The sequence below is a fragment of the Solanum lycopersicum genome, chromosome 12 (assembly GCF_036512215.1).
Source record: "Solanum lycopersicum chromosome 12, SLM_r2.1".
NCBI classification, from domain to species: Eukaryota; Viridiplantae; Streptophyta; class Magnoliopsida; order Solanales; family Solanaceae; genus Solanum; species Solanum lycopersicum.
In genome coordinates, this window is record NC_090811.1 from 45,080,477 (window position 1) to 45,224,655 (window position 144,179).

At 35.6% G+C, this 144,179-nt stretch overlaps 1 protein-coding gene across 1 annotated transcript; it reads right to left on the reverse strand.

Moving 5' to 3' along the window:
- Positions 1-32,964: 32,964 nt before the first annotated feature.
- On the reverse strand, positions 32,965-36,220 carry LOC138340383 (uncharacterized). The gene is made up of 7 exons (XM_069292104.1): positions 36,115-36,220; positions 35,707-36,027; positions 35,477-35,610; positions 34,569-34,819; positions 34,269-34,518; positions 33,936-34,082; positions 32,965-33,804 (listed from the first exon to the last, which is right to left on the reverse strand). Exons 1-7 carry the CDS (start codon positions 36,218-36,220, stop codon positions 32,965-32,967), a joined length of 2,049 nt encoding a protein of 682 aa, XP_069148205.1.
- Positions 36,221-144,179: the final 107,959 nt, after the last annotated feature.

Sequence of the window (144,179 nt, forward strand, 5' to 3'; positions counted from 1 at the left end):
ATATTCCCTCCAACATTTTTAGTTCTCCTCCCATATTTATTGGAAAAAAAATAATTAACAAAACTTAAACAAAAAATTCTATCTATTTTCCTACATACGCTTAACTCTTTGTCTGTAGAATTTTTTTTCTAAACTGAAAATCGAAGAGAAGAGGCTGAAGAATGTAGCTGAACTAAAGAACTGATGAAGATCTGACCTGAAGATTCTCTTCTTCAGAACATGATTTTCTTGAAGGGATGAAAAGTTGAAGCTAAAGAACTAAGGATCAAAGATTTGAGAATCGAAGAACTGGAGAGCTGAACCTGAAGAACTAAAGAGCTGAGCAGAAGATTTCTCTGATATCGTTTTGATCAAGCGTACTTACTAATCTTGTACAGTTGAATTTCCTGCTTATTATCTACTAATCATCTTCACTAAAATCAATCTTCTTTTCAGTTATTTTTTTTTTATGTTTAGAAGGAATTGATTATCTGAGCGTCAAAGTTAGCCCTAAGAATCTTGAGCAAACGAGAAAGAGGGAATTACTAGTGGAATCATTTTATTTTGTAAGTATATATCTTTGTGTTGCTTAATATTATATATTTTGAAATACATTATTCAGCTCTGTAGTGTTCAACACAAAAGAAATGCAAAGAAGCCACACGTATAACTCTGTAAACTCAACCATACAAATCATCACAAATTATCTATGACTGTATGAGTAAGTTGTTTTTTAGTTCAAGGTAGCATGTACATAAGCAGCAAGCTAATATTGAAATATTTATGTGAAATTTTCTATTTTAGGAAAGAGAGATGCTCTTTCTCGAAGCACTAGCTCGAAAGGAAGCTCAAGAGGTAGAAGAAGAAGAAGAACGAAGGAGAGTGGAAGATGAGGAAGAAAAGGTGAAACAAAGTTAGTTACACGTAATTGTCATATGTACTTCCACATCCTCTCTCTTTATTTACTTAGCAGTAAACATTAAGTTATGAGGTTTTGTATAATGTATTTACTCTATTGGTTGTAGCTTCTTATTTAGGGGGTTAGATTGAAATTTGTTGTATGATTGTACTATAGAAACTGTGTGACGTGAAATAAATTAAGGAAGTTATGAAAGAAGTCAGAAGGGTACTAGGTTAAACACATTTTGTTTCACCATCTCCGCATTCTTCTTTTGAAATAAAGTAGAGCCATCACCAGCATATACAAATTTCTTAGGAAATGGTACTCATTTTACAATTATTGCTTCTGTCTTCATCTTTCTTTTTATCGTTCTGCTCGCCAACATTTATGCTTCCATATGGCAACTTTTCCTCTTGTCTCTTCTTGCACATATAATAAATGGACTACAAGTGATAGCATCATGTAATGTCCTAGAAAACAGATCGTTAGAAAGGAAAATAATTTTCTCTACGTGGTCCTCTTTACATGTTGGTTGTCCCTTTCTATTTTGTGATTTAAACATAGCAGGAGATATGTTTTGAGGTAAAGAACGAGTAGTTGGTCTCCTTATAACGTACTCATGACATAGGATATTACTTTCTATAGTATCTCAATATTTCTTTTGCTCACCAACATGATTTCAACTTTCTTTAATCTCAGGTTTCGAGTTTTTACACACTGCTAGAGAACTGGAGAATTTGGGACACTACTTAGTTGGGGAATAAAGTGTTGCAAAGATTTCCTCAAGCATTCAATATTTATTGGTTTAGATACCCAAAACTTGTATTAATTGATAATCTATTTCAACATAAAACCCCTACTTATCTGAAAGACAATCTTTTCTCGGTTTATTGGGATAGTGTATGCTTATGAACTAGCTTATGAATGATGCATAATTTAGTGATCTTTACTAGGGCATGTACTATTCTTTGAAGGGTATAAAATTTCGCTTACAAGAATATATTGTTATTACCGTTTAGTTTTTTTGCTGGTATTGTTTTATTTTGTTCACAATCTTATCTCATTGTGTTATTCTTTGGTCCTGGGTACTGGTATAGATAAACATAAACGCAAATAGGGGACTTCTCTTTGTTGAGAGCCAAGATTGTGGCATCCTCTAAGAATGAAGAATGTGCTGCTTAGGATGCAGCAGAATGGACTAAGGTTGCAACCTTGTCTACCGCATAAGGTTTAAGTCATGGTAAAGCTGAACATGCTGCTAGTAATGCTTCTTGAAATGTCAACACATACGACCAAATGTAAGAAGGAACAGTCGGTGGCATGAAAGAAAAGAAGCAAAGAGGCAGATGGCATAACTTTGTTGGTTCTCCCGTAAGACATACAGACTCATTTAATGCTCCTGTAAAAATCTTCACAACATGATGCACCGTTTGCTTTTGGAGGACTATCCAAGGTGATTTAGTATTTTTATCCAACAAGTAATTACATTTTTATTACAAATGTAGATTTGACATTAACTCTAGTGTTAAAAATGTAATTCTGACGTGTTGTTGTCTAAATTTTAAAATAGGAAACAAGTAATGGCAGATTTTCTGTATGTAAAAAGGGCCATGGATTTAGATGTCCTGAAATAAGTTTGTTGATTAGGGTTTGCATTTTCCACTCATTAGAATTTGGGTTCATTTTCTTTTTAGGGGACAAGAGAAGTTGGAGGATTACAAAAGTATAGTCTTTATATATGTTAAATAAGTTGTTGTTCTCAATCGACTTGTTTAATGAACATCTTGTGGACCAATGATACTTCTTGAAACTATCAGAAATACATGTGAAGTACCTAGATTTGTCATGCAGCGTTTGTTCCTTTACCCTCTCAGGAATAGAAGTTGAAAATTAGTATGATATCATGAGGAATTTTTGCCTTATGATACTCTCAAAAAAAGCACCTGTTTGTGAATTGGATTCCCGATTTCTTTAAAATTAATCATCTAGGGGTATTTTAGCTTTCCACAATTTCCAAAAAGAATAAGATTTCAATAGGCATATTTTCAGTTAATGTGTTAGAAGAAAGTTAGTAATTATCAACATCACTTCTTATTGTTCCGTAGTGGTTTTTCATTGCACACATACAAATTTTACACTATTTCTCCAGAGTAATCAACATTTATATTAAAAGGAATAGCACATTTACATGATGGGAGTTGGTATAATGCCAAAGAATCAGGTTGTTGTCCACAAAATGTCAGCTCCTCTTGCAAACCTTAGCAGTGTGGTAAGATTCGTAATTTATTCACAGATTACACAAGCAAACCTTACACAAATTTCAGTTTCTTTATGATATTTTTAAGGAATTAGTTTCTAAGAAACCCCATATGTATTACTAAACTATAAGAATTGTGATTTAACCAGTTTAATGCTTCTGTCTTGATATCTTCATGGGAAATTAGGAGTTGAATATTGACTGGTTCACCTCATAAATCTGTTGTAACTACATTTTTTCTTATGGCTCTTCTGTGTCATTGACTATTATGGTATAACATTCCTCACCTTACCATTTCCCTTGATTACATTTAGTTCTTATAAAAAAGAAGGAATTTGGCGCAGGTCATTTCCTACATGGTTTGTTTATTATACGTGTTATCAAGGTTGTTTAGACGGAATTGATCTTTTCTCTGTTTGTTGATTTGTTGCATAGGGAGAAGGATGATTACGAGGTGATAAGGAAAGTTGGGATAGGGAAGTACAGTGAGGTGTTTATTAAATTCACAATACTAATAATGAAAAATTCATCACCAAAATCCTTAAATCAATGAAGAAGAAAAAATTTGTTTATTTCAATCTTTAACTATTTATATGTACGTATTCGTTATAGTCCTTTACCTAAGCTAGCTTTTGTGAACTTACGCCAATCCCTGAGCTACATGATATTAATGCCTTCACAAGATTGGTTGATCCTTCTCTCAAAGGAAAGTACCCACTTAAGTCATTATCACATTTTTGTGACATAATTTCCTAAGGCATTTTGATTTGTGAGTGAACTTAAATTTCAGGTAACACTATGATATGTTTGTGATTTTCTCAAGTAAACAGTGATCTTATAGTGTTTATTCTCTATGATATGAAGGTGAAGTTACCAGATAACGGAAGCAAAACATTGAGTGAATTGCAATTTCAGGTAACACTATGTTCATATGAGATCACTGAGCTCATCCTTTTTCTTGACATTTGTATTGACTTGTTTCTTGCCCTCGGATAGGAGATTACTTGGATGTGGCTATCCTGTTCCAATGAGAGTTCTGGCACCTGTATTGGAATTAAAATGAAGCATACTTCTACTACTTGTGTTTCTTTTTACATCTACATAATTAGTAGTTTTCTTTACAAGCTGAACTACTATTTGTTTTTGCTGTAAATTTGGAAGCTAATGTCTGTGCAACCCAAAAAACATTTAGTGGTCTCTTTAGAAAGGTAATTACTCTTACTCCTCATTCTATAGTATTTTCTTGCCTTCCATTCTAGTAACGTACTAGATGTTTGTTAGACAAGGAAGAACAATTAATATTTTTATATATATTGAACTAGCCAATTGAAATGGTTTAGTCTTGTTTAGCTTGTGCTCTATTAAAGGTAATGATAAAGATACTCAGTAGCTCAGTGGATGACCAAAAGGTGACAGCAGGTGCAAGAATGTGAAATTCCTCTCTAAGTGTCCAATTGCATAAAAAGGGAAGGTCTATGAAATATCAAACAAGAATAATATTTACTTGGATCTAATTTTTCTGTATTATCATATGCAGGTTTTCCTTGTAAGGGTCTGCAAAGCTAAAAAGTTAGTCATGTCTTCACTTGCTCCATATACAAGAGTAAAACTTTGATTTTATAACTTAGCCAGGTCAATGTGAGAAAAAATTTGTGCGATAAAGGAAGTAGTTGTTTAGAACTCTTGTATTACATATGTTTGGAGATTTTGGTGTATCACAATGTCCAACTCTTTAGTTATATTGATAGGACGTCATTCATGAAACATTTTTCTTCTTAAAAAGAACCAATTTTTTCATTCTAAATTTTCGTTATACATTCTCATCTGACAAGACATTAGTATGCAGCATGCAACTTAATCTATCTCATACAGTGCGACCAGAGTAGTAGTTGGTTTAATTTTTAAGAATACTATTCTCAAAGTGAATTTGATCTCATTGAAGTGGATGATGAATAGTTTTTGAACTATTGAAGAAGTTTGATTTCATTATATTTGATGTTGTTGAATATATTGAACTATTGTAAGAGTACTTTTTGTACTATTCTGTACACATATGTAGAATATTGCTTTATAAATGTGTATGTACATAAGGAATACTATCTTTTGAAGTCTATTGCAAATTTATATATTTGAATTATTTATTAGCCAATTTGATGCTAAAGATTATTTATTGCAAAACAATATTGGTGTATTTAATGAAATTGTGGCATATAAATATTTTATAGCCAAAATAGTATTACCACACTTAAAATGTAGCCACAGGGCTTTAAATTGTGCTATGAACATGGGCAAGGACTACACTTCAAAGTTTTGTCATACATTAGATATAAAAGGCAACACTTTAAAATCGTTGTCATATATCATGTAGAAAAGACAAAACTTTATGAGCAATAAGGAAGCAAAGGCCACACTTGAAATTGTAGTTGTATGAGATAAAAATGTTGTTATGTGAGGTACATAAAGCGTTGCCATTTTGCCTTTTATATCTACGCTTTTAAGTGTAGATGATAAGTGTTGCCTAATCCCTAAAGTTATGCTTCAGTTGGGCACCACTGAAAAGGTGTTGCTTAAAGTCCAGAAGTGGTGCATTTTATCAAAGGCCACACTTTTTGCTAGTTTAGGATACGCAGTACTGGGGTGGCCATAGGCATAAAATGGTGTAGTTTCTTAGTCCTCAAAGAGCACAATGACACCAGTTACGTGTAGGAGATATTTCTTCGGTATAACAACTATTTTTGGGTTACTATAATATGTTACAATTATTGACACTTGCATTGGATGTTGTGTCTCTGATAATATCATCAATCAATTGACTCAAAATGTTACGACCAAATTAAATAGGCAAGTAGTAGCTCTGACTAATAATGTGAATGTTGATTCTTTTAGCGTGGAAGTGTTTTTGAGGATGAACCTTCGAGAGTTTTATGTCTCCAAGTTTGACAAAGAACCTCAAGGTTTCATTGGTAAGGTGTCTATAGGTGTTTTACATTTTGGGCTTTACTACGATAGAGCAGACTGATTTATCAGCCTAAAAATTGATGGATATAACTCAAATTTGTTATGAACAATGGATAGGTAATAGGACGCTAGGAGCAAGGCAAATAAAGTGGGTTCAAGGAACAATTACTTCATGCGCTTTTTTCCCTTAAAATTTATGGAACGGAAGGTTCAAGAATTTATAAACCTTAAGGAAAGGGGGTTAGAGTGTGAAGGATTTTTCTATTATATTCATCAAACCATCAATGTATGCTCCAACCCTAGTGGCAGAATGAAGGCTAGAATGAACATGTTTGTGATGGGAGTGTTTGATTTTATAAAGAATGAGTGTCTTTTTGTAATTCTCCTCCATAGTATTGACATCTCAAGTCTTATGGTTCATCCCGATAAAATTGTGGAACAACAACTTAAGAAACAATCCCTACCTGCCAAACAACTACCCTCATGCTTCTTTCCACAACTAGGGAAAGTAGGCTGAGAATACTCATTCTTCCCTTGAGGACTAGGTTTAGACACACTTTCATCCTCATACATAGAATCACTAGAATGACTTTGTCCAGAATACTTTTGTCGATTCCTAGAACGACCATGTCCATCGGAACCTTCCTTATCTATCCTAATTCTCTTTTTCTCATTCCTAATATTGGACTCTTCTATCTATTAACAAAAAACCACTAGTCAGGGGATACACATATCATCTACAAGTATTTCCATATGACACTCTTCTTTAACGTTTTTGGACTCCCCCGTCATGAACCTATTCATAAAATCTCTAGGGGTTGCTACCAAGCTTTGAGCATACTTAGAAAAAAGATTGAACTTCAAATCATATTCCTTGACACTCAAATTTCATTGCTTGAGGTTTATGAAATCCTCAAACTTAGGCTCCCTCAAATCCCTAGGAATGAACCTATCAAGGAAAGCCCACTTAAAAGTCTACCACTCTATAGGCCCACTCTTTAAGGGCTACTATCATTCTATTATTCATACAAAAGTTGGGAAAAATCTGTCAGTTGATAGGAAGCCAACTCTGTCTTTTAAATGGAAGACACTCCCATGATTGCAAGCACCTTATACACCTCATCAATAAACCCATTCAGATCTTCATCAACTTTGGAGCCATAGAACTCAGGTGGATTCATCCTCAATAACTTCCTTACTCTAGTAACACCCATTCCTCCCATAGTATTGCCGGAGCCACTTCTCCTCTATTTGCTTGGTCTATTAAGTGTTGAGCGAAGAACGTCATAGAAGCCTTAAATTCCTCTAATATAGCATTCCCAATTGAAGGGCCATTAGGAACTTGAAGAGGAACTTGCTCTCTCACTTGGGAAGAAACATGCCCTTGATCTTGAGGAGGAATCTCTTGCTCCCCACTCCAATCTCCTTCCATTGTAGAATTATACTTAGTGTTTTCCATAACCTAAAAAATCATAGGTAAATATTAGAATAAGGTCTTTATCAAGAAGAACGTTATGGCACAACTTGAAAAATAAAGAACTGAAACGTTTCTAAGCATCCTCTAGTATGCGTGGTTTTGAGGCATCCTTAGACCATTTAATAACCTTATGCTCTTATACCATGTTTTTCATGACCCGAATATATACCCTAGACGTTAGGGCATTCTTAGGTCACAAAATGGTATACATGACCTCTCAGAGGTCTTGTAAATACCCTTGAACATCTTTCATTGCGTAAATGTGAAAAATACACAGAAATGAAAAACTTTTCTTTAAAAATGTAATGCGGAAGTGATTTCATAAAACGTCAAAAATATATCTCAAAAACCATCTATGAAATCATGACTACAATAGTCTTTGGTCGTGGCCCATAAAAATCTACCATAAACAAAACAATAAAGACAACATAGTGGTGGTAGTCCTCGGATGCCATGAGGACTCACCAAGTCTCTACTTCTTGTAAACCATGTAAATTCTACCCTTTAAGCAACCTCAATCTTCTCATGACCCTACACAGACAACATGTAGGAAATATGCATTAGTATTATATGTACTATTTATGGAAACTATCCTACCAAACATAAGATAGCTGAAGGGTTAGTCAACAATAGACATAATCATAAGAGATAATGGCATAAGCATAACATGAATATCATAAGAATATTAAAGCATCAAAAAGCATATTGAATTCATACTTAACTCATTGTCCATCTAAGTCAAATGAACTACTCACAAGACACCTCCAAGTACAATATTTCCTTGCTAAAATAGCACCCCATACTACTACCAAAGATAAGTACATCTCTTTGGTCATTCAATATCATAATCCACTTTTATAATTAATAGCTAAGTTAATTATAACACCTGAGCACTTTAACCCTAGGCCACCTCAAAATACACTTGTGCAATGCATATGAAGCATCCCAGAATACCTCACACACTAAGCATAATCTTAAAATCATCCTATCTTTTTCAAGTCTTCTTAGGAGTCATCTAATAGACTAAATTCATCTTTCAAGAAACCCTCATCATAAGTCAACCATAAAAACGAAGGCAACTATATTCACTATCAAAGCTACATACACCATGTAGGGGTCATGTTCTAGGTATCTTCAAATCATACTTGTGCAATGTATAGATGACATCCTGTATTACCATCCATACTAAGTACTCCTCTAGACTATCCTACTCCAAGATAACTTATGTTATAACCTTGTCTATTAATCTCAATATACTACCATAATAGACATACTATAATGGAGAGAATCTCAACATACTAAACAAAACTAACTAAAAGACAGATACAACCATCCTAACCACCATGCAACCAATCATGTAGATAAAAGATAATAATAGGGAAGTATGAATCCTCAATCAAAAACTCTCATTAAAAACTAATCTCAAGCTATTACATGAAATGAACCTTGCATGAAAATCAAGATACAATCAAATGGACCTTGCATACAAGTCAATCTAATATTAGGAGAGTAGAGGCCTTCTCCCTAAAGTTACCATGAAATGTTTTTGGCCTAACCAAGTCGAGATAACATAATCAAGTATCTATACAACAAAATACCAAGTTAATCATGGGATATCTTGTTTCCCGCATCCCAAGCTAAGATGAGAACCACCATTCCCAAGATACCATGGTCAAGCATCTTCGCAACCCATGACCAAGCTAAACATGAGCGAGCTTACTTCCTCCATCTCAAGCTACCATGAAGTTCATCAGCTTAATCTAGCATGATTAATTCAACTCAAGCTTTGATGAGACTCAACATCTCAAGTTACCATAAGTATTTATAATCAGGCGTCCTTGTGATTTACTAACCAAAGATATCCTTGAGACCTACCATCTTAAGCTATCATGAGTATTTCACTAACACTATCATGCCTTTTGTGTTATCTCACAAGGTCTACTACAGAAGTAGTGATCATACTAATCACATTAAAGCTAACCTTAGTCTACCATGTATTGATTCATTATAGGTTATTAAATTAACCTATGGTTCTCCTATGTGATAAATTCCTTCTCCTAATCATGTTCATGTATAGGTTTAAAAGAGAAAGGAACCCTTATCACAATCATCCTTATTATGAATTTACCCCCAAAGACCTAACAACAATGGAAATAATCCCTACAATCGGTTACCACATTTAGTCCCTCATGATTCATATTGAATTGCATGTTAATCTATTCAATTCGCTTATTAGAAGGAAATTCTAGTCATACATGATCATATAGGTTCAATTTCATCATTAAAAGTCAAGACAAACCTAGTTAAATTAAGACTAGTAACTCATGTATTGGTGATTAAATCATGATAAAATAGTGTAGAATACAATAAAATAAAGAAGATCAACATAAAACATTCTTCTGGCCTGTATTTGCTTAAAATCACCATGATCACCTTCAAGTTAAACTGCCACAATTCACTATGAAGTCATCATAAAAATAGTTTTAAATAAATATATAATCATCGATGAATGATACCCTCTTAATTGGGACCATAATCAAGCCTTACCCGCAATGCAATCACAACCCTCTCTAGATTGGAGTTCTTTGGATTCGCAATTGAAGGGAAACTACGTGGGATTCGTGGATTGAAGAATCCATGAATGAGTAAGTTTCACATAACTTAGATTAGAGCCTTAATATAAGCGTGAAACCTTTGTAGATTCTTTCTAAGTAGCTGACCGCAATTCATCCTAGGTTGCATCTCATGGTGTGCATGGATGGGGGGCGTCGACAAGACGAGGGCCGTACTTATAAGCTGTCATCTTAGTTATAGACTCCTCAAATGGGTGTTAATCTTAATATACGAATATCAACCTCGATCACCAATAGATGGGGAATTGGTGGACCTATGGTCTGTAGGTGCACCTTATTGGTGGGGACTGGTTTTGACAACTTTTCTCTATACTTGGGTCCTCTTCAAAGACCCTTAACTAGGTCCTTGGGTAGTCTTGACTGGACGTTTCTACCCCAAATATGTTGATCTAGAGTCTAGGATCCTCTCTATCAGTTTGAGATCCAAACACTACATAAAACCTCATGAAACATATTAAGGAATCCTACAACATATTAAGGTTAACTTTTGAACGTCACCGGACATTATTGGATATTTAACTTCCAATGTCTCTCAAACTTTATATAATGACTCTTAACACAATAATTGACTATTTTAGGACCTTATGAGATCATGGATGTACACAATAGTCTCTATTTGAACCTAATTCTTTTTGGGATCCTTACCCATCTATAGCCAAATCCCATACCGGCAAGACACTTCCCTTCACAATTTTTATCAAACTTGGCACAATTTTCCAAAAAGGGGCCACTCTTATTTTCACTTGAGTCTTAGGAATAGTCCTCCTCCCTCATTGAGAATTCGAAGCATTGGAGGGACTTGAATCAAGAAACCTCTGTTTGAACCTCGTTTGTCTTGTATATCAAGACCAGCGTCAGAGAAATTTCCCCTTATCAGGCTTTAATTGTTAAACTCTACAAACTTATTTAGCATTTTTCTCCACAGCGTATTTCACATGGACCATAAGATTAGAAATGTCCACGCTTGGAATTAGCATAGTGACATACATTCATTCAACACAACATCGCGTACCCCCTTAACAAACTTTTTCATCTTGTCCATATAGTCAGCCACCACAAGAGGAGCATATTTGGATAGTTGAGTGAATGTGAAGATACGTTCATTCAAGCTCATATTACCTTGACGAATATTGATAGATTCTTGCATTTTTCCCTCGCTTAGTTCAAAGGTAAAGAACCTATCAAGGAAACACGTTTTGAATGCCTAACAGGTAACCCAACTTTCTCTAACCGTCCTCTCATCCTTCTATTGTTCATACCAAACTTGAGCCACATCTTCGAGTTGATAGGTGGATAATCCACCTTTTCTTGAGAGATCACACCCATGGAATCTATTACTTTGAATACTTCGTTAGTGAACTTTTATGAGTCTTCCTCTACATTGGAGATGAATAATGTAGGGGGAATAATCTCTTTGAAATACCTCATTTTTTGAGTAGTGAATGCATCAGGATTCACTTGTACCCTATAATCCCAAGAAACATGGGTAGCCAACACTTGAGTCAAGCTATGGATGGAAAACCTTATCTCAAAATTGGACATAACACTTTTATCAAAAGGAGCTTGAGGGATTTGAGGAGCATGAGGGGAAACCGTCTCATCCACATTCTCCTCTAGTTGCGACTTGTGTCGTCGTCCTCTTAGAGGACTCGGACAAGCCCTTAGCGTTCGTCATAACACTTCATCAGTAAAAAATGCAAAAAATTTAAGAACTGTTACATATACTAAGTTACTTATAAATAGACCTGTCACTTAGAAGCGCACTTATGCTTTTCTTATAGTAACATACAAAACATACATATGAACGTCTAAAAGTTCTCACATAAAACCCATGTAAAGAATATGAGTTGTACTTAGCCAAAAAATTGTCAATATGACATATAGAAAGGAATATAAAAGGGAATAAACAGTATTCTTAAACTACTAAAGTCTTCATCATCGAGAACAATGTAAATATAGCATTCCCGAACTTGAGGACCTACCAACACTTGTACAAAGAGTTCCAAATTTCTTCAATCGACCTTCTTAGTCTTCAATTGTCGGCCCTTACATTTGTAATTATATAATTTAAGGGGTTAGTACGCCACATTTACTATGTATGGGTATATGCATATTAACATTTAAGGACATGCATGAAAAAGGGCCATTTCTTTATAAAGCATTCTAAGTAATTTCAAAACCTTTAACACACATACAGTATATCATATACAAGATAAGGATCCCAATAATATAAAGCATGGTCATAATAAAAAAATATTATCATAGATTTCTATTTACGTTTTATGTTCAATAGTGCATATCAACTTAACGTATAAAACACATACCAATAATCGCATCCCAAGCCTACAAGTGCAATGATCTTGTGAAGCCCAATAACCCCACATAACCAAGTAAAAGATATAGGAGGCCGTAAGTAAAGATTTGCTTCATACCATTTATATAACAAGTAATTATCATCACATATAGCAACAGAGACTATTTCATTTTTATTAAAATAGTAAACATCATATAAGAGCAACATCATATATCATAAGCATTATACATTCAATGCAATCATATAACATGAGAAGAATCTCCTACGACTTCACTTAGAGTTAAGTTGTGCAATATCTAGGTAGAGTCTTGTACACCTACCTATACTAAGTAGACTCCTCAAGTCACCCTAGTCAATGTCCATTTACTTTTCCTTCATTTTACTTGAGGTAACAATCAACTTAAACAATATTACACCACGTGAGGTGAACATGAAATCCGGTGTCATGAAACCCCACACCAAAAGAAGCTGGAATACCACCCAAAGTAGAACAAAAACATGAACATATCATTCTAATTGGATCCACTAGCTAGTATTCCTATGGTGGCAACATAGTTCAAGAACAAAGAGATATATTAGAGACTCATAGTTCAAAATTAAATTCCAGCCTCTATCTCATGAGAGTCATTGTGAACAACTCTCTAACTAGGGAAGGGACACCTCACAAATCACGTTCATCGGTGCTAAGCTAAAGTCCCTTTGTGAATAACCTTTAATTAATTATTTATTCATAAATATTATCATAGGTCATAGGAGATTAAATCCTTGTATAAACATGATCACAAGCTCTTATAAGATTAGGATGAGAATTTCCTTTCATCGCAACCCTTCATTTGAGTTTTTAACATATCATATTCATAGTGTATAAGGAATAAAAGATAATCATCACCAACTAGCATTATCATATCATTACCATGATCCCATATTTAACATATTCATATCAAACGTATATACATAGATACATCATGCATACTTTTATTGCATATCCACATAATTTATAGGCTAACATAAACATAATAGAGTACTCACAACTTTAGAAGACTTACCTATTGCTTCAAAGAAGCTTAATTAAAAACATACGTTTAATTTACAATATTTATACAAGAACATAGTTTAATAGTCAATAACATAATTAACACCAACCCTTAATGTCATAGACAAGACCAAGTCATAATTAAGGATAAGGAAAAGGGTCATTAACTTATCTTTAACTTTGCTTGAAGGGTAACTAGAATCCAAGCTTTCCTTCAATATCCTTGTGACCATGCACATACACTATTAGATATACCAAAATATATGGAATTGCTACAAACACTTGTAATAAATATGGCTAAATACATAAAATCACGAGGAACTGACTTTTTTTAGAAATATGCTCTTTTTGATTAAAACATCATATTATGATTATAAAAGAGATATAATTAAGTATAAAACATCACGAATAGCATCAATCGTACATCAAAACATGTAAACATGAGATCATCCAACAAAAGGTGATTTTAAGTCTCACTGAAGTAAGTTATGAAATGATCACCCATACAATCCCTTCACACACACCTAAGAGGTCCTCTCAACTACTTAAGATAAGATCACTCTCACTACACATAATATCATATACATATATAACATTCCTTACCCAAAGGTTAATAAAAGACATAGTTAAGTAATGCTAAAAGAGACTGCCCATACACCATCTCCAAGCTAACCTAAATAATCCTTAAGACTACCTATGTTTAGATCATGTCTACTTATTCAATTTACTTTCCCTATCTTGAGTTATTCTTAAGACATCCGCATATACCACATGAAGTTACAATTCCTATGACCCATTCATACATTAACTAAGTAACCCTTAAACTACTCTGCGTAAGTACTTCCCCATTAGCATACTTTCAAACTCAACTCATTATCTTTATAAGTTCATTAAGATACATTAATCACATAAAAACATTCAAGTAATCATCATGGAGAGAACCTAGTGACTCACTTACTAACATCTTGAAATCCTAGGGACTCACTTACTAACATCTTGAAAGGCTAATCGTGCAATGTCTAGATAGCGTCCCATACCACTACCCAAACTTCATACAACTTCTCTTATACTAGTAGGTATCCCTTATGATGAGAATAGTCAATAACCGACATAGACCATACTAGATATGCATGGAATCTAGAGTGATAAACCTAGTTCAATGGAGGGTGTTCTAATTGCCAATGCAAGACTTTGGACACATCCCACGTTGGCAAATGGTTAAGGAATATTGAGGGCTTCTTTGTACATTAGCTTCATCCATAACTAGAGATACTACCTAAGCATACTCACTTGGTGCTAGCCTTTCATCTCATAGTGTAATTTACATAAATGATCATGTGAAAAGGTTCTATATCTAGTTCATAACCTAATCACATTTACCCTACAAAGTAAGTCCCCTAGGACTTCCTTTCAATGGTGAAAAAGATAGCTTAATGATCTTCCTAAGAGTGATTTATTTTGTTCCTGCCAATCAACCTTAAGTACATGATTCACATAAGAAGGACATCATATTACTTTCAACTTCAAAGATATCATAACCTTCCAACTAGGTTGGAGATTCGACATAAAGGAAATTCTTAGAAATGTTCAAGGTCACATGTCAATCAATCATACAAGACTAAGAGGCTTTAGCGTACTATGTCAAGAACTTTTATTTAAATTGTACATGGATCAAGTAAGGGACATAAGTTTATCGAAAAAAACACACACATACTTTAACATATCACATATAACATATGACATATCATTCTATAATAACATAAGTATAACAAATATCATCGATACGTCATCAACACAAGTTAGGCTCTAGTTTCTCCTAGCTTATTTTTAGAGGCATTACAAGACATAGCTTGTGTTATCAGTAAAATGAAATGATACATAGATAATAAATATCAAAATCATTATTTGGAAATTAAGAGATTTTTGCGATAATTAGATGTCACACGAAATTATGCTTTGCATTACAATAAATATCCAACAATTGTTGATGGATATAGTGATGCGAATATCATTACTGGGTCAACTGATAAAAAATCCAAAAGTGGATACTTTTCATTGTTGGTGGAGGAAACATCTTGGAAATCATCAAAGCAAAAATGTAAAGCTAGCTCTACGATGGAGTTTATATTCATCTCCTTAGACAAGACATGTGAAGAAGCTGAATGGCTTTAGAATTTCATATAAGACATTTTGTTTTTTCCCAAATCAGTGGCTCTTATATGAACACAATTTGATAGTCGTTCGACAATAGGGTTGGAAGTGTTATGTATAACAACAAGTCTTATCACATAAGATGATGATGTAACTCTTTTACACAACTACTCTCTAGTGGAATTATACATCACAACTGATTATGTAAAGTCAAATGATAATGTGTTGGATCCACTTAAAAAAGGCCTAACTAGAGAGGTAGTTGATATATGATGAATAGGAATGGAACTATGGACGAGAATAAGTCATCATGGCAGTAACATTATCTAGAAGACTGCATATCCAAAGATCTAGGTTGAAGGACATAAAACAAAGTCATTGATGTTTGTTCAATAATGTCAATAATTTTTTTGGTCCATTCTTATGATAAAAAAATGTTCAGTAACCAGGATAAAGACATAAGGACTTTTCAATTGTTTCTAATTTTTATGCAGGGTATATCAAATAGTTGTAAGACCTCGAAAAACACGTAGGTGAACTAGATCCTAACATGGTTGTCATGATGTTCTAAGGTCATATTTAGGTCTATAAAGTAGTATTGAGGGAGTTTCTAAGAGTTTAGGTGCATTCAATACAAACTATGCAAAAGTGTAGACTTTGATTAAAGGCCACAGTTTTTTACTTTAGGCCACGCTTTTCCAGGGGATGGCCGAAAGAAGTGTTACCTTAGAGTTTAGGCAACACTTTTCACCTGTTGCCTAATCAGCTACAGTTCAAAGCATAGCCTAAAATAAAAAAGGCAACACTATATCATCTATACTTAGAAGTGTTGCCTTCTAACCTACACTTAAAAGCGTAGCCTAAAAGGCAAAATTGCTACACTTTTCCAGCTGCGCTTACAAGTGTTCTGTAATCATCTGCACTTAAAAACATTTCGAAAAGGTAAAATGGCTACACTTTTGCAACTACGCTTAAAAGTGATACCTATTCCGCTACGCTTAAAAGTGTCGCCTTACCAGCTACACTTTTAAGCATGGACCATTCTTCCATATTGCCCACAAGTTGAAAGTGTTCCCTTTTCTTTATAGTCCTATGGCTACATTTCTAAGTGTGGTAAACCATAAAATATTTATATGCCACAATATCTTATTAGAAACACCAATATTGTTTGAAATAAATAATCTCAAGCATAAAATTATCTAATAAGTAGTTCAAATATAAAAATTTGCAATAAACTTCAAGATGACAGTCTTATGTACATAGATATACTTATAAAGCAATATCCTAAATATATGTGTACACGTGAATAGTTGGAAAAGTTTTTAAACTTTTGCAATAGTTCAAAAACTCTTCATTGATCAGGCATTTTAACTTCAATGAGATCAAATTATCTTTTGGGGATCCTTTAAATTTGAGCACCTATATTTCCCTGTAAACATTTGAAATGAAATATAATTAACAATCAAAACAAACCAAAAATTTAGATTGCAAAAGTTTATATTAGTTAACTCTAAGAAAACACCACTATAAGAAGAGGTAAGATGTCAACACCAATAATATTTGTAACATTTAAGAAGATCAAAACAAACAATTACAAAAACATATAGGACAGAGCAGCCAGGACCCCAAAACAGCTAACCAAGTTGAACCTCATTTTTCTAGAATTCTCAGAGGAACCAAGTTGAACCTCATTTTTCAGGATACAAAATGCAGTGGATTTGTCGGCGCTGTTGATGGTAAACACTTTTGTCCTCCTCTACTATGATTTTTTATGAGAAAATTATCAAATGTAAGTACCATACTTCATTCTCAGTTGTTTGGGCACTGCTAAGAGTGTGCTAGAGTCGGGTTAGGGAATTGATTGATGGAAGAGTGAATCAAGTGGAATGGATTAAAAAGAATGTTAGATAGTCCACAAAAATTAAATTGTGATCGAGGCTTAGTTGATTGATTTGATATGCATTCATTAAGTTTAGATGAAGATCATTAGCAGACCCCAAAAAGAAAGCAAATGAGATACCAAGAACAATATCATGCTAAGACCATATGGAGACCTGTCTCACCTCAGCAGAAGCAAATCAATGACAATATGCAACAGGCACCAGCACTACCAGGTATGCTATCTACAATTTATACACATAATATTTTTTCTAGAAATAGGCATGACCTTAGAGCCATTGGCATGTACACTACCAGGTGTGCTATCAACAATTAACACACATAGGCATTCTCTAGAAAATGTATGATGGGTGAGCATTTTCTCAATTTTGGCATTTACACTACCAGGTTATTTGAGCCATAAAATTGGCTGAATCTAGTGCAATTTGTAAAGAGCATGTCGGAAAGAGGTTGAAATGCTAGCCTTCCAGAGTGTGACTCAAGCAAGACAGACCTCTATGTAAAATTTATCAAACAAAGCCATTTTACCATGATGTTGTATTAAAAAAATCATGAATCTTTTTCTAATACAACTACAAGATATTGTGTTATCAACAATTTCTAGAATTTCCATCACTATATAAACTGATCCTATATCATGTACATTGATTATATAACTTCTAACATAAGATCCTAACAAGGAATTTGTAGCCACAACTACACACACAAATCAACCACAACTACATACACAAATTAACTATAATGATCTTGTTGTGCAAAAACCAAGAAGAACAAGAAAACTATCTTCACAATTAGATACTTCAATATAGAAGAGCGTGATAGAGAGAGAGAGAGAGAGAGAGAGAGATAGAAAATACTTAAAAACCAAAAAAAGTATCTTTTAAAGAATTGAATTGTAAGTTGACTTTGAAGAATTTGGAATATTATGGCCTCTTAAATCTTGAGAGGTACTTGCCTCAAAAGGTGAAACAATATTAGATCCAATTACCCCTGGTATATCTTGAACTTCCAACGCAGGGTTATTTTGCAGCAATTGACTAAAACAAGCGTATTTGATCTCTCATTTCACTCATTTTTTCATTCATTTTTTCCTTTAGAGAGCTGATTTTATTAGCATGCTTTCATTTTATCTTCTTAAGTTCCTCATCTTCTTTTACATAACTTCTTGTAGTTGATCTGCCATAGCACCTAAGTCGTCAAGGCTGCTCCTTTCCAAACACTTCCCTGAAGGCATCATCCGTTGTTTCACTGGAATTTTGACGATTTTGGAGTTCAAACTGTTCAATAAAATTGACATGCATAGTTAACTATAAGAATTATTTACTTTACGACTAAAATCAACTTATGAATTATTTAATACCTTCCTTCAAATCAAAACCTTACTTAAAAAAATACAATAAACTCACACTGTACACAATATACAAAATTTAATTCTGAATCAAATTCCCCAATTATCTTTTCCAAAAAGCTTACTATTGCAACTTCGGTATCAAGTTGAATTTCCTTTCCCATTTTTGTACGAGTTGTGAGAAACATTTTAGACTCTGGTGGTTCCTCGTTGTTTTCTTTTGCTACACACTACAAATTATATCAAATAAATTTATAAAAAAAATTAACATTTTGTAATTAAGTAGTGTAAAATTAAAATTCATATGCTTGATAAGTATTACGAATGCCACGCGTTCTCTTGCAAAAATAATCGGTCCCATTTAATGCCTCCACCTTACTTTTTTACTGCTCTTAGAATGCACCTCAGATATAGCCTGTAATTAAATAAACACAGATATTTTAGATTTAATTGAATTTTTAGGTGTTTCCAATACTCGATCAAGTGGCGGAATTGAACTGTTAGGTGTTTCCTTTACACGATCAAGTGGCCATGCAAAATAAAATATATTTAGGTTCATTAGTAAAAAAAATAACAACAAAATATGTAATCTCATAATTGATTGTTCTTATGTTTATTATATTCCGACATGCACTTTTTAATATTTGCTGGCACCGCATGCCAAGTAATGTACATCAGGCTGATGAATCTAGGATTCCTTGAAATTGTTCCAATAAAAATTGGTTAATTTCGACACTCTCTTTCCAGTGGGACCAACTTCTTATCCTTTATCAAATGTCACCTCCTCCTTTTCTACCAAATTTCTTGCATGAATATTCTTACATGTTGTTTGTCCTCGAAACTTTTTATGCTTTCATAAACATACATTGATGTAACAACCAGGAGATAAGATTTTTCTTTTATTATGAGTAAAAATTTTTACTAGATTTCATACATACATTTTGTACTACAATCAATGTAATCTTCCTCGTTTATAGCACACTCATCCTTGTCGATTCATCCTTGATCCTTTAAATTATCCAATCCTTTATTATGTTCATGAATAGAATGAGGAGTATGCATACACTCGAGATCCGCATCCGATTCTGTGTGGTTTACCTATTTTCTTTCATCACCTATGACTATCCCTTATTGTTTTAAAAACATATTAATAGTAGTAGCTGGTATGACTGACATATTCTATACCTGTTTTACATTTGGTAAATCATGATCAACATCGTCTTCTTTTTGTTTCCAGACTAATTAATAGTAGTGGCTGGTAGGACCAACTTCGTCTTCACCCTTTTGCAGCTTAGTAGATCCTGATTATCATGTTGTTTTTGTTCATTACCTAATGTTGTTCCAGTCACATGTACAGAAGCAGTAGCACCTTCCTTGGACGACGATTGGAAGCCGAAGTTCTGCATAGGAAGTTTAAGTCACTTCTATTTAATGGACACTCCAGTCTGAAATAACCTTGATTTATTTTGATCTTTCCTTGCAATCACATGTGAAGTACTAAGTTCTTCCTTAGAACTAAGTTCTTCCTTAGAATATGATTGAATCGGTAATTTTTTTGGGTACAAATTACTCTTTCCTTGTGGTTTGATGACTATTAGTACATGCCTTATCTTTGTTATTGCGTTCTTTTGGAACATGTTCTCTCTTAACATTAAATATGTTGACCAATTCAGCACTTGATCGGTATTGCATATCTAGATTCTTCAATGGACTTTGAGCTTTGTTTGGATTCGACCCCCTTTTTTTCGTATTGCTGATTGACTCATTTTTCTTGTTTTGATTTAAACTTTTTTATTTCTTTCGTTGTAGTCAGTAATCCTACAAAATATTTAGGATCTTTACGTGAAAAAGGTAGCAGCAATAAAAAAAAGAAACCACATTTCAAAAAAAACTCAATTGTTTTTTTAATTGTGTACTCTGAAATCCCTATGTGTTCCTTTTTCTAGAAAACTTTTCCATCGCATACTCTCTCAAATTACGGAAACAAAAAACGTCTTTTCTAATGAACTACCAACATCACAAAGCAAACTGTGATCTCAAATCAAGACCACTGAAACACAAGAAATGCAGTAGCTCAGACTTCATGTTTCACTAATTCCTGGATAATTAAGCAATGGCAGGATACAATATGTAATATAGTGTTGTGCACTATATTATCCAAAATAGTAAAATACAAACCTTTAATGTTCATACAAGTACTACCACTATTAACAAACTATGTAAAAATTGGACTAACTCCTAGAGTAGAAAAGTTATTTCTTTGAGAAATCTAAAGTATTCATGCATTTAAGGTCAAAATACAAAAATTCAGGAAATACGAAATTAGAGAATACATCTTAGATGGTAGTCAACCCATATCCCTGCATGACATTCATAGTTTTTCACACTTCCCTCATCTATCAAAAGGTGCAATGCGATTGTATAGATTAAAAAGCACACCTAAAACAAGTAAATAGAAAAAAAATCAACCAACTGGCTTATTTAGCTTTGAACGTGCACTTGCACTAACTGCCAAACATGCATGATTAAATGCAAGAACGATAATAAGCACTCTTTAACAGTTCTCTAGCTCACTAAGAATCAGTAAACCATAACTAGCAATAGAAAAGTACCATGCTTTTAGCCTAGAATTTCCAAGTTTATAAACGCATACTACCACATAAACTTCCAGCGGTTTCTCTATATGATTATTACCAGTTCACTGTCAAGTAGAGAATCAACTACAATCTAAAATAAACTATTCAAAGACTTACTAGAGAGATTAGTGATCAAATTCTCTAAAACGCACAACACTCTTGTTCTCACAAATAAGGAAAATTAATAGGTAAAGAGATGTACCTTCCTCAAAGCGAGGAACTCGGAACATAGACAAAACCAGGAGCGACTTCAAATTATAGAGTTTAGTGTTCTGCCTCTAATGCCCACTGTATGGAAATAAAAAGAAAAAAAATAAGAATATAAATAACAAACATCCAAATAAAAAATATTTAGTTATGCGTACATGTTCCTTAGTAATTTAATAATCTAAGAAGAAGCCAAATGAAATTACTTGACCAAACATCAATTTCGCATACAAAGAAAGGCAATAGTATACTTAAGTATTGAAGCGATCTAATCATCAATTACAAATATTAGATATCTTAAACTATTTGTATCAAAAAGAACAACTAAATTACAAAACACAGAATACTTAAACATTGACCTGATCTAATCTTCAATTCCAAATATTAGACATCTTAAACTGTTTGTAGCAAAAAAACAATGAAATTACAAAACCGTAAGCCTCAGCTATATGGTCATAACAAAATAAAGAAGCTCATGGTGCGTCATCTTCAAACTCTTCTTCAGACTCATCTTCAAGCTCATCTTCAGACTTATCTCCATACTCATTTTCAGAGTCGTATTCAAACTCATTTTCAAATTCATATACAAACTAATCTTCAAACTTTTTTTCAGACCCAACTTCAAGTTCATCTACACTTACTTACATGAAACATATATCCATTGCTTAGATACCCAGAATATCTTTTTGCAACAGAATATGGTCCTCTAGACAATTGTTTTAGCAAATCAGGAACATCATCTTGGAAAACACAAGTTTAAAACAATTGAGAGATGTTTTGACAATGATTCTTCGCGTTGCTCCATTTAGATCTTTGTGGCTCATTAGTAACCTCTTGATCATGATCGTTACAGTTAATGAATTTTTGTTAAAATTATAACTAAGATAAGTTAAAACATAATAATACAAAAAGAATATTATATTCAAATTAAGGTACGTAATATATTCTTGAACCTCGTCACAATTTCCCAATGATATGCATGTGCCTTACTTAGTGACTTGTCATCTAAAATTATTGGATAAGTTTTCTTTGCTACTAAAGTAACTCCTTTGTCAGGAAACAAACTCAACGTTTCTGCATCATTTGGGTCAAATTCATCATTATTTCCGGCACTTCTGTTAAATTTAGATTGCATACCCCTATGCAGATATTTAGAGAATAAATTCATACAAACTATTCCAACTCGTGTCTATGCTATGCAACCTTTTGGATAACGTCTGTTGCGGATGTATGATTTGAATGTACCCATTTTTCCTTCGGTGGAATATATCCAATGATATTGAACAGGACCTCTTAATCTCATTTCATTTGCCAAATGAATACTCAAATGAATCATTATATCAAAAAATGAAGGAGGAAAAATTCATTCCAACTGATTTATTGTTTCTTTGATCTCTACTTCTATGCAATACAGTTCCTCGAATGTTATTAATATTTGACACAAACGATGGAAGTAGGAACTAAGACGAATCAAAGAAATAGCAACATGATCAGGAAGAATGTTTTTGATTGTTATTGGAAGCAAGTAATGTAACATGAAATGAGCATTATGAGTTTTGTAATTAGACAATTTTCTTTCATCCATGTGAACACACCTAGTTATATTTGAAGCACTACCATCAGGTAGCTTGGTTGTCTTTAAAACTCCACAATAAATTGATTTCTCTCTATTTCTCATTGAGAAGCACGCTTTGGAAGACTTTGTTCTCTTACTATCTTCAATATTTTTTGGATGAACGTTCTTTTTCATTCCCATATCTTTCAAATCAAATCGGGATTTTGCATGATCCTTTGTTTTGCCAGAAATTTCCAAAAGAGTTCCAAGTATTCTATCAACTATGTTCTTCTCTATGTGCATTACATCAAGGTTATGATGTAACAAACTGTAGTTCGAATAAGGTAATTAAAAAATGACCTTTATTTCCGTGGGCCATCATTTGATCTCTTTCTCTTCTTTTGAAACACACTTTCAACATCATGTTAGTTATTAAACAAATCAGTTACCTTTAAAAAAGGTGGAGAGGCCTTAGTCTGTTTTACCATTGAAAGATCTTTTATTAGATATCCATGGATGATCTATGGGTAGAAAAATACGACGGTCTATATATGACATTTTCCGACTATGTTTAAGATAGCTAAAACTAGTGCCATAAATACTATAAGGACAAGTGAACTATCCTTTTGTACTCCAACCAGATAACATAGCATATGCAGGAAAGTCAATGATATTCAAAAAAAGGGCATCACACATTTGAAAAGTTTGATTTCTTGAAGCATCATATGTGTCAACCCCAAAATCCCACAATAAGTTTAACTCATCTATCAATGGTTGTAATTAAATATCAATGTCATTTATAGGTGATCACGACCCAGGTATAAATAATGAAAGTATAGAATATTAATATTTCATGCACATCCAAGGTGGCAAATTATACGGCATCAACATAATTGGTGATGTGCGATATGATATACTCATGGTTTGAAAGGGATTGAACCCATCACTTGATAAACCAAGTCTCACGTTGCGACAATCTAGTGTGAAATCAAGACGCAACATATCAAAATCTTTTCATGCTAGACCATCAGCTGGATGCCTGAACTTTCCATCTTTGCAACGCTCCTCCTTATGCCACCTCAAAGAATATGTCGTCTTTGAGCACATAGGCAAACTTTTGAGTTTAGGAATTAACGTAAAGTGATTCAAAGTATTTGCTTAAACTCGATGTTGTTTTTTCGAAGGCTTAAGATCACTATCAACTTCACGAGAATTAATATATTGTGAATCTACACAAGCATGACAAAATTCATCATCGTTGTGATCATTCCTTGACAACATGCAGTCATTGGGACATGCATCAATATTCTCAAAATTAAGACCAAGATTCTTAACCATAGACATGGTTTTATTCTATGATGGAGGAATATTCAACTTGGGAATCGCTTTTTTAAATACTCTAAAAGAGAATGAATAACTTATTGATGCATCCATATAGACACTTCAACAAATATAAATAAAGTGTGAATGATAATTTAGAGAATCATATAGTACAACAAGGATATAATTCTTGGCTTGCCTCTTCAACTAAGTTATATAATTTCTTGGCATCTTCATTTGGATCATCCAAAACTCCTTGAGCCTGTGCTACATATCTAAATTGATCATTCAACAACAAATCAATATTATCATGCAAACAATCCATATCATCATCAGCACTAAAATTGATATCCCATTCCCCGTGATTAATCCATCTACTATAACCTTTAACAACTCCATAGGCTATAATATGATAATACACTACATTCCTTCGAGTCAAATAAATTTTACAAGATTTTGCACATGGATACTAAATCTCCTCCCCTTGAGGATCTCCATGAGAGTAAGAAAAGTCTAGGAATGATTCAACACCATCAATATACTCTTTTCTATACCTTGCGAACTCCATCCAATTCTTCGATGGGATATTTCAATTCCTATAAGAAGTTATAAATATTAATTAGTGATATTCATAAATCATTTACTACTTTACAAAAAAATTATTAAGTTCATTAGTAAGTTATCAGAATCAGGCTCTATGAGATGACAAAAGTTTCGTACCTAATCATGGTACTTGTTCTAGTAAAAATCAAAACTTGAATCCTCCACAAATGTTTTTTAATGTTTATTATAATACCAAAGAAAAAGGAGTAATATTAATAGGAAAGACAGAATTAAGAAAGAAATTAAATTAATAGGATACACTAAATTAAATGAACTAATCAATATTAAGAAATTCTACCGTGAAGCAGGTTCAAGTTGTTTCGCTAGATCCTCTCACAATGTTTTATTGATTTTTTTTGAATTCTGAATTTTTTTATCGAGGAATGACTTAGGTTAAGGATATGTCTAAGTTTAAAGGTAGTCTCATACCCTCCCATATAGTTTCTAGACTTTAAGTGTCAAAATCAAACGATTACAGCTGCAAAACATTTCCATTTGAGGAAAATTTTTAAGAAACAAACATAATTATGTTTAAGTAAATATATTATGAAATACATAGTTCTATGTTAAGGACATACATTAAATAGAGAGAACTAGGAACTTGTTTCGGAAATCTAATAAAATATTCTATCAAACTAGTGGCTTGTGCTGAAAAAGCAAAATTTTCAACTTTTGGTAGAGCAGAGGAATTGACAGAGAAAAAGAGTGAGATCGGATCGCATTCCAGGTTAACTGTTGAGTATATCACTCCATACAAATAGGAGAACTTTATACTGCACAAGTATACCAAAATTGGCGTCAACCCACTTACTCCAATTTCATACTCATTCACAAATAGCTTAGAAAACCCAAAACTTAGTGTAGTGTTAAGACTCATATGAATTGCTCATCTAACAAATTCATGCTCTCTAGATTCATCTGAATTGTTCATCTAACAGAGTGAGTCTACTTTTAATGATATACATATAATATATGGGGCGAATTGTTGTCGATGCCTATGGCTAGCCGATCATATGAGGCCATTAAAAAAACTATGTATGTAAAGGTTGATCATTATTGCACACTGGATAATAATTTAACATCTACCTTCAAGTGAGGTACATATTTGCACTCATGTTTATGACGAATAAACAATTTGATTAACCATCAAGTTTATGAATTCAATTGAAAATGGTTATGTAAAGTTATAAAGGTGTGTATGAAGCTTATACTCTTTAGTCTTCACTGTAGAAAGCTAGATAATTCCTCTGCATTTTCAGTAATTATTAATGACATGGGGTTTGTCTCAAAAAATGCACAAAATAAAAAATTTAAAACGGAAAAAGATTTAGAAGAACACGTTTTTGACGGAATAAATGGCCATATATATTTTTGTAATACATAAATCCTAGTTCCCATGTTTGATAATAATAGAGAAGTTAGGAGAACTCCCCAACTTTTCTAGTGGGTCATAATATACAATAAATTACAAGCTGCATAAATATTTCTGGTCCCCTTCTTATAATATTCTCTAACATGAAAATTGTGCTCTTGTAAGTGTAATCTCATAACTAGTGAAGATATAATAAAATTCTATAACTACTCAAACGTGGAGTTGAATATATTGAATTGATTCATATTCTATTCATTTTTATGATCTTATAGAGCAAAAACACTATCGACTGTTCAGAGCAAATTATATAAATACTCAAATGTGGTGATGAAAATATTCAATTGTCCATCTAACAGAGTGAGTCTACTTTTAATGAAATACATATACTAGAAAAAAATACTAATAAAGATGCCTAGAGCTACCTCAAATGCAGGACCATAAATAATTTGCTTGAGCCAAGTTAAGGGACAATCCAAGAGAATGATCGAGAAGAGAAACAACAGAACAAAACTTTGAATGACAAAGAGGGGAATAACAACTATCAATACAAACTCTCAAATCATTAAAGCGATATTACATCAAACATTCACAATATCACTCTTAAAATAGAAAGAGAGGCGAAAAGAGTCCTACAAGGGAATCAACTTTACCTTTTTGCGGCCACTGAACTGGAAAGAGAGGAGAAGGGAAATGATCTTCACCGCGAAACCAAACCACTAATGACATATGAGAATTCTGGCAAGAATCTCGAACTCGAACAAATATTGGAAAAATTGATCTGAAACACAATTTAGAAAATGTAATATTTTTATCGACACTGAACTTTTCTTTCCTTGAATATGTTTCTATATATATTTTTTTAACTATTTTGTTCAGCTCCTCTAAATATTTTTTTTCAAATAAATTACACCTTTTTCCCAACCCCTAACAGTGAAAAAAACACAAGAATCAGATAAGAACACAAGAATTCAAGCTACACTCCTAAAAATCAACTAATGAATCTATAAAACTACCCACACTCTCAAAAATTCGTATAAGAACACCAGAATCCAAATCCCAAAGCTAAAATTTAGACTTTCAAAATAGAAGTTGTTACCTGATAATCCCTATTCCAACAAAAGCAGCTGGAATCCTTTTCTTCAGTGAGAAATTAGAGAGAAAAGAGTGACAGAGAGACTATTTAACTTCGTTTCATCATCTTGCAAACAACCAGTTCTTCAAAAAACACAAAACAAAAAAATTTGAACTATTAGTGACTTTACAAAACAAAATAGGCATCGGAAAAGAGAATCAGACTTACTCTTCAAGAAATAGTTATCAGAGAGATGACTTGTACCAATAACTTCAAATATTCAACTCTTCAGTTAGTTCTTCGATGACTTCAATGCTTCACTACTCTTCAAAAAATGCAGAAGAGAAAATCACAGAAGAGAAAGAGTGTTCTCAGCTATTTCTCCCAAATCACAGAAGAGAAAGAGTGTTCTGATCTATTTCATTCTCAACTCTTCACTTCGTTCAAACGTTCTCAGCTCACAAATCGTAGAAGAGAAAGGGGAAAAAGGGGGAGAGTATTTTATTATTTTATTAATGTTTATTTTTTTTGTCCAATAAAAATGGGAGGGAGAGTTAAAAATATTAGAGGGAATATAATATTTTAATGAAAAATTTTAAGAAAACTATTATAAGGTGATTTTTTTCAATTATAAAAATATGATATTTTAGCAGTGTGTCCATATTTGTAAATAAGTGTTGCCAATTATATCATAGTGTAACAACACTTATAAAGTGTAGATTATACCATTAAAGAGTACAGTTTTGAAGCATTGCCAATATTATTGTAGCTAAAAGTAAAAAACTTTGGCTACATTTTAAAAGTGTAGACAAAAATATTTTAGGCAACACTTTACAAATGTAGTCCAAATTGACTGTTCCCGTAGGCCTAAAATGTTGTAGTGATTGGAAGTCAAACATCAAGGGATGACTAAGATGTTCGACGACTAAGTCACCTATGTGCCTCATATGTTGTTTTATGTGTTTATCTGTGATTAATGAGGTTATAATGTCCTTCAATGAGTTATTATGATGCATATAGGCAGTGTGTTAAGTTTTATGATGTTTGAAGGTCAAACGTTCAAGACGTTCGAAAGTGTTGCCTTGAAATGACCTTCTATGTCTAGGCATATTTCATCAAGTTTTACGTGTTTATTTTGGATGAAATTCATGTGAGAGGTGATAAACTCATAAAGGATAATGTTTGGGTTGGAAACATCTTGGAAAACATCCCCAAGGACAATCCAAGGGTCCTTGAGTAAGGACCCAATGTTGGTGCCAAGGCTACACAAGACAACCCAAACCACGGAGGCAATCGACGCCCAGTGGGTCACTCAAAGCCCCGTTAGTAGGGTCTCATAGGTTCGGGATTATAAATGGGAGAGGAGAAGCTAAATACAAGTCTCAGTCCGAGATCAAGGACCAACATGATTGTCCATTGGTCAAGGGGACGGGTCGTTGATAGCCCTTCCGTTTGTGAAGTTGTCCCTGCGTGCAGTTCACTGCCATATCCCAAATGAGGATATTATCCACCTGCATCACTTACACTCTTTTTTGAACCAGAAACCAGAATTACTTGGCCACAAAATTCAATGTGTCCTTTCAAATCCTCATTCAGGGTGCTATGATCTAGTTTACTCTCTCACCATCTGTAGTTATACATTAGGCCAGCCATTTCTTTACTGCCTCTCGCTGCACTGAGCTCCTATGAGATGCACCATTGTTAACAATTTACCACATATAATCAAACTTGGAACTATTCAGAATCAATTGTGAGCTGGTGGTAGAACCGTAGAGGAATCGACAGATAGTGGTGGCCTTTGATATGTTGACACGGCAGCCCTGGACTAGTGTAGAGGTGAGTGGGGACTGTTCTGCGGGCTTTAACCGCCAATTGATGGACCCTCAGATATTGGCGACAATGAGGCATAGAACTCCTGCACAATCTCCTAACTATAAGTGCCCAATTCTGGGCCAACCTTCCACAATTTTGGAGCTCAAAGAGTCGGTGCACCTCCGGCACTGTGGGAAAGCTCCCTGTGAGGACTCGGCGATCTGTAACCAATCGGGTCATAACCCCCTTTTTATTAGACATCTTCCCATCCCTATACACCTGCGACTAATTCTCCATGCACCAAGGTTTGGTCCATCAGCAACAAGAGTAGGGTCATTCATTCTGAGCGTAGATGCAGACTCAGAACTAGTAGCCTCATTAGATGAGGCTTATTTGTCTTCATTCCTAGATCGAGTGGTTCCCTTTGAGTTTCAGATTGAAGAAGTGGCCGTCTTGGACCCTGAAGAGAGGGTCGATTGTGAAACAGTGGCATCCTCAAAGCTCGATGTCGATCTCCCTTCAGAATCGGAAATAGTCTTTGTTTGTGAACCGATCAGTGTGCACCTCTCATCAGACTTGAAGGCACTGACTACATTGAAACTCACCTTCCGGGGTGTTCCCCTAGTGACCCGTTATGCTGTTGTCGCTATTGTGGAACCTGGAGGGACATAGGCTGTCTTATTATTAGTGTCTTCATCGATCAAGTGATGAGACAAGGTAACCAACTTGGATTTACCCCTCTTGGCATAGACAACGTCCTTCTGGGGAGACATTGGTACCTTCGAAGTAATTATTAGTATCATAGAAACACCACAACACACTCGATAAACAACGGAAATAAGCAACCTTGAAAATCAGAAATGTATATCCTTGCTGCAGAGTCAAGTCGACGGATACTATCAACGGCCCGTCAATCAATCGGGGGTCCGTCGATCGCGTCCATCGTGTGACACTTAGAATTATTTTTAGGATGGGTTTAAAATATGTTCTCTTATGGAAACGATGGACGTGCAGAACGGATGGTGGATGAATCAACGAACTGTAGTCCACTTCTTTCATTTTGAACTTAAGCATTTTCTAGGCGTTTCAATTGATGGACCCCATCAACGGACAATCAATTGATCGACGTTCCATACACAGGGTCTCATATTGTCGATCTTGGCAGTTTTTAGGCTTTCTTGAAGTTCTATTTTTTGTTTCTTTGTGACCCCTTTGTAACACATGCAGGTTTTAAATATGTTTATTAACACACAAACACTAGTTCCTTATTCCTAAAGTCCCAATTTCGTACAATTTTTAGGCCAAATCTGTAAACAGCGGGAACCCTAAGTCAAAACTTTCATACACATTGAGACACACAACATCCTAGATTCTTAAGTTGCAACACTACCATTGTATATCATTCCAAGGGAAGTAACTACGTGCTATTCATATGCAAATTCAATTAATTTAGTCTCAAGGTCAAGACCCACTTCGGGATTCCTATATTTAACTATCAACGAGAATTCAAAGATTAAGGGAAATCAAAATACCTTTTATAGTTTTGTGGAGTGGTGTGGCTGTGATGCTTGATGACATAACTTACTCTTCCGAGCCCAATCACCGATCTTTTTCGAGTAGCAAAAAAGAGAATTCGGGAGAGAGAGAGAGAGAGTTGGGAAGTGAGAAATATGATGGGAGAGTGATTTTTTGGATTGGGAGGGTTTGGTTTGGAGTGAAATAGGAAGGAAATGATGGGATTAAATAGTTAATGAACGGAATTTTAATAGAATTGGAAAGAGGGAAGCAAATTGAAAGGTATGTCTCTTAATATTACCGACCGGGTTGGGTCGAATCACTGGTAGAATTGGATCTACGAAACCCCATTGACGATGGTCTATCGATCACTTTAGACTTAGAAAAATTGGAAACATGCATGGGATCTGTGGACACAATCGACGGTCCTTCGATGAGGTCCGTAGACCTCTACACCAGACCATTTTCTATAGATTTGTGTTTTTGCTTCCTGCATATGTAGCACCAATTAGGCCATTCTCTTGTGTTTTTCTGGACACTTTTGCGACACAGACCTATAGTAATCTCTAGCCAACACTTGAACATAAAAAATGAAATAATGAGAATTAAACAAGACTATGACTAATTCTTCAAAGAAAACAAAATTTATAGTTGGCTAGAGAGTACACCCCGAGTTGCCTCTTAAGAAGATTTGGATCTAGCAACGTGGAACGACGCATGCCTCCTGATTACTTAGACTTTGTCAAGATGAGAGGCCTCAACTACTTCATGAACATTCTCGGCATGCCCCAGATATGTCTTTGTCCTTTGTTTGTTGATTGTGAACCTTGTGCCTTCCTTATTCTCTATCTTAACATCTTCATGCGGGAAAACTTTGGTAATGAGAAATGGCCTAGTCCACTTGGACTTGAGTTTGCCTGAAAGCAAGCTTAACCTAGAGTATATTAGAAGCACCAAATCACCAACCGCAAATTCTCACTTTTTAATTCTTTGGTCGTGATACTTCTTCATCTTCTCCTTGTAGATGGACGAACTATCATAGGCCTTTAGGTGAAACTCATCAAGTTCATTCAACTCATTAAGACTTTTTTCTGATGCTTTGCCCACATCGCCTTTCTCTCTTGCTCGACCGGTAAGTGACAAGTCTTACCATATATAAGTTGGTATGGAGACATACCTATGGGTGTCTAATCTGCAGTGTGTAGACCCAAAGATCATCTTCTAACCTCCTTGACTAGTCCATTCTATTGGCATTCACCATTTTTGCCAAAATCAGTTTGATCTTCTAATTGGACACCTCTACTTGCCCCCTAGTGTGTGAGCGGTAAGTGGTAGACACATTGTGACGAACACTATATTTCTCCAACAACCCTTTGAACAATATATTACAAAAGAGTGAGCTCCATTACTAATAATGGCCATAAGTGTACCAAATCTGGAGAAAATATTATACTTAAGGAATGTGGTGACAGTCTTTCCTTAATTGTTTGGGAGTGAAATTGCTTCCACCCATTTCCACACATAGTCAACCGCCACAAGTATAAATTTCATCCTGGGATAACACACAAACGGGACCATGAAGTCAATGCCCCGTACATGAAATAGCTCAATCACCGGGATGGGATTCAAGGAAAGCTCTTGCCTCTTTGAAATTCCACCATCCCGTTGACACCGATCACATGATTTGGCAAAGTTGTGAGAATCTTAGGTAGTCCCGATACCACTATTGTACACACCCACGGGCGGAAGTGACACGCCTTCAGAACACTGAACCTCTCTTTCTAAGGTACACAACGATGAATTATCCCATCGGCACAACTTCGATATAAATAAGGTTCATCCCAAAAGAACTTTATCATATCATGCATGAACTTTTTCCTTAGGTGGAAAGTCAGATATGATGGAACCACATCACTTGCCAGTTAGTTTGCATAGTATGGGAACCATGGGATCAAATCTTGAGAAGCGTCCAAAACATGTTCATTTGGGAATGCATCATCAATTTCAGCCTTTTCTCCTAATTCACGCAAAGCTTCATCCTTCAATCTATACAAGTGGTCAACAAATTGATTCTCAGACCCCTTTCTATTTTTCACCTCAAAATCAAACTCATGTAGCAATAATACCCATATGATTAACCTTAGCTTAAAATCCTTCTTTGCCATGAAATATCTCAAAGCGGAATGGTATGTACACACTATCACCCTCGTGCCAAGCAAATAGGAGAAAAATTTCTCGTATGCAAACACCACCATAAGAATTTCCAGTTCAGTTACCATGTAGATTTTTAGGGCTTGATTCAGGGCTTTAATCGCATAGTAGATGGGGTTAAGGATTTTATCTCTTCTCTGTCCTAATACTACGCCAAGGGCAACCCCACTAGCATCACACTTCACCTCAAGATCCTCACTCAAATCTGGTGAAGTAATAATGGTTGCGGACACCAACTTCTCTTTCAACTCTCCTAATACTTTAAGACAAGATTCAACCATATAGAACTTATATTCCTTCTCGAGCAATTTGCACAAGAGAAGTGCTATTTTTAAAAAATCCTTCATAAATCTTCGATAAAAGCCATCATGCCCAAGAAAACTCCTCACACCCTTGACGAAGATGGGTGGAGGAAGCTTCTCTATCACCTCCATTTTGGCCCGATAAACCTCTATCCCCTTCACTGAGATGCGATGACCTAACACTATAGCTTCTTTTACCATAAAGTAAAATTCCTCCCAATTTAGAACCAAATTGCAATCCTCACATCTCTTGAGCACATCAACCAAATTATGCAAGCACCGATCAAGAAGTCGCCCACCACAGAAAAATCATCCATTAACATCTCAATACTGTCCTCCACCATATCAGAATATTGACATCAAACAATGCTAGAAGGTACCTCGCGCATTAAACTACCCAAGCAACATCCTTTTGAATGCAAAAGTCTCATAGGGACAAGTGAATGTGGTCTTTTCTTGATCTTCTGAAGCAATACAGATTTGATTGTAACCCGAATAACCATCAATAAAGCAATACCAACCATGTCCTGCAAGGTTATCTAAAATTTGATTCGTGAAGGTCATAGGGAAATGGTCCTTTTAATTCCAAGCTTTCAACTTTCGATAGTCCATGAAAACTCTCAATCGATGACTGGCCGCATAAGAACAAGAATTCTTTCATTAGGTACTACAATCATCCCACCCTTTTTAGGCACACATTAAAAAAGACAAACCCAACTATTGCCCGCAATAGGGTAAATGACTCCAGTAAACCACTTGATGATCTCCTTTTTCACCACTTTTTGCATAGGTGAATTCAACTTTCTTTGGTGCTCAAACTCGGTTTTTGATCTGGCGTGAGTTGGATTTTGTGGGAACAAATACCGTGAGGGATCCCAATAATATCCGCAATAGTCCAACCAATGACTTACTTGAACCTCTTCAACACCGCCGCTAAGCACTCTACTTGTTTCCCATTCAACTCTGATGCAATTATTATTGGCAAAGTGTCAAATCTACCCAAGAACACATACCTCAGATTATGTGGTATAGCTTTAAGCTCTAATTTTGGGGCCTCCACAATAGTTGGTCTCGCAGGTGGAGAATCTCTATGCTTCATATCTAATTTCAATTTCTTTGGTGTTGAATGATATTCATTTCGGTAAAGTGCAGCCACCAAAGACTCATATTCTTCAATACCATCACCGTGAGAATTCATGATGACCTCTGTTACTACTTCAACACCTAGTCTCTCCTCAATTTGCACCTCGGATACACTATCAACCTTGAAATATGTATAGCAGATACCGTTTGGATCTCACCACTCTACTTCATGGACCTACAAATGTTGAACGATTCTCTCATTGTTCAACCTAAACTTAATCTGCCCCTTTTCCATATAACCTAGTGCACGCCCAGTGGAAAGGAATAGTCTTCCTAGAAGGATGGGGACATCAAAGTCAACCTCACAATTAAGAATCACAAAATCGGACAGAAAAATGAACGACTCCAACTTCACTAGCACATCATGGAGTATACTTGTGTGCCTTTTCAGTGTTTGATCAGTCAGCAGTAATTGCATCGTAGTAGGATTTGGGTCTCCCAAACCCAACTTCTTATAAATAGACAATGGCATGAGATTTATGCTCGCTCTAAGATCACATAACACCTTAGCAAAGTGGAGTAACCCTATTGTACATAGAATAGTGAAAGCACCCCAAACCTCCTTTTTTGCACAAGAGACTTGTAGCAATAATACTACAATGTTGCATTCCGTCATCATTTTCAAAAATCACCTATCACTTGTTTATCACCATGTCCTTCATAAAAAAGCATAACCGGATATTTGTTCCAATGCTTCCATCAACGATACATTCATGGAAAGCTATTTGAACATAATGATAAATCGACTGTATTTACCATCTTGTGTTTTCTTCACTACCCTCTGTGGGAATGGTGGCGGAGGTCTAGGAATGGGGACCAATTTATGGGATAACTCTGCTTCTTTCAACAGCGCATCACCTAACTCTCCAATAGCTTCTATCTCCTCTTCTTCCTTAATAACATCTCCTTTAACTACGAATAACATAAGTGGATCAATTGTCTGCTTACCTCCTCGAGTAATTACTGCTTAGCAATGTCAATCATTCTTAGGATACTAGATAATTTTGCTTGGGCGGTTTCCAGTTTTGCGTAGGTTAACAATAGTAGACAACCGATTCATCTGTAACTCAAGGTGCTTTATCAAGACTTTATGTGCATCCACCTTTTGTCCAATCCCTGATAGTTCACCCCTCTTCTCCTTAACATTCTCATCAGTTGTATCAAACCTCCTCCTCATCTTCTGCAGAATATCCTCAACTAGTTCCATACTACCTCTACCGTCCCTAGGTGCAACTTCCCTATTTTGAGGTGGAACATATGGACCACCCTTGTCATTCTTATTACCATAGTTTTTCTGATTGAAGTTGTTATCGCGGTTGTAGTTCCCATCTCAAACATATTGACCCTCTCAGTTGTTATTGTCAAGTTCCAACCTTGGTTTTATTTGACCTTGGCGCTAATTATCTTGGTTGGAACCTTGGGCGTTTGGTTGGAAACCCCTTGTATGATCATTAACTACATATGTATCCCCTTCATAGTAGTACTGAAATTCCAGTGCTGATGGGTTAGCTGAATAGTTCATCGCATTCACTTTCTATGTGCCTCCGCTCACATGCTTCAAGACCAACCCTAATTTTGTTCTCATCTATTCCATCTCTTCATGAATCTCATATGTGGTTGAGTTATTTGTATATTGTTCCACGAAGGTGTTTCTCCTATTTTCTGACTTTATAGTGCTCCAAGCTTCATTGTTGCGAGATATCTTCTCCAACTTTTCTACAATCTCAACATAAGTGCATTCCCTATAGGAGCCACCCACGATAGTATCAAGAACTTCTTTGTTATTATCATCTTGACCTTTGTAAAAGTACTCTTTCAGTGACTCATTATCAATGCGGTTGTTAAGGACGCCTCTCCCAAATGCGGTAAATCTGTCCTAAGAGCTACTCACCGACTCTCCAGGTAATGCCACAAAGTTATTCAGCTTATCCTTGTGGTTGAGCTTTTTAGACACTTTATAATACCTTGGTAGGAACACATCTCTCAACTGATCTCATGTATAGATGGAGTTGTAGGGCAGCCCAATGAACATATAGCGGCATCTTCTGTCAGCGATAAAAGAAACACTCGCAACCCGATGATGTTCATATCCAAGTCTGGTCTACCCACACAACTTTTGCACAAAGATCTCAGCTTAGTTATATGCATATGGGTCTTTCGATGGCAGTCTCGAAAATAATCCCCTCGCGGTGAGCATCTTCGTCAAGCTACTTGTCACAATGAAAGTGTGTCAAGGAGGTTGTTTGGGTAGGGCAAGAGGTCCATCCAAGTCTGCAATGTTCTCATAACCCCTATAGTAATCCATAAGTCATGGGGCTGATAGAGGTTGCACCCTAAAGGCATCACCTAAATGATTCTCAATATGTGCCTGATTGTGTGCCTGGACCGGTAATGGAGGCTTATTCCTTCTCTCTCTCTCCTAGATTTTCTCTGATAGGGTTGACTGGAACCCCTTGATTCTCCATTCTTCTTAAGTTTTGATTAAGTTCAGGATCGTATGGAGTGAGTGGTTCTCCTTGGCTTCATGTACTTGGCATATACTAGAGCTAGAAACGAGAAAAATAAAAAGAAAAAAAAGAAAAATTAGGAAATTGTTGATTAAATTTCAATAATGTAACTAAAATTAATCTAAAATCCAGATTCCCCGGCAGCGACAAATACGCTAAAATTATAACTCCCTAAAGAATCATAAGAGATTGTTATAAAGTAGAAAACCCAACTAGTAGGTTGGGTTAATCCCACGAGGAAATTGGTTTAGACTTAACTTTAACTCACTATTATATCTATTTAGTCAAGGTCATTCCAAAGCAAATAAGTAAAGGGGGGGGGGGGGGGGTTGTGAAAAAAAATATGCTAATAGTGTAAGTAGTAGTTGAACAAAAATAAATGTTGGTTTTATCAATATGAGAGAGTAACTAAGGTATATGTATTCCCACCTGGTTCATAATGCAATGTTCCTAGCAAGCGAAATCCTTTCCTAGTGAATAACATGAGAAGTAGTAAGTTAGGGATCTCTTAATCCTTTGTCCGGCATCTAGACAATTTCACCCTGCACCTTGGTCCAACTACATGTGTATAATATACTAAGCCTTACCTTTACCTCATATTAGATATCATAATCCATGTATGACTTAGTTATTACTTCGCACCAATAGACACTATCCTATAAGATAGTATCACACTAAATCTATGTTGATAATTCTTTTCCTATTACTACTTTCTTGGTCCGGAAAATAGCAACAAGTCGAGTTCTTATGCGTGTACTCGTTAAAAAACTTCAAAGTGAAAGAATTATCAATGCATGAAACAACACTAATCAAGAATTGCTTAATTACTAGGATTACTTTATTAATTATCCATGGTTCCTAGAACCCTAGTTATGGATTTAGTTACCCATGCTACCAAGATAAAAATTCATAGTTTTGAACGAAGAAATCATGAACTTACATAAAAATAAGAACAAACCAAAAAATTCTACTTGATTAATTGCCCAAGTATGCAACCAACTAATCTCCAATACACAAAAGAGAATAATAGTAAGTAACTAACCCCAAAAATGAGGTTTTAATGCCATATATATAGAAAACATAGTCCTAAATAAAAAGAATTAAAATAAGAAATGTTTGTTTAGTTGACGCAACTTTGATCTATGGACCGACGTTCAATCGACGGTCCATAGACTGCCCTTGTCAATCATGACTTAGAAATATTTTGTGCTCCACCGTATAGAACCTTCTCTGAATCATTTTACTAACAAACAACATGGTCCGCCAATTCCCTCTATAAGTCCACAGTTAGAATGTTTTTGAACTCGGGTACTGGAACCATCTCTGAATAAAACAATTGTTCATCAGTACAGTCCGTCAATCAATCGATGGACCATCGTTTCCTATCGTAGATCGACACTTGGTCAAACTTCCCCAATTTTACTCAAAAGTTTTGATATGCTCATCTATGGTAACAAAATACAATCCATCGATCAAACGACGGACCGTCGATGGCATCCATAAGTCCTGTTTTGCACTTTTTCAGTTGTTTTCTTATCTTGCTGCCTGGACATCTTTCCTGGAAAATAAAACGTAAAACTTATAAAAATCACTACAAAAAGTCTTTAGACACACAACTCTTAAGTGAAATGTATTAGAAATGTCTGGAAATCACGACCCATCACACAATTATTACTTGCATAATATTAACACGTCAGGGTCAAAGTAGAAATTTAGAGCTCACTAGTCATGATTAGCTTGCCAGACCATTTTTAAATGTATGCTTTATTACCGTTTCTTCGCCAAATTACCATCCCAATTAATGACATAACATACATTTTTCTAGCAACTGTTTACAAGCAGAGGCTTACGCAATACTCAACAACAACAAAATAAAGTATGCATGTAAAACAATAAAAACTCGGTGTATCGTCACACCTATCTTCTCTAGCCCAGAATAGCCATAATAAATCCTAACCACGAGTCTTCAAACCATTATATCCATAAAAAGAATATATGTGATGGATTATTATATTGTTCAATACATCCATAATAACTTGAACTCGCCGCTTCCAATCATCATCCTATACGTTCGTCCAAATAATTACATTGGAGTCATGTCTTTCTGTTCATAAGAAATGAGAGGTTAAAAGGGAAAAACCTTAACTTACAATTGATAAAGCATGTATTACTTTAATATGTCTTGTCAATAACAAACAATCTCCTTTAACACAAGACGTTGAACCAAGAAGACACAATTTGAAAATTGCAATGCAATAATAAAACCAATGGTATACTAATTTATATAATAATTAGATACCCCTATATACTTCTTCTTGTCTTCCAGACTCATATTGACAAGACCACACATAAACAAAGCTTTTCCGAAAATTCCAGCAATAACAATATTAGAAAAATACTTCAAAATAGCCCAACATCACGTGGTTGTCCAAATACGATTTTTCCAAACGTCTATTTGTTTTCTTACCTATGTACCATAGTTATAACTTGGACTCACTCAACAAAATGAAGGGTGAGAATTATTACCTCCAAACAGCAACAAGACCAAATAAAAAAGAAGAATCCTTCAAATCATAACTAACGAGAAGGAAAGAAGTAACACAATCTCTATGAAAGTTTTAAAGGTGAAACCACATTGAAATCTTGTACATATTTGATTATATTATGGGGGAACCTTTAGAGAGGATTTAAGACTATTTTATTCTTATTTTTGTCTAAAGAAAATGACATAAAACAAAGGAAAAATTAAGGTCTTATAAAGCTAAACTGACATAGGATCTACGGGCCCACCTTTACGTGCCTACTTGTGCAGTCTTACTAAAATTTGACTATCTCTCAATTTGAAGTCATAAAGAAAAATGGTTTAGGTGTTGAAAAGTAGACTCGTAGACCTTCCATTTCATATATCGAGGTTCTTCTTAAGATTTATATATTTAGAGAAAATCTCGAGACATTTAACCCAAATTTTAAAAGGTTTATCAAAGAAACTTACTCTAACTTTTGTCAACTTTTATTTTCCAACTTGGTTAACTTATAACTTAATTTACGATAATTGGGAGTCTATATCAACTTATAAAACATCCTCATTATCATATAACAAACTATTTGTCTTATCCCTAAAGGTATCAATAAACTTAAATTTTCGATACATTTGTTAACTCATACTTGTTTAAGGATATCCTTGACTCATAACGTTAGTCTAATTCTTTGATTTTTTACCTCTCCCTTGTAACCTTATTCTCATGAAATGATACACCAAGTCATATAAGCATCATAAAATCATGCAATGATACACATATTATGCTGAAAAAATCACGGGGTCTAACATTCTCTCCTCATTAAGAACATTTATTCGTGAATGGATTCGAACAATCTCTAGCTCGTGTTTATTACTGCTATTGTTCTATTCACGATGCTATATTTGTTACATCTGCAAATCTAAAATCTAGTTTATAAAATCTACTTACAAGGCTTCGTATATCTAGCTCGCGACAAGCCATATAAACTACATTTTGAGGTATTTAAAATCCAATTAATTTTGTCTAAATGAATTGTCACAACCGAGAGCACCCCCTAGACGTAACATGGCGTACTTGACCTCTCAGAGGCCTTATACTAGCACATAGTTATCGTTCATCGCATTCTCATAGGTAAATTCAGCGAAAAATTTAAAACTTTCTTAGCACATCACTTTCATTTAATATATAATATCATAAGTATATATAATATCATAAGTACATATTTAGACTCTAGTCTCTTTTTTCCATCCTATTCTCAACATCATAAGAGTTCTTTAGGGACACGACCCTTACAACATAATACATATGTACAATAATACTACACTTCACAGTATACCATAATGTAGGAGATCCTTGGACATAAGGATTCCTTTCCTTGAGCTTTGGAATTACATAACAAGCCCCTCAACCATAGAGACATCCTTTTTAGGCATCCGTGACTTACAATTTGTGTAAAAAGTAGAGAAGAATGGAGTTTATACAAGAATGCACTAAGTATGACAACCATGCAAAAACATGCATTTAAAAGGGATATTTTTCTTTAAAGCATACTTTATGCCTTTTTGTGAAAACTTCGTAAAGCATTTATACAATAAGCATTATATCATTTACATACTTCACATAAACATATTAAGTGGTCATCAATCATATAAAATAATACAATGCATTTAATGCACAATTGATATCACATTACAGTAACCTATTTTCCCTTTACAATAAGCATTTTCTTCTTTACAGTAAACTTCTTATTTTAACTCATTAACCTCACTAGTAACCCTTTAATGATACTTGGTGCAATGAATCACCTTAATCTCACAAGTAAAACCATACATACAACTTACATAAGCCAACACATACTATCCTAGAAGTATAGTACATCATAAGATACTTTCAAGTCAAGACCATAAGACATTACAGTACACCCTATCCATTTTGCACATATACTAATGTCACTCCACATAGAACCTTATGAATCCTTACTCACAATCCTAGTCTAAGTCTACTAGTGCAATGTAGATGTAAAGCCCCATCACCTCACACATACTTACTAAACCTATCATGCGACCACAAGCCTTAACAACCAAATTCATACATCAACATATTAAGTGAAGACAAATTCATTAATGTCAAGCAAGACCTTCATCATATAGTCATGAAGACCAACATAGCGCATATAAGAACAAGACCACATCACATAATCCATTAGGAATCATACCACGCACTTCATCACAACAAGTAGACAAATACTATCAAGTCATGCATAAGGAACATATACATAGACACATGCATTAGCACACCTTACTAGCACTTCCCTCAAGATCCACTTTGTGCAATGCATAGGTGAAGTCACATACCTCCACCTACACTAAGTAACTACCCTTAGATTATCCTAGTTCGATTCCTTAATTTACTTCCATTACCCATATTACTTTAGGAAAACCGTACATTAACCGACACTAAGACCATGGGTGCTACATGGAATTTGATGTTGTAGAGCCTTACATCAATGGAAGGTGTTCTTACGTACCCAAGGTAGAACATTACACACATGCTAGCATACAAATTGAGATCATTTGCTAGATACTATGTGGCAAGCATAGTTATGGAACTAGGAGGTACATGTGAAAACCCTATTTATACCAAATGGGGAATTATGATTATTCACTTATAGAAACCCTTTTTATGCCTATTTAGGCATTTTAGTTATCCACCTCATGAGGATTATGGTTACCTACCTTCCCCTTTCATATGGAAATAGAATATGTAAGCACCTATCTAGTTTAGGGTACACTTGAGCACACCTTTCAAGGCCCCTTTATTGACTAGATCTTCATGCATGTGTGTGTGTATACATATATGTGAGCAAACCTTTCACATAGCACATAAATGTCACACATGTTCATATATCAATACATGAGTCTATAGGTATAACTATATTAGCAATCCTATCATACAAACACACCAAGAATCTACACACATTCATATTTTATCATATCATATGCTTAACATCATAACATATAAGTCATATTAATAATATGTTCATACAATCCTATGCATGTACTTAGAAGACCAACCTAGGAACTATCCTATCAAGGTACACATGAACAACGCATAGACAAGGTTCCATACCCTTTACCATACTAGTACACCTATAAGTCATTCTAGCGAAGGATACATCACACAACATCATAGGATAGATAACATTGAACAAGATCATTTTTCAAGACTTACAACATCTTTACAGCAAGCTCTTGTCGGTGTGCACCTATCTTAATCTTACTTCACATATAGCATTATAGGACATCATCATAGGCAACAATTATACATAAACTTAACATAACTATTTACATGCTCATGACATTAGCAACACAACCTAGATCATAGCTAGACGAGGAAACTAGGCATAGGGTTCACATAATTGATTCATCACCAATACACAATCACATCATAATTGCCTTCAAGGCCATGTTCACATCACATATATATTTATAAAAAAGTAAACACTGCCACCATAAGTGGGCCATACCACAAATGTCTATACAAGGCCTATTCTATCAACAGTATTCTAGGGAAGTACAGAAGTAGATGAGTAGAGCAATTCTAACCAATCCTTTAGCCCTTGATCATCATTGATCAACACTAATCTTTCATCAACAATTAATGTATATGGAAGTAACTACAAGTATCTCTTCATAGATGAAATCATATAGTCATAAACCAATCTATAAGAAGTAAAGATCAAGTTCTTCAAGTATCTATCCACATTGGAACAACAACACATAATTCATCATCATAAAACATTGTAGGCAGTAGCTAAAGTACAATTAATCATATATGAAGTCGTGCACAAGCTACTACAAGATAATGCTACTAGTATCTAGATCATCAATTTACTAGCAAGTAAAGAAACGTAGATCACCTACCAATCTCCCTTTCTTTGATCATCAATATCCATTTATCAACAATATATATGTAGGGAAATAGCTAAAGAAACAGCGATCTATTTTAAATCATACTTCTTCTAACCTAGAATCAAGATCATATCACATTCATAACATCATCAATCTGCACGCTAAAACATGTAGATCAATCCTTGCCAAGATTCCTTTGATTTGACCACCAAGGATTCATACCCAAAATTTATCCATAATATTAACCTAAGGCAGTAGCTATAATGATCTTTACTTAATCAAAATCCTATAACAATTGTTACAAAGTCGAGCTTATAGTGAACACATAGAAGAACATAGTTTAGTCTTGTTCAAACATTCATATATTGATCCACATGGATAATTCATCAATAATTAATCCTCACAATACATAATAAAAAGTAGACATAAGTAACTCAACGTAGTAGAATCACAACTCCGTCAATACAAATTTAGTATCACAATGCCCATGCATAGGCTAAATCGAGAGTTGAAGAGAACATGGTTTTATAATGCATTTGGATTGAAATTCACGTTAAAAACAATTCATTATCATCAATTCATCATGAGAAATCCTTTGAAAACATTTTGAGAAAGAAACCATGGCTAGATTGAAAGATTGAAGGTTTGATCATGAAATCTCTTTGAAAACTTTGAGAAGAACTCTCTAGATGGAAGATTAAATAGAGATGAAGGATCACCATACCTTAATGTAGAAGAAAACTTCTAAAACTTGATGAGGAAAAAGAAAAACCAATAATCTTCATTGAAAGAATAAAATAAAGCACTTACAATAATTGCAAATTCACACAGAAGATTGATATTCAAACACTTAATCACAATCACTAAGTCTTGATAGCAAAAGTAGTCGATAAACCCCAAAGAAAAAAATATGGAAAGTTATGCTTCATTTATAGCATGACAACATATATTTAAAAAATATACCTAATTAATTTAATAGTCTTCAGAGAAAGATTCCTACATAAGCAATAGAAAAATAAGAGTAAAAACACATTTCAAGCCTATAATTTTCATAAAAGAAAAGCGGAAGTTTAGACTCTAAGTCTCAATATAGACATCTATTGCAATAATAGAAATAAAAGGTACATAACCCATATGACATAGTACGAAAAGGAAATACAAGAAATGAAATGGAATGAGATAACATCCATCCTCGGATCATGAGGACTCACCAGCGAGCTAGTAGAATAAGAAAATTCCAAGGTTTAGTCACAATAATGATCACCTTGAGAACTTGACCCTACACTTAAGGAAAATGTAGGAAAAGTAGGTGTTAGTATAAAAATTCACTAAACATGATAAACGTGCATAAACATATTGAAAACATGCTAAAAGGGATTTTTTATTTGAATGCATGCAATTTTTTAAGTTTAAACATCATTATGAAAATAATGGAAAAAACATAAGTCATAAGCATAGTCAACATATAGATCATCATAACATAAGAGGAACGTATCATAAACACCATCAAAGCAAACACGTGCAATGCATGAATAAGACCCCATAAATCTCACCCATGTTAAACAAAGCTTCTTGAGTAACCATAGTTCATAACTCACATTCTTATTTATTTTGTTATTGTCATACTGGGAATAAGCCTGAACCGACATAGACCATATGACCTTAACATGGAATCTGGTGTTACCCACACCGAAAAGGGATGATCTACTTGCCTAAAATTGAGCTACTCTTAACTTAGGTGGATATACTATCTAAATAATCTATGGGGGTACACAGTTTATGGGATAAGGAAATTGCTACTAGAAACCCAGACACAAGGTAGAAAGTTTTTATCTTATGAGACATACTTTGGGAATCCAGACTCAACTAGCGTAGAAGAAACCCTTTTGGAAAGTCGGACACAACTAGTGTCAAAGCTTTCATTCTGAAATTGGACTCAATTAACGTAAAAACTTCCATCTCATATTCAATATTCACTCGGTGCTAAGCATTAATTCCCACGTAGTATTAAATCTTGAATTAAGTTCATTTTTAAGGAATAATGTCTTGACACTCAATCCAACATAATTAAATAATATATCTTAAAGATCGTGCGTGATAATAACCTTTTACCGTCCATGCCTTCACATAGATTCTATATGTGACAAATCCTTTTAACCTTGGAATAATCGTATTGTGAGGAAATCTTTCACATCATATTCACTTCACTCTTGAAGTTTTCTTAAAGCATATACAAAGACTTCATAAACATGCATAATATCATAATTTTACCTTTGAAAGATCAAATCACACATTGAATCAAAACATCTATAATGCACTACATTAGACATGGATATTAACATAATTCAAGTAACCCAAGTACTACAAGCATAATCACATAGTATCCTTCTTTCATCCACAAAGCCACATCACAAGGTCATAATTGGTAAATGTGGGAAATTAATAAGTTCTTTGGAATTTCGACATAAAAATATAATTAATCATCAATTCAATCGTAATATAAAGTAACTCAAGCATTAGAATCGTTTTTGAAAGAAAACCATGACTTTGGAATCAAACCCTAGCTTTTGGGGAACTCTATCTTTGAATTTGGAGTTTTAGAGAGGCTCCATAGATGAATCGTATCCATGGATAAAGAGCTACAATATCTTACCATGCAAATCCAATGAATTTGAGAAGAGAATCTTTCTCCTTGAACCCTAACTTAAATTGCGTCGTTCTTCTTCCTTCACGTTCTAGAGAAAGAATTTTCTTTGGTGAGGATGAAGTTTTGGGACTTTTTTGAATTTTATAAATAATGAGGTGATTGACTTAATTAAGTGGTATAAATTCCTTAAATCGGTGATATAATTTAGGCTAAAATAGCCTCGGTTAGTATTAGTTAAAACTGTAAAACCCCTAAGTACCCCTAACTAACTCACCAAAAATAGTTTCCAGGATGCCACCAATGATTTTCACAGACGAACCGTGGTAAAACCCACGTCCCGTGCTGGTGAAGCAATGGTCAGGGTAAAGAGAGCCTCATTTTCAGGATTGACCTACGACCCCTAACCCACGAGCGTAGACTGGCCAATGGGATATAGGTCCCTTTAGTTGCTCACTATCCAGGAAATTTTCTAGAGCCCTCCTCAAGGACCCATCATTGGTCCTTGGGGGGTAGTATCTTGATGTTCTACCATGAGACCCTCTATTTTTAAGTACGAGGAGTTACATTTACCACTCTAACCCTCATGTTAAGCTCTATTTTACCCTACTAGTTTCTAGGGTGTTACACTAGAATAGTTTCTAATTTAGTTGCCAGAAAACAACTGACAAAAACGATGTTGTTTAGGGGTTAAATGATGTTGTTTAGGTGTCTGACACATAGGGAAAAGACCAAAACGACCATGACTAGAAGTTGTCGGACCCAAGATAAATTCTCTGGGATTTCTAGGGAGGGAAGCAAGTGGAAAACCACAGACCCCACCTAGAGTCCATGGGTCAACATACATTCCATTGGTGGCACCTGTAACTTCGGAAATTCTGCATTGCAGGCATGTCTAGAATGAGGGGTGTTACACCTGGGGTTGTATACGTACGGATAACTTTTCTATAACTTAAAATAAAACACAATATTTAATAACTACAAAATTTTTTGTTTTGTAAAGCATATTTAATATGTTAAACTTACGTTTAAAGTATGGAAATATCCTTGATGATTTTAGCTTAACAATGAAGTAAAACAATCAGATCAGTTTTGAAAGGTAATTATGACTATATTATTATAATTGATTACATAGATGAATCCTACTAAAATAAGTATATGAAACTTGAATTAAATATTAGAAAATAATTCCCCCTATCATGACCCAAACCATCGTGATTGGAACCCACACGAACCATCTAGTGGGAAAACCACTACTACAACCCAAAGTAAGCAACTAAACGAAAAATAAGGCAATTAAAGATAGAAAAGCAGTTTTAAATAACTAAATTATTTTTAAGAAACTAAACAACACCTCAAACAAATAGTATGAGTCAGAAAAGAGTGGGTTGAAGCAGAGAGAACTCAAGGCAGCCCCAGAACTAGCTCCGCTTTAAATTCAAAACATTCATTTATATTTTAAACGAGGTTTGTCCATAGCCGTCAGAAGATGCCTGTACTCAACAAAAATAAAAGGAAGTGCAGAATTAGTATACAACCACGATATACTGGTTCAATCACGCGGCTATCCCAATAAGTTAAACACATGCAAGTACCCGCAACATCATAAAATAGGCATACACCAAACATATATAATACATCATCATTCACATTAACAGACAATTTTACAATTCTCAACAATATATAATTAAATCATTTTCGAGCAACAAAAAATCTTTCAATATCAATCATCATTACATAGAACCTAATCATCACAAGTATATAAACATCATAATTCAGTGGTCCTCTCATGGAACCTAATTCGATGAAAACAAAATGTACCTATTCATGAAAAGATCGTCTCTAAAGTTCTACTCGATCAAATTCAATTCCATAAAGTTGTAGGGGTTCTTTATCGTCTTAGCTATCCATTCATGTAACAAAATTCCCTATTAGATATTTCATTTATTACTAGATTTCCTTACACTCTAATGCCTCCGATTTCATCCAAATCTGGACTAGGTTGGAAAATTCCAATTTACTACCAAAAGTTTTCTGGCCCCAATTCTTTCTCCATTGACTTCTCCATATTGTTTATTTACTAGTCTATATACAATATCAAGATATAATTAATTTAATTTTTTAAAATTAAAAACAAGTTTATAGAGTATAAAGAAAGTTTCTTATGAGGTGAATTAATTAAATTGTCCTTATTTCTTAGGGGGTTTAAAAGGAAAAATTGACAACTAACTTGGGATGGACATACAAAAAAATTGAGTAAACGAGGAAAACAATGATTTGTTATATTTTTATACAATTGATATTTTTAAAAATTTATAATGTGAAAATATCAAGGTAGAAAAGCATTAATGTACCGAAACTTGATAACTTTCCTATTAAAAGTATCGTGAAGTAATTTGAACAATTACAACTGTGTTCTAATATCTTTGAGAAAGTTATAGAAAAATATTTGCATGCAAATAAAAAAAGTTGGATAATGGAAATCAAGAAAAAAATTAAATAGAAAAAAAATAGAATAATGGACTCCAACCATAAAATAATTTTAGACACACACTCATTCTAACCAAAATAAGAATAAAATTAAACAAACCAACATACTTAGACTCTTCGATACCCTTTTTTATGAGACAAACATATATAAAATGTAACTTTAAGAAATATTTAAACAAAACAAACTTTTAGACACTTGTCTTACAAAGAATATCCACACATTAATGCCTCAGGTTCGAGTCCAAATCAGTTTGGTCTTCAACTATATAAACTAATTCATCTTCATTAGATGTAATAGGAACTTCCAATTAATTGATCAATATCTTTATTTGTTCCATCTGTGATCTATCAATTCGCAGTGCTTCGCCTATACTAATTGGGTGATTATGATTTGTAGATGGTATTGGCAGGATAACATTATTACCATTTCTTCTATGTCCAACATTTTGTGAGGCCGCGGATTGAGTTGATAGTGGATAACCTGGTAAAAAAGTACCTTATGCATATATAGACCTTTGTAGAATGATGATTCTCTCAATGCTAACGGATAAATAATTTGTAAATGTTTTACTAATTTTGAATGAGTATGAAATATTTCACAGCATACAGGGAAAAATGTGGGATAGAAGTCTTAAAAATAAAGAAATGTTAGTGTTAAGCATATTTGAAGTATGAATGACAATTTTTTCATCTAAAGTGAGAAATGGTAGAGAGAAGTACCAACTATGCTATATAATCCAATGATATGTAAGGACCATTTGTAGGTTGCTCATTGTATGATCTCCCCTTCATTTATGTGTCTGCTAATTTTACAATGGTAAGTTCCAATTATTGTTGCAATAACTAATAGTTTTTGTACCAAATAAATTTGAAAATCTAGTTAATTTTCTCCCTTCATTTACAGGTTTTCTGTTTTTGCAGTTGAATATTCAAAATGATGTTGCAGTAAGTGACAAGACTTTGTTGACAACTTAAATTGGAAACCTAGTTACTTTTTACCTAATTTATCATCTATATTCAAAGAAAGTACCCCTTGTTTTTTAATTAGTTAATTTATTTGAGTTCTTTTTGACTTTTGACTATTTTATAATTTTGATAACATATACGGTATATAATAGATCCCAGTAAATTTTAAAAAAGATATAATACAGTGATTATTTATTCAAAACATTTAAGTGGATTTTTTCTTAATGTACTTTCATCAAAAGTTCATTATTTATATTCTATTATAAATAATTAATTATTCATAAAATAATATTGATGATAAAGTTGAAGATGATATATACCTTTGAACTAGTTACGCGTAAGGAAGCACTTATGACATTTAAAATTCTTAACAATTTTAAAAAACATATATGCTAATATAGTAATTATTTATTCAAAACATTTAAGTGGAATTTTTCTTATTGTACTTTCATCAAAATTTCATTATTTATATTCTAATATAATAATTATTTATTCATAAAATAATGTTGATGATAAAGTTGAAGATGATATATACTTTTGAACTAGTTACGCGTAAGGAAGCACTTATGAAATTTAAAATTCTTAACAATTTTACGTTGCAGTTCGAAAAGACAACACCAAAACATTTGGATGCAATAAGAAAAACTAGAAACAAACTTCAACTAGATTTAAATTTTATCAACAAAATAGAACAAAGAATCATATTTCACTAAATTGTCTAATATATATTTTCACTTTTAAAAAATTATTAATTTACAATGTTAATTGGGTCATATATTTATATAGTCTTCTGAAAAATATATATTATCTTATTATTTTATCAAAATAGGTGATTTTCTCCACTGACCCAGGTAGGATCAGAGGAAAATAGTATATTAGAGAGGGTTTTAAATAACTAATTAATATTTTGTGAAGTTATAATATACTTTATAGTGAATGAAGTTATAATTTAAGGTGTAATGATGTGAACCTATTTTAATGTTCTTACATATTGTTTATTTGACATGTCATCATAACTTTTAGATTATGATTTTTGACGGATTTATTAATGAATTAATTAGTCATTGATGTTGTCACATCCCGAAAACATACCCTAAAAGTTAGGGGCAATTTTGGATTGCAGCAGGCGTACTTGACCTCTCATAGGTCTTGTACCATCCCTTACGTATCATTCATCACATAAACACAATGAAAAGTAATGCGGAATTAAAGCTTTTCACAAAATATATCATGGTCTTTAAAAATCTCTTTCATATAAAGTCATAAGAAATAATAAGTCTAAATCTAATAAAACTTAAGACACAAGAATACTTGAGACACGACTCATATACAATACTAATATAGAAATACTTAGTCTATTACAAAAGTTCAAATAGAAAACATAAAAGACATATATGCCCTCCAGTCAAATGAGGACATACTTCAACTTATCTTGAACGATGCTAGGGTCCAAGTCTTCACTTCCCAAAATCTCCTCACCTACCAAAAACTATAGAGATAGATAAAAGCATGGGTTAGTACAACCACATGTACTTAGTGTCGCATAATGCATAAAAATCATGAAAACAGACATTTACTAGAAATATGCATCTTTTCTTTTAAAAATCATATTATAATCGTAAAAACAACATTTAACCACTTAGAAACACATAAGATAACATTTAAGCGAATATCATAATTTTTGAGTCACGTTACAGTGAACTCATTTCACTGTATAGTGAAGTTTTTCATTGTTACTGTGAAGTGATTCCTTTTCTATTTTAACACCTCTTAGCATGTAGTATCCTCACTAAGAGCTATCCTAAGACCCACTGAAGCAACACAAAGAGAGACCGCCCACACCACCTTTCTAAGAATACCTAAATGACCCTCAAGAACACTTATAGTAAGTCACATACACACTTCAAGACATCAAACATATCAACATATAGATAATACGACATTTCCTCATCAAAGGCTATCAAAAGACTTACTTAAGTAGATCAACAACATTACTGACCATGATTGACCTCTTCAAGACTACTTAAATAATCCTTAAGACTTCTTAAGTTTGGATCATGTCCACATAATCAACATCTTCCCTAACTAGAGTCATTCTTACGACTCCTCTAGGTAAGACACGAAGTGACCATCCCTATGCCCCCTTTACACCTTAACTAGACAGCCCTTAACAACTCTAGATAAGTGCTTATTCCATTAACATACTTTCTTACTTAACTTAAGTACATTACATCCATTAGTTCATTTAGGTGACATTCAACACATAAAGGATATTCAAGTAATGGTCTTCCAAAGACCTAGGGACTATAACTAACACCTTCAAATCCTATTGTACAATGTTTAGATAGCATCCCATACCACCACCAAAACTTCATAGAATTTCTCTAATGTTAGTAAGTATCCCACATGATGATAATAGGAATAACCTACATAGACCATGATACCTAGACATGGAATCCGGAGTTCTAACCTACTCCAATGAGGGTGTTCTACTTGTCAATGGTAGAACTAGAACACATCCCATGTAGGCACGTAGTTAAGGAATATGAAGGGCTTTTATGCACTCTAGTCTTATTCTCAAGTAGATGTACATTGTAATCTAGTCTCATTCTCAAGTAGAGCTACTTCCCATAACATAATCACTCGGTGCTATCCTTGGTTCTCTTATATACCGTGGTTTCACGGTATAATTAATATTTTTTCCTTAAGTTTAGTGTGTCCGAAAGTCTTTTTGTGTTAATTTTTATATAAGTTTCTCTTTGTTTTGCAGGAAATCTGTCCAAAGCTGAATGCGGAGATTTTGAGTGAAGAAATGCAGAAGAGACCACCTACGGAGCTTATGATAGTCCGTCGTGCTTGCGACGGTCCGTAGGTGGCAGCGTAGTGTGGCTGCTGAAGGAAGATGGGGAAGTATGACCAAGTGTTGGGTTACGAAGCTTGTGACGGTCCATCGTGGCTATGACGGTCCATCCTGCAGGTTTGTCATAAAGTTCAGAGAAGTGATCCCAGTACCCATATTCTAAGAGTTGAAGTGTTTTGAAACGAAGGCCCTAGACGGACCGTTGTGCCTATGACGTTCCGTCATACTTGCCGTTGAGGGGAATGAAGAGAGCAGCAGAAAAAATTGCACAACTATGGGATGACGGAGTCCATGACGGTCCGTCGTGACCACGAGGATCCGTCGCGAGGTCTGTCGACCCACCCGCGTTTCGGCAGATTTCCAGCAATTAGAATCCTTGTTTAATTAGGTTTTTGTGTTTTTATAAATACTTCGAAAAACCTCATTTTTTAGGTTAGACACCAAATAGTTAGACACCAGATAGTTAGACTCTTAGATTGTAAAATTCCTTATTGGTAAACATTGTATTGTGAGATTCTTGATAATCATTAGACTTTTTGTGAGATTATTGATTACTTTGAGATTTTTGCAAGTGAATATTGGTGATTAATCAAGCAAACTTTTGGATTTTACTCTTTCTCATTGAAGTAAGTACACGAACTCTTATTTAATATATTTAAATATTGTGTTTATAGCCGTGAGTAACTAAACTCCATAACTAGGGTTGTGGGAACCATAGGCAAATAATAAGATAAACCCTAACTAAAATAACAATTCTAGAATAGTGTCTTGCATGTATTAATAACTCTTTCGCTTAGAAGTCTTTTTAACGGATGGCCAACGTTAGAACTCGCCTTAATGCTACTTGCCAGACCAAGGAGGTAGATAATAGGAAAAGAATTATTAACATAGATTTTGTGTATACTATTTAATAGGCTAGTATTGATTGGTACGAGGTAATAACTTAGTCAAACATCGAATACGATGCTTAATAGGAGGTAAGGATAAGGGTTAGGATAGCAACACACGTAACCGGACCAAGGTGCGGAGTGATATTTTCTAGATGTTGGACCAAGGATTTAGAAATACATAACTTATCATTTTGCATGCAAGATACTAGGAAAGAATTGTTATAGTTAGATTTATCAAGTTATGAACCTGTGGGGAATACGTAAACCCTAGTTACTTTGATTAATTGATTAAAATCCAACATTCAAAGTTGTTAAGTGTCTCTGTCAAGTTTGTTAATTAATTTTACTCATTTAGAAATAGAAACCCCCCTTTATTGTTTTTACTTTCCAAGGAAGTCATTGACCAAACAATAGTAATAACAGGTTGACGTTAAGTCTAGACTATTTTCCTCGTGGGAACGATCCCAACCTCACTAGTTGGGTTATTTACTTGACAAGACCGCTTTACTTCCTATTTGAGAATTAAGTTTGAGCGTATCAAATTTTGGCGCCGCTGCCGGGATTATAGCTTCTAGATTAACTTGAACCTATTACTATAGTTTAGTTAATATTTTCTTGATTTTACTTTATTTTATTGTTTTTGATTTTTTTTTAGAACTATCCTCCTTGTATGCCAAATACACGAAGAGGAAGAGAACCATCGTTTCCCTACGATCATGAGTTAGAGCGTACACTGCGCAATATGTATCGAAACTTGGGAATAAATGATGATTCGAACCAGAACATCCCAACTCTGGTTGATGTTCATGGTCAGATGTTACCCGATGCTCTGGGTGAACACCAACAGAGGGGACAAAATCATGTTCCACGGCCCCAAGCATACTACAGAGGCTATGATAACATAGCAGACTCGAATGGGCCATTGGTTTTGCCTCCTCTACCCACAGGCCACACTTTTGTGGTAACTAGTAGCCTGATGCAAATGCTCACTGCTAGAGGTTTGTTTTCAGGGCTACCTTATGAGGATCCACATGCCATATAGCTAAGGTAAGGGCAGTGTATAAAAGTTGTGTAGGGAAGCCTGATTTGGATTTAGATGTAATAGGTCTCAGAGTGTTTCCTCTCTCACTGACGGGAGAGGCTGCTATGTGGTTCACTGAGCTCCCATACAACTCAATATTCACTTGGAACCAACTAAGGGATGTCTTCTTAGCACGCTACTATCCGGTCTACAAGAAATTAAACTACAAAGACAGAGTGAACAACTTTATGGCACTACCAGGAGAGTCAGTTAGTAGTTCTTGGGATAGATTCACCTCATTCTTGAGAAGTGTTCCAAATCACCGTATAGATGATGAGTCACTAAAGGAATACTTCTATTGGGGAAAAGATGATAACAATAAAGTGGTGTTGGACACTATAGCAGGTGGATCTTATGGGGAGTGTCCTTATGCTGAGATTGCTGAAAAATTAGAGAAAATCTCTCGCAATAACAAAGCTTGGAGTACTAGGAAGTCTAATACAGGGAGAAACACCTTCGTAGTACAGTCCACTCACAACCCAGCCACAGATGAGATTCTTGAAGAAATGGCTCAGATGAGAACTAATCTTGGGTTGGTACTAAAACATGTCACGGGGGGTGCAGAAAAGATAAATGCAGTCAACTACTTGGCTAAACCACCACTTCCTAATGATGAGTGCTATTATGCGGAGGACACTTATGCAGTAAATGAGCAGACGAGGGGTTTCCGACCAAGCGCCCAAGGCTCAAATCAGGATAATTGGCGCCAAGGTCAAGGGAACCAAGGTTGGAACTATGGTAACTACAATCGTGAGGGTCATTATGTCCGAGATGGAAACTACAACCGCGTCAACAACTTTAACAGGGGTAACTATGCTAATAGAAACGACAGGATTGGGCCCTATGTCCCTCCTCAAAATCATGAAGTTACTCCTAGGGATGGTGGAGATAGTATGGCGCGAGTTGAGGATATGTTGCACAAAATTATGTGGAGGTTCGATGCTAGTGATAAGAACATTAAAAAGTTAAGGGGTGATTTAGCTAGTATTGGGCAAAAAGTTGATACACATGCAATTTTGATTAAACATATCGAATTGCAAGTGGTCCAATTATCTGCGACAGTGAACACACGGCAATCGGGCACTCTTCCTAGAAACATAGTCCAAAATCTAAAGAATGATGCGCACTGTATGGCAATCACTACTCGGGGTGGTAAGCAAACCATTGACCCACCTATGCCATCTACTGAGGAAAATGTGATAAAGGATAATGATAATGTGGTAAAGGTTAGTGGTGAAGCAGAGGAAAGTAATGGAAAAGATGCAGAAGTACCTATCAAGGTAATTCCCATGCCTAGGACACCACCACCCTTCCCTCAGAGATTAGTGAAAAAGACCGAGGATGGTAAATATCGGCATTTCATAACAATATTGAAGCAGCTTTCTATCAATGTCCCTTTGGTAGAAGCTCTAGAACAAATGCCCGGTTATGCCAAATTTATGAAAGATCTGCAGCATGGTAGTGCTATTGCTACAAGATTCCTCGTACAATATAAAGAAGATCGTGGTGCGTTCACTATTCCTTGTACAGTTGGGTCATTACATTTTGCGAAAGCATTATGTGATCTGGGGGCAAGCATAAATCTCATGCCCCTCTCGATTTACAAGAAATTGGGTTTAAGGGATCCAAAACCCACTGCGATGCGGCTACTGATGGCTGATTGGAAAGTCAAACGGCCTATAGGGATACTCCATGATGTGCTAGTAAAAGTGGAGTCATTCATCTTTCCGGCTGATTTTGTTATTCTTGATTGTGAGGTCAATTTTGAAGTACCTATTATTCTTGGAAGGCCATTCCTTGCTACAGGTAGAGCATTAGTTGATATGGAGAAGGGACAGATGACATTTCGGTTGAATAATGAAGAAGCGACCTTGAACATTTGTAAGACCATGAGGCAGAGTGGTGAGCTCCAATCAGTATCTGTCATATCCCACAAAGAAAAGATGAAGAAGGAGATTGAACAGAAAAATGCAAAACAAGAGTTTATCGTTGGGGATTTGGTGCTTGTTGACAGTTCTGGGGTGCCTTGACTTCCGGGCAAGCTCAAGTCCAAATGGACTGGCCCTTATTTGATTACCCAAGTATTCTCTCATGGAGCAGTTGAGTTAAAATCCAAGGAGGGAGTGCGGTTTAAAAGGAATAGAGATAGAATAAAACTCTCTTTTGGGCATAAAGCATCGGGGAATGAAGTGATAGAGCCATACCATCTTGATGAAGTCTGAGCAATCAAGTGTTCCCAGTCGTGCCGCGACATTTAATCAGGCGCTTGTTGGGAGGCAACCCAACACTTATAGTCTTTTTAGTAATGGTAGCATTTTTCTACTAATGGGTTTTTAAATTTGCAGGCACATCACCAGGAAATTCTGTAGAAAACTACTCTGCTCCAGTCACTGACGGATACATCGACGGACCGTTGCGCTTGCGATGGACCGTCGTATGCCTCCGTCGTACCAGGTACATCTTCCTGTTATTTTCAAACTAGGGCACACACAACGGAACCAACGATGGGTCGTCACAACTGTGACGGACCATCGTCGGGGAACCGTCGCGTGATTAATAAGTCGTACGCGACCCGACCTGGCTGGAGTTTTTTTTTAAAATTAGACAGTTTAATCCCTTAACCCTTCATTTCACCCCATTCATTCATTATTCCTCCCACTTCCCTCTCTTTTCAACTTCCATATTCTTCCTCTCGATCATTGTTCCCCCAAAATTCTCCAAAGCCCTAAAAGTGTTAATCTACTAGTCGGAGTTGCTATTGTGGGTGTTCGCCTAGCCACCGAGTACTTGTCCAATTGTTTTCTCCATTTCTAAGGTATGTGTCTCGAATTTCTACTCATTTATCTTGCATTTTTATTTATTAGTTAGTATTAGCTTAGTTCTTCGTCATATGTTGTTTCTTTAATACGATTCTATCTAACCTAGATTAAAAATGTTCAAAAATTGCCATGTTTACAACCCTAGACATAGGTGCTTTTGCATTGTTAAGTTCCTAGATAGTTGGGTTAGACAAATGTAGGTCAAAATTACTATAAGTTTGATGTGGGTTCATCGGGAATGCATAGGGTACCCTCATATCTATCACGGTTATTCAGAAAGAGACCCCAATGATGGACCGTCATACCCACGACGAACCGTCATAGGGTCTGTTGCAAAGCCCTAGCACCCTGTCCCAACGGACACATGTGACGGACTGTCGTACTCACGACGGTCCGTCCTGCACAACCGTTCTGGTTGTCAGAGACCCTTTTTCTAAGGGTCTCTCATTTTTTCCAAGTGTTCCTCAACGGACACATGACGGTCCGTCCTGCACAACCATTCTGGTTATCAGAGACCCTGTTTCTAAGGGTCTCTCATTTTTTTTCAAGTGTCCTTCGATGAACCGTCGTACCTGTGATGGTCTGTCCTGCACAGACCATCATGCTAGTCAGAGACTCTCTTTCAGGGTTCTCTATAAATACACAGTCCAAGTAATACACAACGAACCTCGTGATAGTCCGTCATAGTCACAACGGGCCATCACCAGGCCCGTCGTGTGCCACTGTTTCTATTGCAATCACCTACTATTTTCAATGTTTTGTTAAGTATGGTTTTGCTTCTATTGTTTGCCACTACTCGTACTAATATTGATCCTTTACAGGTACTATCTACTATGGCACCCAAGCAAGACCGCATCTACGCACGCGGGAGATCAAAGTATGTCGCGCCGTCTGCCTGCATAGTCATCAGCTCTTATGATGAGCGTGACCTTGAGTACGTGACCCCAGGCACTTCCACCCCTTCCCGTGTTGCGCGTGCTCCCAGATCCACACCCAAAAAGATGGCGTCTGGCATAGTCACTACCTCCCAGTATGATGAGGAGCGCACACTGACCGGCACACCCTCTGGGTCAGCCACAAATGAGGAAGGAGTGTTTGTCTCCTTAGGAGTATCATGATCCGAGGAAGCCTCCGGCTCTGCTGAGGTTCCCGCACCAGCCACAGCTGCAGCATCGGCCTCGTCTGATGAGGGTGACAGTTCAGACTCTACATCAGGCTCACCAGTTCAGGTCCCCACCCCAGCCACTGACCAGCCCAACCAGTGGTGTGTCGACGGGCAATTCCAAGTCTACTCCGACCCCAAGTTCTTGACTGATTAAGGAATGATGACTTGAACACTCACCTTGGAGCGGCGGGTCCTTACAGGGAGTCTTCCAACGATGCCTGAGATCCACAATCTCTTCATCAGGCATCGCTTGGAGTGGACAGCACGTCCTTTGGGACGATACAGTGAAGAATTTGTCTGAGAGTTCTACGCATCTTACGTAGTGACTCTCCGATCACAATAGATAGACGGGCTGCCCCCGCTAAACAGGCCCCACTGGAGCAGGTCCGAGTACGGGGCATACAGGTTGACATTTCCATGCCAGCCATCCGCCGATTTCTATACGGTGAGAGTGTTGATGCTACTCGGACCCCCATCACTGCCGAGTTTTACTACCGCAAGCAGATAGTTAAGGATGGCCAGTTTTTGCGCGAGCCATCACTGAGAGAGACCACCAAGAGGTGTATGGCTGTGCACCTTTCAGTAGATGGAGAGGGTGTCGATTGGGTGACCGAGCCGAAGGGGGCCATAAAGAAGGCCAACCTAACGTTCACAACAATGTTCTTGTGGCTGCTTGTCTGTCACTGCCTTTCCCCCACAGCTGCTGATAACATCGTTACCTGGGATCGAGCAGCGTTGATGGCGGCGATGATAGCCGGATTCGAGGTGGACTTTGCATGGCTTCTCCAGGCAGTCATACACGAGAGGGCATTCAAGGTCACTACTACCCACCCTTTCCCGTGCATGATGTTTGCCCTCTGCAGGTCCGCAGGTGTGCCCATATGGAATGTAGATTAGCTTAAGACCCCGCAGGGCACTGTTGACGTCGGCCTCATCAGAGATCTTGCTGATACGGTAGCCCAGGCCCACACAGCTACACAGGCGGCATCCACTGACACTACCCTAGTCTAGTCTATCTCGGGTAGTAGCACTGCCCCGAGCTCCTCTCGCACAGCCCCTCTAACGGCACTGGTCCCACTTGCTAGGGTCCAAAAACTTGAGGCACAAATGGCCACTCGTCTGCATCATATCCAGCCGTGGATGCAGAAGTCGATTACTGAGGCCGAAGAGAGCCTAGAGAGGAAAATGGTGCAGTTTACAGAGTGGAAGATCGCTGAGGTTAACCAGCGCTTGGACGCCTTTGGTTGAGGGTGCTAGCCCGACCATCCCCTCAGGTGGATGTGTCGACCCTTCAGGCTGCATTCGACAGTCTTCGTGCAGATATCGACACGATATTAGAGGCTAGGGTGCCGGATTCAGAGGCCCATTCTGTCGAGCCTGCTAAGGTCACAGTGTTGGCGGCCCTTTTTGCTACTTCTGAAATTCCACCACCTCCCCCTCGATAGAGTGCTAAGAGGCGTAGGGGTTGAGCAGAGGACGAGACGTGAGCACGGAATAAGGAGCGCCAAGAGATAGAGGCTGCGAGGAGAGCCTCACTTTCTGAGGAGGCGGCGCACCAGATGAGAGCATCAGAGTTAGCGGCTGGGGCGTTTAGCTCCCGCATTGTAGAGATAGCAGGAGGCACTACTGATGGTGCAATTGTTGCTGAGTACACCACGGAGGGTGTCCAGATTGCAGAGGACATGGATTTCGGGGAACCGGACCCACCAGCTTGCTGATCGACGGCGCTTTGCGCCACAGGTTTTCTTCACCTACCACTGTAGTATTTTAATTTTTATGCATTGGGGACAATTGCATGTTTTTTTTTGTTGGGGTGGGGTAAATGGAAAGTTAGTGTTAGGGTGAAGTTTGAGTAGACCAATTCACTATCCTCTTTTGGGGTTTTCTTGCCTGTGTTCTTTTTCCCGAAAAGACTGATTACTTTTTCTGTTGAACCGGCATGTTTATATCTTTTGTACATAGTTTAATTCTGGAGCATGATGTCTAAATTGATATCCTGATAAACTGGAAAATAATGCATGACTAGGAATAGTAACTGATAATTGTATGGCTCTAAACATGAAATAGAGTTACACCATTGCATTACCCTAAGTCTTATATTCGAACTAGGTGTCTGATAATCTGGTATAGTAATGAGATGTCAAGTGAGTGTGAGGAAATTTGAACAGTCCACTATTGATACTGAGCTAGAACTTGCCTAGTAAGTCCTGCTGAAAGTAAGTTGTAATAGACAATTAGGAAAGGATCATAGGCCCTTATTTAATAAAGCCCATTTCTAGACTAAATAAAATAAACCAAATGAAATTTATCCTTCTTTGATCCAAATAATCTGAGCTTAAATTAGACCTTTCTTTTTCACCCCAACTGATCTTTTCTGGGAACAATGTGTTGGCCTTGGTCCCTCCTTGGACATGTGCAACTCAGCTTATGCCAAAAGCATAAGTTGAGGGTGTCTAATGCAGTAAGCAACCTTCGTTATGGCCCTGACCCAACTTTGGGTATTGTGTACCTTGACTCATGGCAAAGCCATGAGTTGAGAGTGGCTATTATGAGGAATGCTCTGGAAAGTGGGTTGAAAGAACAAAGAGAGAGAAAGAACAAAAGTAAAGTTACTCAAGAATTAGTTGAAAGAAAAGTAATGAAAAAGAAAAATATACAAGAAATACAAGCAACAAAAGAAGAGAGTCACTTACACAAATGAAGAAAGAAGAGAAAATAACAAGGTGAAAGAATATGAGAAACTGGGTGAGATAAAATGATAGAAAGAGGGAAGGTTTAGCCGATATGTCAAGGAGGGCAAAAAGTCACTAAAGTATACCTAAATATACCCTACCTGACCCTGAGCCTATGTTACAAGCTAAGAAAGTCCTATCGTGATCCTAAGGGTTGTATAGCGAACTTAAGGTAGTGAAAATAAGGGCAAGCTTATGGCAATAGGTATGAATGAGTGTGACTTTGTTATGAGAGCGAGTATTGAAAAGTAATCCATATACTCAAACTAAAATCATTGTGTGAAAAATGAGGATTTTGTTCTAAAGTGAGGACATTAGTTGCAGTACCGGAATTGTTAGCACCTCAGTGAGAAATTGAAGAGAATAGGTGTTAATGCATGGTGAGTCTGTGTCATGTTCTAATCCCACAAAATTCAAGCCTAATAGTGATAGCATGCAAAGATTTGATGAGCTTAATCAGGATTGATAGCCAAATGATTGTAAAGGATAAAACATGGATATTATTGTACAAAGATTGTGTAGTGAGTCTTAGTGCGTCGCTTGAGGACAAACAACGAATTTAAGTTGAGGGTGTTGATATACTGTGGTTTCACGGTATAATTAATACTTTTTCCTTATGTTTAGTGTGTTCGAAAGTCTTTTTGTGCTAATTTTTATATAAGTTTCTCTTTATTTTGCAGTAAATCCGTCCAAAGCTGAATGCAGAGATTTTGAGCGAAGAAATGCAGAAGAGACCACCTACGGAGCTTATGACGGTCCGTCGTGCTTGCGACGGTCCGTAGGTGGCAACGTAGTGCAGCTGCTGAAGAAAGATGGGGAAGTATGACCAAGTGTTGGGTTAGGAAGCTTGTGACGGTCCGTCGTGGCTATGACGGTCCGTCCTGCAGGTTCGTCATGAAGTTCAGGGAAGTGATCCTAGTACCATATTCGAAAAGTTGAAGTGTTTTGAAACGAAGGCCCTAGACGGACCATTGTGCCTATGATGGTCAGTCATACTTGCCGTCGAGGGGAATGAAGAGAGCAGCAGAAGAAATTGCACAAGTGTGGGACAACGGAGTCCATGACGGTCCATCTTTACCACAATGCACCCAGCCGCGTTTTGGCAGATTTCCAGCAATTAGAATCCTTGTTTAATTAGGTTTTTGTTTTTTTATAAATAGTTCAAAAAACCTCGTTTTTGAGGTTAGACACCAGATAGTTAGACTCTTAGATTGTAAAATTCCTTATTGGTAAACGTATTGTGAGATTCTTGATAATCATTAGACTTTTTGTGAGATTATTGATTACTTTGAGATTAATGCAAGTGAATATAGGTGATTAATCAAGCAAACTTTTTGATTTTACTCTTTCTCATTGAATTAAGTACATGAACTCTTATTTAATATATATTGAATATTGTGTTTATGGCCATGAGTAACTAAACTCCATAACTAGGGTTGTGGGAACCATAGGCAAATAATGAGATAAACCCTAACTAAAATAACAATTCTAGAAAAGCGTCTTGCATGTATTAATAATTCTTTTGCTTAGAAGTCTTTTTAATTGATGGACAACGTTAGAACTCGCCTTAGTGCTACTTGCCGGACCAAGGAGGTAGATAATAGGAAAAAAATTATTAACATAGATTTAGTGTATACTATCTAATAGGCTAGTATTGATTGGTACGAGGTAATAACTTAGTCAAATATCGAATACGATGCTTAATATGAGGTAAGGATAAGGGTTAGTATTGCAACACACGTAGCCGGACCAAGGTGCGGAGTGAGATTTTCTAGATGCCGGACCAAGGATTTAGAAATACATAACTGATCACTTTGCATGCAAGATACTAGGTTAGAATTGTTATAGTTAGAGTTATCAAGTTATGAACCTGTGGGGAACACGTAAACCCTAGTTACTTTGATTAATTGATTAAAATCCAACATTCAAAGTTTTTAAGTGTCTCTGTCAAGTTTGTTAATTAATTTTACTCATTTAGAAATAGAAACCCCCCTTTATTGTTTTTACTTTCCAAGGAAGTCATTGACCAAACAATAGTAATAACAGGTTGAAGTTAAGTCTAGACTTTTTTCCTCGTGGGAATGATCCCAACCTCACTAGTTGGGTTATTTACTTGACAAGACCGCTTTACTTCTTATTTGAGAAGTAAGTTTGAGCGTATCAAATTTTGGCGCCGCTACCGGGGAATATAGCTTTTAGATTAACTTGAACCTATTACTATTGTTTAGTTAATATTTTCTTGATTTTACTTTATTTTATCGTTTTTGAATTTTTTTAGAACTATCCTCCTTGTATGCCAAATACACGGAGAGGAAGAGAACCCTTGTTTCCCTACGATCACGAGTTAGACCTTACACTGTGCAATATGAATCGAAACTTGGGAATAAATGATGATGATCCGAACCAAAACATCCCAGCTCCGGTTGATGTTCATGGTCAGATGTTACCCGATGATCCGGGTGAACACCAACAGAGGGGACAAAATCATGTTCCACGGCTCCAAGCATACTATAGAGGCTATGATAACATAGCAGACTCGGATGGGCCACTGTTTTTGCCTCCTCTACCCACATGCCACACTTTTGTGGTAACTAGTAGCCTGATGCAAATGCTCACTGCCAGAGGTTTGTTTTTAGGGATACCTTCTGAGGATCCACATGCCCGTATAGCTAAGGTAAGGGCAGTGTGTAAAAGTTGTGTAGGAAGGCCTAATTTGGATTTAGATGTAATAGGTCTCAGAGTGTTTCCTCTCTCACTGATGGGAGAGGCTGCTTTATGGTTCACTGAGCTCCCATTCAACTCAATCTTCACTTGGAACCAACTAAGGGATGTCTTCTTAGCACGCTACTATCGGGTCTCCAAGTAAATAACCAAACTAGTGAGGTTGGGATCATTTCCACGAGGAAAATAGTCTAGAGTAAACATCAACCTGTTATTACTATTGTTTGGTCAATGACTTCCTTGGAAAGTAAAATATAAAAAGGGAGGTTTCTATTTCTAAATTAGTGAAAATAAATAATGAACTTGAAAGAGACTAAAGGATCACATGAAGATTTTCCTTGTCTAGTTCATAATCCAATCACATTCACCTTATAAAAGAGGTCCTCTAGGGATACCTTTCAATGGAGACTAAGATAGATCATTATGACTTTCTTATGGATTAATGTGATATCGTTTCATCCAATTAACCGTAAGTTCACCATTCCCTCACCTAAAGGATACCATTATGGCTTTCAACGTCAACATTTATAACATAACCTTTACCACATACATGACCATCTTAACATCCTCTAAGGTCTCACATATCTTTCATTCATACATGAAAAGGGTGAACTAAGCCAATCTAGTAAAGACATATCATAATCTCATAACATTCATACATATATCAAGTAAGGTACACAAGTCTACCAAACGAGACACTACATTTTTCACCTTATCACATATAGCATATCATTCTTTAAAGCACTTAGGATGACCCTTATCATATCTTTTTCACCCTATACATTACTAATACATCATTAATATAACCATTACAAACTTACATAGTCAAATAGGAACATTCATGCATCAACTCTAAGACTACACATATAAGCACATAGTCATACTCTAACATGATCTCCTAATATACATCAAACTTTCACATTACTAGCATGTAGGTATATATGATAATACATCACATAATGAACTACACAAATAGCCATATTACTTCAAGTAGTTTACCGACAATGCCATGATCATCATAATACATAAAGTCACGCCGACAAGGCCATGTCAATTATAAGTAAAATACATAACACAGCCATCATAAGTGGACCATACCAATCACAAAATAATTCAAGTATAAACAACATCAAAACAAAGGGAATAGGTCACTTATCAACGCAACATCCTCAACACCTCATCTTGATGCTAAATAATCCAATTCAATAACATAAGGCCCTTACCCATGGCCACGAACATCAATTTCAACATAAAAAATATTATAATCAATGAAAATAGGTCAATTAAATGAAGATTCATCAATATAAGAAACCTATATATCAATTTAACACAATCCATACATCATTAGAAAGACCATAGAAATCTATAGTAGAATTCATAAACATTAAGTCAATATGAAGTAACACATAACTTAGTCAAAAATCTAGGGTTCATCCAATTCATGGGTTCATAGGTAATTTAGTTTAAAATAACCAATACAATATCAATTAAATCATTATTCAACCTTTAGAAATCATTAATGTAAGAACCCATGGTACAATCATGAAATTGGACAATTCAACTTGACAACTTTAGAAAACATCTTGAGAATTGGGGCTCCTTGATGAAGAGAGTTTCAAGAATCAAAATCCGTACCTTTATTAAGATAATTCTTCACTTTGATTAAGAATCTCCACTCAATTCATAACTCTAAGCCCTTCCTTGACTTTGGACTACAATGGAGTCCAAGGGAAAATTCTAAGGGATTTGGGGTTTTTGATTTTGAAGAATAAAATCTTCTAATTTTTAAACACATGTTTAACTACCCAAAATACCCCATAATAACATCCAAACCTTATATTTGTAAGTGGGGTAAAATTAAAACTTCACCCCTTAACTTACAGTGAAGCTGCATGCAGGACACAGACCACCATCGACGATTGCCCATCGACGAGGCGTAGGTCCATACACGGGTCATCCTGTCCTCTGCCGATGGGTTCAGAGACTTGGAATTAGTAGTATATCCCCAGGATAAGTAAAAATGATGCCCACCACCTATGGGGCGTCGACCAGGCCACTGGCCGTGGATTGCCATCCGTAGGTGGATTGCCTTGGATAGTTTTGGCTACCCAACATGGGTCCTTCCTCAAGTACTCTTGGATGGTCCTTGGGGATGTTTGCCCGGATGTTTTCCAACCCAAAAATTATCATATATGAATTTCATCCAAAAAGAACACGTAAAAATCGACGAAACATGCCTAGACACACAAGGTCGTTTTAAGGGAACACTTCGAACGTCGTGCGTTCTTGGATGTTTGACCTCCAAACTCCACGAAAATTTACACTGACTATATATGATATAATAACTCATTTAAAGACCTTTAAACCTCATGAATCATACATAAACACATAAAACCACATATGAGGCACATAGGTGACTTAGTCGTTGAACGTCTTTTTCGTCCCTTGACGTTTGACTTCCAATGCACCTAAACTCTTAGGCACTGCCTCAATACCATATAATAGACCTATTTAGGAACTTAGACCATCAATATCAACATGTTAGGCTCTATATAACCTAAGTCTTTTTGGGGTCTTACAATTTCCCCCCACTTAGACAGCAATAGTCCTCGAATGACACTTACCACTCTCCGAACACTTCCAAGAATAGAGATTTAACTAGCAGCTCATTTCCATACCATATAAATCATAAACATCAATTTCACATAGTCAAGACATTCTCAACACAACAAGAAACTAGAAGACAATTCTTTAACTTATCATGCTTCAAAACTCACATGCTTCATTCCAAATAACGAAAAATCATTTTATACTCAATATCATGCCTATATACATCAGTTCTAACCGCACAACAATTTTAGACCAAGAATCAATTATTCAAATTTTGAATTTTTTTTACAGTGAATAGACATAACAGTGAATTTAGCAACATTTTCAAAAATGCAACTTTTAGACAATTCATGATAGGAACCTGCTAGTATGCAAAGTAACATCATATAAACACATCTTACAACATAATCATGGCTTCCAAAATAGACAATGCGAGAAGTTAATGAAATTCAATTTCAACAAAACTCGTAATCACCATGCACATACAACATGCTTCTATATCATTCGATCATATCTTCTAACCATACTCCCCCACTAATAAGGAACTAATATCTCTAAAAAGAAATGCAAGAAATTACCCTCATCATCACCACCATTCTCATCCGGCTTCTCTCCTCTAGTCCGGAGTGCATAGAAATGCCTCTTTGTTGGAGCATCATCCTTTGGAGCACTAGGAGCGACTTGCTTATTCTCTCTTCCTCTAGACGTAGTGATAGGACAATCTCTCACCTTATGATCATCCTTCCCATAACCAAAACAACCACTAGTACCGGCTAGACACTTTCCATAGTGCCTCTTTCCACAAGTGACACATGTATGCTTTTCATTTTATGAACCACCTCCTTTCTTAAATTTCACCTCAGCACTCCTAGGTTCTTCTTGAGTTTGAGCCCGCTTCTAAACCCTACTTTGCTCTTTGTCACTAGCACCTCCTTTTAAAACTTCTAGCCATCCTCCTAAGTTTAGACTCTTCAATTGATTATGCATACTTCATGAGTCTAGTTGGGGTCATATCATCATGTAACATCGTCGTACGACATTCTTCCCTTACTAAGTCGACGACACCCGTCACAAAATGACTCATTTCACCCCTTATTTAAATAAAGAGAGGGATCATATCTGTTTAGAGAACTTCAAAGAGTATTCGTCAACACTCATATTGCTTTGCTTAAGATTGACAAACTCCTATACCTTAACTTCTCTCATATCACGGGGAAAGTACTTACCAAGAAAAACTTCCTTAAATTCTTCCTACTCAATAGGACCCAACTCCTCCGGCCTATTACCTTTACATTGTGTATACTACATTTGAGCAACAACTTTCAATTGATATGAAGCCAACTCCACTTTCTCCCTAGATGTCACTCAAATAGGATGCACTATCTTGTACACCTCATCTATAATCTCTTGGGGATCCTCTCCCACCTTAGAGCAAAGAAAGATAGGAGGATTCATCCTCACAAAATCTCTCAACCTAGAGGTCATAGTGCTCTCCACCACATTCTCCTAGGCACCATACTCAAATTTACTTGAGTAGTCACGGCTCGGGCTAAAGCAAACAAAGCCTCTATAATATCCCTATTACTTAACTCGGGGACATCATCACCTCAACCCACTATAGGGACTTGATCACCATGGGCACCTTGCTCAACTTCCTCAACATGAGGAGGAATCTCGTTTTGCACCTCATTCTTCTCAACTCTCCTTACTAGTGTCCTCCTCGTATTCATCTTCATAGAAACACAAGGAAAACCATAAGAAAACAGTACCCATAACTCTTACTCTACGGCACGATATAAGAGTAGAAAAGAAGGGAAACTTTATAGTCATATAGATTCTTTCCCATAGATGTGTCGGGACTCACACCGTGGTCAAAAATCTACTAGACATGACTTAATGAGACTTTTTGATTCCTAATACTACTTTTACAACCTATGCTATGATACAAAGTTTTTCACATCCCGAAACCACACCCTAGAAGTTAGGGTCAATCTCGAATTGTAACCGGCGACCTCTCGGAGGTCTTGTACTAGCCCTTACATATCATTCATCACATAAACATAGTGAAAAGTAATGTGGAATTAAAACTTTTCACAAAACATATCATAGTCTTGAAAAATCTCTTTCATATAAACTCATAGGATATACTAAGTCTCAATCTCATCAAACTTAAGACACAAGAATACTTGGGACACGACCCATATACAATACTAAAATAGAAATACATAGTCTATCACAAAACTTCAAATAGAAAACATAAAGACATATATGCCCTCGAGTCAAATGAGGACATACTTCAACTTCTCTTGAACGATTCTACGGTCCAAGTCTTCACTTCCCAAAAGATTCTCACCTACCAACAACTATAGAAATACAAAAAGGCATGGATTAGTAGAACCACATTTACTAAGTATGGTATATGCATAACATTCATGAAAACGGATATTTAGTAGAAATATGCATCTTTTCTTTTAAAAATTATACTTTAATCATAAGAACAATATTTAACCACTTTGAAACACATAACATAACATTTAAGCGAATATCATAATTATTGAGTAACTTTACAGTGAACCCATTCACTGTTACTGTGAAGTGCTTCCTTTTCAATTTTAACACCTCATAGCATATAGTCTCCTCACTAATATTTATCCTAAGACCAACTTAAGCATCAAAAAGAGACACAACCCATACAACCTCCACAAGCATATCTAAATGAACCATAAAAACACTTATAATAATTCACATACACACTTCAAGACATCAAACATATCAACATATAGATAATACGACATTTCCTCATCAAAGGCTATCAAAAAAGATACTTAAGTATATCAAGAAGATTATGTCCATGGTTGACCTCTTCAAGACTACCTAAATAATCCTTAAGACTTCCTAAGTTTGGATCATGTCCACATAATCAACATCTTCCCTAACTAGATTCATTTTTAAGACTCATCTAGGTAAGATACGAAGTGACCATTCCTATGCCCCCTTCACTCTTTAACTAGACAGCCCTTAACTACTCTTGATAAGTACTTGTTCAATTAACATACTTTCTTACTTAACTTAAGTCATTACATTAATTAGTTCATTTAGGTGACATTCAACACATAAAGGACATTCTAGTAATGGTCTTGGACAAGACCTAGAGACTCTAACTAACACCTTCAAAGCCTATTGTGCAATGTCTAGATAGCGTCTCATACTACCACCTAAACATCATAGAACTTCTCTAATGCTAGTAAGTATCCCACATGATGAAAATAGGCAATAACTGACATAGACCATGATAGGTAGACATGAAATCCAGAGTTCTAACCTACTCCTATGAGGTTGTTCTACTTGCTATGTGTAGAACAAGAACACATCCTATGTAGGCACACGGTTAAGGAATATGAATGGCTTTCTCATTCTCAAGTAGAGGTACATTGTACACTAGTCTCACTCTCAAGTAGAGCTACTTCCCATAACATATTCACTCGATGCTAGCCTTGGTTCTCATAGAGTAATTAACACTAAAGCATCTCATGAAGAGATTCCTTATCTAGTTCATAAGTCAATCACATTCACCCTACCAAAGAGTCCACTAGGGCTACCTTTAAATGGTGACTAAGATAGATCATTATGACTTTCCTAAGGACTAATATGATGCCGTTCCAGCCAATTAACCTTAGATCCACCATTATCTTACATGAAGGATACCATTACGACTGTTGACTTCAACATTCATAACATAACCTTTACCACGTACATGACCTTCTTAAAATCCTCTAAGGTCTCACATATCTTTCATTCATAAATGACAAGGGTGCACTAAGACTACCTAGTCAAGACATATCATAATCTCATAACATTCATAAATATATCAAGTAAGGTACACAAATCTACCAAACAAGACACTACATTCTTTAACCGTATCAAATATAGCATATCATTCTTTAAAGCACTTAGGATGACCCTTATCATCTTTATGTCACCCTTTACATTGCTACAACATTATCAATATAACCATTATAGACTCATATAGTGAAGTAGGAACAATCATTCATCAACTCTAAGACTACACATATAAGCACATAGTCATAGTCTAACAGATCTCCTAATATATATCAAACTTTCAAATTACTAGCATGTAGGTAGATATTATCATACTCAACATAATCAACTACACAAATAGCCACATTTCTTCAAGTAGTTTGCTAACAAAGCCATGATCATCATAATAAATAAAGTAACGCCGACAAGGCCACGTCAATTGCAAATAAAATACATAACACCGACACCATAAGTCGACCATACAAATCACAACATAATTGAAGTTTAAACAAAATCAAAATAAATGGAATAGGGAAGCTTACCACCACAACATTCTCAACACCTCATCTTGTTGCTAAATCATCCAATTCAATAACATAAGGCCCTTACCCATGTCCATGAACATCAATTCAACATAAAAACTATAACTATCAACAAAACTAGGTCAATTCAATAACTATTCATCAATATAGGATAACATAGATATATATTGAACACAATTCTTAAATCATTAGATAGCCCATAGAAATCTACACTAGAATTCATAAACATTAAGTCAATAACAAGTTACCCATAACATAGTCAAAATCTAAGGTTCATCCAATTCATGGTTTCATAGGTAATTTAGGTTTAAATCATTAATAAAATATCAATTAAATCATTATTCAATGTTTAGAAATCGTTAATGTTTAGAACCCATGGTAGAAGCATGAAATTGGACAATTTAACTTGAATACCTTAGAAAATATCTTGAGAATTTGGGGCTCCTTGATGAAGAGAGTTTCAAGGATCAAAATCCATAACTTTATTAATATAATTCTTCACTTTGATGAATAATCTCCACTCAATTCGTCACTCTAAGCCCTTCCTTGACTCTAGGCTTCAATAAAGTCTTAGAGAGAATTCTAAGGGATTTGGGGTTTTTGATTTTGAAAAATGAAATTTTCTAAGTGTTAAAAACTTATATGTACCCCTTAATAACCTCCAATATTTCTATTTGGAATTGGGGTGAAATTACAACTTCACCCCTCAACTTACAGTGAAGTTGCGTGCACGACAGACCACCATCGATGGTTGCCCATCAACGAGGCGTAGGTCCATACACGGGTTATCCTTTACTCCGTAAATGGGTTCAGAGACTTTTAATTGGTATCTTATCTCCCCATTCTAAGTTCCAAATGACGCCCACCACCTACGGGGCATCGACCAGGCCACTGGTCGTTTATTGCCATCCGTAGGTGGAATGCCTTGGGGAGTTTTGGCCACCCAACATGGGTACTTCCTCAAGGACCCTTGGATGGACCCAAACATGATTGTATATGAGTTTATAACCTCTCACATGAATTTCATTTAAAACAACCACGTAAAACTCGACAATTGACTAGACACACAAGGTCGTTTCAAGGCAACACTTTCGAACGTCATGGACATTCTTGGACGTTTAACCTCTAAACTCTACGAAACTTGACAAATTCCATATAGGCGATATTAACTCATTAAAAGACCTTACAACCGCATGAATCACACATAAACACATAAAACTACATATGAGGAACATAGGTGACTTAATCGCGGAACGTCTTAGTCGTCCTTTGGCTTTTGACTTACAATGCACCTAAAATTTTATACACTGCCTCAATACCATATAATAGAACTATTTAGGACCTTATACCATCAAGAAAAACATGTTAGGATCTATTTAATCTAAGTCATTTTCGTGGTCTTACAGATATGACACAAAATAAAGTTGTAAGGTGTCACCCATGCATTCCATAGTATTATGAATTTATATCAATATCATTGAATAAATATCCATAAAACCTGATATAAAATGATACTAGATTAATATCCATGAAACTCGATAGTATTATAAAAAGGTAATTTTTGTAATAATATAGCGATATCAGATGCTTCTTTTCTTGTGTTGCGCACATGCCTAAGAATGAGAACAATTTAACATATTGTTTCTATAAAAGAAAATTTTTCAAAGTTAGAGAAGTAGCTATATGTCAATAACATCACAAGGGAAAGTCTTTAGAAAGTGTACACTCTACATATACGTTGAATTTTAAGACATGTAGATGACATCAACAAAATATTCAAAAACAAAACTCAATCACATGTACATAGTTATTGCTAAAAACAATGGTACATCTACGATAAGCTCAGAGAGTTTGTGGTAAGGAATATCCCAAATGAGAGTTCTTAAGTTTGAAACTCATTGCACACTTTCTTTCTTGGACTCGTCACACTAGACTTAGTCTTGTCATCATATGAAATACAATCTTAAAATTCCAAAGAGATGAATCATGCCTATGGACAATAAATACATGCGTTTCTCTTAGTGCTACCAAATCTTGATTGAAGTGGTATATAAACTAAACAATAAGTAAGCATCGACCATTCAATGTGTTTCTCAAGAACATTATATATTTATAGAAAAAAAAGTGCGTATACACAAGATAATTAAAAAACAATTTGAATACAGTGTGAACAAACTATAATTACTCAAGCTCAAATGCTCAATATTTTTCTATTGTCAAAGAGCGAGGTTAATTATTTAGAGCTCACTTCACACTTATAGAATTATAAGCTTCCTTCTACGTCTTAGCTTTAGAGCTCCTTTTTATACTTAAATCATTTTAACTTCCAAACCTAAAAAATTAACCTAGTATCCATTCGATCTCCTCGAAAGTCAGGTCACTTATCCCTCATAAATAATATGCATAATACATGTGAAGGGGAGTGTCACACCCTCAGCCTACATCGTTGACATGACTGGCACTCGAGAATCACTGTCGGCCCCAAGAAAACTCTTGACCTAGCTTAACTCTTAATGGAAGACTTTGGATACATATAATAAACTCAAAAGTTAAACTTCACTAAACTATCTCAAAAGAAAAACTCTGAAAATTTCACAAGTAAAACATTCACTAGACAAAGAGGCAACTCAAATCTAGAACATGAAAATTGAAATCAATAAGACTCATGAACTATTATATATATGTAATGACCAGGTTCCTTCATTATAGAAATGCCAACAAGGGGAAAATTGGGGCCGCAAAATTTTTTGTAGTATTTGAATTTTTCCCAACTTTGTCCAGATTTGGAGGAACTCTAAGTCTTTAAGGTGTAGGGAAATCTAGTAGAAATTGAGTGACTAAATCATAAATTTTGTTACATGAGGTTTTAGATAACTCGTTAATAAACCCACACGATTTTACAGAATTGAATTTGAATGGGTAGATCCCCAAAAATTAGTCTTGGCGTGAAAGATATTTTCAGATATTAGTGGGTTTAGAGTCTGTGGTAAAAAAAAAGGAATTGAATTTCATTTGAGATCTTTCTATTATGAATTATGCCTCTGTACTGGGATAATGACCATTGTGGTGGGGTTGCTGCAGTGGGATACTGACCGTTATGGCAAACCAGGAGGAAGTTAAAATCGTAACTTAAAAAGGGGAGCTCACTGCTTGAAACATCCCACTATAGTAGGATTTTGGGCCGCTATGGCGCTACCGCTACAGCGGGATAAGTTTAGTCTTAGCGGTATAGGCGTGAATAAGGTCGTTAATAAACCTTTAAACAACCTTATTTGGAACTTTTTGACTTTTAGAGGTAAGGAACGACCCCAAGCGATTCTAACTCCTTTTCTACCATTTTTTAGGCTAAATGTAAGCTTTAAACTCCCTGAATCCATTCTTTGATCCATAGAACGTAATAGAATGGGTCAATAATGACAGGGAAGGGTTTCTTGATAGATTCCGTACTGTAAACAACCTTAATCTAGATACTAGTGATCATGAATATGATCTATGATATGTTAGAATTGTTAGTAACCTGGGTAAATTAGTGATTTTTTATTTATTTCGTTATGTTATTCATTGTTCATAGTCCAATAATAAGCAGAACAAATCCGGAAAGGAAAGAGACATGTTTTTTTAGGGTTTCAAGATTTTTCAAGGTAGGTTATGGTTGTGATTCCATCAATGTGTGATGCTTGTTTATTCTTGCTTCATTATGATACTTGTACATGTATGAATGTTGCAATATCAATCGCACATTTGTAAATGAAATAGTTGAATGATGGTTTCCATGAAATCATGATGTAAATGTATGATCTTTATGATATACTTGTAATTCTGATTGTGATTGTGGTGTATATTTTGGGGATCCTATTGCCATGTTCCAGCAAGCTAACTACTAGATTTGGTTACGACGTTTCGCTAGAACTATTGGATTTGGTTGTCACGTTGTAGACAACTATTGGATTGGATTTCCACATTTTGGTAAGCAAACTGTTCCAGTTTGGGTTCTGTGATATAACCAATGATGTGTGATATTTTATGTTAATAATCATGTTGATAATATTGTATATGTTAATATACTTTGCTTGTGATACTAATTTTGTTTGACTTACTTTTGTTACACTAGTGGAATAGTTGTGTGAGCCTACCAGTACAATATGGTTGTGTTTTGATTGTGCCCTTGCTCTTATTTTTGTTGAGTATCGGTCATCTTCAAACGACTATCGACAAACCTCACGTAGGAGAATAAGGATCATCTATCGAATTCAAGGGTTAGCCCAATATTTTAGGATGCCATTGGATTCTCTTTCGTCTATGTTCACTATTTTCAACTTAGACATTCGCTTAGATTAGTGGATTAGTTCATTAGTATTATTTTGTTAAACTTGGGTCCTCGTTATATGTTTTGGTATATTGACTTTCAGATTCTAAGTTTATCTTCCACATTGTTAGTATCTAAATCAATTGTTTAAGTTTACGAGAATTTTGGTTTAGTATTACTCTATTTTCATATGATAAATGCCTTAGTTTTTATGTTATTTTCTTAGTTGGATGGTAGTAATTGTTCTCCACCGAAGGGTTAGTGTAGTTGTCAATTAGAACGGTCTGGGTCTTGAAGAAGTTGGTATCATAGTCTAGGTTCCTTGATCTCGATGTACGAGAATGAGTCTAATAAAGTCTCCTGAAATGGTATGGGGACGCCTTTAGTTTTTCTTCGAGATGTTATAGGACTTTAGGAAATCTCTATATTTTCTTGTCTCCTTTCGTGTTATAACTTGATTACAATTGGTAATTATCGATTTGAATTGATATATAACCTCCTTCACTCTTGTTTTCACAGTTGGTTAATACAAGGTTCAACAGCGACAGGATCATGGCACTCGTCGATAGTTCGATTGAGGAACCTGCAATAAGAGTTCACGGTCGAGGCAGGGGTAGAGGAAAAGCTAAGGGTAGAGTCCATGGAAGAGTAGCACCCGCGATAGATGAGGTATCTATTGAGGATGTGTTGGTGAATGAGAACCCTCCTAGAAACATGAAGAGATGGAAGAGAATGAGGATTTTAAGGAGGTTGGTCAAGAGGGATGTGAACCGACTTGAAATGCAGGCGTCTCTCCTTTGGACCCAGTGTTAGCTCAATAGATTATGTCATTCTTGAAGGGCTTGGCTGGTCCCGAAATTCTTTGTTCTGACCAAGCAACTCAAAATCTCGCTAACCCCCCTTGTTGTTAACATTGCGCCTAGGTTACTGGCGGTAATGATGCTTTCTTCTACCCTTTGTTGGTACGGTTAAGATAGGAAATGAGCATGACATGTTTACTAAGTTTATGAAGCTTAAGCCTCTAGTATTTCTTGCTTCTGAGACTAAAGATGCTTATGAGTTTATCTTAGACTGTTACGAGAGGCTGTATGAATTGGGTATTGTTCACCAATATGGAATTGAGTTTGTATCCTTCCAACTTAAAGGTGAAATCAAGCAATTGTCGAGAGCTTGTATGGAATGCATATCTCCTTTTTTACCTCCACTTACTTGGACCCATTCCATGCCTTTTCCGTAGAAAAATATGTGCCTAGAACTTTGAGAGATCTCAAGAAGGATGAGTTTATGGCCTTAGAGCAAGGTGGAATGTCTTAGGCTGCTTATGAGGCCAAGTTTCTTGGGTTATTGAGACATTCTATGCAGTTGGTTACTATTGAAGAGGAAAGAATTTCTTTTTTATTAGAGGTTTGAATTCTGAATTGTGAGTTTTATTTGTTCATATCACTTCTGCAAAAAAAAGAGCTTAAATGAAGTGAAAAATTACGTTAAGAATACAGAGGGGGTTAGATGAGACAGTCAAGAAAAGGTGTTGGCAAAAGGTCAAAGAATTCGGGTAAATTTTAAGGTTCTTATTCTAAGGTAACAAGAAAACCAACGTTTGTGGCCAAGCCAATTCAGTATGATATGCCCGCCTCTACAGTAATTATTCTGGAACTCCATCTTATAATTTTCATAATAGCCAGGGAATCGCGCTTTCAGTGGGCAGCAATACATTCTCAAACTTTATATGTTATAACTATAGAGAAGTTGGACATATGAGGAGAGATTGTTAAACGTGTGTTAGATTTTGCACAACAACAGTCTAGAGTAGTGTTACCCGCAAGGAACGATAATAATGGTCAAGGGTGTCCACAAGGTGGGAGAGCAGGTAACATAGAGGTCTTGGAGGTAGAGAAAATGGTAATAGTAATGCAGGCAGAGGTAGTGGGCAACTAGGCAGGGCGGTGGTTTGTCAAGATGATATAGCTCAGTGTTACGCCTTTCCGAGCAAGAATGAGTCGAAGTCATCTGACGCGATTATCAGTGCTACTATTCTCTATGACCGAAGAGCTAATGTGTTATTTGATATTGGTTCTACTAATTCTTATGTATCTCTGCTATTTGCCTCAAAGCTTGATATGATTTGTGATATACTCGATTATCCATGTTTCTACCTCAATTGGAGAGTCAGTCATAGTCACTTATGTTTATCGTGGTTGTCTTATTTTGTTCATGGGCTTTCATACTTGGGAAAATTTTGTAATTTTGGATATGAGTGATCTTGATATTATCTTAGGCATGACTTGGTTTTCCCATTATTATAATGTATTAACTTTTAATCCTAAGTCGACAACTCTATAAATTTCGCGAAGTAAAATATAAGAGTGCGAAGAAATGTACAAGTCGAAGAAAGTAAAGATCATATACACTCTTCGGGATAGGAAACTTGTAGTGCGGGTATGTTTAACTTATTTGTCTCATATCCGAGATGTTGAGGTTGAGTCTTCTTCTACTGAGTCTATTCTTGTGGTGTCTGAATTTAGAAAAATGTTTTCGATTGATTTTTCTTGTATGCCTTCGAACAGAGATACAAATTTTTGTATTGATTTGGAACTTGATACGCTTCCCATTTAGATCCCTCCATATGGCATGGCTATGGAAAAATTAAGATAGATTAAGTATAAAATCCAAGAGCTTCTTGATAAGGATTTATTCGACCTAGTGCTTCTCCATGGGTGCCCAGTGTTGTTTGTTAAGAAAAAAGATAGTAGTATGAGAATATGTATAGATTACCATCAGTCTTCTCTAATATTGATTTAAGATCCGATTATCATCAGTCAAATACTAGGCCAGAAGACGTGCCCAAGACTGCATTTAGAATTCGCTATTGGTACTATGAATTTTGGTGATTTTTCTTTTGGTTTGACTAGCGCACCTGCAGCTTTTATGAGTTTGATGAATAGGGTTTTCAATACATATCTTGATTCGTTTGTGATAGTTTTCATTGATAATATTTTGGTCTATTCGAAGAGTAAGGAAGATCATGTAGACCATCTTCATATTTTTCTGGGCGTGCTTCGGAAATAAAGATTGTATGCAAAATTTTCTGAAAGTGAATTTTTGTTGCCTTTCATCGCATTTATGGGGCATGTAGTTTTGAAAGAAGTGGTAACGGTAGATCCTCAAAATATTGAGGTGGTCAAAAATTGGGTTCGGCCTAGTTCTGTGGCAGAAGTTAGAAGCTTTGTGGGGCTCGTTAGATACTACCATCGGTTTGTGAAGAATTTTGCTTCTATTACCACTCACTTGACTAATTTGACTAAGAAGGAGATACCATTCTAATGGCCTGGAAAATTTGAGGAGAGCTTTCAAAAAATCAAGATTTTTTTTTACTACCACACCTATCCTAGCATTACCAGTGAAAGGTAAGGATTGTTAGTTTATTGTGATGCTTCTCATTCGGGGTTAGGCATTGTGTTAATATAAGATAAGAATGTGATAGACTATGTGTCGCGCCAAACGAAGTTACATTTGAGAAATTATTCAACCCATGACATGGAGTTGACAGCGGTGGTATTTGCTTTTAAGATTTGGCACCACGATCTTTATGGTCTTAAGTGTGAAGTGTTTATTGATCATCATAGTTTGCAGCATTTGTTCACTCAAAAGAATATGAATTTGAGATATAGAAGATGGATGGATTTAATCAAGGATTATGATGTGACCATTCAATACCATTGGGCAAGGTTAATGTTGTGGTAGATGCTTTGAGTGTAAAAGCGGTAAGTATGGGTAGCTTAGCTTACTTAATCGTTACCATGCAACCCTTAGCAAAGGATATTCTTACCTTAGATTCTAAGTTGATGAATTTGGGCATCTGTGAAAGAGGCGGGGTGCTAGTTAGCATGGAAGCTAAGGCTACATTCCTTGAGAACATCAAGGCTAAATAATTAGAGGATAAAGATTTGAAAGAACTCAAAGATAAGATAGTGAATGGTAAGACACAAGATACCAGTTTTGATGTGAATAGTTAACTTATGGTGAAAGGAAGAATTTGTGTTCCTCGAGTTGATGGCGTGATTAAAGTTATCGCCAGAGTCTCATGGTTCATGATATTCTATTCATTCGGGTGTGACCAAGATGTATAGAGATCTGAAATGAATTTATTGGTTGTCGGGCATGAATAAACGCATAGCGGAGTTTGTGGTGAAGTGTCAAAATTGCAAACAAGTGAAGTACAAACACTAAAGGCCTGTGAGTTTACTTCAAAGAATGTCTATTTAGGAATGAAAGTGGGAAAATATAGTCATGGATTTTGTTGTATGTCTCACCAAGACCTTGATGAAGTTTGATTCTGTTTGGGTAGTGGTCGATAGATTGACTAAGTCAGCCTATTTTATTCCATTAAGGATAGACTATAATGATGAACAGTTAGCTAAGGTATATGTGAAGGAGATAGTGAGGCTGCATGGAGTGCCCCTTTCTATCATCTCAGATCGTGGTACCTAATTCAATTCCAGCTTTTGGAGGAAATTACATAATGGATTGGGCACCTGACTCACTTTTAGTATATCCTTTCATCCTCAAATGGAAGACATGTTAAGAGAATGTGTGATTGATTTTGGAGGGAATTGGGATAAGTTCTTGCCTTTGTGCGAATTCTCTTATAGTAATATCTATCACTGCATTGATATGGCACCATTTCAGACATTTTATGGTAGGGGGTGCAAATCACCCATAGGTTGGTTTGAGACTGCAGATGTGAAACCTTTAGGGGTTGACTTAGTGATGGATGCTCAAGAAAAGGTAAGGAGTATTCAAGCAAAACTTTTAGCAGCCCACAGTATATACAAAAAGTATGTAGATCATAAAGTAAGAGAAATGGAGTTTCAAATTGGAGAGAATGTCCTTCTAAAGGTCTCACCCATGAAATGGGTGATGAGATTTGGTAAAAAGGGTAAGTTAAGTCCTAGGTACATTGATATCTTTGAGGTTCTTGAATGTGTAAGGTTGTCGGCATATAGATTAGCTCTACCCCCTAATCTATATGGCGTTCATACGGTATTACATGTGTGTATGTTAAAGAGGTACCATGGTGACAGAGTGTATATCATTAAGTGGGACTCAATTGTGTTTGATAAAGACCTTCAATATAAGAAAGAACGATTGTCATTCTCGATCATGATGTGAGTAAGATAAGGACCATGAAGATTAAGTATGTGAAAGTTCAACGGAAGCATCATCCAGTTGAAGAAGCTACTTGGTAAACCAAGAAGGATATGCGAGACAAGTATCCCAATTGTTTGTAAAATCTAGAACTACTTTGTTCTTTCCTTAGCCTACTTTTCATTAGTTTTGTCACTCACAGACGAGTGATGGATACATAGGTATCTATTGTAATGACCGTGTCCCTTTGCTATAGAAAGTTCAACAAGGGTAAAATTAGGCGCAGAAAAAATTTTGTAGTATTTGAAATTTTTCCAACCTTTTCCAGATTTGGAGGAAATCGGAGTCTTTAATGTGTAGGGAAATCTAGTAGAAATCAAGAGATTAATCATAAATTTTAATTACATAAGGTCTTAGATAACTGGTTAACCAAACCCATATAAATTTACAAAATTTAATTGGAATGAGTGGATCTTCGGGAATTGATCTTGGCGTGAAAGATATTTTCTGAGCGTAGTGTGTTAAGAGTGTGTGGTAAAAAGGGGGATTTAAATTTCTTCTGAGAGCATTCTGTTATAAATTGTATAGCTGTAGTGGGATTATGGCGCCGCCGCTACAATGGAATGAGTGTCGGTGTAGCGGGATAGATGCGAATTAAGTCATTAATAAAATGCCTAAATGGCCTTATTTGACACTTTTCGACTTTTAGAGCTATGGAACGAACCACGAGTGATTCTAACTCGTTTCCCACCATTCTTGAGGCTAAAAGTAATCTTTAACTCCCGGAATCTATTTTTTTATATGTAGAACGTGATAGAATGGGTCAATATTAATGGGGGAGAGTTTCTTAATAGATTATATGGTGGAAATAACCCTAATCTAGATATTAGAGATCATGGGTATGATCTAGGGTTTGTTAGAATGGTTAGTAACCCGGGTAATTAGTGATTGTTTATTGATACTCGTATGTTATTTATTGTTTGTAGACTAAGAATAACATATTCAAATCTGGAAAGGTAAGAATCAAGTTTCTTAAGGTTTCAAACTTCTTTCGAGGTAGGTGATGGTTGTGATTCTATGAATGTGTGATGTTTGTTTGTTCTTGTTTATTTATGATACTTGTATATGTATGAATGTTGCAATATTGATCACATTTTTGTGAATGAAATAGTTTAATGATGGTTTCCATGAAATCATGATATAAATATATGATCTTGATGATATATTTGTGATTGAAATTGTAGTGCGTATTTTTGGAATCGGGTTGCCATGTTTCGGCACACTATTTGAAAAGGTTTCCACGTTCCGGCACAACTATCGGATTAGGTTGCCACGTTCCGACACAACTATGGGATTGGATTGCCACGTTCTGGCAAGCTATCTATTTGGGTTTGGGTTCCGTGAGAGAACCAATTATGTGCGATAATTGTATGTTAATAAGCATGTTGATAATATTGTAGATATGGATATATTATGCATGTGATTCTAATGTTGTTTCACTTAATTATGTTACACTAGTGAGATAGTTGTGTGATCCTACCAGTACATTATGGTTATGTACTTATTCTGCACTTGTTCTTATTTTTGTTGAGTACAGGACATCTTAAAGCGGCTATTGATAGACCTCGCTTAGAAGACTAAAAATTGTCACATCAAATTCAAGGGTGAACCAAATCTTCTAGGCTTCCATGGGATTATATTTAGTTTATGTCCACCATTTTCGGACTTAGACATTCTCTTTAGATTAGTGGATTAGTTAATTAGTATTTCTTATTTAGACATGGATCCTTGTTAGATGTTTTGATACATTGACTTTCATATTCTATGTTTGTCTTCCTCACTGTTAGTAGTTAGATCAACTGTTTAATTTTATGATAATTTATAGTTTAGTATTATTCTGTTTTTGTCTCATAAATGTCTAGTCTTTTAGATTATTTGCTTAGTTGGATGGTAGTAGTGGTTCGACCATGGAAGGGTTAGTGTGGGTTCCAATCATGACGGTCTGGGTCGTGAGAGTCTATCTATCTATGAAGCCTCTAATAATATGAGGTATGTCAGGAAAATACCCTGATCATCCTAATAAATAGAATAATGGAAAATAAACACGAGATCCTTCGAATGAAATAAAGCTCAGCAAACAAATCTGGCCCTTGACTGGATCAACGAAGTGCTGGTTGATGATCGTTGTTACATAAGCCAAATAACGTTAGTACATGCAATGTATGAGCATGCAAGGGGAAATATCAAACAAGACAACCTTGAATGGAAAGGAATAAAACATACTTACCTCAACTCAACTCAAGGATACTCAGTCTTACTCATCTCAGTTCAATATATAGAAAAAGTAAAGATGCAATATAGAGAAAAGCTTTTAAATTGTATATAACAACTCAATGTATTGAAAAATATAATAACTCGGTTTGTATAAAAATACAAAATAACTCTATAGGAGATTCTCGAACCGAGAATCATCACTATGAGTTATGTGATGATAAACGTCTAGCTCACACTATCAGAACTTTCTTATACTTTCTCGGTGAATATAACTACTCACTAAGTGTGTCCACTAGTATTTGCTTAAAAGGAATAAGGAATCATCTAAAACAAAGTAACCCTTTCTAACCATGTTGGCTACATGGTTTATGGTGCATGTGAGTTATTTGAACTCTCCCCCATATTGGTGCCATATACTACTCTCAAAACATACTTAACTCATATGTTATATTTAAAAACATTTCCTCATCCTCAATTTTGATGTTATTACTCAAAAGATTTATCTTGAAAGAGATAGTACTCAAAGCTCCTGATGAACTCTTTCGGAGATTGGTCTTTCCGTTCATCTTAAACGTGAAAATATTTATTCCTAGAAATACTTAGTTACCAAATATCATTTTAAAGAAAATGAAATCAACTCTACTCATCCTCAAACTCAGGAACTCAAGTCTTAAAACAGCTATTAAAAGATTGTAAAAGACTTTTCAGAATGACTTTAATGATCTCTGGCTCTTAACTCTACCTGGAATTGGTATTATGAATTTAAGGTTTATGCTTTGGAATGTAGGACCTCTCAATGATAGGAGGTTATGATAGTTGATCATAAGAATGTACAAAGAACCAAATATAAAGAATACTGACGTGATGTGCAGATAGAATAAATTCTTTGGTCGCGAAAATAGTTTTGAGGGAGAGGACTCCATGCGGAGAGGGGAGTAATATCTCAGGACTGAGATTTTAAGCGCCTTTGTGAGGCTGTCTTGGGCACAATTAATTTCCTGATATATTCCTCTCCTCCCTCACTCGATTCAACTCATTCCCATTTCAAATCTAAGGTCAAAAAATTCATGAATTTTAATTCCTCAGAAAAATTCCATCGAAACTCACACGGAGAACTATCAAGTAACGTAACTCATTCCCAAACGCTCGCCTCAAGAACTCCAAACAACACTAAATTACCAATTCAATTAAAAAACTAAGAACAACACTTCAAGAACACTTGCCAAGAAGTTAGATTCCTCCATATTTATGAATAGATTCGAATAACACTATGAAAACAGACATACCTTAATTTGTCGAAATCCCTCGACAAATCTCCCAAGTCTTTGACAAACGCCTTGAACTTTTCCTCCTTTCTCCTCATCTTAGACTCATCTCAAAACCCTAAGCGTATTTAGGATTAATAGAACTTAGCCAAATTAGATTTCAATCCAAAAATATTACTAAATTCGTTTTAAGCTGACAATGTAAGCAAAATACCAAAATACCCTTATTAATTTGGGTGAACTAGGAAGGCAGACTTCAAAACGACATATCTCCCTCGTCTAATCTAAAAACGTAGAAAACTTGGTGGCGTTGGAAAGAGTATTTCATAACTGATGGTTCAATTAACTCATCATTTACTAGAGTTATGCTTGTTTGAAGTTAACCGAAAACTCATAACTTGCAAAATTTTCAAATTGGATTTTTCTAAACTAGCTCTTTCTATATTTAGATTTTTCTAAGCCAAGATGTTACAGGGATGAATACAAAAAACATGGTTATCTATACCCACTAGTCATAAATTATATACTACACAAATATGTGAGAAATAAGAAAAACTCACAAAACTTAGAATGACTATGAAGGTTTTAGATATCTAGGTTACATGATTGGATAGGTTAGACAATGCTAAATTTATTTTAAAATGATGAATACACACTTATTTTAATGATTAATGTGATTAGGGATGTTTACGATTTGGTAAAAATACATCATAAAAATAAATCGAACCAATTAAATCTCCTAAATATTCCTATGATATGTTTTGTAGTTGCTTGAATGAGTTTAGTTGACACTTGGGGTTGTATAGGCAGGGGAGGACCCACCCTATGTCTAGGGGTGTCATCCATCTCTCATTCATCGAATTTTTTTAATATCATATAGATAAAGATGAAAAAAAACAAAATACTAGTAAAATTAATGTAGAGGACACTGCTTAAACAAATGTGTTTCTTGGCTTTTTGGTTTGGCATGTTGCGCACAATTTTAATTGTCCCTATTTCCCGAGGGTAAACCCAATAGGAGCATATATTTGTTTGATTTTAGATTTTATAGTAAATATTTTTACATAAAATTTAATATTGTTGAGATTCGTACCTCCATCCTACAATTCCTAATTATATAAGAACAAAATTGACCAATTGAACTATAATATAGTTTGTGTAGTATACTAGTAATTTAATCCCTTGTTCGAAATGAAACTCAACATAACAATAAGTTATAAAGTTAAAAATAAGTCTCTGTGAAGTTGTTGGTACACTTTATACAATTTTATTAATGTAGTGTTACCATATCAATTATTCATTTATTTATTATTATATAGTGATATCGCTTAAAGAAATCATGTGTCCACCACTGTGTATAGGTAGGGATAGTTTTTTCTTTAAACTGGAGAAAAAAATCTATATTTAATAATCACAAAAAAAATTATTTGGTAATGTATATTTAATATGATAGACCTACGTTTAAATTACATAAATATCCCTAAAGATTTTATTTTTTAATTAATGAAGTAGAACAATCTGTTCTATCTTGGATTTCTGATTATGAATATGTTAATATACTTCAGTACACAGATGGATCCCACTAAAATAAGTATCTTAAATTTCAATTAGATATTAGAAAATAATATCTCCGTTCCGTATTAGCTATCTCACATTACTTGTCAATTTACAAAATCAAGATATAATTAATTAAATTTTCTTAATATAATTATAATTGATTCATTTTTGAAAGTGTAAACAAGTTTGTAGAGTACAAAAAAGTTTCTTAACAAGTAAATTGATTAAATTGTCCTTATCTGTAATTTCTTAGGAGTGGTGTAAAAGGAAAAGTTGACAATTAATTTGGGATGGATAGAGAAAAAAAACTGATTAAACGAGGTAAACAAGGATTTGTTATATTTTGATGCAATTGATATTTTAAAATTTTATGATGTGAAAATTGCAAGGTAGAGATGCATTGATGTACTGAAACTTGACATTCTTGCCATTAATAGTATGTGAAATTAATTGTATTTGAACAATTACAATTTTGTGTTTTAATATCTTTGAGAAGGAAATAGAGAAATATTACATTGCAAACAAATAGAGTTGGATGATGGAAATTAAGACAAAAGTTTATTAGAAAAAAATAATATAATAGACTCTAACCATAAAATAATTTTAAACATACACCTAACCAAATAAGAATAAAACAAAACAAAACAATAGACTTAAACACTTAGACACCCCTCTATCAGACAAACAAATAAAAAAATAAAGTTTTCAAAATTACTTCAAATAAAACAAACTTTTAGAAACTCGTCTTACAAAGAAGATCCACACATTTTTTCTCTAATTAAAGCCTCAAGTTCAAGTCCAAATTAGTTTAGTGTTCCACTATGTTAACTAATTCATCTGCATTTGATGAAATAGGAACATCCAATTGATTAATCAATGGTGTGGTACAATCAACAATAGCTTCATTTGGACTTTCAACTCTGTTGCTTCTTTCTATTTGTTGTCTATCCATTATTGGTGTTACAACCCCTTTGATCAATACAAACATGTTTCTTGAAGTCATTTATTGTCTATAAATTAGTACTGATCTATCCCTACTAATTGAGCAATTATAATTTGAAGATGGTATTGGAAGGATAACAATATAATTATTTCTTCTAGGTCTAACATTTTATGGGGTCGCGGGTTGAGTTGGTGGAGGATTTCCAGGTAAAAAATTACCCAATGCATATGCAGAAGAATGTAGAATAATATTTATCTTAGATAATAATGGTTGAGTAATTTGTATATGATTCATAAATTCGAAATAAGTGTGAAAAAATCAAGAGCATACAGGGAAAAAAGGTTGGAAAGTAGAAGGTCTTAAAATTGGAGAAGAGTTAGCGTTATGCATATCTGAAAGTATGAACGACAGTTTTTTCCCCAAAAGTGAGAAATTTTAGAGAGAAGGACCAAATATGAAATATAAATTCAATGAAATATAAGGACTTATAGGTTGTTTATTGTATGATCTCTCCTTCTTTTATGTGTCTTCCAATTTTGTAATGGTTAGTTCCAGATATTGTACACATAAGTGATAATTTTGCTACCAAATTAATTTGGGAATCTAATTAATTTTCTCCTTTCATTTATATGTTTTACATTTTCACAATGGTAAACTTAAAATAATGTTGCAATAAATGATAAAACTTTACTAACAATTTAAATTGGAAATCTATTTATTTTTTCCCTAATTTATCATCTATATTCAAAAAAAATACCCCTTATGTTTTTTCTCATTAGTTAATTACAACAATTTGATTTGTTTTTTACTTTTGACTATTTTTATATTGTGATAATATGTACTGTACAGATCCTAGTAATTTCAAAAAAAAATATAACATATATAAATTATTTCTTAAAAAATTTAAGTGAATTTTTCAAAATGTACTTTCATTGAAAGTTCATTGTGGAACTTACCATTGCAAAATAGGAAGACACATAAATGAAGGGGAGACAATACCATGAATTACCTATAAATGTTCCTTACATTTTGTAGAATTATATTGCACAGGTGGCACTTCTTTTTACCATTTCTTACTTCAGAGAAAAAAGTTTGCGCTCATACTTCAAATATGTGCTAAGTCTTCTCAAATTTTAAAATTCTCTCCTATCCTACTTTATTGCCCCATATCCTATTGAATGGTTCATACCCATTGTGAATATAAATCATATACAAATTACCCATCCATTATCATTCGAGTGAAATGTCTAACTTTACTCATCTTACGAATTCATAGGTAGATTGTCATCATGGTTTCCACAACCATAGTTGTGATGTTTATTCACTCATATTTTCACGAGAACAAGCAATAATCATCATTGAAAGAATAAATTAAAGCACTTACAATGATTGCAAATTCGCACGGAAGATTGATATTCAAACACTTAATCACAATCATTGATTCTTGATATAAAAGATAGTCGATAAAACTCCGAAGAAAAAAAATGAAAAGTTATGTTTCACTCATATCATGACGATATATCTTCAAAAATAAACCTAATTAATTCAAGTAGTCTTTGGAACAAGATTCTTACTCGTACTAGGACTCACATGTCGAGATGGATCTCAAATGACTTAATATCTTTTCATGAGCCGGGTGGACCATGAAGCCTGTCATTGTCCTACACTTAGACAGTGTGGTATTTTCTTCACTTAAAGATTTTATGGGAACCTAGACAGTCCGTCTAGTGCTCTGTGATGTTGAGAGTTTACTTGGAACTCCACTGGAAATTGTCTCTTAATCTGATCACGAGCAACACGACCGCCAGCTCCACCATGACTCGTTTAAATTCCATAGCCTTCATCCACCACTTAGATCTTCAAACTCCATACTGGTGATCTATCATGAGCTCTCATATGGCCCATCAAGAGGACCACGACCCAACTTGGTCTCTTTCGTCTTCACTTGATAGTTGCTCAATTTATCTTTTATTCACTACCTCAACTTCAGGAGCCCTCAGACGACTCGTTATCATGAATACGACTCATCTGGGCTCCATGATTCTTGGTTCCACTTCACTTTTTTCTATCTTTAACGTTAAAGTTCTTTACCTGTTCAATCATCAACAGACACATCATATCCACGTAAAACTACTCAAGTTATAGCCTTAATCTTTAGTTTTGAGTGTCAAGTGTGTCAATAGTTCACAACACCATCAACTTATTGCTTTTCTTCAAGCAATGAAAAAGAAAAACACATGATGCTCAAAACCCAACAAAACTTTACCAACATGCATCAAATATGACATCCAATAATTTGTCCAAAACCATCTATTTAACATGAAAGGATCAACGTACAACATCTTATTACTCACAATCAATCATGCTTATGTAGTAACAACTATCAGCTAAAACAATTCAAATCTCAAATACAAACATAGTGCCCTCACACATGATAATTAGGACTAATAAGTACACTCACGCTCCAAAAGAATTTATAACACCGCAAAAAAAGACCATAGGCTTGCCCTTGTTTTCTACATTCCATCTAACAATTAGAATAGGCTCGACCTAGGTCACACCTGTACCTACCCAAAATATTCTTAGTTTATTATGAGCGGTTTTGGAGTGGTTTTTTCATTTACAATGACTAACCTGCTATAGTGGTCCCAACCTATTATAGCAAGAATGAACCATTCCATGTATAGAAGCATGCCACCTGCTATAGTAGATTGCATGAGATAGAAACTCGTAAATCCTCCAAAAACTATCCATTTCACAAAACACCTTCGAACCTTGACATTTTATACTAACCCTTTTAGGCCATGTTAGATATCGAGAGTTCTACTTACTCAAATTTACTTACGAAAATTCTTATGGACTCTTTACCATCTTAGACAAAAAAAAAAACTCAATTTCAAGAAATTTACCCAATTCTATACCATGTTTCCATAGACCTTGCCTTGCTCAAATTTTATGTAAGACTAACCTAGCCTAAAAATATCAACTCACTACTCCAAAAGCTTTCTTACCTAAATTTCGTCACCATTGATTTATCCATATCAATCGGAAGGATTATTATAGTTTAGTGTATTTAAGATACCGATGAAACTAATGCATGCATATGAATCGGGGATGTATTATTTTGTGTTGTTGTATCGTAAGTCATAGATTTGGATGAAGGTAATATATATGGGCAGTACTTGGTAAACTAATGGTTGTTACATTATAGTGAATATAGTTAAAATTTAAAATGTAATGATGTGAAAATATTTTAATATTCTTACTTAAGGTTTATTTGAATTCTCGTATTATCTTTCTGATAATGATTTTTGGACGAACTTAATTAATAAATCAGACATTGATCTGACACTAAATAAAGTTGAAAGGTGTTACTCAATGCATTATATAGTATGTCATTGAGTAAATATCCGTAGAACTCGATATACAACATATTAATATCTATAAAACTTAATAGTACTATGATAGAGTCATTTTCCTAATAATATAATGATACTAAGTGTTTCTTTGCTTGTGTTGCGCATGGGCCAAAAATTTTCCTAGGCATAAAATAACGTATAGAACCCCGAGAGGCCCTATACAATCCTTTTAGCATACATCATACAAGATACTAGAATTTAAAGAATTTAAAATTTAGTCTTATACCATAAATGTTTATGAGAAAAGAGAAAAACTAACATAAGTCTCAAAGTCATCTAATACATCATAAGGAAAATGATTGGGATGTAAACCATACATCACTTACAAAGTCTGAAACTGAAATACAGATGAAACGAGAGTGTCTCGATCCTCAACACATGTGGACACACTGATCTTCAACTGAAGCACACAAGGAATGTCTAGTCACGAGTGTGAGGAGTAGGAGCATATGACCCTACATTAGTGAAACAATGCATGCACAAATATGCATTAGTACATGGAATTTACTAAGTATGATAGAAATGCTTAAGAGTTATGACATGTTAGAAAACATGGCATTCAATGACCGAGATAAATCATAAAATAACATGTTAGAAACAACACTCATAATCATGGTCAATGCAAGCTAATCATATTTAAGCACTTGTGAGATACTTTAAAAATGTAGCCTTAGTTCATTATTATAGGAAGTTTATCATAAACTAACATGTACCATGTGATCAATGACATGGAATTCAGTGTCTATCCCACACCAAAAAGATATGTCCTTATTTTCCGAGGTAAGAACCATAAACTTAAGCTAAAATGGATGCACTAGCTGATGTCTATCTAAGACAAACCTATGGTGGCACATAATTATGGGATGGAGAGACTGCTAGTAGAAACTTGACCTCAACTAATGAAAGAGTTCTCATATCAATATATTCTCGTTTTTAAGAATAAACCCAAGAAATAGTCATTAATCACGTTCATCTTATTATCCATGTAAAGTCATAATTAAGTAGTCAATCTAAGATAGTTTCCATTAGAATAACTCATTAATATTGATTCAACTTAGGAGAGATTTAAGCCTTTTGTAAAATTTGAGGTCGTAAGTTTGATTTGTGAAATTTAAGCCTTTTGATTAACTTTGGTCAATATTCAAAGTTTGGTTGCTCTGATCGGAATTTTGAGAGTTTTGTTGATTCGGGGATGATTTTAATCCTAAAAGATGTCGTTAATTAAATTTTCAGAGTATCCAAGCCTTATTTAGCCTTTTTAGGTTGCTACGATCGGAATTTTGAGAGTTTTATTGATTTGGGGATGATTTTAAGCCTAAAAGATGTTATTAACTAAATTTTCTAAGTATCCAAGCTTTATCATTATCATGTTTTAATGATTCTATTGACTCTGAACCATCAGGGATAGGCAAATTACATATGTGATTTGTGTGTCTATGTGGGGGGGGGGGGTTCCAAAAGTATCTCGAGGGTCCTTTTGATATTTTGATTATTGGTTATGTTTCTGGTGTTGCAGGTTTCACAATCATGAAGAGGTCTTCCCAATCGGATGGTCGTCTAAGCGAAGAAATGCTCGCAATCGCGAAGGGAACCATTGTCTAGACCCTCTCTTTCATGATGGGGGTGCTCAATCGCAACCTTTACTTATGTGAAGATCGGTTTTCAATTGTCGAGTTTTTAGCAGGGTCTGTGTGTGCAAACCCATGGTCGTTTTTGCACTTTAAAGGAGACTTTTGACCTATAGATTTTGGGGTTTAATCCTCATTTTTTGTTTTTGATCTTGGAAAAACTCTGGAATGCCATTTTGAAGAGATTTCATGAGCAAAATATATTAGGTAAGCTTTTGTGAGCCTAAAACTTGATTTCCCTTTATCATTTATCGACTTTAATATCAAAACTTGAGATTTTGATTGGCAAATGGCAAGGTCTTCAAGGACTTGAGTTCTAGACTACAATAGTGATTTTAAATTGATTTTATTTACTTTTTGAAATGGTTTTCACCAATGAGTTTCAAATGCCTTGGGTAACATCTCGAGCAAAGATTTTCAGATTTAAATCTCATTTCTGGAATGTGTTTTTTGAGTAAATAAACCACTTTTCAAGGAGTGTGATATGTGTATTTTTATTTTTATAATATTATTGTTATTACTTATTGAATTAGGTTCTGCAACTTCCGATGTTTTTCGGATGGAAAAGTCTCAAGTCTTTGATTGACTATTTGATTGAATTGTGGCAATTGATTTCCTAAACTTTGTAAATCTGGTAGAATCATGTTTCCTCTTCATTGTGTGATGGGGAGTAATGGGAATGAGGTGATGGGTTCATGTTCCACTTGATTAATCTTAATGAATAAAAAGAGAATTAATGAAAAGGCAACATGTGGACCATAATGTTTTGTGAATTGCCTTGTTGTGGCACCTAGTTGATTTATTGATGAACTACTTGAATTGATATTTCTTCCTTATGGTGTGAATTTTATTGTGCATGGATTTTTTTACACCATAATGAGATATAAAACAATAAAGCCGAAGCAAAATGGTTTCATTAAGTTATATGGTATAGAGTCAAAGGAAAATGGTTTTATGTAGTAAAATGATATAAAGTCGAAGGAAAATTGTTCTGGCTAGTGATATTATGCCAAAGGACAAAGTTTCAGGCAAGTGAAATTATATAAAGCTAAGGAAAATTGTTATGGCTAGTGATGTGAAATAAAGGCGATGAGAAATGGTTCATGTTAGTGACATTGTGTAGAAGGAAAATTCTTCTTGAAAGATTTAACTATTATGATTAGATGCATTTCATATTTGTGGTTGATCTACTTATTACGTGTGATCGATCTACTTGTTACTTGAGATTAATCTACTTATTACTTGATATTGGCATATTTGATGTGTTTTGGTTGTTGAAATATGAATATTGAACTATGTGATTAAGCCTTGTAAGTTGTGTATTGTAGCATTGTTAGATTGGACTGACTTCTATGTAGGTTGTATGTCACGGACCAAGGTAGCCCTAGGCGTAACATGGCGTACAGGACCCCGAGATGCCCCATACAAGTAATTTAGCATTCATCATACAAGATAATAAAAAAAGAGATCAAGGGAAACATTTCAAGTATAAAGTTTTATGAAAGTGAAGTCTAAGTCCAAACATTGTCTCAAAGTCATCTTCTACATAAGAATGAATTTGGGCATATCACGTACATCATTTTCCAACACTAACAATAAGGAAATATTGAAAATAATAAATTTCTGGTCCTCGAAGCATGAAGATTCACCAAAGCTCGATATTTCCTCAAAGAACTCAAGACACAAAACTGGGAATCCTGACCCTCAGAGCTACATTTGGGTAAATTTAGGTAAGATTTTGCGTTAGTACAAATATGTAATCAGTACAATAGAAATTATAAAAATATATAAATTCATGATAAAATGGACATTTTCATAAGCATGTGATGATAAATCTAAAATGAGAATCTTGAATGTTAGAAAACATAAGTCATAAACATGATCAATGCAACAGAAAACATCTTAAAACATACGTAATATACTTGTTGAAGTAACATTAGTTCCACTTAGATTTCTTGTGGGAAGTAAGATTAACAGACATATAATACCATGTGAGCTATTAACATGGAATCTAGTGTATCCCATATCGGAAAGGGTGTCATACTATCCAAGGTAAGGACCATGAACTTCTAGCTTATGTGAATCTACTATCTAATGTCTATCTAGACAATCCTATTTTGGCACATATTTTGGGACACAGGTAATCACCACTTGTAAACTTGGTACTGAGCTTAACGTCTGATAAATAGTTCTTAATCATATTCATCCTACATCTTAATGGAACATGATTAATCACCTCTTGTCCTAACATCATGTGAAATGGGTAATCGCCTCTTTTCTTTCAATTAGACAGCATGGATAGTCGCCTCTTGCCTCAACATTAGAATAGCTTCTTAACATTTGATCAATTTAGGGGGGAAACCTTTCAACCCTAAGAACCCTTATTATGTGATAAAACCTTTGACAATCATAATTATATGTGTATATGACAAATCCTTTCAACAACACAACAATAACAACATCATTGATACTTCATTCTCAAAGCATCCTTAAAGCATTTACACAGATTTCATGAGAACATGTTTAGTTTCATAAATTATTTTTTCATAATCCTAAACTCACGTCATATATCCATAACTTGTAAAACATGGGAATTACATGGGGCTATGGGGTATCTTCCAAAAAACATGACATTAATGATCATAAATTAATTAATTAAATCAATAATCAAGAGAAGTCATACATTAGAAGAAAAACCCTAACTCAATTGGGGATTTCTAACTTTAAAAATTGCAAACTTGGGAACTCCGGGGAGAAAAGGGATCCATGGATGAAAACCATCATACATCAATGCCAATTTCTTGACTTTAATGGTGGAATTGGAGACTTGAGCTGAAACCCACGGTCTGTTGATCAGACCATAGACCATCTTTTTAGGGCGTCGTTTAGGTTAGAGGGTAGAATTTGAGGCCTTGATCAATAGGCCTCATCCACATACCATGGCTCCAACAATGGTCCATTGGTCCCCGCCATGGATCTTGGATTTTGATCCCTAATTTTCTCGTAAGTGTGGGGCTCACCTACAAGACCTACATATTACTCATGCTTTAGACGGCAGACCCTGGTGAACAGTTGAAAAATATAGGAAACTTGACATTTGAAAAAAACTAACTGGCTAACCATGGAACTGACCTACGATTCGTGGATCGTTCCACGTGCCGTGAGTGGTACCATCGGAACTAGCACCAAAAATCTAAAAACTAGATTTTTTCATCTTTTCGAATTTGATTTGTTACATCATCTCCCTCTTGGGATCATTCGTCCTCGAATGAGATTCAAGGCATCATAAGGAAGTTGGGACTCTGACCTAACAGCCCAATATGCATATAATTACATAAATGTGCATATCCGAGGAGGAAACATCAACTCCTAGCTAAAGCATTTTTCAAAAAACCATACCATGAAGTCTATATGCAACACATACTCAAATGCACAGAAATTTGTAAAAATCAATCAAGTTGACTTATTTTCTCAAAACTTAAGTTTTATCGTAAACATGCTTAAATAAGGAAATCAAGGGAATATGTAAGACACGTGACACTAAAAGACTTAACTATGAGGAAGTCAATACCTCAAGATATAGAAGGGTTAGAAATAAATAAATGAGGATAATGGGAGATCATATCGCCCTCAGCCACCAAAGTAGCACCCCCACCTAACTGATTCCACCACAAAACATTTATGGAACACTTCTCTTTATTTCTAAACTTCTTGACTTGGCATTCTAAAATATCAACCGGGACATCCTCATAAGAAAGATTCTCCTTAAATCCCAAACATTCTAAGGGAACTATAGTTGTCAAATTACCAACACATTTCTTCAATATTAAGACATGGAAAAGTGGATGCACCGATGTCAATTTATTAGGAAATTCAAGTTCATAAGCAACCTTACTAATACGCCTCAAAATCAGATATTGTCCTACATAAAGGGTACTATGCTTCCCTTGCGTACCAAACCTCATTACACCCTTAATGGGTGAAATTTTAAAATAAACTCAATCATTCACATCAAATTCAATTTCTCGTCTCCTAACATTGGCATATGAATTTTGACAACTTTGGTTTGTTTTCAACCTTTATCTAATAAGTCAAACTTTCTCCATAGCATCATGTACTAAATCGGGGCCTATCAAAGCGACTTCACCTGCTTCAAACCAAATGATAGGATATCCACACCTCTTACCATATAATGCTTCAAATGGAGTTATACCAATTCTCAACTAATAGTTATTGTTGTAGGTTAACTCAATCAAAGGCATGTGATTATTACAATTACCTTTGAAACATCACAAAAGATCTTAACATATTTTCTAAATTCTTAATAGTTTGCTCATGTTGCCCATCGATTTGCAGATGAAAGTCTATACTAATATTAACATGAGTACCAAGACCCGTCGGAGATAATAGATAAAGGAACTCCGTGCAACATTAATATTTCCCTAGGTACAACTTAGCATGGTCCTCCGTTGAATAAGAAACCTCGACAAGGATGAAATGATCTAGTTTCGTGATTTGATCTGCTATAACCCAAATTGTGTCATGTTGTCGCCGGGTGTGAGGCAAACCAACAATGAAGTCAATATTCAGATCTTCCCACTTTAAAGTAGGAATGCCAACGTCTTGAGACAAACCTCCCGGTTTCTAATGCTTAACTTTCCTTGTTGACACTTGGGACACTTAGCCACATATTCTGCATTATCTTTCTTCATCCCATTCTATCAATAGATCTCCCGTGAATCATGGTACATTTTGGTGGCTCCTGTGTGAATGAAATATCAAGAAATATAGGTTTTTGCTAAAATTTTCTCTCACGTCATCTATAATGATAGTACATAACCGACCTTGATATCTAAGTACTCCATCTCCCCCTTTGAGAAAGCTTTAACGGATTTTTTAAGCATTGCTTTCTTGAATTCAACTAAAATAGGATCAAGACGTTCCTTGACTTTCATCTCAGCTACCAAAGACGATTTTGGCCTTTTGTAACCCATATATGTACCTTAAGTGAAGTCTACTAAGTGAACACCCATCTGGGACAATCTATAATCTCTCGAACCAACTTTATTTTATCATCATCAATATGAGAAACACTACCAATAGCTAACTCACTAAGAGCATCCATCACCACATTTGTTTTATCAAGGCGATAGAGAACACTCATATCATAATCCTTCAATAACTTAGGTTACCTTCTTTGGTGAAGATATATATCCTTTTTATTAAACACATATTGCAAACTCCTGTGGTTGGTAAGAACATCACATGAACACCATACAAATAATGCCTTCAAATCTTTAAGGCAAACACAAATGTCACTTGTTCAAGATCATAGGTAGGATAATTCTTCTTATTGATCTTAATTTGCCTTTAATCATAGGCAATAACTTCCCCATTTTTCATCCAATCACGAGGCATCACTATAAATAACAAACCATTCGCCCCTTCTGATAAAGTCATCACCAAAGCGGAAGTATGTCTATCCTTCAATTCTTGAACACTCTTTTACATGCTCTGGACCAAATAAACTTAGCCTTTTCTTGAGTTAGTGTTTTCGATTGAGAGGCAATCGATGAAACAAACCTTATGTAGTAACTAGTCAAAACCAAAAAACTTCTAATATCAGAAGAGGATTGAGCCTAAGACAACACTTAACCACATCTGTCTTATTAGGATCTACCTTAATACCCTTACTTAAAACAATGTGACCAACAAAATCTAATGACCTTAACCAAAACTCGCATTTGTTAAACTTTGCAAAGAGTTGTTGGTCCTTCAGGACTTGTAACACAACCCTTAAATGATTGATATGATCTTCCTCACTTATAAAATAAATCAATATATCATCAATGAATACAATCACAATACATGTCAAGGTATTGTATAAAAACATTAGTCATCAAAACCATAAACTTCGTCAGAGCATTAGTCAAGTCAAAAAAAATTACCAAAAACTCATAATGATCATACCAAAATCAAAAAAGTCCTCTTCGAAATGTCATATTCTTTCACCCTCAGTTGGTGATAAACTGACCGAAGTTCAATCTTGGAAAAGTAACTCACTCCTCCAAGTTGGTCAAATAAGTCATCTATCCATGGGAGAGGTTACTTATTCTTAACGGTAACCTTGTTCCACTGTAAATAGTCAATACACATATCGAGCAAATAACTATTGTTCTTTATAAATAAACAAAAGTGGAGCACCACATGGGGAGACATTTGGTCTGATGAAACCCTTAACCAACAAATATTTCAATTGCTTTTTCAACTCCTTTAGTTCTGTCAGAGTCATTCAGTAAAGAGGAACAGAGATAAAATGTGTATGTGGGTGAAGGTCAATACCGAAGTCTATTTCATTTTTGGGAGGAAACCGGGTAAATCAACTGAGAACACTTTCAGAAACTCATTAACCACGAGGAATGAATAAAGAGTTGGGGTTTCGAAATATACATCCCTCACCCTAAATAGATGATATATGAAACCCTTAGAAATTATCTTTCTAGCTTCAAGACAAGAGAAAAACTGACCCTTAGGCATAGAATTTCCCCTTTTCAACACTAGGACAGGCTCATCTGGAAACTTAAATTTGACTACATGAGTTCTATAATAAATAGAAGCATAACATGAATGCAGCCAATCCATACCAAGGAAAATATCAAAATGTAGCATATCAAGCTCTACTAGATCAACAAGAGTAATTCTATGGGACAAGAAAATAGGACACTTTTTATAGACCCTTTTATCCACAATAGCATCACTAATAGGAGTAGAGATAGAAAAAAAGATCTAACAACACATCCCAAAAAATATCAAATCTCATAGCCACAAATGATGTCACAAAATATGAAGTAGCATCGAGGTCTAGTAAAGCATAAAATTTCAAGTTAAATGAATTTCAACCTACTAGTAACCACATCTAGAGACTCTTTTGATCATGACAAGTCTGAAGTGCATAAAATTTAATTTGCTTCAGAGCATTTAGACTAAAATCACTAGACCAACTAAAGGATTAGGTTGAGCCCTTTGACAATTATCTCTATCATTCTTATAAACTAAAGGATAATTTATTATTTTGTGGTCCATATTACCAAATCAAGCATTTGAACCCGGTAGACATTTGACCTTATGCTTCTTTCATCACTTAGAACAAGTAGTTAATAGAGACCCACTACCACTTCCTCTTCGAGGAATATGGTTATATACCCTTTATTTGTTGAACTTAGAAGGAATAGTGGGGGAACCTTGATCGGAAAATCTTTGTCAAAACTAAGAATGACCATGTCCTCCTAACCTTGAATGTGAGAAATTAACATCACAGTTTTAACCCTCTCTGCCTCCCTATACCTATCGTTATGTTTCTCCTCTTTAATATTTTGAGCATGAAAAATGAGACAAAAAATTTCCATATCATTAACAATCATGGTGATACGACATTCCTTAACCACCATTTTGGACACACCCAAAACGAACTTACTCATCCTTGCCCTAGCATCAGCAATCATAGTGGGACCATATCAAGAAAATTTTGTGAACTCTAAGGCATATTCCTTCACAGACATACTTTCTTGACAAAGGTTAATGAGTTCAAGAACTTTTGCCTCGATCATCTCAAGGGGAAAGAAAATTTTAAGGAAAGCAACATTGAAATTTTCCAAATCAAGAGGACCCCGATCTTCAGGTCTCCTGTATTACCATTAGTTGAACCACACTTCAGCGACACCATCAAGTTGATAAGCGGACAACTCTGTCTTTTCCACCGGCGTCACTCCCATGATCATCAACACCATATACACCTTGTTAATGAACTCTTGAGGGTCTTCTTGAACCTTAGAACCATGAAACTTCTGGGATTCATTCTAGTAAAGTCTCTCATTCTAGATGTTTTCGTACCCATATTTGGGTTCAAAGGGACCGCAACCTCCCTATTTTCTTGGTCCATCATGGCTTAAGACAATACTTTAAAAGCATACCTAAAGTCCACATTAGTCACTTGGTCGGCCAAAGGATCAGCCAAAACTGGAGGAGATAAGGAAGAGCTTCTCATTCCACATTTTCTTCTGCATTCCTTCTAGAATATGCTCTTCGAGTATCCATATCATGTAGAGCATAAGATAAGGATTAAGAGAGATACCTTATAGAGTTAAACTATATTGAACAACTTTAGATTAATGATATAAGGAGAGTTTCCTAAACATCTTATAGTCTCTCATTCATAAATCTGGATGCTTTACACTCATAAACAAAACTTTACTCGATGTAGCTTATGAGACTTCCTAGAACTTTTCTAAACTATGTGTTCTGATTACCATTTTTGTCATGACACGAGGTAGCCTGTAGGTGTAACATAACATACAAGAGCCTGAGAGGCCCCATAAAAGACATTTAGCATTCAACATACAACATAATAGATTAAAAGATATTAAGAGAAACATTTCAAGTCTAAAGTTTTGTCAAAGTAAAGTGAAATTCTAAAAAATCAACTAAAACCATTTAGTACAAAACAATGATGCTTGTCATGATCAACCATACTATTTTCAATTTAAGTGTCTATGTTCATCGATAATATAATAACTCAACTGAGCATTGGGGTCGTGTCCCAAGAGAGCGGTAGTGAAAATATGTAGCTTATTAGAAGTTCATTCTAATTAGTCATAGCTAAAGAAATTTGTGATTGAAAACATTACAAATTAAAAGGGGTGACACGAAAGTATCAAATATCAAATAGGGGGCATGTCACAAATAGTAAAAATAGCAATATAATGAGATGTCTAAGTAATGAAAGGGGAAATTCTTGGGATGTTACCTCAATAAAGATTAATCCAGATTAAAATAGCAATATAATGAGATGTCTAAGTAATAAAAGGGGAAATTCTTGGGATGTGACTGCAATAAAGATTAATCCAGATTAATGGGTACATGCTTTTAATAGAAAATTTGTGGAAAAAATAGTGACTAGGATAAGCTTTATATGGAAATAAGTTCACTCTCGAGCAACTTACCCCGTTTCAAATGGGTTCCTCTAGGACACCCATTTGCCGCATGAACACAGCCTACGTGTTACCCCACTCTTTACCCCGAGTTGAGTGTTAGGATATGGGACTAGGGCTTACCCTCTAGGGCTAAGCCTCATGTCGACCTACTCCTTAGGCCATCAATCTAGCGGTCTTGGTTTAGAGATTTCTCTCTCGAGCAAGTTGAAAACACATGGATGAACTTATATTTGCAACTACAAATCTATTAGGTTAAATCACGACCACTAGATTAAATCACCATTAAAATACATTTAATCTACCAACAAGTAAGACCTAACAAGAATATTGACCCACATTTGCGAAATCACACCCCAAGAATGCGAGTTTAGCCACACATCAAAAATAAAAGAAATTATACCTTCAATGATGTTGAGATCAAATGGTTATGAGAGAAAAATCCTAATTTGAGCAAAGAAGGAATATTCAAGGAGACCAACTTTCAAATTGAAAGAGAATAGACTCTTTATCCTTCAAGTGTTCAAAAACCTTACAAACTTGAGAGTACAATATGAAAAGTACTAAGTATATATAATATTGTTTGTTTGTATTTCAGAATTCTTAAAAAATGATCATAATCCATAAAACTAAAACTCTACTAGTATTTATAGCTTTCAGATTTGTGTTGCAGCGGACCATTCGGCAACTTTAGGGGGGGAATTGTCAATTGATTCAAAAATTCACCAATTAGTGTAGTCTACTGCCTTCTGGTATAGCTTTCAGCATCATCGTGCTTTGGTTCATTGGGTGATGAGATACTTCTCTGCGAGAATACTAGGAGATGTGCCGATTTCTCCTCTCTTCTGAAAATTTGACCCTTTCTTTCAGGGCTCAGCTCAGTAGAAAAAAAGCCAAGTGTGCCTAAGTGGCGATCTGCCAAGTGGACTTGATGATCCTCAGGTTTCCATTTCCTTGTTGTTTTCAACCTTTTTTCCTCTTTTTTGCGACATAGTGTCCATGTTTTCCTTAAATCATCAGAATACTTGAAACATCAGAGTTTTCATCAGATATTAAGATAAAATAAGAATTTGAGGATGCAATTTCTATTAAAATATATCCCTAAATGAGTTCGATCTGTGGACTTATCAAAGACATTGAAAAATAAGGAAAAACTTGAAACAATAAATTTCCGATTCTCGAATTATGAAGACTCATCAAATCTTAGAATCTCCTCAAAACACTCTATCCATGAAACTAGGAACCCTGACTGTCAGACCTACATAGCATGTGTTAAAACGAATATGTACCAAGTATGATAGGCATGCATAAAGACATATAAGATTCATGTTAAAAATGAACATTTTATAAGCATTCGATGATCAAGCTAAACCATCAATCTTAATGTTAGAAAACATAAGTCGTAAAACATGATCAATGCAAGTGAAAATCATCTTAAAACATATGCAAGACACTCTTGAAGTAACCTTAGGTCATCTTAGCTTAGTTGAGGGAAGTATCTTGAACTAACATATAAAACAATGTGAGCTACCAACGTTGAATCCGGTGTTTCCCACATTGAAAAGGGGTATCCTACTTACCAAGGCAAGAACCATGAACTTCTAGTGTATCTGTATCCGCTAGTTAATGTCTATCTAGACAATACTATGTTTTCCACTATGTATTAAGCTCAACTTCCATAGAATAGGTCTTAATTATATTCATCTTAGCTCTTAAAGGAACATGGACAATTAGTTGTACTTACATATGGTGTAATGGTTAATCGCCTCTTGTATTTCCAAAAAGAGAGCATAGGTGATCACCTCCCGCCTTAACATTATAATAGATCCTTATCATTGGTTCATTTTAGGTGAGTAAACCTTTGAACCCTTAGAATTCTTATTATGTGAGAAAACCATTCACACACTAAGAAAACTTATTATGTGAGAAAACCTTTCACAATCATGCTTTCATGTATATATGGGAAATCCTTTCAACAACACAACAATAACAACATCATTAATACTTCATTCCCAAAGCATTGTTAAAACATTTACATAGATTTAAGGATAACATGCTTGATTTCATAAATTCCTCTTTCATAATTCAAAACCCATATTATATAGTCATAACTTGGAAAACATGGAAATTACATGGTTCATTGGGTATCTTCATAAAACATGAGATTAACTAAATTCCTGCATAGAGATCATAAATGAATCAATTAAATAAATAATTAAGAGAACCCATAACATAGAAGAAAAAACCTAACTCAATAATGGATTCCTAACTTTAAAAATTGGAGAAGTTCGGAACTCCATGGAGAAAAGGTTCCATGGATGCAACCCGTCATACATCAATGTCAATTGCTTAACTTAAATGGTCTAATTAGAGAATTGATTTGAAACCCTAGTTTGGACACTTCTTCTTCAAGATCTCTAGAAAGAGCACAATATTTGAGAGGACCACTTTGTTCTTATATTGTAAATTTGAGAGAATAATTTAAATTGGGGAATTTTTAGGTTAAAAACACTTATATGGGGGTTTCGGTGAAGGGTAAGATGAAATAGTATCAGAATAGAGTAATTAGGAGAAGACCCAAAAGCCCCTAAAAATGTAATTGCCGACACCAACGATGGCAAGAGCCACAGTCTGTTAGTCAGACCAAAGACCAACCTGTTAGGGCGTCGTTTATGATGAGAGTCTATAAATTGAGGCCTGGATTGACATGCCCCATCCATAGACAATGGGTCCAACGATAGTCAGTTGGTCCGATCATAGATCTTGGCTTTTGATCCAGAATTTCCTTTAAATATGGGGCTTACCTATGGACCTACCTATGACTCGTGCTTTAAACAACATGCCATCCTCGTGATCCATTGAAAAATATAGAAAAGTTGACATTTGGATAAAAAGTAATTGGCCAACCACTGACCTAACCTATTGTCCGTGCATCGTTCAACTGATTGTGGATGGCATTGTTGTAACTGACACCTAATTTCTGAAAACTAAATATTTTTGTATTTTTGAATCCAAGGTGTTACATTGTAGTTTGAGCAGGCTCCATTGAAATGTAAAGGATATTCATTTTTGGATAGATTTATTTTATTTATCAGGTTGCTTGGGGAGTAATGTGTTGTTTGATACTCATTCATTGCTTTTATACATGTGTAGGTTTTGATCCTGGTACCATGTGATTTCTCTTAAAACTTATCCCATTTCTAAGGCTCGTTGAAGAGCTTGAAAGCTAGATTATTTCATCTCTGCAGGCTGTCTTTTTCCTTGATGTTATGCTTTGTTCTATTTATAAAACGAAGACATTGAGTCTTGTTCGTATTTTTCATTTTCGCACATTATATATTAGTGGTTTCTACGCATGACAATCAGGTTGTTGGGGTTATACTAGAATGACTATGTTTTTCGTGTTTTATTTATTCTTGCTTATTTCCATTTTTTCATTTAATTGGGTTGACGATGAATTGTCTTAATCGTAATATGAAAGTGTCATCACGTCCATTTTTTTGTCACGAAAAAATGTATCAAAGTACCAAGCTCATAGGTTTTAAATTTGTACAAGCTAGCTCTAAGAAGAGTCTCAAGGATCAGTACGAAGACGTGATAATGCTCAACTACACTTCATCTAATTCTAAATGTAGGTGGTCACAATCGATTATAAACCCAATGAAGAGTTGGGGTTGATCCCACGGGGAGTGGTATGCTAGAGAAATCAATTATGAAATCAACTATGAACAACTCGAACCTTAATTAATCTACTCTCTTGAGCTATATTGGTAGGATTGAATTTAGAATCACTTTCTCAAGCTGAATCTACAATAATCCAATCACTACAATCATCAACTGATAGTTTTAATCCAAAACATTCTTTCTCAATAAAGCTTCGAATACTGTTAGAACAGTATTTACAACTACAATTGGTAAATAAAAACTCGACCAACAAATAAACCTATTTAAAATTGACATTTAAATTAGTAAATACTAAAACCCATAAGCTAATTAGAGCATTTGATCACATAACCACTTCCCCAAAGGATGGGGTTTTTTATCCACACATCATAAAAAGCAAGAAAATATTACCAATGATGTTCTCCATCAGCTGGGTAAGAAATGTCAAGTCTTCAAGGCTTGGAATCAGTTTAGAATAAAAACCCTACTCAATATTCTTCTCAAAAACTACTAAAAGTTGTGTTTAGATTAAAAACTCAGAATTAGAATGAGTGGGAACTTTTAGAACCAGAAAAACTCCTCCGCATCTTATAAAAAACGCATTAATACTCTTCCAGATTTTCAGCTTCAGGATAGATTGACAGTATAAGTCGATCATCGCCGACCAATTCGATGATGTACCAAATGTCCTCTTCCATAACCTTCATGAATTAAATCTTTATTATTCACAAACTGTAACTTTAGGTGATCAGTATCTCCATCGCCGATTCATTCTCTGGTTAGCCAAGTTGGCTTCTTCTCAGGGTTAGTCCTTTTGGAACTTTTGGTGAGTTAAAGGACCACTCCTCGGTTCACCAAGTGGACTTGGCAATCAACAACTTTGCTTTTCTTCAACTTTTTCAACTTAATAGCTCCTTTTTTTCATGATAATGTCCTTTTCTTGATCTTTTGCTTTCATTGCTGAAAATTAACATTTTAACATCAGTTTGTAGGCATTCAGTATACTAGAAATATGAATAGTAAACTCTAAATGAGTGGAAATCCACGACTTGTCAACAGACCTAACTTAAACTTTTGCTTATCCTCAAGTAAAACACAAGATTAATCAGTTCAATAAAGAGTCTACAAATAGTGTTACACAAGACTTAATATGAATTTACATGATGTTCAATCTAACCATGAAATGTTCACTTGTGTACTACAAGTTTCAAAGAGTGACTAGCCATCATCAAATAGAATACAATCTCACAATGTTTAGTAAAAATGAAAATTCAAGCTTAACAAGAGTATTTGAATGCCTTTTATCAGGAATGATTCCATGCTCACACAAATCTCATCAAAATTTCAAAATTTCGGAATCGAAAACAACTCTCACACTCTTAAAGATAAACACATGCATGATTTTTCCCATAGGCTTGCCCTTACTTTCCGATCAACATGACATCAAGCTCAATCAGGATCACAAAGGTCTTTCAAGGCTTGTAATAGGGCTGAGGATAAATAAATAATCTTTTGGTTTGGAGACTTCTACCTTCATGAAGTATGGCCTGCATTTCACTTTTTCTACTTCTCTTTCACTCTTTTTTATTTTCTCAATCCACCTTATATTCTTTTAAGCATGACCCATTGGATACCGTATTTATTTTATCCATTGTACAAACTTTATTTCAACAATTCTTTTCTTATATTATCTTTTTTCTTCTTTCACTTTTCTTTTTTTTATGGAGGGGTTCCATGTTTTTCTACATGATCCTTCAAGGGCGAATTTCTCAAACTTCTTGACTTTCCTCCTTTTTCACCACACCCCCAACTTAGACTTTTGGCCTAAGTTGGTTATTGAAAATGACAAATACTTCATGAAGATTTTAGGTGGGAAAGAAAGAGGTCAAATGTGTATAAGTTTCATCCTAAGAAAAGGATAATCTAAAATGGTGCCAAAAAAGGTTTACACTCTCAATAAATGGTCCCTATGATCATCGCTATAATACACCTATATTAATCGATTGGTCCGATAGGGCAAGTTCTAGGTATTATCAAGCACTCATTCCAAGACAACCTCACCATACATGGCATTTAACACAATCATTAAATAAGACTCTACAATTTTAGCTAGCGTGCAATGATCATCACAAGATTCATTTCAACAATCGTCTAGTAAGAATGAGATGCTAGTTCACATTTGACTTATGCAACTCAAATTTGCCTCATTGGAATCACACACATATTTTTGGATCAAGAGCATTATTCAAGTCATCCATATTAGTCGCGACAAACACTCAAATTTGCAAGAGAACAACCACATTCACAAATATCAAGAGGTGACAAAAATTTCAATCCAGGTTAAAACCATCATTAACATTAAAAACAATGGATCAAAAACCAATATTCAAAAACAAAAGCAAGTATTCCCACAAACACAAAAACAACAATAATATCATAAAAATAGCCCAAAAGATGTAGGTATGAATATGCCTCACCCTGCAAAAATAAACTAGGAATTATCCTCAAATGAAAATGATATAAAAAGTCTAAACATTGAACTAAAAGAGAGTCAAAATCCACCTGTCTGGATAAGCCTGAGATGGGCTCTGCATGTCTGTGACTCCCTAAGCCTAGGCATTAGTGCTCGGCTTAGCTCCATCCTTTTCTGTATTGGATCCCACTATAGACGTATCCCTAAGAGATGCCTCCACAGCATTGTCGCCCCCTCGAGGTCCTCCAAACAATCTCTAATCCAATTCCTTATTATCCATTCATTATGTGAAGACATAAAGGTGTTGCTGATAAACCCAAATCAATATTTGAAAGCCACGTTCAGACCCTTCTTCTCTATCGGGACTCTTGTCTCTATACATGGCAGTATGATGTATGTGATCAGAGGAGATAAATAACCCTTCAAATCATCTAGGGTCTTCTTCTATATTTTATATACTAAGAAGTGGATTACATTCATCGTGCACCCTAGAATCTCCTTGATATCGGTGCTAGTGCATTGGACTTTCCTGCCCCACACCATCATAGGGTCAACGAGGTTAAAGGAACTAGCTTTCTTATTCCTTCCGGCACTAACTTCCCGTACTCGGCAGAGGTTTCACGAACCCAGGAAGGAATGTAGGTTCCTAGCGGCTGGGTGAAAATCTCAAATTTGTGAGATAGTGTTCCACACCTCATGGTATCTTTTTAGTACACCTTATGTAGACAATCTCTTCTACTCAAGAATTGCCTCACTTATGCAGTCGTTCGGCTGTTATACAATTGGGGAGGTAATTCCTACACTGGAGGCACTAAAGGTACCTACTCTACTATCTGAGTTGGGTGGAGGTGGTGCAAGAGGCACTAGGACCCTGGCTGGATCATGCAATGCCTTAGACCGCATCTTTGATCTCCTTGTTTGTAGAGTCTGATCATCCTCCGGCTCAAGCATATAGACTAGTGATCTATCCCTCCAAGTTGCCTTCACTTTCTCACTCTGATATAGTAAGGAGGGTAGCATAAATTCCCATTTTATTGGAACTCTCCTCCAGTGACGTTGGCTCAACAAGACCTTTTTTCTTACCTTTCCCCCCTTTTGGATGAAGTTTTTCATGTGTGGCTCAGGTAGAACCATTGTAGATTACTATTCCTCGGGCCCTATTATGGGGTGGTTGATTTTGTATTGGTACTGTAGGTCTAGCCATACCTGCAAAAAACATTGAATAAACCAATACTGTAGAAATTGTTTGAAAAATTAACAATTTTGCAAAGTATGCACGAAAGCTCATTGAGTCCTTCGGTGAACTAGATCAGGCTCGCAAATATTATATACTAAAATTTCTCAAAATTTAGCACAAGTCGGTGATGTCCACGACCTTTCAATAGATTGCCAACTCCATTCAGCGAACTAAAAATAACTCACTGAATGTTACATAATGTTTTCCAAAACTTAGCTTTAAAAGGCGGTTAAATAGACATTCGACGAGTCACCGAGTGTTTTCAACCAGCTAAAGTGTATCCCCAAATGTTATATAAATAATTCAATAACTTTTAAGGATAAATAATTGTTGTTGGGCCTACCAATAAACAATTCAGCGAACTTGACCAAGCTTGTTGAACGGTCCATCGTGCAAGATGTTGACCCCGACCTTCATTTTCTACAGTCAGAATAAAATTTAACACCTACTCTATTTAATCAAACCCAGACCCATACTACCCATGACCTCGGGGTACTAAAACTTCCCCCAATTTGTCCAAAATTGACCAATCAACATCTTTTCTTTTAAGAATGATGTCACCCACTCTATTATTGGGCAAAATTATTTGATCGATACAACTAAGTTTACTCATACTTCACCCACACTAGACCCATCAGTTTACCAACATAACCCATAATTTTGATCATTCATACACAGAGGATTTTACAATTATTGGCTAAAATAATCATTAACACGAGATAACACACGCACATTAACAACAACCATACAAACAACCAATAATATGCAAATATATCATATGAAACTACAACACTGAAAAGTGGGGGTTGGATACACCAACCTCAAGATTAGTTAAAAGTGTAACACTCCGAAAGTTCGTGACTTGGACTAGATCCTAACTTTATGAAATAAGACTTATAAACTATTTATAATCTAAAAATAATGTATTGAATCGAATTAGTATGTGTTAGATTCAAACCGTTAAGAAACAACCATGACGTTCGGAGAAATGTGAAATATTCACTAGTGTGCCTTGGCTTGTTTCATGGGGTTTTAAGAGTTGGAATTTAATGAAAATTGATTAAAAAAATGTACTAAATATTTAAAATAGTATGTTTAGAATTGACCCAAAACTGCCATTTGGGACGATGTGCATCCACAAGCCAAACGATGAGCCATCGTTTGATCGACGTTGTCAATAGCTATCTGTGATAAACTTAAACATTTTCCCAAAATGGCCAAAAATACCACTCTCTGATCCAAACCAGGGACCAACAGAACGGTCTATGGTCCAGACGATGGATCGTGGGTCGGGGTCTCGTTGTTTGGCACCTAGTTGACTGTTAAGTTTTTTTGTTATATGAGTTAAATATTTAGTGGGTTAGGTGATTATTTAAGGGTTAATATAGTTTTAATTAAGTAATTTGAGGGACTATATAAGGACTAACCCTCATTAGAACACCCCATATTTCCCAAACCCAAATTATCTCCTACTACTCTATACTTTATCTCTCTCTAATGCAAGATCCTATTGAAGACCAACTCAAATCTTGATTAGGACTTCAAGACTTCATATTTTATCCATAAAACACTAAGGAATCTTATGGTATGGCTTTTATTCACTCTTGGGATCTCTTTCCCCAAGAGGCTCTTCAAAATTGGTTTCCAATAATGTCAAAAAGTGGGTTTTCTTCCAATTTCGTGATTTATCTTTCAAATTGACTTTATATTGGTTTAGTTTGATTATTATTGATATATTATGATTATATTTTGTTTAATTGTTGTATTTGTTAGTCATTGACCTAGTTCTATAGAATAAATCATGATTGAACCCTTTTCCCCAAACCCTAGGTTATAATTAGAGGATTGACTTGATTAGTGATTATACACTTGACTTAGTTCTTGTATAGATTAATATTATACGATTTTATAAAGTGGATTGATGGTTGAACATGGTTGGATTGATGGTAACATCTTTAATTAGGCTTGTGAAGGCTATGTGGTAAGACTTTGTGATCTTGAGTTCTTTACTTCAATAATGATGGCTTATACTTGAGAAAGGTATTCAATTGAAGTATTATATGTGATTAGATTTGATATATGATGACATATTATTATGACGAATGTCTTGACTATGTGAATTTTTATATCATGTTTAAGGTTATGAAGATACAAGGTTGAATATGGATTACTTGAGCGCCTTACTATGAATGGTAATGATGTGTTAATATCAAAAAAGAAGGGTTGTTATGAAAGGATATTCTCATGCAATACCTAATGATCTAATGATATAAAATACAAGGGGTTAATATCTTATGGCCTATACTAAGATATGATGATTAAGAAAGGCTTAAAGACATTTCAATAATGGACTTTAGCTTAGCACATGAGTGAACTTTACAATGAGAGGTGTTGACTCCCCTTAGAAGGAAGATACCAAATGTTCTCAATATATAAAGGTTTCCAATTGCTGATGGGAATGTATAGGGTTCAAGGCATATCTCCTAGTTCCTTAACTATGTTGCCTCCATAGGAATACTAGCTAGTGGATCCACCTAGAATTCTATCTTCATATTTTGGTTCTACCTTGGCAAGTAGACCACCTTCTCTTAGTGTAGGGTTTCATGACACAGGATTTGATGTTTATCTCACATGGTCTATTGTCAATTTAGGTAGTGGTTCCTGAAAGTAAAATGAAATTAATAAAGTGAACACTAACTAGGGTGATTTAAGAGGTTCTACTTAGGGTAAGTAGGGGTATGGGACTCTACTTATGCATTGCACAAATTGACCTTGAGGGAAGTCCTAGGAGGTTGGTCTTATGCACTTATGATATGAATGAAATGCAACTATTGACTTTATATGATGTTGACCTCACATGATATTGACTATATGTAATGAACATGCTATTGGTCTGAATTGATATATATGAGGAAGAACATGCATGATATGAATATATATTAATTGTAGACATTACTTATGATCCTTTACTTGGTTTACTTGATTATGTGGGGTTATGGGGCTTCACATAAGCATTGCAATTATAGGCTTGGGAAGGGGTTGTAAGTAAAGGTCTTATATGATGTGATGTTATGAACTCTTGTACATGAATTATTGCTATGACATTATGTTAGAGTTGTTATGCTTATATGATCTTAATATAATGTCATTCATGTTGATATGACCTTATATTAATAATATCCATGTTGGCTTGACTATATGATGGTGTTGGTCTTGTGTTAAATATGGACTTGTTTTCAGTAATGCTATATTTATTGGCTTGTATATGTTCTTACTTGTGCATAAAAACTTTTGAAAGTGACTTAGCATGGTTTTGAACTAAATGTCCTTTTAAGCATGATTTAAATGGATTTACTTGCATATGTTTCCATACTTAGTACATGTGGTGGTACTAACACATATTCTTTCCATCTTAGGTAGGTCCTCAAGTTCGAGGATGGTGTCATTTGTTCTACCTTAGTAGTATTTCTATTGTCTAAAGACATTCATTTATTTCCTATTCTTAAAGATATTTGTTGTAAGCCCTATGTGACAATATAAGCTTGTATAAGGGCTATGCCAAAATGTTGCATTTCATTTTTGGATGGGTTAATGTGAGACGATGTTATAAGACTTAATTCTTACGTGTTGGTTATGTTGACTAAACGAGAAGCCTATGTAAGTTTTATATGTGAGAAGTCTAAGTAAACTCCATACATAATATGTGAGAGGTATATGTATGCCTCAATATGTAAAAACTTTTAAGTTTCATATTTTTAATCTATGATATATGATGATGAATGCTAAAAGGGGTGTTGCCCGATCATGACAAACTTGGTTGTTGAGCATGAGATTGAAAAAATCATAGGATTGATGTCTTAATAAACCACGTACACGTAGATCCTTGTTCATGGGTGTGAAGTGCACCATATTTATGAATGAGAGGCTACGTGATGCTTAGAAATTCTCACTTATTGGAAATCTTGAAAGTCGTGCCTTAATAGTGGTAACTTTATGTGCCCCTTTTTACTTCTAATCTTTTCTTGTGAATATAGAAAATGAATACGAGAAGGACAGACGCAAGGAGAGTGGAGGAATATTTGGCTAATGTGGGAGTTTTCTTCTAGAGAACCAAGATCCTCCATAAGGCAATCAAGTTCCTCCGCGAGCCCAAGCTCTGGGCATTCCTCCACCTATAATGGATGGATAGATAAGGTTGGCTTTTCTAAGTTTGGCCCAAAATATCACTACCCAAGCCAAAGCGGTAGCTACTCAAGATCAAGCCATGATGGTTCAAGAAAACTGAGAAGTTTGACCCCGTGTTCACCAAAATGCTAGTAATAAGGCTTATCTCTTGAGGGACTTAACAAAGATGAACCCTACAATGTTCTTTATGTCTAACATGAATAAATATCCCAAGACTTTCTTGATGAGGTCAATAAGATCCTCTATGCTATGAGTGTGAGTTCTAATGAGAAGGTCGATCTAGCATCCTATCAACTCAAGGATGTGGATCAAACTTGGTGTACCCAATGGAGAGATAATAGGACTTTGAGAGCGGGTCCTATAACTTGGGAGGTGTTTAACAGGGTTTTTCTTGAAAGGTTCTTTCCAAGGGAGAAAACAGGGGCGAAAGCGGAAGAACTCATCAACCTTCGTCAAGGAGGTATGAGTGTGAAAGAGTACTCCTTGAAGTTCACTAAATTGTTCAAGTATGCTTGTTCCTTGGTATTCAATCCTAGGGATAAGATGAGTCGCTTTTTGACGGAAGTGTTTAATGATCTAGTTTAAGAGTGTCGTTCGTCGATGCTCCATGACAATATGGATATTTCTCGCTTGATGGTGCATGCCCAACAAGTTGAGGAGACTAGACTAAAGAAGAATAATAGAGAATTTAAGAGGGTCAAGTCTTATGATGGAGGTACTTCCAAGGGTAGGCTTGAAAATTGAAGACAAGCCTAGGTTCAAAAATAGGGTTTCCAACCAATTTCCTTACAATTTCCCTAATTCTAACAAGGATAGGGTGTCTAACCCTAAATCTCAAAAGGGAAGTACTAGAAATTCACCTAGTGAGAAACCTACTTATGCCAAGTGTGGTAACAAGCATAGGGGTGAATGTTTGGTGGGAACGGGAAATTTCTTTGGTTGTGGAAAAGAGGGCCAAAAGTTTAGGGATTGTCCAAATATGAGGTGTCAAGAGGAATGGAGTGTTCAAGCTCAAGCAAAGAGGAATCGTTTCTATTCTCTCTGCTCTAGGGGTGAGCAAGAGGAATTTACTAATGTGGTCACCGGTATGTTACAAGTCTTCTCTATTGATGTTTATGCTTAAATTTATCCCGGTGATACTTTATCATTTGTAACTCCTCTAGTAGATAAAAATTTATATGTCTACCCGATATTTTAGTTGAACCTTTTACGGTTACTACCCCAGTGGGTAACTCCGTTGTTGATAGAAGAGTCTTTAGGAATTTTCCTATATCTTTGCCCAATAGAGTTACATGGGTGTATTTGGTAGAACTTGATCTGGTTGATTTTCTTGTCATTTTGGGAATGGATTGGTTGCGCACTTGGTTTGCTTCAATTGATCTTCGAACAAGGGTAGTTAAGTTCAAAATTCTTAATGAACACGTCTTAGAGTAGAATAAAGGTAACTCAATCCCTAGAGGTTGTATCATTTTCTGTGTAAAAGCTTGTAAAATGATCTCTAAAGGTTTCTTTACCATATTATGAGGGTTAAGGATCGTGAGTCTGACATTCCTTCTTTTGAGTTGGTACCCGTAGTGAAGGATTTTCCAGAAGTCTTTCCTGATGACTTGCACAAAATTCCTCCCCAAAAAGAAATAGACTTTGTATTGACTTATTACCGGATATGAAGCCTATTTAAATCCCTCCTTACCGGATGGATAAGGACAAGTTGAAAGAGCTAAAGTTTCAACTCCAAGATTTATTAGATAAGGGTTTCATAAAACCTAGTATTTCTCCATGGGAAGCTCCGGTGTTGTTTGTTAAGAAGAAGGTTGGATCCCTTAAGATGTGCATTTATTATCATCAACTTAATAAGGTTACCATTAAGAAAAAATATCCTCTCTCTCGGATTGACGGCTTGTTTGATCAACTCCAAGGGGAAAGATACTTTTCAAAAATTGACTTGAGGTCAGGGTATCCCCAACATAGAGTGAGAGGTAAAGACATACCTAAAACAGCTTTCTGAACTAGGTATGGTCAATATGAGTTCCTAGTGATGTCTTTTGGTATCACTAATGCCCCGGCGGCTTTCATGGACCTAATTAATAGACTGTTTTGAAATTACCTTGACTCTTTTGTAATCATTTTCATTGATGATATCTTGGTGTATTCTAAGAGTGAGGATGATCACATGGGTCATTTAAGGGTAGTATTGCAAGTCCTTAAGGAACACCAACTCTTTGCCAAGTATAGTAAATGTCAATTTTTGTTGAGATCGGTCGATTTTCTTGGTCACGTTATCTCTGGTGAGGGTATTGAGTTCGACCCGAGGAAAACTAAAGTGGTTAAGAATTGTCTAAACTCTAACCGATATTAGAAGTTTCTTGAGTCTATTCGGGTATAATAGTGTCACGACCCAAACCGGGTTGCGACTGGCACCCACACTTACCCTCCTATGTGAGCGAACCAACTAATCTAAACCTTAACATTTCAATATAATATAAACAGAAAGTAATGCGGAAGACTTAAACTCATTAATAAAAACCAATTCAATAACTATCAATATTCAACATCTATTATTCCCAAAACCTGGAAGTCATCATCACAAGAACATCTACTTTAAACTACTAATTCTAAGAGTTTCTAAGAAGCTAAAAATACATAAGAAGCTAGTCCATGCCGGAAGTTCAAGGCATCAAGACATGAAGGAGAAGATCCAGTCCAAGCTAGAAGTGTTAGCTCACCCTGAAGATCCGGTGTGACGAAGACTGGCTTGAGTTACTGTTGAGTCGAAGATGACGGCACGTTTGCTGCACTCCACAAATAACAAGAAGAAAAACATAAAAGTAGGGGTCAGTACAAAACACGGGTACTGAGTAGATATCATCGGCCAACTCAAAATAGGGAACAGTATATATCAATATTCTCGTAAATCAACTATAAAACTCAACATGTAGCAACAACAAGTATTATAATCATCAATAAGTACCATCAAGTTAATCCATGAGGGCTCAAGCCTCAACACCATACTCATTTGGGAATTAAGTATATTAAGTTGAGTATATTATCATCTTTCAAGATTCATTATCTTTCCTCTTCTTGTGTCGGTACGTGACACTCCGATCCCCTACTACTATGTGTCGGTACGTGACACTCCGATCCCCTAATTCTATGTGTCGGAACGTGACACTCCGATCCCCTAATTCTATGTGTCGGAACGTGACACTCCGATCCCCTACATGTGTCGGAACGTGACACTCTGATCCCCTACATATGTCGGTACGTGACACTCCGATCCCCTACATGTGTCGGAACGTGACACTCCGATCCCCTACATGTGTCGGAACGTGACACTCCGATCCCCTACATGTGTCGGTACGTGACACTCCGATCCCCTAATTCTATGTGTCGGAACGTGACACTCCGATCCACTAATATCATTCTGTAAATCATCAAGCCTTCTCTATTCCAAGGCATCATCAATCCCATTACTTTAATTCGTCAAGCCTTCTTCTATACCAAGGCATCATCATTAATAATGTATATTAAAGTTTCTTTTCAAGATTTGGGATTCAATATTTTCATCATGCTTATCTTATCACAATCACATAATCATATTCATGCAAACATACCATTAAGCATATAGTAGGGTTTACAATACTACCAATACATATCATTCACTATTAAGAGTTTACTTATGAAAGCATGGAAACCATAACCTACCTCCACCGAAGAATTGGAATCAACAAGCAATTTCCCAAGCTTTGATAGTCCCTCTGCCTCTTGATCGATCAATTTCTCTCTCTCCTTGTTCTCTCTATTTTCTTTATTCAAACCCTCTTTCTTTTACCCTAGTTAACATATAATTAAGTGTAAAAGATGGAAATAATACCCCACTAATTAACTTAGGGTTACCTCTTTTAACCCCCAAGAATTTGAGTTATTAATATAAACCCACAAAATCTATAATTAAGGAAGGAGTAGTCCAAAAACGTCCCTTAAAACGTGTAAGGAAATCCGATTCTGCCTGGGATTTGCGCAACCTGTGACGGGCCGTCGTGCCTGCGACGGTCCGTCCTGCAGGTCGTCGCAAGAGTCAGAGAGTCAATTTCCACTGAACAATCTATGACGGTCCGTCACGCCTGTGACGGTCCGTCCTGCCATTCCGTCACGAAGTTCAGAGAGTCGATTTTCAGTACCCAATTTCAGATTTTCTAAGTGTTTTGAAATGAGACCCTGCGACGGTCCGTTGTGCCCTTGACGGTCCGTCGTTTGGTCCGTCGCCTCAGCCTGTTTTTCCAGAATTGAAGTTTGTTGCTTAAAACGACTAAATAGGTCGTTACAATAGATACCAATTTACCCATCGTTCATCCCCGAACGATCAAAAGAAGGAAAACAAGGGCGAAAAGGAGTACCTGAATCTGTAAACAGATGTGGGTATTTTTCTCGCATATCCGCCTCCTTCTCCCAAGTGGCTTCTTCAACGGGTCGATTCTTCCATTGCACCTTGATGGATGCAATCTCTCTTGACCTCAACTTGCGAACTTCTCTATCTGAAATAGCAACAGGCTCCTCCTCATAAGACAAGTTCTCATCAAGCAAAACTGAATCCCAACGGATAATGTAGTTCCCATCCCCATGGTATCTTTTCAACATCGACACATGGAATACCGGGTGTACTCCGGACAGCTTTGGAGGCAAGGCTAACTCATAAGCCACCTCCCCTACTCGCTTAAGTACTTCAAATGGTCCAATGTACCTTGGACTTAGTTTACCCCTTTTACCAAACCGCATCACCCCTTTCATGGGTGAAACTTTCAACAAGACTTGTTCACCCTCCATGAACTCTAAGTCTCAAACCTTTCGATCTGCATATTCTTTTTGTCTACTTTGCGCCGCTAGAAGCTTTTCTTGAATAGACTTCACTTTTTCCATCGAATCCCTCAAGAGATCAGTACCCCAAGGTCTGACCTCGAACGCATCAAACCAACCAATGGGAGACCTACATCTCCTACCATACAATGCTTCAAATGGAGCCATATCAATGCTTGAGTGATAGCTATTATTGTATGAAAACTCCGCTAAGGGTAAGAAGCTATCCCAATGGCCACCAAATTCTATCACACACGCACGAAGCATATCCTCCAACACTTGAATCGTTCGCTCAGACTGACCATCGGTCTGGGGATGGAACGCAGTACTAAGGTCCAACCTAGTACCCAATTCTGCATGCAATGTTTTCCAAAACTTAGAAGTAAACTGCGTACCTCTATCTGATATGATGGATAGTGGAACCCCATGCAATCGCACCACTTCCGAGATGTAAAGTTTGGCTAACTTTTCTACATTGTAAGTCACCTTGACCGGAATGAAATGAGCAGATTTAGTTAACCTATCAACAATCACCCAAATGGAGTCATACTTACCCATTGTCTTCGGAAGACCAACCACAAAATCCATTGCAATTCTTTCCCACTTCCATTCCGGAATGGGCATTCTCTGAAGTGTTCCTCCGGGCCTTTGGTGTTCACACTTTACTTGTTGACAGTTTGGACACTTGGCAATAAAGTCAACAATATCATGCTTCATTCTACTCCACCAAAAGTGTTGCTTTAGGTCACGATACATCTTGGTTGCACCCGGATGTATAGAATACCTTGAACTATGAGCCTCTATCAGAATAGTGTTGATCAAATCATCGACGCGGGGTACACATACCCTTCCCTTGATTCTCAAAACACCTTCCTCATCGATTTGTGCTTCCTTAGCCTCTCCTCGCAATACTTTATCTTGAATTCTACGCAGTTTCTCATCATCAGACTGTCTTCCCTTAATCTTGTCAAGAAAGGAAGATTTTGCCTCCACAGAAGCCAACAATCCTCCCCTCTCATTTACTTCTAATCTCATCAAGTCATTAGCTAGAGTTTGAACCTCTCTAGCCAGTAGGCGTCTAGAAGCTTGCAAGTGAGCTAGGCTTCCCATGCTTCCCGCCTTTCTACTTAAAGCATCCGCTACAACATTCGCCTTCCCCGAATGATACAAAATAGTGATGTCGTAGTCCTTCAGTAGTTCCATCCATCTCCTCTGTCTTAAGTTCAAATCTTTCTGAGTAAAGACATACTGAAGGCTACGATGATCCGTGTAGACCTCACACTTAACCCCATATAAATAGTGTCTCCATTGCTTTAATGCAAACACTACCGCAGCCAATTCCAAATCATGAGTTGGATAGTTACGTTCATGCACTTTTAATTGTCTTGAAGCATAAGCAATCACACTCTTCTCTTGCATTAGTACTGCACCCAACCCAGAATAGGATGCATCACAATAAACAATGAAGTTCTTACCCTCTACTGGCAAGGTAAGGATAGGTGCGGTAGTCAACAAAGTCTTGAGCTTCTGAAAGCTTTCCTCACATTCGTCCGACCATACAAATGGAACATTCTGCTTAGTCAAGTTCCTCAATTGGGAAGCAATAGAAGAGAATCCCTTGACAAATCGGCGGTAGTAGCTAGCTAACCCAACAAAGCTCCTTATTTCTGACACATTAGTAGGTCTTACCCAATTCTTCACTGTCTCAATCTTAGAAGGATCCACCATCACTCCATCCTTAGAAACCACGTGCCCCAAGAAGGACACTGCATCTAGCCAAAACTCACACTTAGAGAACTTGGCATAAAGCTTTTTCTCCCTCAACATTTCCAATACCATTCTCAAATGCTCTTCATGTTCCTTCTTGCTCTTTGAGTATACCAATATATCATCAATAAATACGATCACGAAGAGGTCCAAATATGGGTTAAAAATCCCGTTCATCAAGCTCATGAACGCAGCAGGGGCATTCGTAAGACCAAAGGACATCACTACAAATTCGTAATGCCCATACCTCGTTCGAAAAACAGTCTTTGGCACATCCGTTGCCCGTATTTTCAATTGATGATAACCGGATCTCAAGTCAATCTTAGAGAAGACACAAGCACCTTGTAACTGATCGAACAAGCCATCAATGCGGGGAAGAGGATACTTGTTCTTTATGGTTACCTTGTTTAGTTGTCTGTAGTCTATACACATTCGAAAACTCCCCTCCTTCTTCTTTACAAACAAAACCGGAGCACCCCAAGGGGATGCACTTGGTCTAATGAAGCCTTTGTTCAATAACTCTTGAAGTTGTGCCTTTAACTCTCTTAACTCCGCAGGAGCCATTCTATAAGGGGGTATAGAAATGGGGCAAGTACCGGGTTCAAGATCAATACAGAAGTCAATATCCCTATCCGGTGGCATACCAGGAAGATCTGCAGGGAACACATCCAGAAACTCACGAACTACTGAAACCGACTCAATCGAAGGTACTTGGGTAGTGTCATCCTTGAGATGTGCCAAGAAAGCTAAACACCCTTTACTAATCATTTTCTTAGCACGAAGAAAGGAGACGATGCGGACCGGATTGGAAGTGTAGTCACCCTCCCACACTAACGGGTCTATCCCAGGCTTGGCTAACGTCACCGTTTTAGCATTACAATCCAAGATTGCAAATTGCGGAGAAAGCCAAGTCATACCCAGAATCACATCAAAATCATCCATTGCCAAGATAACCAAATCTACATAAGTGTTGCTCCCCACAAAGTTTACCACACAAGACCTATATACCTTTTCAACTACCACAGACTCACCCACCGGAGTAGAAACACGAATAGGCATATCAAGAAATTCACAATGTAAATTTAGACCATTAGAAAATGAGGAAGATACATAAGAAAACGTGGATCCAGGATCAAACAATACAGAAGCCATGCAATCACAAACCAGAAGATTACCTATGATGACAGCATCAGATGCCTCCGCTTCAGACCGCCCAGGGAAAGCGTAACAATGGGCCCTATCGTTCGTCTGTCCATTGCCCCTACCATGTTGTGATGTAGTGGCCCCAGTTTGCCCATTACCTCTGCCGTTTTGGTGACCACCATTACCTCGACCACCACGTCCTCCAGAATAACGGCCTCTACCATGACCACCTCTACCTCTAGCTATTGGGGGTCTATAACTTTGTCTGGGACAATTTTTCCTAATATGTCCAATCTCCCCACATCCATAACATTCTCTGGAGTCAATCATAGGCCCCTCGGAGAAGTGTTGACCGGTCTGAGGTGGTCCCCCAACAACAGTCTGTAGTGAAGACTGAATTGGTCGGACTGAGTAACTTCCCGAACCCTGTCCTCTAGTGTAAGAACCATTAAACTCACCTCCCTTTCGAAGCCTTTTTGATGTCGATGTTGTGGTGAAGTCGTCTGGCTTCACTCCTTCCACTTCTATCACAAAGTCTACCACTTCTTGGAAGGATTTTGCCGTTGCCGCTACCTGTAAGGCCGAAATCCGCAATTCTGACCTCAACCCCTTCACAAACCGGCGAATCCGCTCTTGAGGACTGAAACAGAGTTGAGTGGGATATCTGGATAGTGCACGAAACTTAGCCTCATAAGCATTAAACGACATCCTACCTTGCTCTAGGCTCAGGAACTCATCCCTTTTCCTATCCCTCAAAGTCCGGGGGATATACTTCTCCATAAACAAGCTAGAGAACGAGGCCCAAGTCATAGGTGGTGCCTCTATTGGTTGACACTCAATATGTGACCGCCACCACATTTTGGCGTTCCCTTGAAACTGATAAGTCACAAACTCCACACCAAACCGTTCTACTATACCCATCTTGTGTAGTAGCTCGTGACAGTCAACCAGAAAATCATAAGCATCCTCCGATTCAGCACCCTTGAAGACCGGAGGTTTCAATTTCAAGAACTTACTGAAAAGTTCATGCTGATCACTTATCATTAAAGGCCCTGTAGTCAGATGAGGAAATGTGCCTATTTCCAATGGAACATCCATGCGGGGAGCCATAGTAGCCGCATGTTGTACCTCCGAAGCCTGAGGTGCTGGTGCAGAAAACACTGGGGGTGTCTGGCCCTGATCATCTCTGGGGTAGGTTGGGGTGGCATTTCCTCATTTTGCACTTGTTCATTCACCCCATCCTCCCCCTCTCTATCACTTCCTCAGTCGGTGGAGGAGTCACCGCCCTAGTACCAGATGGGCTCGGTGCTCGTCCTCTTCCTCTAGAGGACGTCCTCCCACGACCTCTATCACGGCCCCTTGCCGTTGTTCTTCCTCGAGCCACAGCCCCAGTGGTTGGCTCAGTTGTTTCTTGTCTGGCCGGTGTTGGTGTTGACGTAGTCGTTGCTCTAGTTCTAACCATCTGCGAAAGAGAGTGAAGATGGTCATATACCAATTCGTATCGCCTAGATATCAATTGGAGTCAAGTAGTAGCACAAAGAAAGAATGAAAGAGTGAAATTTTTCCTAAAGTCTTATAGCCTCTCAAGGAAAAGTAAAGGCGTCCCCCTACCGTTCCTTAAGACTCTACTAGACCTGTTCTTGTGTCATGAGACCAACGAACCTAATGCTCTGATACCAAGTTTTGTCACGACCCAAACCGGGTTGCGACTGGCACCCACACTTACCCTCCTATGTGAGCGAACCAACCAATCTAAACCTTAACATTTCAATATAATATAAACAGAAAGTAATGCGGAAGACTTAAACTCATTAATAAAAACCAATTCAATAACTATCAATATTCAACATCTATTATTCCCAAAACCTGGAAGTCATCATCACAAGAACATCTACTTTAAACTACTAATTCTAAGAGTTTCTAAGAAGCTAAAAATACATAAGAAGCTAGTCCATGCCGGAAGTTCAAGGCATCAAGACATGAAGGAGAAGATCCAGTCCAAGCTAGAAGTGTTAGCTCACCCTGAAGATCCGGTGTGACGAAGACTGGCTTGAGTTACTGTTGAGTCGAAGATGACGGCACGTTTGCTGCACTCCACAAATAACAAGAAGAAAAACATAAAAGTAGGGGTCAGTACAAAACACGGGTACTGAGTAGATATCATCGGCCAACTCAAAATAGGGAACAGTATATATCAATATTCTCGTAAATCAACTATAAAACTCAACATGTAGCAACAACAAGTATTATAATCATCAATAAGTACCATCAAGTTCATCCATGAGGGCTCAAGCCTCAACACCATACTCATTTAAGAATTAAGTATATTAAGTTGAGTATATTATCATCTTTCAAGATTCATTATCTTTCCTCTTCTTGTGTCGGTACGTGACACTCCGATCCCCTACTACTATATGTCGGTACGTGACACTCCGATCCCCTAATTCTATGTGTCGGAACGTGACAGTCCGATCCCCTAATTCTATGTGTCGGAACGTGACACTCCGATCCCCTACATGTGTCGGAACGTGACACTCCGATCCCCTACATGTGTCGGAACGTGACACTCCGATCCCCTACATGTGTCGGTACGTGACACTCCGATCCCCTAATTCTATGTGTCGAAACGTGACACTCCGATCCACTAATATCATTCTGTAAATCATCAAGCCTTCTCTATTCCAAGGCATCATCAATCCCATTACTTTAATTCATCAAGCCTTCTTCTATACCAAGGCATCATCATTAATAATGTATATTAAAGTTTCTTTTCAAGATTTGGGATTCAATATTTTCATCATGCTTATCTTATCACAATCACATAATCATATTCATGCAAACATACCATTAAGCATATAGTAGGGTTTACAATACTACCAATACATATCATTCACTATTAAGAGTTTACTTATGAAAGCATGAAAACCATAACCTACCTCCACTGAAGAATTGGAATCAACAAGCAATTTCCCAAGCTTTGATATTCCCTCTGCCTCTTGATCGATCAATTTCTCTCTCTCCTTGTTCTCTCTATTTTCTTTATTCAAACCCTCTTTGTTTTACCCTAGTTAACATATAATTAAGTGTAAAAGATGGAAATAATACCCACTAATTAACTTAGGATTACCTCTTTTAACCCCCAAGAATTTGAGTTATTAATATAAACCCACAAAATCTATAATTATGGAAGGAGTAGTCCAAAAACGTCCCTTAAAACGTGTAAGGAAATCCGATTCTGCCTGGGATTTGCACAACCTGTGACGGGCCGTCGTGCCTGCGACGGTCCGTCCTGCAGGTCGTCGCAAGAGTCAGAGAGTCAATTTCCACTGAACAATCTATGACGGTCCGTCACGCCTGTGACGGTCCGTCCTTCCATTCCGTCACGAAGTTCAGAGAGTCGATTTTCAGTACCCAATTTCAGATTTTCTAAGTGTTTTGAAACGAGACCCTGCGACGGTCCGTCGTGCCCTTGACGGTCCGTCGTTTGGTCCGTCGCCTCAGCCTGTTTTTCCAGAATTGAAGTTTGTTGCTCAAAACGACTAAACAGGTCGTTACAAATAGGAGGTTTGAGGATGGATTTGCATCCATTGTTTGTCCTTTGATTACCTTGATCCAAAATAATGTTAAGTTTGAGTTGTCGGAGGCATGTGAAAGAAGTCTCGAAATGTTGAAAAATAGGCTTACCTCTGCTACGGTGTAGACTCTAGCGAAGGGTACCAAGGGTTTTTTGGTATGTTATGAAGCTTCCCAAGTGTGTTTTGTTTGTTTCCTTATGCAACATGGGAAATTGATAGCTATGCCTCAAGACAACTCAAGGTGCACGAGAAGAACTATCCAACTCATGATCTTAAATTAGAGGTTGTAGTGTTTGCTTTGAAATATGGAGATATTACCTATATGGTGTCCATGTAGATGTATTTACCGACCATAAGAGTCTTCAATACGTGTTCACTCAAAAGGAGTTGAATCTCTGACAAAAAAGATGGTTGGAACTCTTGAAGGATTAAGACATGAGCATTCTCTACCACCCCGACTAGGCCAATGTGGTTGCATATGATTTAAGTTGTATGACCATGCGTAGTGTGTCTCATGTGGAAGAAGGTAGAAAGACCTAGTTAAGGATGTTCATATATTGTCTCGGTTAGGTGTTTTGTTAGAAGATTCTCCAAAAGGTGGTTTTAGGGTTCATAATGACTCCGAGTCATCTTTAGTGGTTGAGGTGAATTCTAAGAAACATCTTGATCCTCTATTGATAGAGTTGAATAAATTGGTACTTAGCAAGTGCAGTGAGTCATTATCCCAAGGGGGGATGGTGTCCTTAGGTACCAAGGTAGACTGTGTGTACCAGATGTTGATAATTTAAGGGGGGAAATTTTGGAAGAAGCTCATGGTTTCCAATATTTTATTCATCCGGGTGCCACAAAAATGTTTCGTGATATAAGAGAGGTATATTGGTGGAATGATTTGAAAAGGGACGCAGTGAAGTTTGTAGCTATGTGTACAAATTGCCAACAAGTTAAAGTCGAGCATCAAATAATGGGTGGTTTGGCCCAAATAATTGAGGTTCCTACTTGGAAGTGGGAAGAAATTAATGTGGACTTTGTTGTTGGGTTTCCTCGAACCCGGAGTCAAAATGACTTAATTTGGGTTATTATGGATAGATTTACAAAATCCGCTCATTTCATCCCTGTCAAGTCTACTTATTCGGCGGAGGATTATGCAAGAATATTCATTGATGAGATAGTGAGCTTGCATGGGATCCCTTTGTCCATCATATCAAATAGAGGTGCTCAATTCACTTCTCGTTTTTAGATTTCTTTTCAAAAGGGTTGGGTACTCAAGTGAAGCTTAGCACCGCTTTTCATCCCCAATTAAATGGCCAAACGGAGCCTACTATTCAAACCCTAAAAGACATGTTCAGAGCTTGTGTGATAGATTTTAAAGGTAATTGTGACAACCACCTACGGTTGATTGAGTTCTCCTATAATAATAGTTATCATTCGAGTATTTAGAGAAGGTTCGAGTGATAAGGGATAGGTTGAAAACAACCTATAGTTGACAAAAATCCTATGCCGACAATCAAAGAAGAGACCTCGAATTCGAAGTAGGTGATATGGTCAGTTTGAAGATTTCACCTATGAAAGGGTTAATGAGATTCGGTAAAAAAGGGAAGTTAAGTCCCCGATATGCGGGTCATTATGAGGTTATGCAACGGGTCAGAAAAGTTGCATATCAGTTGAAATTACCTAGTGAACTTGTTTCAGTTCATCTGGTATTTCATTTCTCCATTCTTAAGAAGTGTATTGGCGACCCCGTATCCCTTCTCCGTATTGAAGGATTAGTTGTGGATGAGAACCTTTCCAAGGAAGAGGTTCTGGTGGAAATTGTAGATCGCCAAGTCAAGAAGTTAAGGAACAAAGAGGTGGAGAGAGCAACATGGGAGGCCGAGGCCAATATGAAGACCCGTTATTCCCATCTTTTTCCTCAAAATTCAAGCCAGAGTTAAGGTTAGTAATAATCCTCTTAAAAATATTGAATAAATTTGAATTTGGGTTGCTTTGCTAAAATATGCATATTTGTACTAAAGGTTTATGCTAAAATGAGTTTTCATGTGAAAATGCTCTTTTGTTTAACTTGCACTTATTTGTGTTTGGTGTAATGTTGACTTCATGAAATGTTATTGAGCATGTTAACATGTTTTGAAAGAAGGTTGGCATAAGTGATTCTTGATGGTTATGTTGAGATCATGTTTATGTTAAGGAATTCCTCATATCGTAAGTTGAGCTCTTATATGTGATAATATTTAATTTGAGTTGCTATGTGTAAATGTCATGTTTGTGTGTTGAATGGAGTTGTGAATTACTCCTATGAGTTGTAACTCATTTTGGTTATATGTTGTTGGTTGAGCTGCTAGTATTGAGTCTATCCTAATTCCCCAATAAAAATATTTTTAATGTTATTCGGTGACTAATGTTCCTAAGGGGGGGATAATGTAACACTCCAAAAGTTCATGATTTAGTATAGAAATTAACTATATGAACTAAGACTTAAAACACTGTTTATAAGCTAAAAATAATGTATTGAAACTAATCAGGGAGTGTTAGAGTCAAAATATTAAGAAACGAGCATGACGTCAAGAGAATTGTGAAATGTGCACTAGTGTGCCTTGGCATGTCTCTTAGGATTTTAAGAGTCAGAGTTTAATGAAAATTGGTAAAAATGTGTTAGATATGTAGAAGAGTGTATTTAGGGTTGAAACCTCCGAGTACAACTCCCCAAGGACGAAGTACCCTTCCACTTGACCCAAAACTGCCATTTGGGACAGTGTGCATCCACGTGCAAAATGACGAGTCATCATTTGATTGATGCTCCGTCGATGTCTTTGTGGGTAAAAAATTAAACATTTTCTCTAAATGGTCAAAAGGCCACTTTTTGATCCAAACCACAGAACAACAGGACGGTCCGTGGTCCAGATGACGGATCGTGAATCGAGGTCTCATCGTTTGGCACCTAGTCAGCTGTTAAGTTTTTTAGTTAAGTGACATAATTATTTAGTTTGTTAGTTTATTAGTTAGGGGTTAAGGGAGGTTTAATTAACTTATTTGAAGGACTTTATAAGGACTAACCCTAATGAAACTAACTTAACACTCCATATTTCCCAAACCCAAATTCTCTCCAAGTTCTCTTTACTTTCTCTCTATTGCAAGACCCCGTTGAAGACCAACTCAAAGCTTGAATAAGACTTCAGGTTTCAATCAAACACTAATGAATCTTAAGTTATGAAATTTATTCACTCTTGGGATCTATTTCACCAAAAGGCTCTTCCAAATTGGTTTCCATGTCAAAAAGTTAGGTTTCTTCCAATTCCGTGATTGATCTTTCAAATTGATTTTATTTTGGTTTATTTTGATTATTATTGATAAATTATGATTATATATTATCTAATTGTTGTAATTCTTAGTCATTTACCTAGTTTAATGGAAGAAACCAGTATTGAATCCTTTTCCCCTAACCCTAGGTTATGAATTGAGGATTAAATTAATTATTGATGATAACATTTACTTAGTTCTTGGATAGATTACTATTATATGATGTTATTTAGTGGATTGATGGATGAATCTGGTTGGATTCATTGTAAGATCTTGTAGAAGGCTGGTGAAGGTTATGTGGTAAGACTTTGTGATCTTGAGTTTTTTACTTCAATGATGATGGCTTATACTTGAGAATGGTATTCAATTGAAGTATTATATGTGATTTAGATTTAAGAATATGATGATACAGTGATTATGAGGAAATGTCTTGACTATGTGAAATGTTAGATCATGTTAAGGTTATAATGATACAAGGTTGAATATGAATCACTTGGGTGCCTTACTATGATATGACTATGATGTGTTGATATCACAAAAGAAGGGTTGTTATGAAAGGATATTCTCATGCAATATCTAATGAGATAATGATATGATATACAAGGGGTTACTCTTTTATGGTCTATACTAAGATATGATGATTAAGAAAGGCTTAAAGACATTTCAAAAAAGGACTTTAGTTTAGTATCGAGCGAAATTTACAATGAGAGGTTTTGACTCCCTTTAGAAGGGTGATTCACCAAATGTTCTCATGAGATGAGGACTCCAATTTCTAATAGGAAAGTAGAGGGTTCAAGACACATCTCCTAGTTCCTTAACTATGCTGCCTCCGTAGGAATACTAGCTAGTGGATCCACCTAGAATTCTATGTTTATATTTTGGTACTACCTTGGCAAGTAGACCACCTTCTTTTGATTTAGGGTTTCATGACACCGGATTCCATGTTTAGCTCAAATGGTCTATTGTCGGTTAAGGCAATGGTTCCCAAAAGTAAAATGAAAGTAATCAAGTGAACACTAACTAGGGTGACTTAAGAGGTTCTACTTAGGGTAAGTAGGGGTATGATACTATACTTATGCATGGCACAAGATGACCTTTGGGGAAGTCCTAGGAGGTTTTTATTATTCACTTATGATATAAATGAAATGCAATTGTTTACTTTATACGATTTTGACCTTACATGATATTGACTATATGTAATGAACATGCTATTGGTCTAATTGATATATATGAGGAAAAACATGCATGATATGAATATATATGAAATGTAGACAATTCATATGATCCTTTACTTGGTTTACTTGATTATATGGGGTTATGGGGCTTCACATAAGCATTTCACTTGTAGGCTTGGGAAGGGGTTGTGAGTAAGGGTCTTATATGATGTGATGTTATGAACTCTTGGACATCAATTGTTGTTACGACATTATGTTAGAGTTGTTATGCTTATATGATCTTATTATAATGTCATTCATGTTGATATGACCTTATATTGATAATATCCATGTTGACTTGACTATATGATGGTGTTGGGTTGTGTTGAATATGGACTTGTCTTTAGTAATGTTATGTCTATTGGCTTGTATATGTTCTTAATTGTACATAGAAGCTTTTGAAACTGACTTAGCATGGTTTTGAAATAAATGTACTTTTAAGATTGATTTAAATGGATTTAGGTGCATATGTTTCCACACTTGGTGCATGTGGTTGTACAAACCCATATTCTTTCCCTTTTCCCAAACAATGTTTGTTCGGGCCATTGAAGTATCAAGGTCACTTTGCGAGAAGATTTGGTTTTTTCCACAAGTTTTTTGTAGGTCCACAAGTTCGAGGATGGTGCCATTTGTTCTACCTTAGTAGTATTGCTATTGTCTAAAGACATTCATTTATTCCCTATTCTTGAAGATATTTGTTGTTATCCCTATGTGGCAGTATGAATTTGTATAAATGCTATCCCCAAATATTGCAATTTGCTTTAGATGGTTTAATGTGATACGATGTTATTAGACTAAACTCTTATGTATTGGTTATGTCGACTAAACTAGAAGCCTATGTAAGTTTCATATGCGAGGAGTCTAAGTAAACTCCATATATAATATGTGAGAGGTCTATGTATACCTCTATATGTATAGTTTTAATTTTTCACATTTTTGACCTATGATATGCTATGATGAATGTTAAGGGGGCTAATCTAAGTACTCTCCGAGGACGACGACATCGGGTTACATCTAAGGGGTGCTCCCTGGTCGTGAAAAATATAGTGCTATGATAGAGAATTGAAAAGAAAAAATGCCATGAAATCCCCCCCTCCCCAAGTGGATCCCCACACAAAATAACGAGTACAAAGATATAATATATGGTTGTAAAAGTGCAAAGTTCGGAAAATATGAAAATGAGGAAAGTCTCTAAATTTAAAAATGGTTTAAGCACTTATGACACTTTCATTTATGCGCCAGTCGGCGATGCTTACTTATGATGCCAACTAGTCACCGATGCCCTGAATGTCTCTTTTATGTGCCAAATCATACAGAAAATTTAGTTATTTAGCTGGTTCAAACGGCGATCTAGATCAGGTTTGCCTACCTGTTCGTTGAGTCGTTGGTTGGTACTTGGGCTCACCTAATTTATCCTCTTTTAAAAATTCCAACTCGCACAATCAACACTTGTTATTCAAACAACAACATTAAAAACTCAAAAACTTGGGTTGCCTCCCAAGAAGCACCTTATTTAACATTGTGGAATGACAAAGATACTCATTCAAGATTCTTTCTTTGGGTTAATAAAGGTATCACTTGGTAGCCCCCCTTTCTGCCTTGTGTTTAAATGGGATGAGATTTGGCCCATTTGCATTTCCAGTTGCTTAATGGACACTAAGTGAGAAGTAACCATCTGGTTTAGCAATGAGACATGATCTTTCATTTCCTTCAGCACTTTATATGACCCTTCCACTTTGTTGAGTATACATGCAAGCATATCCTCTATGCAGAAAATTTCAGGATCTGCCATTTGTTCTATTGGTTTTTGACACTCATGCGAGAGTACATAGACATCGTTGTTGCCATCACGCTCCTTCCAATTAGTTCCACTATCACTTCTTTCTTATCACGATCTCCCCAACCTTCATTACGCTTTCTATTCCAACCTTGGTTCCCACCCATCCTTAGATAGTTCGGACAGAAACCTCCTACTTGATTTGTCATAAATGTACTTCTTCATTGTACGAGGCCTCAAAGTTTGCATCATTAGGGTTCACTCCACTAACTCCAAGTGCATTCACATCTTTAGAACCATTACCCGTGAAATGCCTTTACAATAAATACATTTGGGTCATTATCTTGGCCATATTTTCATCATACTCATGGTCTTTTATATTCGTTCCTTTTTCATCTTGTAATTCAAAATAAAAAACCTTATCTTACCTAGTGTACCAAGAATAGTTAATCTTCATCATTCCATCAAGGATAGTAGATGTTATTTCAAAAGGTTGTTTTATAATCTCCTTGGACGAGTTGTTCAACCACACCTTTGTTTACTGAATATAGACTTCGTTAGAAATATTGTTACGAGACGTTGTTCAGGATCCCATGAGATGGACATTGTAGTAGCAACTTTTGAAACATCAGACATGTCTCATGTATTGGTCACCATCCAAGCGTTTAAAGTTTTGGATATTATCTCTCAATTACATAATCCTCGAGGGAAGAAAAAACCTTATATCGAACACCTCATTAAGAAATTCCCAAGAGGTAATTGAGTCACTTGGTAGGGAGGCTAACCACTTAGCTGCCTCTCCCATTAAAGAAAAAGGGAACAATCAGAGTTCGACTAAATCCTGGGAGATGTTCTTGAAATAAAATTGACCACAAACAGCCATGAAATTCTGAATGTGATCATGGGAATCATTATGAGCTAGACCTCCAAACAAACCCTTCACTTGCAACAGCTACAACATCGTGCTAGTCAAATGAGAAACCGCATTTCCCACGATCGGAGGCAACTGGATAGCACTCAAACCACCCAATAGAGCTTCATTTAGATTACTAATGTTGACGATGTCATCATTGCGACCAAGTTGGCTAGCGTTGCTTCCATTGACACTCATTTCATCACATAGTCAACGATAGACAAAAATATGTTGATTTAAATGTAATAAGATTAATTCACTAAAAAAATACTAAATACCACTCTCCGGTAGTGACACTATTTTATATAATGCTCAATTATACTTCATTAAATTCTAAATGTAGTCGGTCGCAATAAAGTATGAACCCAACGAAGAATTAGGGTCAATGCTACATGGAGTGATATGGTGAGAAATCAATGACGAAGTAAGGGCGTGTTTAGTCGTTTGTCGAAATAAACATTATCGAAACAAGTAAAATTAAGTTTCAAGGGTTGACAACTAGTGTCCAATGGGGGAAATAGAGTAAGCAACTAAAAACTATGCAAACATGGGGTAATCGAGTAGAGAGGGATCCTTGGGGATTTGACCGATTAAATGCCAATTTCATTGTATGGGTGATTATTGTCTACCAAAAGACATTGAATCTTAGAGGGTAGGCTAGGATTTATATGTCATATCCGTCTCTCGATCAACTACCACGAATCAAGTGAATTTTCTCGAACCTTGACAAGCATAACACTATGAACAACCCAAGACCTCAATAAATATACTCTCCTCAAGCTAGATTTGTAGGATCAAATTTAAACTCACTTTTTTAAGTGAATCCACAATTAGTCAATCACTATAATCATCAATTAATGTTTTAATCCAGATACCTCTTTCTCACACAAACTTCGAATACTAAGTTAGAACTTTATTTGCAACTACAATTTATAAATGAAAATTCAACTAACAATTAAACTCACTTCAAATCAATATTTAAATCAATAAATACTAACAACCATAAGCTACTTAAAGTATTTAATCACATAATCACACAGACACACACACACCTGAAGGATGGTGTTTTAGCCACACTCATAAAAAGCAACAAAATATAACCAACTACGTTCTCCATCAGTTGGGTGACAATTATCAAATATTTACAATGCTTGGAATCAATTAAAAAGCAAAACTCAACTCAAAATTCTACTTAAAACTCTGGGTTCGAATGTGTAGAAATTTTAGAAATGGGAAGAACTCCTCTTCATATTTTAAAAATTGCATTTATACACTTCTAGATTTTTAGCATCAGGAGAGATCAATGGCATAAATCGAGCAATTGAGACCCAGTCAGTGATGCGCCAAATGTCCTCTTCCATCACACTCTTAAATTGAATCTTCACCATTCACTTTCTGTAACTTTAGGCGATTTTGATCTCCATCGATGATTCATTCTGCGGTTCATCAAGTTTTGCATTCCATCACTGAGTTGGATTTTTCCATGGATGGTCTTAAAGAACTTTTGGCGAGCTAAAGGGAAACTTAGCAGTTTGCCAAGTGGTCTTGGTGATGAACATCTTTGCTATTCTTCAACTTTTTCAGCTTTTCCGCTCTTTTGTTTAAGATAATGTCCTTCTCTTGGTATGCTACTTTCGTTGCTGCAAATTAACATTTAACATCAATTTTGAGCATAAAGTAGGACTAAGATTACTAAAACTATGAATCTTAATCCCTAAATGAGTTGAGATCCCCGACACATCAAGTCTTTTGTTCTTATCTTTTAGAGGCGGTGAGAAATGTTATGAAACTTCATTTGTTCTTTCTTTCCTATCGTGTGCAATTACCTTCGCTAGTTCTGAGTTACCAAGTATTTTTTTAGCTGATATTAAGAAGTAGAGCTTCTATTTCTAATGGTATAGAGGAGTTAATCCTTGGGGTAGTTTTTGAGGCTTCAGTTAGGGGTAGAGGTAGGGCTCAAACTAAATTTCATGCTTGTAGAGTAGCACCGGTTACAGGTTTTTCCTGTAGTATGGAACCAGCTAGAGGCACAACTGGAGTAGTTTCTCCTGAGATCCAGGTCCAGGTTGTTGAGGAACAGGATCCTCTAGATTTCAGAGCTTTTTTGTTTTAAGAGACTTTGTTGAGGATGTTGGTTATGATAGAGAATTTCTATAAGGGTGGTGAGATAGGTACTCCCACGAGATTCTCAGACGAGGGTAGGGTTGCTGACCCCAAGTCAAAAGCAAGTTCCAAGTATTCACGATCAGGTAAGTCAGGCACTTGTTGTTCCTGTACCTATTGTTTTTACACAGATTGCTCTTGAGGTTTTTCTTAAAATAGTTCACCATCATTGTTATAAGATGCTTGAGTAAATGGGTATGATGGATGCTCGTGGTGTTTGTTTTGTTGCACTTCAGCTTTGCAGACTCACCAGAGAGTGACGGAGGAGTTATGTGAGGTCTAGACCTGTTGAATATCCTCCGACATAGTGGGTCATATTCTCCGGTGCTTTCGAGGACCATTTGATCCCTTGGAGGGTGAGAGAGGATAGTCGGATCTCTAGTAGCAATGTCTTTATCGCTAACAACATGACCCTGTGGGATTTTTCTTAGAAAGACATAATTAATGGATCCACCTAAGCTAGAAGTTTGTGCTCTTTTTCTTGGCAAGTAAGGACATCTTTTTTTGGTGTGCGAGAAAAACAATGTAATATATGTTATAGCTTACGTGGTCTTTGTCGGTTAATGGTAAATATCCCAAAATGGACTAAAGTTACTTCAAAGATTTTAAGAAGCTTCATGTATTAAAATGCATTGACCATGTTTATGACTTATGATTCTTTTCAAGGGTTTTATAATGATTTAGCTTGGCCTTTCATATCATGTTATACCGTTCTCATATATTCATGCTTACGATAGGGATAGTTGACTATTGAATACGATTTTGAACATTATTTTCATATTCTTAATAGTGCAAAAAGAAGGTTTGTTTCTTGATACATTTCATCATATTTAGTACATTCCATTGTTTAATAATGTAGGGTTTGACATTACTCCTCCTTCCACTCGTGGCTAGTTGATTGATCGATCATAAAGAATTGGTGAGTCCTCAATCCTCATGTTTTGAGGCCTGTTTTACCTTTATTTTGTTTCATAGGTCTTTAGCTTTCAGATGTTGTACAATGTGTATGAGCTATGTCTCAAACGTCTTTTGATATACTAAATTGGATTGTTAAGACTATGATAGATTTCCTTTTTTATGACAAACTATTCTAGTATGACACTTTCTACTTAAAATTCTACTTGTCTATTATCTTGTGTCGTATGTATATCAAGTATCTTGTGTAGGGCCTCTCGGGGTCCTATACGCCATGTCATATCTAGGGTGTACTTTGGGTTGTGACAACATATCATACAATGACATGGTATCATTAAAGGACTGTTTCATATATTCGTATATTCATATACTACTATAGTATCATTGAGGTTTCCTACAACCATTCATATACAACCAACTCATTTACCAATTATCATATAGTGATATGACATCATTACGGATTCTTTTCATATATTTATATGTTGCTATGATATCATTAAGGTTTTTTACAACTGTTCATGTACAACCAACTCATTTCTCAACGATACATCACAATATATCATATATTGACATGGTATCATTAAGGATTGCTGCATTTATGTCTAACCCATCGATGACCCACTAAAGTTGGCAAGATGATTCACTTAGACACCTCAACTAAGCAATGTTCATTTTAGATATCTCAAATAAGATTCCACTATGCCATTTTGACACTTTTTGCTTACATGGTATAATGTGTGATACACCCATTGACTAGCGCGTGAACTATTCTTTAACTCAATTTTTACTTCTTTTTTTTTCTTCTTCTTCCTCGTTTAAGCTACCGTTTTGCCCAAATTAAATTTCATGCATTGTAAATGAAGGTTTAAGCAAAATGATGGAAAATATTGTTAAAATTTAATAGTAAATCCATTCATAACATTCTTTCTTGGAAGAATTTAATATTTGTAGAGAAGTGAATTTAAGAAGAAAATTATCTTGATAATTTGAGGGAGATTGAATTTCTATAACCTAAGATAAAATAAAATAAAAACACTTTAAATGAGCAATATCTTCCATAATAAGCTATTTATTCGACGAAGAAGAAGGAAGAAAGTGATATGATGTTCACATTGTAGTTTATGGAAAAGACAGGGGTGGGGTGTTGGGGTATTTGAAGAAGACAATTAGGTGGGGATTTGGGGGAGGGGGTAGAAAAGATGATCAAGGCACGAGGGGGTTTTCTTTATTAATTAATTTTACTCAAAATCAATCATTTAAAAATTACTTTTGATACAAATTATAAATGTAATAATTTAATTCAATACTTTACACGTTATTAGCAAGTGCAACACACATCTTATATATTTTTGTTGATATTAAAAAGGGTGTCAAGACATAAAGGAACTCAACATGAGGTATGTAAAATGAACATTGTCCAGTTAAGATATCTAAGTAAGCATCATTCCAATTTTAGAAGGTTACCGATGAATTAGATCTTTATTTATATACGGCTATAATATCATCAAGGTGTCATACAACCATTTATGTACAACCGGCTCATTACTCAATGATGTCATTACAACATATCATATGCTGATATGGTATCCATATGGACAGAAGTAGAAGAATCAAATATTGAATATTCTGGGAAGAAAAATACATATGCAAAGGTCACATAATTCTATATTTTTTTATTTATTAAAAACATACTAAATGTCAAATGTAGTTTATGCAGACCCAAAATCACATAATTATGTATTTTTCTTATTTATTTATTATTAAAGTATAGTTATTTATTTTTAGTAATTTGAAAGTGGTTAGTTATTATTTTGATTTTTTGTATTTATTTTGTTTTCTTAAAACGACACAGAGCTATAAAAAGAGATTTTTAAAACAAAGATGATAAACTAACAAAAAAAAAAGAAAAAAGAAAACAAAGAAGAAGAAAAAAACAAATAATAAAGATATCAACAAATGGTATCTCTCATAAAACGAAAAAAAGAATTAAAATAATAAATGAGAAAAAAGATTAAAATAATAATGAGAAAGGAACAAAAAAAATGAACAAAAATTTAACTTATTTTATTAAAATTGTAAAAATATGGAAAGAAGAAAAAACATAAGAATATAAACTACTTAAAAAGAAATTGTTACTGAATGGTATCTTTAGCTAGTCTATATTATATATAATAGCAGAGGAAAAAATGTCATATGTTAGCATCAGAAAAATAGATTTTTTAAATTTTTAAGTAATAGGATTAAATATTAAATTACTATTTTATTTTCTGTAACTATTTTAAATAATAAATAACAATTTTAAAAACAAATAAAAATCAATAACTGAATAATTATTAAAGTTATTTAAAAATCTAAATATAAAAATAAAATTTGCAAACACTGCAAAAATAATGAAAAGTTCAAAAAGCAATTGTTACAGCTTTTAAAAATAAGACCATTTCAATATATATATATATATATATATATATATATATATATATATATATATATATATTGGAACTATTTATTGAGATAAACTATTGGAACTATTTATTTTTATTGAATAATAAATACACAGTTATTATAAACAATAATTACTATTTTCATATTATTTCTTGATCTTTAAAAAATAAAATAAAAAGAAATGCAAAAATATAAGATTTTTTTGATACATTATAAAATAATTTTAAAAAATAAGACATTTCAAAAAAAATTATTATAAGTTAAATTATTCGAATTATTTTTGAATAATACACAACTATTAAAAATAATAATTACTATTTTTCAATATTCTTAAATTCCTTTAATTAAAAATAAAAAATGGTAAACACTAAAAAGTATTTAAAAGTTCAAAAAGCAATTTTCATAGTTTTTAAAAATAAGACCATTTCAAAAAAAAAATAAGATATTAGATCTATTTATTGAGATAAATTATTGGAACGATTTATTGAATAATACAAAGTTATTACAAACAATAATTACTATCTTCCATATTATTTTTTAATATTTAAAAAATAAAATAAAAAGAAATTTCAAAAATGTAAGAATTTCTTGATATATTCTAAAATAATTTTTAAAATAAGACAATTTCAAAAAAAATTATTATAAGTTAAACTACTAGAATTATTTTTGAATAATACACAATTATTAAAATAATAGTTACTACTATTTTTCTGTATTTTTAAAATCCTTTAAAAATTTAAACAAAAGAAGCACAAAAATATAAGATTTTTTAAAAAGAAAACTAATTTATGCACGTTCCTATCCCCTTATTCAAGAACTAACCAAGTAATAGGCCTAATCCATCGGTGACCCCCTGGCATCAATTTTCACTTAGATGTCTTAATTTAGTTTTGTTCATTTTAGTTACATTGTGTTATTTTGTATTGTGTCATTTTAGCACTTTTTTAACAATCATCACTTTTTTAACATACTCGCTGATGACGTATCAAAGTGACAAATTAAATAAAAACATGTGGCATATATATTTAAAATATTTTTTAAATAATAATATTTTAGTAGAATGAAGAAGTAGCCAATGACTTAATGACGTGACATAATCACACGTGTGTAACGACCTGTTTAGTCGTTTTAAGCAACAAAATTCAATTCTGGAAAAACAGGCTGAGGCGACGGACCAAACGACGATCCGTCATGGGCACGACGGACCGTCGCAGGGTCTCGTTTCAAAACACTTAGAAAATCTGAAATTGGGTACTGAAAATCGACTCTCTGAACTTCGTGACGGAATGGCAGGACGGACCGTCACAGGCGTGACGGACCGTCATAGATTGTTCAGTGGAAATTGACTCTCTGACTCTTGCGACGACCTGCAGGACGGACCGTCGCAGGCACGACGGCCCGTCACAGGTTGCGCAAATCCCAGGCAGAATCGGATTTTCTTACACGTTTTAAGGGACATTTTTGGACTACTCCTTCCTTAATTATAGATTTTGTGGGTTTATATTAATAACTCAAATTCTTGGGGGTTAAAAGAGGTAACCCTAAGTTAATTAGTGGGGTATTATTGCAATCTTTTACACTTAATTATATGTTAACTAGGGTAAAAGAAAGAGGGTTTGAATAAAGAAAATAGAGAGAACAAGGAGAGAGAGAAATTGATCGATCAAGAGGCAGAGGGAATATCAAAGCTTGGGAAATTGCTTGTTGATTCCAATTCTTCGGTGGAGGTAGGTTATGGTTTTCATGCTTCATAAGTAAACTCTTAATAGTGAATGATATGTATTGGTAGTATTGTAAACCCTACTATATGCTTAATGGTATGTTTGCATGAATATGATTATGTGATTGTGATAAGATAAGCATGATGAAAATATTGAATCCCAAATCTTGAAAAGAAACTTTAATATACATTATTAATGATGATGCCTTGGTATAGAAGAAGGCTTGGTGAATTAAAGTAATGGGATTGATGATGCCTTGGAATGGAGAAGGCTTGATGATTTACAGAATGATATTAGTGGATCGGAGTGTCACGTTCCGACACATCGTATTAGTGGATCGGAGTGTCACGTTCCGACACATAGAATTAAGGGATCGGAGTGTCACCTACCGACATATGTAGGGGATCGGAGTGTCACGTTCCGACACATGTAGGGGATCGGAGTGTCACGTACCGATACATGTAGGGGATCGGAGTGTCACGTTCCGACACATGTAGGGGATCGGAGTGTCATGTTCCGACACATAGAATTAGGGGATCGGAGTGTCACGTTCCGACACATGTAGGGGATCGGAGTGTCACGTTCCGACACATGTAGGGGATCGAAGTGTCACGTACCGACACATTTAGGGGATCGGAGTGTCACGTTCCGACACATATAGGGGATCGGAGTGTCACGTTCCAACACATAGAATTAGGGGATCGGAGTGTCACGTTCCGACACATGTAAGGGATCGGAGTGTCACGTACCGACACATGTAGGGGATCGGAGTGTCACGTACCGACACATGTAGGGGATCGGAGTGTCACGTACCGACACATGTAGGGGATCGGAGTGTCACGTTCCGACACATGTAGGGGATCGGAGTGTCACGTTCCGACACATAGAATTAGGGGATCGGAGTGTCACGTTCCGACACATAGAATTAGGGGATCGGAGTGTCACGTACCGACACATAGTAGTAGGGGATCGGAGTGTCACGTACCGACACAAGAGGAACAAAGATAATGAATCTTGAAAGATGATAATATACTCAACTTAATAAACTTAATTCCCAAATGAGTATGGTGTTGAGGCTTGAGCCCTCATGGATGAACTTGATGGTACTTATTGATGATTATAGTACTTGTTGTTGCTACATGTTGAGTTTTATAGTTTATTTACGATAATATTTGATATATATTGTTCCCTATTTTGAGTTGGCCGATGATATCTACTCAGTACCCGTGTTTTGTACTGACCCCTACTTTTATGTTTTTCTCCTTGTTATTTGTGGAGTGCAGCAAACGTGCCGTCATCTTCGACTCAACAGTAACTCAAGTCAGTCTTCGTCACACCGGATCTTCAGGGTGAGCTAACGCTTCTAGCTTGGACTGGATCTTCTCCTTCATGTCTTGATGCCTTGAACTTCCGGCATGGACTAGCTTCTTATGTATTTTTAGCTTCTTAGAAATTCTTAGAATTAGTAGTTTAAAGTAGATGTTCTTGTGATGATGACTTCCAGGTTTTGGGAATAATAGATGTTGAATATTGATAGTTATTGAAATGTTAAGGTTTAGATTGGTTGGTTCGCTCACATAGGAGGGTAAGTGTGGGTGCCAGACGCGGCTCGGATTTGGGTCGTGACAAAGTGAAATTTTTTATAAAAAAAAAAAGAAGACAACTCGACCAATGTCATCTTCTCTGCCACCCACCCACCAAATTGTCTCCTTCACTATTCCCCCACACTCACCCAATGTCTTCTACACATTTGTCCATCCTAACCCCCAACACATTTCCCACCCACATCGTCTTCTCCACCCCTCTCCCACCTCATCCATCATCTTTCAAGATTTTTCATTGTCCTTCTTCTTTGCGATAACATGAATCGTGATTTTTTTAATGGGTTGAAATTTATTTTTTTATGAAATCTCTTTGTATTAAAATCCACTTTTTGTCCATAGCATCATCAAAACTATTTCTCCATGGAAGGATCAAGTTTTGAGAGATGGTGACTAAAAAATGAGGAAGAAAATTAAAAAAATTATAAAAATGATTAAATGAGTCTTTCACGCGCTGGTAGTGAGTGTATTACACTCACTATGCCATGTCAGTAAAAATTGATAAAATGATATAACGAGACATGAAATGAGGTGTCTAAAATGAACAAAGCTTAGTTAAGGTGTCTAAGTAAAAATTAGTGTCAAGTTTAGGGGACCACCGATGGGTTAAGTCTAAGAAATATACAGAAACTTAACCCATATTTATTTAGGAAAAAAACTGCTTTAATAATTAGTTCCATCTTTTTAAAAACATATTCACACCATCATTTTTTTATTGTCTTATCTTTATTCGACCTCTTAACAAGATAACTTTTCTTGTCTTTCATGGTACTATTTCAGATCTCATAATTTCCTTCTTAATAAATCTTTTGTTTCTGTGAATGAGTCTTTATGGTTTGAAATGATGAGATATATAATATAGTCCAAATTAGGATGAGGATATCCTTTTTAGTCAAAATATGGTGCATACTCAGCGAATTTGGATTGTGGTTGGTTCTATTTTTCTTTCTTAAGCAATTGCACATATATTCTTCTTCGTTATTCACAATTAGAATTATTATTATTCAATTTAGATTTTAGTATTTAAATTGTTATTAAACAGTTGAGTGCTTAATCCAAATTAGCATGTATTATGTTTATTTTACATCATTTTTTATGAACTAATAAATGTGCTTGCGTTTGGCGCTTTTTATTCAGGTGGGAGAAAATGTGAAACAAGACTATATTAAAAAGGTTTAGTGAATCCACATAGATGTTCCACTCAGTTCGAAACAGAGGATTGGTTGTTTGATATTAGTGAAATAGAATTTTATTTTTTGTTCATCTATATAAGCAATCCTTTGATGTTTTTAGTCTTTTTCATATCTGATATGGAATTTGTAGCATATTGGTGTTTTATGATGGGTTTGGGGGGAAATTTCAAGATTGTTAGGAGTATTGGGTTCATGTAGGAGTCGTGTAAGATGATAAAAATGGTGACATGATACAAGGTAAATATGTATCTAAAATTGAATGACAAAGACAAATATATCCAAATAAATATGACGAAGAGTAAATATAACTCTTTTCAAAAAGTACAAGCGTAAATATGACTTGTTTTCTAAAAAAAATGCAACATACATTTTTAAATAGTATAATAATATTTTAAGTCACAATAATAATGTCATGATTCAACCCAAAGAGTCGTATAGGCACCTGCTCTAACACCAAAGTAGGAGGACCCTCTTATCCCAATAGTTAAAACATGCGAAAAAATTAAATGAGAGAAAATTCAAAATAGCATGATCTTATTAAACCAAATAAGGTTAAGACTTGTAAAGTAATTAACACCCCCAAGGAACTAGTCTAAACATATACTAGAGTTATTAAGAGTATAAACTGGACAAAATAATAAGACACAGCTTCCCCCATGCAGAAGAAAAAGTAGAAAGTGCTGGAGAATTCCTTCTTGTTCACCTAAAGAAATATCACCATCCTGCATTCTAATTATGTCAAACGACAAAGCAAAAGTAGTATCGGTACAAATCACAGGTACTGGTAGGCATCATCGCTCAACCCGACACCTACGGCATAGCAGAAGAAGTCAATGAGTGAAAATATACCATAAAACCATTCGCTTCTACACATTTACACTCACTTAAATACCTCCGAAATTACAGTAGTACCTCTTACTACTAACCACGCTCTCATTTAACCTACTCACTAGTTTCTTGATCATATCCTAGTCATTCTAACACATAGAAGAGACCACAAATATAAATACACTTATTTCGACTAACCACCCCCCGATATTACCCTGTCTTCGTCACGTCGTACATTATATCAAGCTTTCTAAATACTAACCACGAACCCCCATTTTCATCTATAGAATTAATATATGTGAACAAGTCAACTCTCACCCACTCTCATTACCTCCAAACAGGGGTTTACAGGAATCACACGACTTTCGTACACTACCTCCACTTCGCGCCCTCACCATATAATTAGGTCATCATAATCACTCACAAACAGATCGAACAATCACCAAATATCACTTACGAACAACACACACTTCATGATTACAAGATGCACAAGTATGTCAAGGCATTGAAACTCTCAAGGGATCGAAACCCAAACTTTTAACATATCGAAACGTACTTGATCCAATAATTATGTGGACGTAGAAATTGATCCCATGGTTATGTCAAAATGTGGCAATCTATCCAAGTTAATGTGTCAAAATGCAACACTCAATCCATTCAACAAGCCATAATCACAATTCCAATCATACAATCAAACATTCATCATTCATCTATCACCATTTACGATTGATGTGATCAATAATACAACATTCACATAAGTGCATGCATCATAATGAAGCAAGAACAAACATACATCACACAATCACAGAATCACAACCGTCTTAATGAACTATTCCTCAGCATATATCATGTAAACATTAATTCGACTATACTTAGCCTAGTTCATCATCTAAGGCTTCATTCTAGGATTAAATCATATTTTGTTTGGTATACAAAGGCCTACACATAAACCCTACCATTGAATTACATATATTACGGAATGAACACAAATTTATAACTACTCAATTCACCAAACCTAGCCTACCTAGGCTCCAAGCAGCTACATAGAGTTTTTGACTTTGATTCTAATATACGGGTTTTGTGACAGTGATATTGATAAAAAAAAATTCCCCTTCGCCGCGCTCCTCATGCTAGAAATATCTTTCTCCTTCTTTTGCAAGCTTAGAGCAGCTCTTTGGGGGTTTCTAAGGGGTTTTACGACTAAATAAAGTGTTTTAGGAAGAAGGAAAAATAGAATTTCGCGTTATTTACAATCTTCCTCGCCTATCCCCCCTTGGTGTCAGCTTACCCTGCTGTGGAGCCGCAACCCTAGCAACATCTGACCTGCTCTGGCGAGACATTAGCCAAAATTTTGCCAAATTTTTATTTCTCCTAGATAATGACGGTTCGGTACGTTACAAATAAAAACTTATATTTAAGAAAAACATATAAGAATATTTGTTTTTTTCTTCGAATTCCATCCATGTCATATAATTTATGGGAAAGAATAACATATATTAAGTTGGTGCAGACACGAAATCATGTATCCTAGTCTAATATGAAATTTCTTAAACAAAATAAAGGATACTTTCTTATTACTTTAGAAGTGTATAGTTGGGCTGACATTTTGTGAGGATTGAGTGATTATTTAAGAAAAAAATAGCTAACTAGTAAAAATTCCTACCATTATTATTATAATAATCTATACTTTAAAATGATTATTACAATTTCAATATTTTTAGCAAATATAATATATCCTAATATAATTTATTTACCTTCTTTTTCTTTTTTCTCAAATTGGACCAAGTTTTTTATCCCATTACCGGTGGAAAGAAAAAAAAATCTCATTACCCACTTTTCTCTCTTAAAATTTTTTATTCACATTTATCATTTTTCTATCACATGATTTTTTTCTTTATTTCAATATTTTAGCAAATATAATATATCCTAATATGTATAAATCAAGGACTATTTGATAATGTAGACTCGACAGCTAAAATGACAGAAGAGATAAGATCCAAGTATATACATGACCTTATCCGCATGCGAAACCTTTATAAAGTACTAAATAAAACTATAGATCTGGTCCCGAATGTTGTTATTAACTAGTATCGACGGAATGGTGACGTCGTTGGTGCTTCTCGCCACCGGCCTCACAATCATCGATCACAATGACAATAAAATTTGTATATTGTTTTTGTTCATTTTGTATTTTAATATCACATTTTATAAGGATAAGTTTGTTTTTCTTTTTATTTTGTATTCATCGTAATGACATACCATCAAAGTTGCATTTGTATTCAGATTGAAGTAGTTATTTATCAAGCTTGTACTTCAATCTCACATTGTATTTCAACCTCAATTTTTAATGACAACAAGTTTGTATTTCTTTTTAATTATATTATGATTATAATTGTATATTAACAACTTTTGTATTTTACGTGTTCATTTTACCATTCAAATTAAGATTGAATATCATATTAAGGCGAGTATTTTACTATGATCATTTGTAATTAACTCTCACATTGTATAAGATAAGTTTGTATTTTATTTTTGTATTCATTATAATGAGTATACTAACAAAGTCAGTTTATATTTCAATTAAAGTGAGTATTATAATGTCCCCAAAAAAAATTAGGTGCTAGAGACTAACATGTGTGTTATGAGGTTATAACGTCTTAAAATGGTTAATAATAGTGTTTTGAGGCAGTGTGTAAAGTTTGGAAGTGTTTGGAGGTCTAACGTCC

Coding starts and splice junctions, on each gene's coding strand:
- LOC138340383 (XM_069292104.1), bottom strand. CDS start 36,220: ATGAACTATTCAGCTAACCCATCAGCACTGGAATTTCAGTACTACTAT. Junction 34,083..34,268: donor CTATTGCGGGCAATAGTTGG/GTTTGTCTTTTT, acceptor ATAACCTTGCAG/GACATGGTTGGTATTGCTTT. Junction 33,805..33,935: donor TGGGTAGTTTAATGCGCGAG/GTACCTTCTAGC, acceptor GATGTGCTCAAG/AGATGTGAGGATTGCAATTT.